This window comes from Ovis aries, chromosome 8, assembly GCF_016772045.2.
Source record: "Ovis aries strain OAR_USU_Benz2616 breed Rambouillet chromosome 8, ARS-UI_Ramb_v3.0, whole genome shotgun sequence".
Lineage (NCBI taxonomy): Eukaryota > Metazoa > Chordata > Mammalia > Artiodactyla > Bovidae > Ovis > Ovis aries.
In genome coordinates, this window is record NC_056061.1 from 48,262,545 (window position 1) to 48,406,723 (window position 144,179).

The 144,179-nt window shown below is 41.5% G+C and overlaps 4 protein-coding genes and 1 pseudogene across 6 annotated transcripts; 2 read left to right on the top strand and 3 right to left on the bottom strand.

Annotated features, from left to right (window-relative positions):
- Positions 1-354: 354 nt before the first annotated feature.
- LOC114116278 (U6 spliceosomal RNA) lies at positions 355-445 on the bottom strand (annotated as a pseudogene).
- A 3,555-nt stretch (positions 446-4,000) lies between these two features.
- On the top strand, positions 4,001-58,668 carry LOC101114365 (gamma-aminobutyric acid type A receptor subunit rho1). The gene is made up of 10 exons (XM_027972716.3): positions 4,001-4,081; positions 21,418-21,638; positions 36,968-37,074; positions 38,722-38,789; positions 40,673-40,896; positions 45,429-45,511; positions 48,476-48,616; positions 50,995-51,147; positions 53,006-53,202; positions 54,964-58,668. Exons 1-10 carry the CDS (start codon positions 4,001-4,003, stop codon positions 55,255-55,257), a joined length of 1,569 nt encoding a protein of 522 aa, XP_027828517.2. The 3' UTR covers positions 55,258-58,668.
- Positions 58,669-62,640: 3,972 nt separating this feature from the next.
- On the bottom strand, positions 62,641-79,805 carry PM20D2 (peptidase M20 domain containing 2). The gene is made up of 7 exons (XM_015097387.4): positions 79,276-79,805; positions 76,810-76,958; positions 72,512-72,654; positions 71,018-71,172; positions 68,274-68,409; positions 67,168-67,275; positions 62,641-66,943 (listed from the first exon to the last, which is right to left on the bottom strand). Exons 1-7 carry the CDS (start codon positions 79,729-79,731, stop codon positions 66,804-66,806), a joined length of 1,287 nt encoding a protein of 428 aa, XP_014952873.2. The 5' UTR covers positions 79,732-79,805; the 3' UTR covers positions 62,641-66,803.
- A 29,696-nt stretch (positions 79,806-109,501) lies between these two features.
- SRSF12 (serine and arginine rich splicing factor 12) lies at positions 109,502-128,134 on the top strand. 3 transcript variants are annotated; one of them, XM_027972439.3, is made up of 5 exons: positions 109,502-109,708; positions 117,313-117,417; positions 118,725-118,828; positions 119,006-119,147; positions 126,170-128,134. In XM_027972439.3, exons 1-5 carry the CDS (start codon positions 109,644-109,646, stop codon positions 126,537-126,539), a joined length of 786 nt encoding a protein of 261 aa, XP_027828240.1. In that variant the 5' UTR covers positions 109,502-109,643; the 3' UTR covers positions 126,540-128,134. The 3 variants fall into 3 exon arrangements, with proteins under 3 accessions (XP_027828240.1, XP_042109344.1, XP_042109345.1); XM_042253410.2 differs by lacking the exon at positions 117,313-117,417 and adding an exon at positions 117,554-117,900 and having other exon boundaries at positions 118,705-118,828; XM_042253411.2 differs by lacking the exon at positions 117,313-117,417 and adding an exon at positions 117,554-117,900 and having other exon boundaries at positions 118,717-118,828.
- An 8,259-nt stretch (positions 128,135-136,393) lies between these two features.
- PNRC1 (proline rich nuclear receptor coactivator 1) lies at positions 136,394-144,144 on the bottom strand. Its single transcript, XM_015097388.4, has 2 exons — positions 143,443-144,144; positions 136,394-141,183 (listed from the first exon to the last, which is right to left on the bottom strand). The coding sequence occupies exons 1-2, from the start codon at positions 143,986-143,988 to the stop codon at positions 140,743-140,745; spliced, it is 987 nt and encodes a 328-aa protein (XP_014952874.2). The 5' UTR covers positions 143,989-144,144; the 3' UTR covers positions 136,394-140,742.
- Positions 144,145-144,179: the final 35 nt, after the last annotated feature.

The following is a 144,179-nucleotide window of genomic DNA, read 5'->3' on the forward strand; positions in this document are numbered from 1 at the left end:
TATTTCTGATTACCCACCACGTCCAGGCTACCGTGGCCTTGAAGGGCTGCAGAGCGAGGCCATGAACCTCTCTCCTTCCTCCTGTGAGCAGAGAGAGTGCATGTGAGTGAAAGCTGCGGCAGAGGATGTAATTACAGGTGTAACAAGCCTAACAATGTCAGCTCCGAGGGGCAGGGCTTTTGTCTAGCTGCTCAGCTGCTGTATTCCAGGGTACATAACAGTGTCGGCACGTGCTATTTGCTCAGCAATTTTGATGGAAAGAAGGAGTGAAAGCTATTTTTTAAACTGAAGTATAATTGATTTACAATGTTTTGTTAGTTTCTAGTGTATAGCAAAGTGATTCAGCTATACATAAAAAATATGAATTTTCTTGTCATCTTTGAGCAGGGGTCATACTAATCTCTGTATTGTTCTGATTTTAGTATATATGTGCCAAAGTGAGCACTAAAGCTGCTGTTTATAACTGCTCACTATGCACTAGACACTGTGCTATGTATAGATTATAGAAATTTCTTCTCTCCAAAATCTCAGGCTTTGTATTTTTATTTTAATTTCAGTTACCCTTGACTATCATCTTTTTTATTGAAATGTTGAAGAAGGAGATAGTTGTACTTCATCTATTATTGCAAAGATGTCCCCAAACTAAGATATTTTCCTCATAGTTACACCTTTTACGTGTAAGGACACATGTACGATTTTTGCCAAAATGATTTTTTAACTCTGCTGTTTGTGCAGAAATTGCTTCAAAGGTACTGCATCATAGCTTTGTAATTAGAAAAAAGGATGCCTTATCTTTTTATCTAATTTCTTTTCATTTTATCTTTCACTTATTTATGTTCAGTATGGAGGCAGGAAGCTAGATATAAAGTGAACGCATTTTGCCAGCTATGTGACCTTGAGTAATTTAATTAATTTCTCTGAGTTTTAATCTCCCTATCTGAAAAAAAAAAAAAGAGGATAATTCTGGCCTCTTAGTGTGGATGGAAGGAATGAGTTAGAGGGTCTGAAGTATTCAGTTCAGAAAATTAAAAAATAGACAAAGGGGAGAAGGAAGGGGATGAGGAGGAAGAAGAAGGATAAGAAAGGGAAGAAGGAGAGGACGAGCAAACTTTTAATTTTGCCAAGTGAAATTATTTGAAACCACACCCACAAGCCAATCTATAATTGCATCTATAACTCCAATCATTTCTAACGCTCAGTTGTTCAGTCGTGTCCGACTCTTTTAGACTCTATGGACTATAGCCTGCCAGGCTCCTCTGTTCATGGGATTCTCTGGGCAAGAATACTGGAGTGAATTGCCATTTCCTCCTGCAAGGGATTTTCCCAACCCAGGGACTGAACCTGTGTCTCCTACATTGGCAAGTGGATTCTTTACCACCTAGAAAGCCCACAGTCATTCCTAAATCAGCAACAAAAATTTTCACACTGAAAATGTAGGAAGATGTGATCTCAGAATATAAAATCCTTCTAGTCTGCTCTTTACCTTGACATTTTCATCAAAAGAACAGATGAAAACTGTCATGGACCAGCTGGAGTGTTGGGGGGCCAACTTTCCAGGGAACTGTCTCACCCTTCATTTTGCAGATAAAAAGACAGACCCAGAGAGGCTGAGTAACAGGCTTTATGTCAGATGGCTAGTTATTAAAGAAAAAGTAATACCCTAATACGGACAAAAGTATCTTGTCCAGATACCCTAAATTAGTTAGTATCCATCAGACTACGCAAAGCTGGTGGCAACATGTGACCTGGGTTGAGGCTTGTCCTTTTGGCTCCAAATTTCATCCTCTCAGCCCTCTGACACCCTGGGACACCTATGAATACCCTGATCCTGGTACTACATGGGTTCTCTCTGAAGTTGGAATGAGATGGCCCAGCTCTCAGGATTTTTCACTGAATCTTGCTATTCATTGAGCCTCATGGAGTATATTTCCGGCCTCAGGAAAACTCCTTTGTAAAAATTTTCTTCATGTCATGGAATACCTTCCAGGTTGCATTTGTTCTCAGTGACTTGCTTTCAGTGACTTGCTGTTTCCATTAGACTCAGTTACCAGTGAAAGAACAAGGGCTTCAGCAGAAAGAAGTCTGGAAGAGGCAATCCAGACAGTACATCAGCTCTCTCCATGTAGACCTCAGGGACGGAAAACTTGGGCTTTCTAGCTCACCGCATGCAGCCTTAGAGTGTGGCCCTTGACCTCATGGTTCAAGACAGTGGCAGGAGCTTGAGCCATCATTGTTTTTTCGATTTTTATTTTATTTTTTTTTTCTAGTCCTGCCACATAATATGTGGGATCCTAGTTTCCTGACCAGGGATCAAACCCGTGCCCCTTGCAGTGGAAGCATGGCATCTTAACCGCTGGACCATCAGCCATCATTTCTGCCACTGGAGAAGCAGGATGCTTAAGGGGATGAAGGGGAAAGGGAACATGCCTGTAATCTTTCAAGGAAAGTTCCAGGAGGCTGTCACACACTTCCCACTGGACAGAACTTGGTCCCTTGGCCACATCTACCTGCAAAGAATGCTGGGAAATGTATTTATTCTGAATAGGCATATACCTAACCCCCAAAGAGGAAATGCTGAAAGAAAGGGAAAACACAGAGTATAGGATAGAGCAGTTCCTGCCATACCACTGAATAGGGCACTCCCCTGTTTCCATGTGCTGTGCTGTGCCAAGTTGCTTCGGCTGTGTCTGACTGTGTGACGCTATGGACTGTAGCCTGCCAGGCTCTTCTGTCCATAGGATTCTTCAGGCAAGAACACTGGAATGGGTTGCCATGCCCTCCTCCATGGGATCTTCTGAAGCATCAGTGAAGAACTATAGGGAAGCTCCTCTCTAAGCACATGTATGGCTGATGCATCCGCTCTCCCTGCCTCTCACGCATACACCTTCCTCACCTTTCTGTTATATCTCAAGTGTGAAGCAGACAGTCAGAGAGAAACGGGTCTTTCTAATGTACTGTGGTAATGTCTAGAGCTTCAGTTACAACTAAGCTCAGGGAGACTTGGAATGTTTCTGAGCCTGGAAATAGGAGTGAGTCCCCATCGTTGTTTATTTTGGGAGAGGGAGGAGCTCTCCGTTTCCCACCAACTCTGCCAATTGGGAGAGAAAGCAGTGGGGTCAGGAAACCTAGGACAATTCTCCTTGCGGTAGACTGTGGAGTCCCAAAGATTCCGCTCCCACCAGCTGCCCCACTTGTTTGCTGATTGCTCCCTGAGCTGTTCTCTCCAGAGGGCAAGCTGGCCTGTAATCCCCACCCTCTAGAGGAAGTTTAATTACTACACCCAAGAGGGCAGGACATGGTCTCCTTAGTGATTCATCACCTTAGTTGTTTTCCCAGGCGCATGAAGGATTTGCACCAGTCACCCCCATTCTCACAACAATAGTGCCTTGTTTTGAGATATCTTGCTGGCTGAGGGGATGTAAATGTGACCACAGGGGAGAGGAGAGGTTCTTCTGAGTTTGAATATTTTTAAAAAATCTAGTCATAGGCTAATATTAGAACATATATATATATATATATAACACACAAGAACAATATCACAGTGTCATCAGATAGGTGGAGTTTACTGTTCTGGAGCATCTTTCTTAACTAAAGAAAAAAGACTACATTTAAAAACAACATTGTAAATTAACAATGGGTCCCTAAATGAGTCAGTAATCTGGACTGCTTGATTCAAGATACTGCTCACCTTACTGTTGTAGTGTCCAAGAACAAAGGAATCTTTTATTTTCTACCACATTATGCTGCTCTTGTCTATTGAATGTTAGTCAATAGTCTGTATGAATTGTTGTTGTTCAGCTCCTCAGTTGTGTCTGACTCTTTGCACCCCATGGACTGCAGCACTCCAGGCTTCCCTGTCCTTCACCGTCTCCCAGAGTTTGCTCAGACTCATGTCCATCGAGTCAGTGATGCCACCCAATCATCTTGTCTGCATGAACATGGGCATCTAAATAGTTGGCGTGCTTGTTACTGAGTCCAGGCTCGCGCTGCTTGCCTCAAGATGGGCCAGAGAATCCAAGACAAAGTGTTGGGACGAGGAAGGGACTTTATTCAGGACTCAGCTGACCAAGAAGATGGCAGGGTAGCGCCTCAAAAGCACCATCTTATTGGGGCCTGGTTGCCAGGTTCTTTTATGGATCAGAGATGGTGGGAGGGGGGAGGTAAGGAATCACAGTGAAAGGACTATTTAGTCCTTGCAAAGGTACCCTAGAATGGCAAACCTCAGGCAGGGGAATGTGTTAGTTTCACTTCCTTGCCGTCCTTTGAAAGTGGGCAGCTCAGGCCATCTCCCCGAGGCAGGCCATTATGTTTACCTGCAATAACAAAGGGGCTTCCTTCCTGGCTTAGTCAGTAAAGAATCTGCCAGCAGTGCAGGAGACTTCCTGCAGTATAGGAGACCAGGGTTCGCTCCCTGGGTCGGGAAGTTCCCCTGGAGAAGGAAATGGCAACCCACTCCAGTACTCTTGCCTGGAAAATTCCATGGACAGAGGAGCCTGGTGGGCTACAGTCCGTGGAGTCAAAAAGAGTCGGACACGACTGAGCAACTGAACCACCACCACAATAACAAAAGCAGCAAAATGAGGTTAAAGGTACAGAAGCAGATCCAGCATAAATTCAAAATTAGCCCTTCCCAATTATATGCCTGGTCATATCTGTATTTCTGGGAAAGTTGCTTTTTTTTACTGTAAAGATTTTTATGATGTTGACCATTTTAAGTCTTTTATTGAATTTATTACAATATTGCTTTTGTTTTCTGTTTTGTTTTTTTTGGCCAGGAGGCATGTGGGATCTTAGCTCCCCAACCAGGGATCAAACCTGTGCCTCTTGCAGTGGTGTTATGCCCAAGTTGCGAAATCTCCCAATGACCACCAGGGAGCTGATATCCGATGCAAAAGCAAGAGAGTTTTTATTACCAAGCTCGAGCTGGGGCTCCCACTGATACTGACACAGCGGCTGTAGGGAAGAGCCCTAAGCTCTGGGTTACATTGCTTATATAGGGTATTCTCGCGCGAAAAATTCGAAAAACGGGAGTCTCTGGGTCTGATTGGTCACCTTCTGGTGAAGGGTTAGGTGGTGAGTTCTGATTGGTTCTCGTTTCCCAGGCTGGCCACGGGTGCTGATTGGTTCCCATTTCCCGGGCTTGATTAGAATTTCCCAGGCTGGCCAAGGGTTCTGATTGGTTCATAGGTGGTGGGGTGAGGTCAGGGGATTTCCAAAGGCTCTTTTCCTAGAACCTTACAAAATGGAGTAGCTTAGATTCTTCAGTGGAAGGTGAAGTCTTAACCACTGGACCTCCAGGGAAGTCACTTCCCTTTTAATCATAACTGTATAACCACCTACAGCTGACAGCTTTTATTGAGATATGATTTACTTGCAGTAAAATGCACAGACTTTAAGTATCCAGTTCAATGAGTTTTAAAGTATTTCTGCTTAACCTGTTTTCCTATTAAGAGACGGAACATTTCTGACACTTCATGAAGCCCCTACGTGCTGCATTTCTAATGATTCCTTGTGTTCACCTCCCCCTGACCTGACATCCAATATTCTTAGTTCTATCACATTAAATTTGTTCTGTCATTTCTAAAGCTTCGTATAAGTGGAGTTATAAGGTAGGTTCCCTTCTATGTCTGGCTTTTCTCACTCAATGTAGCATTCCTGAGATGAATTCATGTCATTACATGTATCTGTAGTTCATTCCTATTTGCTGCTGAGAAGTAGCCTCTTGTTTGAATAAACCATGATTTCTTCTTCCATTCTCATGTGGTAGACATTTGGATTATTTCTGGTTTGGAAAAATAAAGCTTCTTATAATAATGATGGTAAACAAATAGTGACTTTGTAACTCATAAACAAAGAAACTAGCAAGTGTGTGTGTGAGTGTGTGCCTGACATCGCACGGAAACATGTTCATTGAAAAGTTCCTGGATTAGGGAATTCCCTGGCAGTCCAGTGGTTATGACTTCTGTTGCAGTGAGAAGGAAAAAAGAAAAGAGTGAGTTTTTTTTTTTTTTCATTTCCCTTTACTGAGAACAAAGACAAACAGAACAGTGAGCAAGCCTGAACATTCCTAGTTTTTTCCACTTTAACTGCTTCTAACTCTGCATGTCAGTATCTAAGTTTGCTTTTCGGTCCCCTAACTCTGTAGGAGCTACACTTCACATCTATTTTCCTTTGACCGTATGCTAAATACATCCTGTGTCTGGTATTTATCCTTGCAGCACCCTTCCCCTTGTAATTACATATCAGAAAGAAGGCTGAAGAGCCACCAAATGGCCAGAATCAATCACTGGGTTACTGACTCCAGCCTGTGACTATCTTTGAAACAATGCAAGAGGAAGAACTCAAGTTCTTAACACCTTTGTTCCTCATCACAGACTCCTGACTGCGAGCCCTCTTCTAGTATAAGCCCCTAGACTCCTCATAGAGGGGGACACAGTTCTTGAGGCATGAACCTACTGTGTTCCCCTCTCCACCAGCTGGGAGTTAAAGCCACTTTTCTATTTCTTCCAGACTTGTATTTCCATATTTTTAAATTCCACTTCAGTGACAGAGAAAGCCAAGATTTTGGCCAGCAACACTTCACCTTTGAATGCAGGGTGTGAAGGTTCTATCCCTGTTTGGGGAGCTAAGATTCCACATGCCTCTCAGCCAAAAAAAAAAAAAACCCACATAAAACAAACATTGTAATGAATTCAGTAAAGACAAAAAAAGGGGGGTCCACATCAAAAAGTCTTAAAAAAAAAAAAAGAATATCCTGGCCTAAAGCTTAGAGGTGGTGAACATACACTTGAAGTTTGCTTTGGTTGGACACAGCGGGTGAGTGAGGAATTTGCAGAAGTTGGTAGGATGAAGCAGAATTCACACAGTTTAAAAAAATTGTTAGGCTTCCCTGGTGGCTCAGTGGTGAAGATCCCACATGCCTCGGAGCAGCTAAGCTCATTCGCCACAACTGTTGAGCCTGTTTTCGAGCTCGTGCTCCTCAACAAGAGAAGCCACCCAGATGAGAAGCTGGAACACCACCACCAGGGAGCAGCCCCTGCTTGCTCTAACTAGAGAAAGCCTGCACAGCAATGAAGGTCCAGCAGAGCCAAAAATAAAAATAAATAAATAAATGTAGTTTTAAAAGGTTTTTATCTATCAGTTGCAACCAAATGAAATAGGCTTGGTTGGAAAATACATGTCTACAATTTAGAGAAGAGCCACTCCCGATGGGCTATTAATCACTACATTTTACAGCAGAGAAATCTCTTGGCTGTTAATCGTCACATTTTACAGCAGAGAGGCATTAATTCCTACCTAGCCAACCTCCTAGGGCTGTTGTGAGAGGCAAATGGGAGACTGTCAGCTTAAAGCTCTAAGTGCAAGGTGGGTGGTGTCTGTAACGAATTCACAGTTTTCCCTTGAGAGACTAGAGTGGAACATTTTACACGTCATGTACTTTTTGTTTGTTAACTCATTTACCTCCCCAAGAAATAAGCACTGTTAGTATCATTTCCATTTTACAGATGAAGAACTTGAAGCCTGGGCAGGTTTACCACCCAGAAGCCACACAGCTGTAAATAGCATCTCTGGGATTTGAACCCAGGTAGAATTGGCTCTAATCTGAGCTGTTACTATTGTGCCATCTGTCTTTCTAAGAAGTTGTCATTATACCTCCTCCTAGCCACCCACGTTACAGGAACTGTCTTCAGCTTTTATTTCCTCGTGGGAGGGTTGCTATATTCAAATTCTTTGGCATGTTATCTAATAGATGTAACAGAAACTGAAAGCTTGCCTAAAAGCTAATGGTCGTCCCGGAGGCTTACTGTGACACCGCTGAGCCAGCCATATTCTTGGTGTAAACTTTGTATTTGCACAATAATCAAAACCACCAACCTGCTGGAACAGATCCCAGGAGCTCCCACCTATGGCTGCCTTCCCCAGGACACACAGCATGGTGTCCAACTGATGTGGGAAATGCCCATGGCATTGAATGCTAAGAAGTGAGCATCCCCACGCCCAGGGCCATTTGGTCATTTACTAAATGTCTCTGTCCTCAGCGCCTGTGGAGTTTGGACTTGCTTCTTAACAGACTCCTTCAGCACCTCAGGGGCCACCTCCTTCTGTGTGAGAGGCCATGAATAACTGAGCTGTAGAAAAAGCTTGCAAGACTGGGTGTGGACAGGTGGGGCTGGACAGACCAGCTTTTCACTTGCATTTAAAAATTACTAGTTGGAGGGAAGGGATAAATGAGGAATTTGGAATTAACAGACATACACTACTACATATAAGATAAATAAACAGCAAGAAGCTACTTGTTCAGCACAGGGAACTATATTCAATAGTTTGCAATTACCTATAATGGCAGAGAATCTGGAAAGTTATACATATATATGTATATAATTGAATGCTTTGGTGTACACTTGAGACATTGTAAATCAACTATACTTCAATTAAAAAGAAAAAATTACTAGGGATCAACAGACTGATGCCTGTAAATTGACCTGAAAGCAAAACATGGTTTTTAGGCTAAAAAAGTTATGTCTAAAAATTACACTTCCCTAACACTGAGGTTTCGGAGTGTGGGCTGTGGACATCCTAAAGTTAGATGAAACTTCACTCAGCAACTTCTGAAACAACTGAATACACAGCTCAAGAACCAGCTGAGAAAACCACCTGCAGCTGCTCTCTTTAGCATTTTCTATAGAACAATTGACTGGCTTCCCAGGCAGTGCTAGTAGTAAAGAACTCACCTGCCAATGCAGGAGACGTAAGGGATGCAAGTTCGATCCCTGGGTTGGGAGGATCCCCTGGAGGAGGAAATGCAACCACTCCAGTGTTAATGCCTGGAGAATCCCATGGACAGAGGAGTGACTTAGCACACAACCCACAGAGTAATTAAAAGCAGGGGTCATGGATCCAAAGACCACGTCACCAGGGATTGGCCAGCTCTCTCTCCAGCATTGACTAAAAACAGGAAATGACCAGTTGTACCTAAATGGAACTAATAAAACCAGAACCTCCTATGACTTTATAGCCACTTGGAAAAAGCAGCTAAAACCAAATAACCCATCTGGAGCTGTGTTGTGCTGCTAAATGAGGTAAGTTAACCTGGGGAGCCCCAACACGTCTTCCCAGCTGGAATAGTCATGATTTTGTACACTTGAGCCACCACCAGTGAAGGGCTACAACCCTCCACGTACCTGTAATGTTCACATCTGAGCTGTCCTGGGTGTTTTCTTGGTGGGGAGGCAGGACATGGAAGAGAGAAATTGTAGAGGCCCCCAAAGAAATCCTAACCCCAACTCTCAGAGTGCAGAAGGTGGACACAGGCTACAAACATCCCATGTCACTGACTCAATCTCCAGCACCTTCTCTCTTCCTAAAGCAAAGAACCACATCATCTGAAAACATGGAGACGAATACAGTCTGAGACTTGCTGTTTAAAAAGATTTTTTAACAGATTCAAAGAAAAAATGGAATTTGTTAACTTATTTTACTAAATTATATGCAAACAAAGTTAATCTATGAGCCAAGAAAGTGACATGCTGAAAAAAGTTAAACAGTGAAGGGAAGGCGAATAGGTTACCTGCAAATAGGCCACTTTGGCACGTGGATTGTTTTGAACTGAAGGCAGTCAAGACCCAGAAGACTCAGGGAAGACTTTTACTTTCCCTTAACTGCCTAAAAGAACTTAGATAGGGGGTCTGGTCCAGAAAAAGAGATCCTAGTAGAAACAACATTTTATTTGACGACCTATCTACATGGAAGGATGAGCATCTAACCATCAAATACCAGCTCTTCTTATCTTCTTGTGAATTACCCTCTTCCCTTTTGAAGATCCAGGCCCCTGGTCCAATTCTTTATTTTGGCTGCACTGCATGTGGGATCCTAGTTCCCCGACCAGGGATCAGACTCCTGCCCCCTGCCTTGAAAATGCAGGGTCTTATCTGCTGTACTGCTAGGGAAGTACCCCTACCCAATGCTTGACCAAGGATAGCATGTAAGTCTCAGTTGCCCAACTTAACTCTGGGTCTCAAATTTTTATGGGAATCCTATATATACAAAATTAAATTTGATTGTTCTCTTATTAATCTGTCTTATGTCAATTTAATTATTAGACCAGCCAAAGAATCTAGAATGGAAGAAGGGAAAAATTGTCTACCCCTAGAACATTAAATTGCACTGTCACATATTAAATTGCACAACTGTTCTTTTATGCTGGATGTTGAGTCATGAGTTCAGTTTAAGCCTGTTGTTTATTTAGTCATACAATTAAATTACATTCTTTCTTTTCTTCAAGAGTTGAATAGGTCCAAATGTGGCTTCTGACTCAAAGAATTCATTCTAAACCACTGCCAGAAAAACCCTTTATTTCATGCTAATGAATCAGTTTCTCAAATTAGCAGGGAAAAATCTGGAACTAATTAACTAAAAGATCTGAGTTGTCATCAAACTTCCTTGGGAAACATATTAAGTAAGATAACAAAATCATTTTACAGACCAGCCAGGAAGGGAAAGCAGGATATAGAGTCAACGGAAAAGCATGGGCCCTGGTACTGAAAGCACAAATTTTCCTATTTATTAGCTATATATTCTGGGGAAAATGATGTCTTAAGGCCTTGGGTTCCTCATTGATGAAGCAAAAGTAGTAACCTAAGTCTGCTTCCGAGTTCATTCTTGGGGCCCAATGAATCTTGTAAAAATGTTTTATAAATGCCAAAGGACCATTTGATTGCAAGCTACAGTTATTTAGTAGTCCAGTTGCTTTGGAGACAACCCGTGTGGTTTACATTCAGCTTTCAGACCACGTAGGGCTGCTGCTGCTGCTGCTGCTGTTGATCAGTCATGTCCGACTCTCTGTGACCCCATGGACTGGGTCACACCAGGTTTCCCTGTCCTTTACTGTCTCCCCGAGTTTGCTCAAGTTCATGTCCACTGAGTTGGTGATGCCATCCAACCATCTCATCCTCTGCGGCCCCTTGTCCTTTTGCCTTCAAATGCTGACTCCCTGAGGGGCTCCATATGATTAATTTGGCTTTAGACCTAGATTGATCTCACAGTATTTCCTTTCTTCTCCACAATGACTCCCCTGGAGCCAGAACAAGAATATCAAAGTCCATCAGCAGAAAACAAAGGGACTTTTTGTATACTTGAACTTAGAAACATGTTAAGTAAGATAATAAAATCTTTTTGCATACTCAAACCTAGAAGTATGTGGTTTTTAAAAACAGATTTGGGAAGGAATAAAGTTGCCTGCAACAGTTTTACTATGATTCCAGTAGAGGGCGACAGGGCTGCACTGACTCTCCTATTGGAGTGAAGTCAAGTGAAGTGAAAGTCCGTTGTCTCGCTCTTTGCGATCCCATGGACTATACAGTCCATGGAATTCTCCAGGCCAGAATACTGGCGCGGGTAGCTGTTACCTTCTCCAGGGGATCTTCCCCACCCAGGGATCGAACCTGGGTCTCTCGCATTGCAGGCAGATTCTTTATCATCTAAGCCACCTGGGAACTGCAATGTAATTTAAAGGTTAACACCACAAAAAGCCTGTCTTCTTGCAGGAGATGAGGTTCGATTATTGGATCAGGAAGATCCCCTGGAGGAGAAAATGGCAAACTACTCCAATATGCTTACCTGAGAAATCCATGGACAGAGGAGTCTGGTAGGCTACAGTCCTCGGGGTCACAAAGAATCAGACTTGACTTAGCAACTGAACAACAGTCATAGTTTTAATATTTTTGTGGAGAAAAGACATTACTGAAGGCCATCATTATGCTTTCAGTTGCACTTCCAAACACTTACAAATTGGGTTTCAACTTTTTTTTTCTTTTTTTAATTGCAGGAGCCACTTGGGCTTTTGCAAGCTGAATGCTTTCACCTTTGGTGAACAATGGGCACCACTGGTGGCTGAGCTAGCAGTCACCCTGTTTTCCTTCTTCCTGAATCAGAACTTCGGTTTTGCTCAAGTATCTCCCCATCCCTAGTCCAGAAGAGATCCCGACTAGTCTGAGCCAACCAGAGCATGTTTTAGCCTGGTAAAAGCAACTGGTCCAGAAGTGGACTTAGAACCTTTCTTGGTCCAGTCAGACTGAAGTATAGGGCTTATTATCTATTATGATCTGGAAGAAAGCTTTTCCTCCTTCTTTCCCACTGGATTCGAATATGGAATGAAAGAGGAAGCTTGTTGCTTTCGGCAGTCATATTGTAACCATGAGTAAGATGGCCAAAGGAGAAAGGAGGAAAGAACCAGGGCCAAATCCAACAACCCTGTCCCCTGAACTTCTTGTCTTGTGAGATGACACATTTCTGTTTAAACCTGCTTGTGTCAATCTTTTATTTTTTGCAGATATCATGCTTATATGGATTGATGAACTCCCTTCAGTTTCCCCAAGGCCACCCACTAGCTGGGCTGACATAGGGGCCAAGAGTGACTAATTTGGACTACTCTTCATTTTAAAGTATCTATTGGTTTTCCCTGGGTCACTTGTTGAGGATGTTGTTGCGTATTATTCTTTTCATTGACCCAGTACTTTAAAGATATTTGTTATTTATTCTTAGTCCTAGATGGATCTGTAACTTGGAAGGGTTATTGTTCCAAGTGAGAGATTGCAGTACAGCAAATCAAAACATGTCCAAAGTCACCCAAGATGTCCACGACTGCGCTGAAAATACCATGTACTTCATAAGTGTTCCACTCATTTCTAGTTCTACCTTGATGGAGGGAAAAATTCAAGTTAACTAACAGAAAATTATGGTCGTTTTTAAAATTTTAGTCATTTATTTTTGGTTGCACTGGGTCTTCGTTGCTGTGCTCAGGCTTTCTCTTGTGGTGGTGAACGGGGCTACTCTCTTGTTGGGGTGTGTGGGCTTCTCATTGCAATGGCTTCTCTTGTTGCAGAACATGGACTCTAGGGCGTGTGATCTACAGTAGTTCTGGCTCACGGGCTGAGTAGTTCTGGCTCATGGGCTGAGTAGTTCTGGCTCACGGGCTGAGTAGTTCTGGCTCACAGGCTGAGTTGCCCCACAGAACGTGAAATCTTCCTGGACCAAAGATTGAACCTGAGTCCCCTGCATCAGCAGGCAAATTCTTAACCACTGGACCATCACGGAAGTCTTATGGTGATTTTTAAAAATAGAAATCTTTAGTGCTGCCTTCCTTTGTTCTCTTTTTCAAAGGGTGAGAGATCATATATGTGTTTTTACTTATCGATTCTTCATTGCTAGTTAATCTTTATAGCTTCTAAAAACCATATTATAAAAGTCTTTCATGGCTTGTGGTAGAAAGAACTTACCAAAGCAGGAGGCAGTGGTTGCCTTACAGGAAGGAGACTAGTTACTCAGCATCCAAAGGACTTTGGCCAAGTGTTTGACGGCTTGTTCAGAGAATCACCAGATTAACTATCTAAGCATTCATGAAACAGTTATTATTTGGCTATAATTATGAGAAATAAGAGAAGGGCATGGCAACCCACTCCAGTATTCTTGCCTGGAGAATCCCATGGACAGAGGAGCCTGGCAGGCTGTAGTCCATAGCTTTGCACAGAGTTGGACATGACTGAAGCAACTTAGCATGCACGCAGGCGTGAGAAATAAACAACCAAAAAGGAGGGGAGTTCCCTCCTGGTCCAGTGTTTAGGACTTAGTGCTTTCACTGCCGTGGCCTGGGTTCAATCTCTGTTGGAGAACTAAGATCCTGTGGGCTGTGCAGGACAGCCAAAAGATAAAATAAAAAAGGGGTGTAATTTTTCAGCTAACAGTATACAAAATCTTGTGCTCAGTGCTGATGTGATTAAAAGATGACTAAATTATAGTAATGATGTTTATATAGTCTTCCTTAGAGAAAGAAGACTAATACCATATGTGGGAAAGCAAGTAGTCAACCGTTTCAGGCAGCAGATAATTAAATGCCTGCTGGGAGAGATAGAAGGCAGAAGGAGAAGAGGGCGGCAGAGGGCCAAATGGTTGGATGGCATCACTGATGCAATGGACATGAACTTGGGCAAACTTCAGGAGCTGGTGAGGGACAGGAAGGCCTGGCATGCTGCAGTCTGTGGGGTCACGAAGAGCAGGACATGACTTGGTGACTGAACAACAACAGCAGTTTAATGCCAAAGTTAAGAGGTATAGAAGTGCTATCAGTATATGGGAAAAAAGGGCTTAGGGTGAGCTACTATGATCAGGGGAGGTTTTTACAGAGAAGCACTAAATAGGGTGGTTTGGATTTGAATGAACTTGCAAAGTGAGAGAAATCGGGCAGTTACAGAATTGGATTTTAAAAATGGTATCAATACCAGTCAGGAATAATTTCTGTGTCAAACACTGTTGTTGAAAAATTTCTCCCAAATGTATTAATACATGAGCATCTGAAATAGTTAACAGTATTTTAGAATGTTTCAAAATTAAACTTAGAAAAATTGTAAATATACATTATCTTCCTTAAGAAATAAAAGCATTGGGCATTTAATAGATTCATTTATTCATTTACTAAATATTTATGGAGCACCCACAGTGAACTAGCTAAGGTTCCAAGTGATGAGCAAAACAAACATGCCTCACTGATGATTAAAATCTTAGGGATATCAATAAGATATGTTCAGATCACAAGACTTATACTGTAAAAAAAAAAGGTAACTCCAAGTAACTGAAGCTTCTTATTAATTTAGATTTCCCATCAGAGATGAAAATTTCTGTAGAGATGGTGGATAGTCTCCGAATGGGCTTCCCAGGTGTCATTACTGGTAAAGAACCTGTCTGCCAAGGTGGGAGACGCAGGTTTGATCCCTCACTCGGGAAGACCCCCTGGAGGAGGGAATGGTAACCCACTCCAGTATTCTTGCCTAGAGAATCCCAGGGACAGAGGAGCCTGGTGGGCTACAGTCCATAGGGCTGCAAAGAGTTGGACATGACTGAAGCAACTTAGCATGCACAGTCTCCAGAAAGCCTATTGTCATTGCCATATTAAATAATTTGAATTAAGTAATTTAAGTGTTTTTAGTGGGATTGGTGGTTCAACAGGGAAGGGGCAACAGGGAAATGAGAAAGAGAGCACACCTTACAGATGGGCTTTAAAGGACCTAGGGATCAAGGACTTTGACCTGAATTAGAATAGCAACGCAGAACTGGGGTGGTAACTGAGCTGCTCATCGTAAATACCAGCCTTTCGACAAGCCTCAGATGAATGGTCTGACTGACGTTTTGTCCCCTGTCTTTAGTCTGGATGCTCTGACTGACCTGAAAAGTTTAGCTCTATATTATAAAGCAGGCCAGGAGGAAAGGGACCCAGTAAGCCCTAACAAAAGGGGTTTATTGGAATAGAAGCTGCAATTCAAGTCACTGCTACCTGATTCCTAAGATGGAAAGTAAAGTTGGAGAGTTTGGCAGATGGCTGAGTGTTCCTCCAAATTTACTCTCCTTTTCTCCCATTAGTTCAGTTCAGTTCAGTTCAGTCACTCAGTCGTGTCCGATTCTTTGCGACCCCATGAATTGCAGGTTGCCAGGTCTCCCTGTCCATCACCAACTCCCGGAGTTCACTCAGACTCATGTCCATCGAGTCAGTGATGCCATCCAGCCATCTCATCCTCTGTCGTCCCCTTCTCCTCCTGCCCCCAATCCCTCCCAGCATCAGAGTCTTTTCCAGTGAGTCAACTCTTTGCATGAGGTGGCCAAAGTACTGGAGTTTCAGCTTTAGCATCATTCCTTCCAAGAACACCCAAGGCTGATCTCCTTCAGAATGGACTGGTTGGATCTCCTTGCAGTCCAAGGGACTCTCAACAGTCTTCTCCAACACCACAGTTCAAAAGCATCAATTCTTCGGCGCTCAGCCTTCTTCACAGTTCGACTCTCACATCCATACATGACCACTGGAAAAACCATAGCCTTGACTAGACGGACCTTAGTTGGCAAAGTAACGTCTCTGCTTTTGAATATGCTGTCTAGGTTGGTCATAACTTTTCTTCCAAGGAGTAAGTGTCTTTCCCATAGTGATGGAATTTTAGCTGGACATAAGGTGAAATCACTGCAGATGGTGACTGCAGCCATGAAATTAAAAGATACTTACTCCTTGGAAGAAAAGTTATGACCAACCTAGATAGCATATTCAAAAGCAGAGACATTACTTTGCCAACAAAGCTCCGTTTAGTCAAGGCTATGGTTTTCCTGTGGTCATGTATGGATGTGAGAGTTGGACTGTGAAGAAAGCTCAGCACTGAAGGATTGATGCTTTTGAACTGTGGTGTTGGAGAAGACTGATGAGAGTCCCTTGGACTGCAAGGAATGATGCTAAAGCTGAAACTCCAGTATTTTGGCCACCTCATGCAAAGAGTTGACTCATTGGAAAAGACTCTGATCCTGGGAGAGATTGGGGGCAGAAGGAGAAGGGGACGACAGAGGGTGAGATGGGTGGATGGCATCATGGACTCGATGGACGTGAGCTTGAGTAAACTCCAGGAGATGGTGATGGACAGGGAGGCCTGGCGTGCTGCGATTCATGGGGTCACAAAGAGTTGGACAAGACTGAACGACTGAACTGAACTGAACTGAACTGAAGGTGACTCAGCTAGAGACTACATTTCTCAGACTCCTCACAGCTAAGAGTGGCTGTGTGGCCAAGTTTTTGCCAGTGGAATGTGAATAAAAGCGATGACTACAGTTTTTGTGTCACTTGTGAAATTGCTTGCCTTTCATTTCTTCTCCTTGCCTCTCTCAGTGGCCTGGACCACAGTCTTAGCAGCCACCCAATTTTGTGCATCTAAGGACCACACACTAAGAAAGGGCAGCAAGACAAAAAAGACCATCATATGCAGCAGACACTCCCATCAGTCTAGGTTATTTGCCTCTGAATTTTCACTTTTCTATCTTATTTGTTTATCTTCAGATGTCTTGTCAACTCCTTCCCATGTCCATGCCCTGCAGAGGGGCACAGATACTCTGCAATGGAGTCATGTGGTGTTAATGGAAAAAAAAAAAAAAAAACAAAAAACAGAACAACAGTCATCAAGAGCACTTACAAGCAGGAAAGTAGCAAAGATCACACAGTTTTCTGAGCTCTCCTAATCCCCCTGAGTTGTGTTTGGCATGGTTGACTGGGGCTAAATGACTCCAGGATGGGCTCCTGCCATCCAGCTTTGCCATGGGACCTTCCTGGTGAAAGAAGTGGCTCTGTTGGGAAAGCTCAGCACCTGGTATCAGCCTGTGCTTCCACTGAGCTAACTCAGATCTGCTGAGCCAGCTCGCTACAAAGCTACTGAGAAAAGTATGAATTGCCCCTGTGAGGCCATCCAGGTTTGTTCTCTGTGGTTATGACCAGGCTTCTGGCTGCTGGAGCTAGTCCGGGGTTCTCCAAACAAGAAAGAGATTTTCTAATCTGGGCATCAAAAAGCCATTTAATGTCCCTCTCAGTGCCTTCTTGGCCTGGAGACATTTTTAATATACTCAACCCCAGAATGATCCCACTTTGATACTTTGGTTCTTCAGCAAGTCACTATTGGCTTCCTAGGTGGCTCAGTGGTAAAGAATTCACCTACCAATGCCAGAGACAGGAGACTCGGGTTCAATCCCTGGGTCGAGAAGATCCCCTGGATCAGGAAATGCAACCCACTTCAGTATTCTTGCCTGGGAAATCCCATGGACAGAGGAGCCTGGCAGGCTTACAGTCCATGGGGTCAGAAAGAGTCAGAAATAACTGAGCACAGATGCACGCACACACACACACACACACACACACACGCACACACACCAACTAAGTATCTAATGATGCTTGGCTTATATTGACTTCTGGAGACATCAAATATTTTGCCTTTCTTTCTGTGCGTTGAACTGTTTCCAACATGTATTTATTGAAAGTCCTCTATTCTGATTTACACAAGAGGATTTAATTATGACTCACATAACCATAAAATGAACACATGTGAAACAATTTGCTTAATTCATTAATTAGTGAGGGAACATGCTATAACTGGTTCAAATGAGGATTTGCTTTTCAGAGATTTATATTCTCTAGTGGACAAGAGGAATAATTTGCATAGCTATGGACGGGAAAGATATGTATTACTATTAGTTTTCTACAATCTTTCACAGGGTTGTAAAATAGCGTAAAGAAAATCAACACTCTTCCACTGTTGGTGGGAATGTAAATTGTTACAGCCATTACAGAGAACAGTTTGGAGGTTCCTTAAAAAACTGAAAATAGAGCTACCATATGATCCAGCAATCCCATTCCTAGGTGTATATATCTAGAGTAAACCATACTTCAAAAAGATACATGCATCCAAATGTTCATTGCAGCATTCACAATAGCCAAGACATGGAAGCAATCTAAATGTCCATTGACAGATGAATGGATAAGCATGTGGTACATAATAGACAATGGACTACCACTCAGCCATAAAAAAGAATGGATGATGCCATTTGCGGCAGCACAAATGGGCCTAGAGGTGATCATACTACATGAAGTTAGAGAAAGATAAATATCATGTGACATCACGTATAAGTGATATCTGTAAAAATGATCCAAATGAACTTATATACAAAGCAAAAATTGACTAAAAACTTAGCAAGCAAACTTAGTTACCAAAAGTGAAAGGCAAGGTTCAGTTCAGTTCAGTTCAGTCACTCAGTCATGTCCGATTCTTTGCAACACCATGGATTGCAGCATGCCAGGCCTCCCTGTCCATCACCAACTCCCGGAGTTTACTCAAACTCATGTCCATTGAGTCGGTGATGCTATCCAACTATCTCATTCTCTGTTGTCCCCTTCTCCTGCCTTTTATCTTTCCCAGCATCAGGGTCTTTTCAAATGAGTCAGCTCTTCGCATCAGGTGGCCAAAGTACTGGAGTTTCAGCTTCAGCGTCAGTCCTTTCAATGAACACCCAGGACTGATCTCCTTTAGGATGGACTGGTTGGATTTCTTTGTAGTCCAAGGGACTCTCAAGAGTCTTCTCCAACACCACAGTTCAAAAGCATCAATTCTTCAGGACTCAGCTTTCTTCACAGTCCAACTCTCACATCCACACATGACTACTGGAAAAACCAAAGCCTCGTCTAGACGGACCTTTGTTGAGAAAGTGATGTCTCTGCTTTTTAACATGCTGTCTATGTTGTTCATAACTTTCCTTCCAAGGAGCAACTGTCTTTTAATTTCATGGCTGCAATCACCATCTCCAGTGATTTTGGAGCCCAGAAAAATAAAGTCTGCCACTGTTTCCACTATTTCTCCATCTATTTGCCATGAAGTGATGGGACCAGGTGCCATGATCTTAGTTTTCTGAATGTTGAGCTTTAAGCCAACTTTTTCACTCTCCTCTTTCACTTTCATCAGGAGGCTCTTTAGTTCTTCTTCACTTTCTGCCATAACGGTGGTGTCATCTGCATATCTGAGGTTATTGATATTTCTCCCAGCAATCTTGATTCCAGCTTGTGCTTCCTCCAGCCCAGTGTTTTTCATGATGTCCTCTGCATGTAAGTTAAATAAGCCGGGTGACAATATACAGTCTTGACATACTCCTCTTCCTATTTGGAACCAGTCTGTTGTTCCATGTCCAGTTCTAACTGTTGCTTCCTCACCTGCATACAGGTTTCTCAAGAGGCAGGTCAGGTGATGTGGTGTTCTCTTCTCTTTCAGACTTTTCCACAGTTTATTGTGATCCACACAGTCAAAGGATTTGGCATAGTTAATAAAGCAGAAATAGATTTTTCTGGAACTCTCTTGCTTTTTCGATGATCCAGTGGATGGTGACAATTTGATCTCTGGTTCCTCTGTTTTTTCTAAAACCAGCTTTAACATCTGGAATTTCATGGTTCACATATTGCTGAAGCCTGGCTTGGAGAATTTTGAGCATTACTTTACTAGTGTGTGAGATGAGTGCAATTGTGCGGTAGTTTGAGCATTCTTTGGTGTTGCCTTTCTTTGGGATTGGGATGAAAACTGACCTTTTCCAGTCCTGTGGCCACTGCTGAGTTTTCCAAATTTGCTGGCATATTAACTGCAGCACTTTGACAGCAGCAGGATTTGAAATAGCTCTACTGGAATTCCATCACCTCCACTAGCTTTGTTCATAATGAGGTGGGGAGGGATAAATTAAGAGTTTGGGATTAACAGATACACACTACTACATATAAAATAGATAATCAATAAGGACTTAGTGTATAGGATAGGGACTGCTACTCAATATTCTGTAATAATCTATATGGGAAAAGAATATGAAAAATAATAGATATATGTATGTGTGTGTGTTCAGTTTTGTCTGACTATTTGCAACCCCATGGACTACAGCCTGCCAGGCTCCTCTGTCCATGGAATTTTCTAGCCAAGAATACTGGACGGGTTTGCCATTTCCTGATCCAGGGGATCTTCCTGACCCAGGGATGGAACTAGCATCTCTTGCACCTCCTGCATTGGCAGGCAGATTCTTTACCACTGTGCCACCTTGGAAGTCCAGATATTGTATGCTGCTGCTGCTGCTGCTAAGTTGCTTCAGTTGTGTCCGACTCTGTGCGACCCCATAGACGGCAACCCACCAGGCTCCTCCATCCACAGGATTTGCCAGGCAGGGGTACTGGAGTGGGTTGCCATTGCCTTCTCCAATGCATGAAAGTGAAAGTGAAGATGCTCAGTCATGTCCGACTGTTAGCGACCCCATGGACTGCATCCTACCAGGCTCCTCCATCCATGGGATTTGCAAGGCAAGAGTCCTGGAGTGGGGTGCCATTGCCTTCTCTCCAGATATTGTATATGTGTAACTAAATCACTTTGCTGTACACCTGAAACTAATACAACACTGTAGATCAGACAGACTCCAGTATAAAGAAAAAATACAGAAAAAGAAAGAATTTACTATCCTCCACATCAAAGCAAAACAGACAAAACAAAGACAATGAAAACCATATCCATAGAGGATGAGAAGATTCCTGGAGAGTCCATCAGACAAGGATTAGCCTTCTACTGAAGTGTTAGCCAAATAGACAACCCAGCCATTTACAAAGCCCTGAGTTTCCACAGATTCAACCACAGAGAGGAGTGGGGGTGGGGAGCTGTCCAAATCCAGCCCTCATCTGAAGCAAATAATAATGGCTAAAAGCTTAAAATAGATCCAGGGAGGAGCTCATTTTCAGGGCAAAAGAAGCAATTCAGCACCTCAGGCAGTTCTGGATTTGGAAATTGTTTTGGTTCCTCCTTACTTCCTTCTATTTGTTGGACCAGAAATTCATACAGACCTTTATGAACGAATTCACCAGGTCTGACGAAGAACTTATTTAGACCAGCCAAAATAATTGTCAGCCAGGGACACAGGACTTCAACCTCCCTGCAGAAAATCCCTGACATCTGACGTAGGAGGATTTATAGGTTTAGTGGAAATTGCTTTCTCCTGCTCTCCAGATTACAGACTGTGGGTTGATTTTTTTTTCCCGTGAATAAACATCTTTCTAATAATGAACAGACCAATAATGTCTTAAGAGAGAAAAAGAACATCCTTTTCCTTTTTTTTTTTTTTTTTTTTTTGCTGTTTCTTCAGAGAACCGTTTGGATTTGGAAACGCACATTGGCCATACAGAATATGAAAGTTGGCGTTTTCTTTTTGTGGTGGGCGTGGGTTTTGCCTACTGAAAGCAGAGTGCACTGGCGAAAAAGAGACATACAGGAGATGTCGAAGAAAGGCAGGTGAGTGGACATTTCAGCACAGAGGATTTAGGGGGAGATGGTGTGTACAGCGAGCTTCTGGTTTAATCGTGGAATCGTTTCCAGTATGTGGTGTTTCCTGTGGATGCCCTTTGCCTTCTTGCTCCTTTACCCTGTGTTCTCCTGCTTTCCTCCCCTCTTTTTTTGTGACGTTAGAATTACGTTTTCTTTTTAAATGGTGCTTAGATTTGATACAGTGCTATCATTGCATATTCTTCAGTCTCTTAGGAACTGTCCTGGGTGAAAGATTCTGGGGGAAAAAAAGCATATATGCACGTTAAAAATAATAAGGGCAATTATTTGATGTTTGCATCCTAGGTTGGAGCGAATCTGGGAATTCTCAAATGACTGATGGGACCTCTAATTAGGGAGAATGATTCTGTGAGTTCTAATTATTTCTGCTAGATGTGTAGGTCCCTTTTACAATCTTTTAAAGGAGAACAAAACAGCTTTCTTCAAGCTATATGGCCTGGAGGATTGTTAGATTGTCCCCATTTGTAAACTGGGAGGGTACAGGGGTGGACCAGCCTGAGGACCAGCTGCTGATGGTTGCCAGTAAGGTACGGGCTGCCCTGGCTGTGCCAGCCCAGACAGAAACAGACTGATCCTTCAGCATCAGCTTCACCAGGGTGGCTCTGTGACAGCGCTGGTAGTGGAAGTGCATGTCTGCACACCTGCTTGCCTGATACGCATCAATAAAATAGGATATTTGGAGATCCCGCTCCCTACCCCTCAAACCAGCTCTCTCTTTACTGATGAAGAGATGGAGGCAGGAAGGGCATTCTTGATTCTTGGTTCTTTATCACCCTGAGTTCAAATTGAGCTTTAGCTTTCTTCATCTCTGAATGTAAGATGAACAGAGGTCATAAGTATCAATTAATATGGGACTTTCTTGGTGGTCCAGTGGTTAAACCTTCTTCCTTCCTGTGCAGGGGTAGGTTCAATCCCCAGTCAGAGCACTAAGATCCAACATGCCACAAGGTGTGGCCAAGAACTTTTTTTTAAAAAAAGCAAAATGGATGAATATGAAAGGAAATCCAGCTTCTTGGAGTCTGGGGCTAGTGGGAGGGCTGGGTGTCTGACTCCTGAGTGACCCACTGTGGGTTTGAGAGAGCCCTTCACACCTGGGCTTCTGAACAGCCAGCTATGGCTCACAGCCCTTGTTTCAAGCAGTTTTAGCAACATATCAAAGTTAAGGAGCTGAAATATCCATTGGTCGTGGTGGGCCCAGGACACAGACAGGGACTGCTGTGCACAAGACACATGTCCCATCATTGTCAGAGTCAGAGGCTGCTGGACAAACAGTGGAATTTGTGGAGCGGTGCCGCCAAAGAGATGATCTGAACCAAGTGTGTTCTCGAGGATTACAGGTGACAGCAACAAATCCTATTGGTGGTCACCAAAAACTTCTCAGCCTCTCTCCCAAGCCAGAGTTAGAGAGGTGACTTAGTAGGAATACCAGTGTGTCACTAGTGGCAAAGAGTCTGCCAGCTGATGCAGGAGATGCAAAGACTCACTCAGGGTGGATCCCTGGGTCAGGAAGATCCCCTGGAGAAGGAAATGGCAATCCACTCCTGTATTCTTGCCTGGAAAATCCCATGAACAGAGGAGTCTGGTGGGCTACAGTCCATAGGGTCACAAAGAGTGAGACATGACTGAGCGCGCACACACATACACACACACACACACACACACACACACACAATGACAAAGCGAAATAAATTTTCTTTTAAAAATTACTTAAAGGAACTTTTATTTTTATTATGGAAGACATGTTATTTTAAAAACCATAGGAAAAAAATTTTTTTCAATGCATAAAATTCACCCATAATCCCTAAAACCTAGAAATAACCTTGTTAACATTTTTGTGTATTTTCTTCTGTTTTTTTATAAGCATGTATTGAATATTAACTAGTCTGGGATTTTTCTATGCATATAGTTTTGTAACCTTATTGTATCTAATGTGATTTAGTCTGCATATTTTCTTACTTGAAGTATATAGTGTTATCATTTGAATGAACACTATAAAGCACAATAACAATTATAACTGCTTAAGTATCTTCCTCTGCTTACAATATTTAATAGTTTTCTCTGTGTTATTATAAATATTCTGTCTGGATATCTTTGTATACAAGGTCATTGTTTATGTGCATGATTATTTAATTAGGATAGACTCCTGGAAGTATATTAGACCAAATGGCATAAGAACATTTAAAGTTCCAGTAGAGTTGGCAGAATTGCTTTCCAAAATGGTGAACCCAGCCAGGTTTTTTGTTTTTATGTAGCTTAAATTTTTAAAGGGCTCACTTAATTTTAGCCAGACTCTAAACTCATAAACTGCTGGTAATTTGTAGCGAGGCTGCTTTTCACAGTTCATGCTAATAACATAAGAAGCAAGGTGAACGCATGCACATGAGGGTGAGGCTAGTGAGGTGCCAATGATGCAAAATTTAAAGAGACCCTTGGGAATGCCCTGGCTGTTCAATGGTTACTACTCCTTCCACTGCCAAGGGTGCGGGTTTGATCCCTGGTCAGGGAACTAAGATCCCAGAAGCTTCAAAGCACGACTGAAAAATTAATAGCTGACTGAGTGAATGAATAGGGCCTTGCACGACCCAAGAATAGGGGCCTTCTTACATTTTATGCCTCACTTGGGGATTACTCTAGTCTCTGCCCTGGCAAATAATTTCTGAGTTTTTCTCAACATCTTCTTGGGAGATATATCCAGATGGGATCCACCTTCATGAAACGTGCTGGATAAAGATCAGAGTGCCAGGGCAGTGAGCAGTGTTTCTAGAATGTATCAATACTTATGGTTTCTCCCTGCTCCTTGGAAGAATGAAAATCTAGCCTGTCTACACTTCAGGCCCCTGGACAAATTTCTGCTCAAGCTCCGGAAGCACAAATGGATCCCATCAGAAGCAAAGTACCATTAGCATTCTTGTCTGTAATGCTATAGAACTCAAATTTAAACTGCAGGAAAGTGAGGATCTGAGAGTTTCAGCTGATCTCCACTTTGGGGAGAGGACACTGGTGGCAGGGTGGCAGGAGGACGCAGAAGGAGCTGCAAGGTGGACAGAAAAAGTCATCCTGCTTTAGACCGGATGAGAGACGGTGAGAGCCGGAGCTAGGACGGTATTAGTGGGATGGAATGAACAGGGATGGGGGAAGATGGATGAGAAGTTTAAGGAGTTGTCAGGATTAGACTGGGTGGGAGTCTAGCAGGTATCTGGAAGGTGTAACTGGGTAGAGGGGAGTGCCTGGAAAGGGAGAGCAGGAGGAGAACAGGTTTGGGGACAAAGTATGAGCATGTGGACCCAGGTGTTCTTACAAGCTACTAGGAGATGATTGTCCAGTTGACAGGAAGGCCTCCAGGTCTGTGGCTCAAAAGAGAATTAGGGTCTGGAGGTGAAGCTGTAAAGAGAGTTCCTCAGTGGTGATGGATGAAGTGACCCAAAGACAGCATGAGATAAGAGCAGGACAAAGAGAGAGCTGTGATGAGCAACATTTAAGGCAAGGATGAAGAGGACTCCGTGGGGACCTCCCTGGTGGTCCAGTGGTTAGGAATTCGCCTTGCAATGCAGGGGACACGGGTTCAATCTCTGGTCGAGGAACTAAGATGCTACCTGCTGCAGGGCAACTGAGCTCACTCACCACGAGGAAAGATCCCACGTGACGCAACTAGAGGGTTCAGGGAAGGAAGCTGGAAATGGGTGATGGGAGAAATTGGTGTAACACTGGAATGGAGAGGTGTCAAAGAGGCTGAGGGAGCACCTACGGGACAGTCATCAGACGCATGTCACAGAGCAGACACCGCCCCGGGCAGTGGGTGCCTCATCACTGACCAAGTCAGGCACACACTCTCCTCTCAAGAGCCTTACGGACCAGAGGGGCGTTCAGTTGAGGTGTCAAAGGTTTCCAGAAGGAGGGAGCAATCCATGGTGGATTGCAAAACCTGGTGGGTCAGATCCCACCGGGGTCAAAATCAGTCAGGTAGAGGGCCAAGATGCAAGCTCCACTTACAGGATGAAGAGCCGTTGACAATCTCAGCGGGAGGAGACGGGTGGCGGTGTGTTGAGGGCAGGAGAAAAGGGAGTGAATGTGGTTCACTTTTACAAGAAGCCTGGCTGTCAACCGGACCACTGAGACTAGAGGAAAGTGAGAGGGACAGACAGCGATGGCAGCTTGCAGCGGATTCAGGCGATGAAGGGCAGAGGCCAGGAGGGAGGAGGTTGTTGGCTGTTAGAACCTGTCCTGACAAAGCGCAAACCTCTGGGTTATGGGCGGGGTCTCTCTGATCGCCCTATACCTCTTTTATTAGATTTTTATTTAAAAATATTTTTTCTTAATTTGGCTGTGCTGGGTCTTAGTTGAGGCATTCAGGACCTAGTATCCTGATCAGGAATTAAACCTGGGTCCCCTGCATTGGGAGTGTGGAGTCTTAACTACTGGACCACCAGGGAAATCCTGTGGTTTCTTCTTTTAAGTTAGCAGTGTTCTCTCTTCATTATATCCCTTCATTCTCCAAAGAGCTTGCTAGAACTTTGAGTCTTCACTTTGTGCTTCTCACTCTTGTCTGGTTACAAAGCGCCACTCATCCTGACAGCTTCCTGAGCCTTCGCTGGGCTGCTCCAGGGCTCACCACACCCATCTCTTCCCTCTTCCTCTGGCTCATTTATTTTTCCTCCTCCAAGTGTTAGCACAGATGTCACCTTTTCTCGAGGATCTTCTTTGGCCCTCCCCCATCCCTGCATCTCGAGGCTCAGCTGGCTTTTTTCTGAGCTTCCGAGGCCCCCATCTATCCTATCTCGGACAACTGATCATTCAGCATTATCAGCCTATGAGCTCCCTGAGAGCTGTCTGCCCAGGCTGCCATAACAAAACGCCGCAGGTTGGGTGCCTTAAACAACAGACATTCATTGTCTCAGGTCCTGGAGGCTAGAAGGCCATGATCAAGATGGTGGCAACTTTGGTATCTGGGCAGGAATCTCTTCTGGGCTTGTAGCTGCCGCCTTTTTGCTGTGTCCTTACATGGTCTTTCGTCCGGGCTCACCAATGGGGAGACGGAATGTGATGGGGAGGCTCTTTGGTGTCTCTTCCTCTTCTTAAGTGGGCACCAGTCTCATTTAACCTTAAATACCTCCCTAAAGGCCCTGCCCCCAAATACAGTCACATGGAGCAGGGCACAGTTAGGAGACTATATGAATGGGCAAGGCACAGTTTAGTTATAATAAGGGCTCAGCTAACACCTTTATTCTTGTCTTCCCAGGTTCAAGTACAATATCTGATAAATAGCAGATATTCAAGAAATGTTGCGCATGAATAAATGAGAGACTCTTAACCCTTCCTTTTCTTGTACTTCACTCACTCATTTATTCATTCAACAAATTGGTATTGATGACACTCTGCTCCAGGCACTGGAAGAAGCGGTGAGCAAATTGGACCTCACCCCTTCCTCTGCAGAATTTCAAAGGCCTTGGAAATGCCCTCCTTTCAAAGATGAGAAGAGAAAGGCCCAGAAAAGTTCAGAAGTCGTGCCAGGTCACACAGTGTACCCTCAGAGTTCTGTGTCGCCCGTTTCTCTACTTCCTGTGCCCAACTCTGCCCACTGTAAAAGGAGAACAAGAAGTTATACTCATGGATGTAAAATTCAGGTTGAACCATATGAAAATGTTTCCATATGTCAAAACCAGAGCAATGTTCACGTTAACATTTTTTAATCCTTATAGTGATCCTATAAGGTTAGGGTTATTCCCTCATTTTATAGGAAACTGAAACAGAAGGATCAAGAAAAGGGGATGTTCAAGGTTGAGATTTTACCAGAGAAGCAGGTGGACAAATATGCCCTTGCTGCGCCATCTTGTCCCCCTGGGAGGGCCACAGTGGGCCAAATCTGAGTGTTGAGGATCCATCAGGTTGGTGGGAACCTGGGTCCACTGTGGTGGCAAGAAGGCTGGATCAGAAGACTCTGAGACAGCACAAACACCCCACCCACCCCAGACACAGCCTTCCGGTTCTAGGCAACTCAGGTCTCCCACGGGTGTGCAGACTTTAGGCATCATGGAATATTCACTGTCTCGATTAGTAAGGGTTCTCCCAAGAAATAGAACCAATAGGATGTGCGTAACATGTATATATGATGTCTGTATGTATGTGGGGCTTCCCTGGTGGCTCAGTGATAGAGAATCTGCCTGCCAATGCAACAGATGCAGATTCAATCCCTGGGTCAGGAAGATCCTCTGGAGAAGGAAACGGCAACCCACTCCAGTATTCTTGCCTGGGAAGTCCCATGGACAGAGGAGCCTGGTGGGCTATAGTCCATGTAGTCCCAGAAGAGTCAGACGCAACTTAGATACTGAACAACAACAATGTATGTGTGTATATCTATCTCTCTATCTATCTCTCTGTGGTATTACACACACACACACATATATATATAGTACAATATTTATTATAATATATATATATATACCTATATATGTGTATATACGGGTATTCCCTGGTGGCCCAGAAGGTAAAAAAATCCACCTGCAATACAGGAGACCTGGATTCAGTCCCTGGGTTGGGAAAATCCCCTAGAGGATGGCATGGCAACCCACTCCAGAATTCTTGCCTGGGAAGTCCCATGGGCAGAGGAGCCTGGTGGGCTATAGTCCATGTGGTCCCAGAGGAGTCAGACACAACTTAGATACTAAACAACAACAATGTATGTGTATATATCTACCTATCTATCTCTCTGTGGTATTACACACACACACACACACATATATAGTACAATATTTATTATAATATATCTATTCCTATATATGTGTATATACGGGGATTCCCTGGTGGCTTACAAGGTAAAAAATCCGCCTGCAATACAGGAGACCTGGATTCAATCCCTGGGTTGGGAAAATCCCCTGGAGGAGGGCATGGTAACCCACTCCAGTATTCTTGCCTAGAGAATCCCCATGAACAGAAGAGCCTGGCAGGCTATAGCCCACGGAGTCACAAAGAGTTGGACGCAACTGAGGGACTAAGCACATACGTATACACACACACACACACACACACACACACACATACATATGAGGGAAGCTGGGGTGGGAGGAGGATTTATTTAAAGAATTGGCTCATGTGATTGTGTGGGCAACCAAGTCTGAAATTTACATGGCAGTCAGGCAGGCAGGGGGAAATTCCAGCAGGAGCTGGTGTTACAGCTGAAGGCAGTCTGCAGACCAAATTCCCTCTTCCTCAGAGGACCTCAGTCTTTTTTTCTAAGGTCTTCAACTGATTGGATGGGACCTACCCACATTATGAAGGGTAATCTGCTTTATTTAAAGGCTACTGACTTAAATGTTAATCATATCTTAAGAACACCTTCATAGCAACATCTAGGCTGGTATTCAAACCAGAGTCTAGCCAAGTTGACACCTAACTTACCTATCACACAGTCTTAGAGGCAGTGGTTTGAAAAAGAGATCATCAGTTACCCAAAAATCCATTTAGTGAGGAATCCAAAGAAAGTTATACTTGAGGGAAAATACACAATCCTTACTCATTATGTGGAAAAATGCACAGTCTCTCTAGCAGTTCAAGAAATGCTGTTCAAGAAAGTGTAAATAACATGATGGCAGAAATAAATAAAATAAAGAAAAATTAAATGCACACACACATACTCACACAACCCCCAGGCCAGTGAGTCTATGGGGAACACAAAACCATCTCTGTGGGGCTCTGACAGTAGACTGACCATATTTCCACATTGCCGTCTGCCAGTAGGACTAGAGCTATAATGTTGTTCAGTCGCTCAGTTGTGTCCAACTCTTTCTGACCCTATGGACTTCAGCATGCCAGGCCTGAAGATGAAGTAATGAACAAAGTGAAGCATAACTTATCGAATGCTCTGCTGTTAGTTAAATGAGCCTTCCGGCAGAACGCTGCTCCTAACGGGCCCCCAGACCTGATCTAACCTCTGGGAAATGTTTTGAGAAAACATCATCCTTAGACAAACTGACTGGGAACTACAGCAAGGAAATATCAAGAAAAATGACCATGGGCCAGAATTTTTCATAATCTCCAAGAAGATAGAATAAAAATGTATGTTCAAAAAACATACACTTTCCATTCAGTCCAAGAAGCTGTCTCAAATGTCATCCTGTATTATTATAACTTCAGTTCAGTTCAGTCTCTCAGTTGTGTCTGACTCTTTGTGACCCCATGAACTGCAGCACGCCAGGCCTCCCTGCCCATCACCAACTCCCAGAGTTCACTCGGATTCACGTCCATCGAGTCCGTGATGCCAACCAGCCATCTCATTCTCTGTTGTCCCCTTCTCCTCCTGCCCCCAGTCCCTCCCAGCATCAGAGTCTTTTCTAGTCAGTCAACTCTTCACATCATGTGGCCAAAGTATTGGAGTTTCAGCTTCAACATCAGTCCTTTCAATGAACACCCAGGACTGATCTCCTTTAGGATGGACTGGTTGGATCTCCTTGCAGTCCAGGGGACTCTCAAGAGTCAACACCACAGTTCAAAAGCATCAATTCTTTGGTGCTCAGCTTTCTTTATAGTCCAACTCTCACATCCACACATGACCACTGGAAAAATCATAGCCTTAACTAGACGGACCTTTGTTGATGAAGTAATGTCTCTGCTTTTTAATATGCTGTCTAGGTTGGTCATAGCTTTCCTTCCAGGGAGTAAGTGTCTTTTAATTGCATGGCTGCAATCACCATCTGCAGTGATTTTGGAGCCCAGAAAAGTAAAGTCAGCCACTGTTTCCACATCTATTTGCCATGAAGTGATGGGACCAGGTGCCATGATCTTAGTTTTCTGAATGTTGAGCTTTAAGCCAACTTTTTCACTCTCCTCTTTCACTTTCATCAGGAGGCTCTTTAGTTCTTCTTCACTTTCTGCCGTAAGGGTGGTGTCATCTGTATATCTGAAGTTATTGATATTTCTCCCAGCAATCTTGATTCCAGCTTGTGCTTCTTCCAGCCCAGCATTCCTCATGATGTCCTCTGCATAGAAGTTAAATAAGCAGGGTGACAACATACAGCCTTGACATACTCCTTTTCCTATTTGGAACCAGCTTGTTGTTCCATGTCCAGTTCTAACTGTTGCTTCCTGACCTGCATACAAATTTCTCAAGAGGCAGATCAGGTGGTCTGGTATTCCCATTTCTTTCAGACTTTTCCACAGTTTATTGTGATCCACACACTCAAAGGCTTTGGCATAGTCAATAAAGCAGAAGTAGATATTTTTCTGAAACTCTTTTGCTTTGCCGATGATCCAGTGGATATTGGCAATTTGATCTCTTGTTCCTTTGCCTTTTCTAAACCCAGTTGAACATCTGGAAGTTCATGGTTCACATATTGCTGAAGCCTGGCTTGGAGAATTTTGAGCATTACTTTACTAGTGTGTGAGATGAGTGCAATTGTGCAGTAGTTTGAGCATTCTTTGGCATTGCCTTTCTTTGGGATTGGAATGAAAACTGAGCTTTTCCAGTCCTGTGGCCACTGCTGAGTTTTCCAAATTTGCTGGCATATTGAGTGCAGCACTTTCACAGCATCATCTTTCAGGATTTGAAATAGCTCAACTAGAATTCCATCATCTCCACTAGCTTTGTTTGTAGTGATGCCTTCTAAGGCCCACTTGACTTCACATTCCAGGATGTCTGGCTCTAGGTGAGTAATCACACCATCGTGATTATCTTGGTCATGAAGATCTTTTTTGTACAGTTCTTCTGTGTATTCTTGCCACCTCTTCTTAATATCTTCTGCTTTTGTTAGGTCCCTGCCATTTCTGTCCTTTATTGAGCCCATCTTTGCATGAAATGTTCTCTTGGTGTCTTTAATTTTCTTGAAGAGAGCTCTAGTCTTTCCCATTCTATTGTTTTTCTCTATTTCTTTGCATTGATTGCTGAGGAAGGCTTTCTTATCTCTCCTTGCTATTATTGGGAACTCTGCATTCAACTGGGTATATCTTTCCTTTTCTCCTTTGCTTTTTGCTTCCCTTCTTTTCACAGCTATTTGTAAGGCCTCCTCAGACAGCCAAGTATCCAACTTGGAACATTTCAATTCCTTGTTCATAAGTTCCTAGGGACTCAATCAGTAAATGCACTCATTTTTTTCCCGACCAGGATTGAACCCAATTCACTTGCATTGGAAGCATGGAAATTAAACCACTGTACTGCCAGGGAGATTCCAATAAATCCAATAAATGTCTTTGTTTAATCAGTGAGTGGGCACCAGTTTTGTGCAAGGTCCATGCTGGCTCTTCTGTGAGGGGAAAGGTAAGCTTGGACCTTCCACATTGAACCCAAATTGCAGGCAATGGGAGCCAGATCTCCCAGTGAGATACAGTGGCCAAACTTGCTTCCCATCCTTAGAGCCAGAGCCTCTGAGTGTGACTCCTGGCTCCTTCACTTTCACAAGTTATTTAAACTGTCTGTGTCTTAGCTTCCTCATGTATGAAATGGGCACAATGGCAAGGCCTACCTCACAGGGTTGTTATAAGGACTAACCCAGTTAATACATGCAATATAATTAGCCTGGTAACTGGCAGAGAGTAAGTACTTAGGCAGTGTTAGTTATCCTTTTATTTGCTATGTGTTACACTTCATTTCAAGGTTAATACTCGTACCTCAGCTGGTAAAATGATGCCGGTGACATTAAAAGTATTTTAAGATATACGTAACTTGAGTTAGAAGCAAGTTATAGTGTTTTTCCCTCTCTCAGGGTTGTAAGGATATACTCAGGATGGTACAGGTTATTTCTTAGTGGTTTTCATCCTTTCCTTTAGGCTTCAATCTATTTTCCAAAAAATGTTAACATAGGAATGTGAACAAAAAATAGTTATTGTAAAATATTAAATAGCAACAATTTAAAAAAGATTTTATGGGAGTTCCTTGGCGGTCCAGTGGTTAGGACTCAGTGCTTGCACTGCCATGGCTGGGATTCAATTCCTGGTCAGGAACTAAGATCCCACAAGTTGCGTGGTGTGGCAAAGAAATAATAAGATTTTGTGTCCTAATTATCAGTTTTTTGCTAAGCTAGAATCTCAGCTTCATGATGGCAGAGGTAGTGACATCTCAGAATTTGGCAGCCCTTCCTTGGGTAGGTGCCCAGTTCTGTTTTAGACTGGCCCAAAGCCACAGTAGGGCTTCCCTGGTGGTTCAGTGGTAAAGAATTCACCTGCCAATTCAGGAGACTCAGGTTCGATCCCTGGGTGGGGAAGAATCCCTTGGAGGAGAGCATGGCAACCTACTCCAGTATTCTTGCTTGGAGAATTCCATGGACAGATGAGACTGGTGGTCTACGACATAGCGACTAAACAACAACAAAAGCCACAGTAAGACTGGGGCCAAACTTGACTTTTATTCCTACCCCTCTTTCTTCCTGCATCTCTTGTATTGCTCTCTGGCACCCATCCAAAGAACTAATACCGTTCTTCACTCACTAACATGTGCTAAGAGTCCACGGGCACCCAGCACTGTGCAAAATGCCAAAGATGAAGAGGACTCTGCCCTCAGTGGCCTGTGGCCTCGTCCTGCCCCTGCTGACCATCCACTGTGATAACCTGTAGCTCTCCCTCCAGTCTTTGCCCTTCCCCAGTCCTGGGACCACCTCCTGCAGAGTGCACACCTGCCCCTGCTCCACTTGGTCGCAGATGACATAATCCCTGTGCATCAGCCCTAATATCCCTGGGTATCAGTCGGGTCTTGGCAGAAAACAGCACTGCACTCAGAAGGGCTTAACCAATAATTGAATAAAGAGACCGCTCGCAGAGCAGTGCACAGGGCTCAGGGCAGCAACCAGGCAAGTAAATGCCCCTCCCCCAAGCACAAGAAATACAGGAAGCCCTGACTACCTGCAGACCTGAAGGGGAAATTGTGTAACTGGAGCTTAGTGAAGTACTGTGATTATCTGTGGTCATAGGGCAACACAGACATGGCTAGTCCCTGGCATCGAAGCCGAGAGAGAAGGAGGAATTACCCTCTGCTCTCTCATCTCCTGCCGGTGCACTTTTGGCTGAATCCCTAAGCTGAAGTGCAAGGATGCCCAAGAGAAATGGTCCACCTGGCAATGTGTCGCTCTCCACACTGACAGCTTCATGGCAGTTCCAGGTTAAAAATGCCATCAGTTTCAGTTGGGGAGATAGTTTAGGTCAGACCTCTTCAAATCAGGCCTTCTGAATAATTAATCCTCCAGTTCCTGCTTCTGTGGGTCATGGGAATTGCTCGTTGAAAGCTAAAATAATGCACTGCAGTTTTGTAGTGTTTTTTTTTTTCTTTCACATTTTATTCCAGTTAGATTTGAAGCAAATCTACAGGGTGAAGGATACTTTGTTGATTTGAGTACCTGGACTCTAGAACACCTTCAGTTTTAATTTCATAGTAAGCCTCAAAGACGGAGTGCACGAAGATGCGCTCCAGTAAGGCAGACAGTGGCCAGAGGTGCACGCACACCCCTGTAAGGGGCCTCTTCCCCACACCTAAGCTGCAGTGATTTGCAGCAACGCCTCTACTCCTGGCCAAGGGGGAGGGAGCAGAAGGAGGGCTCCTGGCTCCATGAGGAGAGAGAGGAGGTGGGCAGCAATGGCTTCCTCCCTCCCTTCCAGCAGCAGCGTACCTCCACCCTGATCCATTAGTTAAGATTCTTCCCCAGGACACAGCCTTTGCTGCCAGCTCAGCGATTTCCTTCCTTTAGGAGGAAACTTCCTGTTGGCTGAGAAACAACAATGGCTCCTTCCATGTGCAGTCCACCTTCAAGTTTAAAAAGTACACACACACACATGATCCCATTGGCTCCACGCAGCCCTGGTCCTGTTACAGAGCTTCACCTTCAATAAGATGAGGAAACTGAATCCCAGGGAAAGGTACCCAAAGGCACGGAGCAGGAAGGTCACTGGAGAGTGGAACTCTGCTTTTCTGTCTCCCAGACACATTCTCCGCACCCCCCACCCCCCGCCCAGAATGATAGTTTCTTCAGGAAAGAAGATAGCCAAGCACTTAACGATGGACGGAGCCAGTTACAAGGGAGGAAATTGTGTGTTGAGATGAATGCACCAGAGCTCTGGTTCTCAAAGTGCCATCTTCAGGGACTTTTCTGGTGGCCCAGTGGTTAAGACTCCGTGCTTCCAATGCAGAGGGCACAGGTTCCATTCTTAGCCAGGAATCTAATATCTTACATGCTGGGTGGCATGGCCAAAACATTAAAATAAAATGCCATCTCCTGACCACCACCACCAGCAGCAGCAGCTGAAAACTTGTGACAGATACAGATTCTTAGATCTTAGCCCAGACCTGCCGAATCAGAAACTCTGGGGCAAGGCGAGGTTCAGGAGCCTAGGTTTGAAATAGGCCTCTAAGAGATGCTGATGTAGGCCAAAGTTTGGGACATGTGCATTGAAAGAAGTGTGAGTGTGTGTTTGAGTGTGCATGGTACACGGGAGGACACACACACGCTGCTGTTGGGACGAGGAGCTGGGAGGGCAGTTCATTGTTTCTGTGAGTTCCAGAGATGCTGCTGAGGGGTAAGTGAAGACTGTGCAAGGCCCTTGTGGCACTGATTGTAACAGCAAGACGAGAAGCAACTCATGTGTCCACCGATAGAGGACTGAGCGCGTGAGTGATGGTATATCTGTGCAATGCAACACTATGTAGTGTGAAAAAGAATATGAGGCTTGGGATACTTTGATATGGAAAAAAATCCAAGTTTTATATATATAAAGAAAGAAGTAAAAAGTGTAAGTTTATGTGTTACTTGATGTGTAAAAATAAGAGACCATTTGCAACAGCATATATGACAAATCACTTCTATGTGGAATTAAAAAAAAAAAACTAGTAGATACGGAGAACAGATAGGTGGTTGCCCTAGGTGTGGGGTGTGGGGTGGGCGAAATGGATGAAAGGGATCAAGAGGTACAAGCCTCCAGTTATATCATAAATAAGTCCCGAGGATGTTAATGTACAGCATGGTGACTATAGTTAACACTACCATATTGTGTATTTGAAAACTGTTAAGAGTAGCTCTTAAAGTTTCTCATCACAAGAAAAAAAAACTGTGACTATGTGAGGTGAGGGATGTTAACTAGATGCATTGTGGTAATAATTTTACCACAAAATATACATGTATCAAATCATCATGTTGTACAACTAAAACTAATACAATGTTAAGTATTGTTTATATCTCAAAGCAACTGGAAAAATACAGGATATAAAAATGTATGTTTGTATTTACTTGTACCTACAAGATACTCTGAACAGGTAGACCAGACATGAATAAGAGAGGTACCAGGGGGAAGGGGGACTTGCCTGGCGGTCCAGTGGTTAAGACTCATGCTTGCAAAGCAGGGTCTCTGGATTGATCCCTGGTCAGGGAACTAAGATCCTACAAGCCCCACGGCCAAATGAAGAACAGAGAGAGAGCAGTAACAGTGGTTGGAGGAATGGGATGAACGGAGGCACAGGTAGAAAGCCAACTTTTCACTGCATTTCCTTTCTCTTTTTAATTGTCAAGCCCTGCAAATATATTACCTACTTAGAAAAACTGAATACGAATTAAAATGGCCCTAGATTCGATTCAGAAGCAGAAGCACAGGAAGCTGCCTCCCAGGGAGCCAGAATGGTTGGCATTTGAACCAAGGGCAAGTCCATGCTTTCTCTGCAGAATGGGCCAGAGGGGTCCAAGGGAGCCAGGCTCGGCCAACACCCACTGCCTCTCCCCTCCAGCTGCAACCTGCCCCAAATGGCTGAGGAGCTTTGGGTGAGTTTAGACTTATTAGTAAGCCCAGGACCAGCAGTTTTCAGCCTTGGTTTCACATTAAAATCATCTGGGAGGCTTTTAAAAACATTAATGTCCAGGTTCCATTCTGCCCAGATTGGCACCTCTGAGATGGAGCCTAGATGTTGGATTTTAAAATATTTTATTTATTTTGAAGTCTTAGTTGAATTTGTTACAATATTGCTTCTGTTTTATGTTTTTTGGGTTTTGGCCAAGAGGCATGTGAGATCTTAGCTCCCTGGAGAGCGAACCTGCACCCCCTACGCTGGAAGGTGAAGTCTTAACCGTTGAACCACCAGGGAAGCCCCCTAGATGTTGATATTTTGTAAGCTCCTCATTCACACTCCTAAACTCCTGTCTTGGATCATCTGCGTTGGTTCATTGACCCAGAAAGCCGGAGAATGGAAGAGAGGATTTCCAGTAGCTTTAAAGAAGAAATACCACAGCCCATCAAACTTGTCAAGATCAGGTCTGAATGCAAATAGTTTTCATCTGACTTAATTAGGGTATGTGATCAACCTCTCGTTTTCTCTCGCTCTGCAGCCCAATTCTTAAACGAAGCCCTGATATTACGAAATCGCCACTAACAAAATCAGAGCAGCTTCTGAGGATAGATGATCACGATTTCAGCATGAGGCCTGGCTTTGGAGGTATGAGGCATGCACTCTTGAGGCTCGTCTTCTTTCCAGGTCCTTCTGTCTGTCTGTGGGCAGCATCTGACCAGGGAACCATTCAGCATTGCTCCCTACTCCAATCAGGTCTGCCTAGGTTGTGAACAAGGCCTGAGCCCTCAGCATCATCTGAGCACCTGCTCTGGCTAGCCTGCCTTGGACTCTGCTGAACACATTCTTGGGAGGCAGCTGCTGGTTTGTGGCCAGACCAGCCGAGCTGTCCTCAGGCCATGGCTCCCAACAAGGATGTCTCAGTATTAGAGAGGCTAATAGCTGGCTGTGGGGACAGTTGCAGTCTAAAGTTGCCTCCTGAAAATGCTTTGAAATAACAATTTTTTTAAATTGGGTCTTCTAAATTTATTTGTGGAAGCAGTTTTTGAAATTTTCTTAAATGATGCTCACTTTCATAGCTCCTAGAAATGCACAGTTTTTAAAATAAAATGTAAAAGTTCTGTCTGCAATATACATTTAAAAATGTACAATAATCATACCCCTAAAATCATGACTATTATCAATTTAATGTGAAATATGAATCTTGGACTAAATTTGTTCTTATCCTGGAGCTGGCAGACAGAACTCTGGGCCCATATCCTAGGGTAGAGTGTGGTCTGCTGAGTTTAATTAAATGAAAACTCTTTAGAAAATAATGAGTTAGTGCCAGAGCCCTTTGAAGCTTAGCCTGCAGCTGCCACATTTCAGATTTCTTAGTGTCAAATAGGGTTTTCATTCTTATGAGGTTTTTTTTCCTCCCACTGGGAAAAAAATATTTATTTCAGAAATCATTCTCATGCCTTTTACTTCTTCCAGTCACTTTTGCCTAAAGGATAAACAGGTTCTAGAAGGGAGTCTTTATTCAGTCCCTAATCTGCTGCTGTTGGACCCAAATTCACCTTTTCACTCCGTGATGATATTCCATGATGATATTCTGTGATGCTGTTCCATGCCTGTCCTACACACCTGAAAGCAGGGAGGGAAAGAGGCAGCAATCTACTTCCCTGATAATTCTTTCTTTTTATACATATTAAGTTTTTATGGCCTAGAAATGCCCCCCAAATATAATATTTTCATATCCACCCGGTGTATCACATCCCCCATGGAGGCGACTCCATCGTCTAGCAAAGATACAGATCAGTACCTTGGCAAATGTTTTGAATATGACCTTGGTTCTAATTCACCAAGCAGGGCCTTTCTCCTGGCCAGAGACACTGGCTTCCAAGATGAAAGAGGGTACAAAATCAGGAGGTAAATACAAAAATTAAAAAATGTGTGACTTCATGTTAAGGAGTAACTCTTTAGATGGGACCCAACTTTGACCCAGGTCTCATTGTTCCTTTAGATAAGCATATGTAACCAAAGACAAATGCTTTGCATTAACTTCCTCATTTCAGAATCATCTGACTGATTCAGACCAAATAAGAATTTTTTTTTTTTTTACCTTCGCTGGAATATTCTAGGGAGCGAGCCCATGATGCCACCCTTTTATCTCTGGTTTGACTTTAGCCTGGCATGTGGGACACCAAACCTTCAAATCTGAATGTGCTATGAGAAATACTGCTTATGCCTGTCTCATTCGTAGTCAAAGTTCAAATAAAAAGAGTAAATGCTCTTGCCATGCCCCGTCCCCAGGGCCAGCCATTCCTGTTGGCGTGGACGTGCAGGTGGAGAGCTTGGACAGCATCTCAGAGGTGGATATGGTAAGCGCTTCTCTGGCCAAGGCTGCGGGTGGGGGATCCCCTTGGGCCCTGTGCTGGGCCAGGAATGCCACACACCACAATTCCCCGGGCTCACAATCCCGGGGCTCACAACCCCGGGCAGTGGGAATTCCCACACTTGATTTACAGGTGGCTCAGCGAGGTCGAGACACTTGCTCAAAGCTGCCCCGTTGCCAGGGAACAGAGCCGCATGACAGACATGACCGTCCCCACCCCAGTGTCCAGGCTCTTGCCACCTGCATGTATTCTCTGCATGCTGTCCAGCGTAAGCAGCGGGATCCAAGGAGCCAGACACAAGCTACTCCTGTGGACTCTGTGTCTGGCGGTGAAAATGCAGAAAAAGCTCAAGTTTCCTCTGTTTTTCTTTTTTAAATCGGCTTTGATTAACAAACAGAACATTCTGCAACTCCTTGACCTACAGGACTTTTTAGAAGCTTGTCTTAGCTGCGGAGAAGCAGGCCTGAGACTAGCACTCGGGCACAAGCAGTTTAACGGCAGCCACCCCAGTATTCTCGCCTGGAGAACCCCGTGGACAGAGGCGCCTGGTGGGCTGCAGCTGACAGGGCTGCAAAGAGTCAAACGCGACAGGGCGCACACACAGACAGCAAGGAAATACAGGAAAAGAGTGGGGGGATTCTCTGATGACCCAGGGCTTAGGACTCCATACTTTAACCACTGAGGCCTGAGTTCAATTCCTGGTCCCAGAATGAAGATCCTGCAAGCTGCGTGGCACAGCCTGTGTGTGTGTGTGTGTGTGTGTGTGTGTGTGTGTGTGTGCGCGCGCTAGCTCATTTCAGTCATGTCCAGCTCTGTGTGACCCTATGGACTGCAACCTACCAGGCTCCTCTGTCCATGGGATTCTCCAGGCAAGAATACTGGAGTGGGTTGCCATGCCCTCCTTCAGGGGATCTTCCTGACCCCAGGAATTGAACCTGCATCTCCTGGGTTTACCTGTATTGGCAGGCAGGTTCTTTACCACTAGCACTACCTAGGAAACATATATATATATATATATATATATATATATATATATATATATATATATGAAGAGGGTGGAGAGGTGAGACAGGGAAAAGGAAGGAAGCAAAAACAGTCATGTCATCAGATCAGATCTATGTGAGAATCAGTCCCTCTGGGCTTCTCTGCTGCTGCTCCTAAGTCGCTTCAGTCGTGTCCGACTCTGTGCGACCCCATAGACGGCAGCCCACTAGGCTCCCCTGTCCCAGGGATTCTCCAGGCAAAAATACTGGAGTGGGTTGCCATTTCCTTCTCCAATGCATCAAAGTGAAAAGTGAAAGTGAAGTTTCTCAGTAGTGCCAAAATCTTAGCGACCCCATGGACTACAGCCTACCAGGCTCCTCCTTCCATGGGATTTTCCAGGCAAGAGTACTAGAGTGGGTTGCCATTGCCTTCTTCGCTGGGCTTCTCTGGGAGTCAGCAAAGAGCTCACCTCAGGGTTGTCCCCACTGAGGGGCCAGAGAGCTGGGTTATCCATCCCCCTTACCCATCCCCAGCCCCACTCCCTGGCTGAGGGCTGCTTCCAGACGCATGAACTCTTAGGCTGGCAGTTGGCCCTGTGTGTGGGCAGGCTGCCCTCAGGCTGGGGTCCCAGCACTGGCAGGAGCAGCCTTCTGCAAGTGGAGGCAAGTGCCCAGGGGTGGGGTGGGGTGGATTCAAGGCCCCCTCTGTACAACCTCCTGCTGAGTCCCCCATGCAGGGTTCCCTCCCTCATGAAGCAGCAGAGACTAGAAGCAAGGCCGCCCTGGGCTCAGTTCACTCCTCAGCCTGGTGGTGGGGGTGCAGGGTGCCCTGCTATCACCCGGCTGTTCAGTGTGTGGGCTCCTCCTCCCTACCCTTTGTCCCAGGACTTCACGATGACCCTCTACCTGAGGCACTACTGGAAGGACGAGAGGCTGTCCTTCCCGAGCACCAACAACCTCAGCATGACATTTGACGGCCGGCTGGTGAAGAAGATCTGGGTCCCTGACATGTTTTTCGTGCACTCCAAGCGCTCCTTCATCCACGACACCACCACAGACAACGTGATGCTTCGGGTCCAGCCCGACGGCAAAGTGCTCTACAGCCTCAGGTGAGCCCTTCCCGACCTCCTTCTGGGCCTCTTCCCCTCAGCGTCCTCTTAACCCCAAAGCTGGGAAGAAGTACAACTCATTTGTCAACCAAGAGTATCATTGCTCCCACCACAGCACTTTTGCTTTTGGCTTTGAACAGTGAACTTCTAACTTTCCAGGGGCTCTGACTTTTCAACATCAGGAAAACTTTACACATGAGTAAACATTTTAAAGAATTATTTCTCCTTAAAAATACATTTGGGGAAATTTCTCATACTGATGCTTATGATTTAGGCCCTGTGCAAGTTCAACTTCAAATGTTTAATGAAGGTTTTAGTTCTCTAGTAGGAGTCAGAAAAGTAGATAATGTAATTCTTCTCAAAGACCTGGCTCCTTTGACCTCTCTGATTCCCATGTTGGAATTTTGCTTTAAAAAAGGCATTTACCTCACCTGGTCAGTTTAGCCATGTTTCTTTTTTAAAAAGTTCCTTCTCACCAGAGTGTCTTCCTTGAGAGACTATGGGGAACCCCGGGCCACTTGAGGACTTTAAATGGTATTTTGAGCATCACTTCGAAAACATAAAGAATAAAATCATTGAGCACAGCTGACTTAGAAATTTTTTTTTCTTTTTTTTCTTTATTCCTTCCTTCCTTTCATTCATTCATTCATTCTTTCTGTGCAGTTGATTTACAATATTACCTTAGTTTCAGGTATATGACATACTGATTCAATATATGTATAGACTATACTCCATTAAGTTATTATAAAATATTGGCTATATTCCCTGCTCTGAACAGTAGCCTTAGAAATGTTTAACTACTCATTAAGCACTGACCTGGATAACCTTCCCTTAGCCACAGACATTGCAGTGGGGCTTTCCCTGTATGCCCCCTTGAGAAAATCTTGGTGCCCACCTCCCCCCGGAGGACGTGTAGAGATGAGCTGCAGGCCTTTAAAGAGCAGCACCTCAGCTACTGGCTGAGATTTACTCCTTCTGTGCTGTGCTGAGAGTGCATTTCAGTTTTACAGACTTTATTTTGGTAAAGCTGAATCCACACACCAGTGTCTAAGAAGGGAGTGCCTATACCGATGCAGTGTATTTTTAGAGTCAGAGATGGCAATATTGAAGCTGAATTTCTGCCCTAAAAGAATATTTATAGTAATCTTTTATTACTTCATCCTGACTTAGAATCTAAGCAGCTAGGTCCCAGACTCAGAGTTTTACTTCTGTTCTTAACATAACATTAATTTTTAATAATGGCTATGTTTGGGACCTTCTTGGTGGTCCAATGATTAAGACTCTGAGTTTCCAGTGCAAAGGGGACTCTATCCCTGATCCCACATGCTGAGCAGCATAGCCAAAAGAAAAAAAAAACAACTTATGTTTAACAAGAGGCTTTCAAACTTCTGATAGTCTAGCATCAGGTCTCATGAACTGCTGGAGGTCCAGTCTGGCACTATTGGACATGACACCAGAGGCAGAAGAGAGAAAAGAGGAAGTGGAAAACCTCAGTTCATTCAGCATCAAAGTTGTCAGTGAGCCTCCAGGTGCCTAAAAACATAGAATTTGATTTTTCATTGCAAATGAAATCATGGATTTGTTTAAGGGAGAAATAAAGAGGTCCAAGTTAGTGAGAGCTGTCACTTTGAGATTTATTTGGGGGAAAACATGGAGGAGCTGGGTACTGTCACCTCTGTTAACAGCAGGTTAACACCAAATCAGTACTAATCTGTTGCCCTCCACCACATCCATACTCATTGATCCATTCAGCAGAATGTGTTTTTATTAAGATTGGCCGCCAGAGTTGTACAGATAAAAACCCTGTCAGGTCTTGTCTTAAGCTCTGGGTACATAAAGATGAATAGTATAAAGTCACTGAGCTTAGCATGATTGCAGCCTGGTGGGGGAGCCCTGCAGGAACCAAAGGATTAGATGCAGAGAGAGGCACAGACACCAAGGAGGTATGGGCAGGGAGCGACAGGTAACAGGATGGTGAAGTTTCCTAGGCATCAGGAGACAATAACAAGTGAAATTCACAAATGAGATGCTCCATCACACTAGGTAGATTGAAAAATCAATTCCATGGTTCTTGAATTCCCAGTCAGTTTCAAGATTTGAGAGTCAATGATTGTTGGGAGGAAGAGATTTTTCTTGGGAGAGAGGTGTGGGCACGCCATTTGCCGGACTGCACAGGACACATATGCGCTTATGGTTGGGGGACACTGCAGTTAGAGGGTGAGAGAAGAGCTGTTTAACCGCCGAGGGGCAGAGCTAGGAGGAGTTTTGGCTCTCATGGGGCCAGTCTGCACTCCCAGGCTTGTTGGGAATAGTTCAGCATGTGTGGCATGGAGAGTGGTGAGCCAAGAGATGCGGTGGGAGATGCTGCTGGAGGATGGAGGTGCCCAGTGGGGGGAATGAAGGACCTGGGAAAAAAGTCTCAGCTTCAACCACATAGTGGTCCCAGAGAGCTTGAAACCACCTCACCAGAGAACCATCCCTCTCTTATCTCACTTCTACCCATGTGGGAGGTGATTAGAGATGGGCAGACACTGACCACTCAAATGCCAACTCTGTCCCTTAGCTGGGAAGGAGGAGCAGAAGTCTCAATGTGAATGAAGTCTGAAGTGTCGATACCTTGGACCAAAATTCTTTGTTTCTGAACTGAGATATGTTTGGTTACTTGTGAGGGTTTTGACTGCCTGTTACATGAGAGGGTTAAGCAGGAAAATCTCAGGACTGGCCAAGCTTCCAAGGGAAGATGCTCTAGATGAAATAATTCAAAAGAACTTGAGGGAAGCAACAGTGAGCATGGGTGAGATTATACCACACGCTGTGCTTGTTCAATGCTTGGGTTACAAGTGGAAAAGCATCAAGTCAGGGTGCCAAGAACAAGTCTGATAATGTCTGCGATTCTAAAAAACCTGCTCCTGTATCAACTGACAACAGAGAGAAGAGCTATTTAATACTTTCATTCATAGCAAAACCTACCTGCATTTGACATTGGATGTCCCCAAAGTTTGCCACAAGTGTCTCCAAGCTTAGCTCCTAGTTTCTTTCTTGCTGGTGACGCCATCAGGTGTGGTTGTGCTGGTGATGTGCCCATAGAAATGGGAGCCCACCCATTAGGTGTCCAAGTCAGAGGCTGGCCTGACCACCCCCAAAAAACATCCTGTGTATCAGTATTCCCAGGAGAGATAAGATGATCCAGCTGTTAACCATACAAGATCCCTCCCAGACCATAACACTCAAATAGAATGAGGAAAATAAGGCAAAAATCTGGATAACTGACTTTCAAAAAAGTTATTTTCCTTGAAATTTCCATTTAAAAGTGATTTTTTCTTTTTGGCCATGAATTATCCAGATAATTTTCATAACTTATACATAGCCAATTTTCTGTGGCTGAAGGAAAAATAGTATGTTCACTAGCTAGTGACTGTTAATCATACCCTGCCATGGAATTCCTCACTGGGTGGGAAATCTTTCTTCTGTGACTAACAATCTGTATTTGCTTATTCTTTGATGCAAAAGCCAATTTTCCTGTGTAAACTCTGAGGCAAAACCATTAGATGCCAGCAAGTGCTTGCATGTTGATGCATAAGATCTTCCAGTGGTTTTCCATTTTCATGATCTCCATGGAATTATCCACTAAGAACACCTGCGCCCACTAGTAGATGTTATTATCAATATAGAAATATCAACATTGTAAAAAAAAATAAAGTGCCTAATTTGGCAACTGGCATAAATACTTCATGAATATTATTGTAAAAACATTGTACACAAATAGTGAATGTCAGTAAAATCAAGAAAAGAAGAATTTGAATGAATCTGAAACAGGAGAGCAATATACTCTTTTTTTTTTTTTAGTTTTTATTTTTAAATTTTAAAATCTTTAATTCTTACATGCGTTCCCAAACATGAACTCCTCCCACCTCCCTCCCCATAGGGATGCAGCATGCTTGGGGCTGGTGCATGGGGATGACCCAGAGAGATGTTATGGGGAGGGAGCAATATACTCTTATGGTTTCTTTTAAGAAACCATAGGAGCTGGGGTTTCACGTTTTATTTTCTATTTATTTTTAATTTCAGAAGTGGCTCTTTTAAAAAATATTTATTGAATTTGTTACACTGCTGCTTCTGTTTTATGTTTTGGTTTTCTGGCCACAAGGCATGTGGGATCTTCGCTCCCTGACCAGAGACTGAACTTGCGCCCCCTCCACTGGAAGGCAAAATCTTAATCACTGGACCATAAAAGAAGTCCCCACATTGTTTTATCGATGGAGACCATTGCTTCTCTAAAATGCTTGCATGCGATGGGGCTTAGTGGAGTCATTGTTGGCCCCATGGTGAGCCTGGGGTTAAACATAAACACCCAAGAGTTCTCCAGTGTGGAAATCACACATAAGCTATTTGGTTCTCTAGGTCCTGCACACTGCTTATGAACTATAAGATTCTATATTGGGAGGAAGCAGAGGCCTTTTCTTTTTGTTTTATCATTCTGTGCTTGTATTTTGCAGCCTCTGCACATTTGGACTTTATCCGTTTGTTTCTAGGGTTACAGTGACCGCCATGTGCAACATGGACTTCAGCCGGTTTCCCCTGGACACACAAACGTGCTCGCTTGAAATTGAGAGCTGTGAGTAAGCCTATGCTCAGACAGCCCCTGCAGACCTTAAGTTACCCTAGAGCCTCTGACTCTCAGGAGTAGGAGCAGGATGTGTTCCTATTTGTGACTCTGCTTTTTTTTTTTTTTTACAAGAAATTTAATCTCTTAATAAATTTTAATTAATTTATTTTCAATTGGAGGATAATTGCTTTACAATATCATGTTGGTTTCTGCCATATACCAACATGAATTAGCCATAGGTATATGTATGTTCCCTCCATCTTGAACCTTCCTCCCACCTCCCATCCCATCCCACCACCCCTCTAGGTCACCACAGGTGACTATGCTTTTGAGATGACTTTTCAGGTAGAAGCAACGTCTTGGGTAAGTTTGAAAGTCAGGAACAAATTTGGCACTAAAAACCTTCTATTCCCATAATTGACCCTTTTAATACTCATGGCAGTGGTTATAAACTCGGTCCTGTGGAAACTGAAGGTTTGCCAGTTTCCCAGGGCAAGTGCCTGGGGAAGGGGAGCTGAGGGCTCAGCAAACGTGGGTCTCCTTCCAAGCCCCCACATGGCACTCATCACACAGTCCACCAGAGAGCTCCTTATGGGTCTCTGTTATCGCTCTTCTGAGTAAGATTTCCCCTGAAGAAAGAATTTCCTGACAAAAACAAGTTGGGCAGCAATTGCCCCAGGGTACAGCAGTGCAGGGTACAGTGAGTGCAGGTGGTGGCTGAGACACTCAGGCATAACCTAGGGGCCTTGGGAAACTTACACACATGCAGAAACCCTGGAAAATTAAATAGCCATGGGAGGACCAAGGCTGCGGCCGCGTCCAGGACTGGCCTCCCTAGCTCTCTATGCACCTGTCCATGCTCCAGTCTCTGCCAGAATGTTTCCTCTGACTGTCACAGTCTGATCCACCCCCGACCACGACTCCTTCTACACTCGTCTCAAACCAGCGCACACCCACTGACACGTCCCGGCCCGTGTCAGAGTCTCAGTGAGGACTTTCGTTGGCCCGGCGCATCCTGGTAAGCCTGCCGTGGCTGTGGTGGTGGATCAGGAGTTCTCTGGCTCCAATCACCCAGGGCCGAGGAGTTCAGGGACATGGACTCCACACATAGGAGGGACAGCTCTGTGGGCCGCTCAGCGTGGGGTCAGGGAGAATAAATCCCAGGACCAAGGGAGTGACTGCCTCGTGCACCATGGCTTTCTGCCTGCTCTGTCCTTTAATCCTCCCAAGCTCCCTGTGAGAAGGTTACTGTTATCTCCTTTATGGAGCTTAACAGAGAAGGACTAATTTTGCTTTCCCCACGACACCCAGGCAGTGGTACCCGTCAGGCTTCCACCAGAGAAGCAGAACCGTAGGACAGGGGTCCCCAGCCTTTAGGATCTAATGCCTAATGATCTGAGGTGGAGCTGATGGAATAATAATAGAAATAAAGTGCACAATAAATGTAATGTGCTTTAAACTATGCCCCTACCCTGGTTCATGGAGGAAACTGTCTTCCACAAATCTGGCCCCTGGTGCCAAAAATGTTGGGGACCACTGCCATAGCACATAAACAGGGAGAGGCTGGTGTGGAGGACTGGCTCATGTGAGCATCTGTAGGGCAGGTGGTGGCAAGGGCAGGCTGCGGCCTCTCGGGCAGGAGCCCACCCTGCTGTCCACATGTGGAATTTTATCTTCCTCCAGGGAACCTCAGGTCCGCTCTTAAGGCCTTTCAACTGATGGGATCAGACCCATCCAGGTTATCCTGGGTCATCTTTATTTCAAGTGAGCTGGGTGTAGATAACACAGCAACAAGCATCTCCCCAGCAGCACCCAGATTAGTGCCTGATTGAATCCCTGGATACTTCCAATAGCCTGGCCAAGTAGACACATGAAAGGGGTCATCGCATAGGTCAAAGGTTAAAGGTAGAATAAGAGAGGAATAAAACAGCCTCGGGGAGCCCCAGAAAGAACTGTCGACACAGGAGCAGCCCCTTCAGGTTTTACCCCTAGTTCTGCCCAAACAGCAGGTAGGTCTGCCGGGTTTGGGTAAGCAGTATGCTCACCTAAAATAAGTGGGGTGGGGAAGTATGGGGCCAGAGGGAGGGATCCTCAGGGAAATCCCCTTGATTCTACCCTGGGCAGAGCAACGAGAGGTCTACAGAGAAAGACCTTGTTAGGGTGCAAATCTCCTTGTGGGTCTTTCCTTGCTAGAATGCAGCCCCTATTACCTGAGCATGTTTAAAGGTATTTGCCATCAATGATGCATCATCACCCTTTGAAAGAAGAAAGGGCTAAATTACCTGTGGTTTAGAAAGTTGAACTATATGCAATGTTGCTGCCTTGGACTGCAAGGAGATCCAACCAATCCATTCTGAAGGAGATCAGCCCTGGGATTTCTTTGGAAGGAATGATGCTAAGGCTGAAACTCCAGTACTTTGGCCACCTCATGCGAAGGGTTGACTCATTGGAAAAGAGTCCCACATCTGATGATGGGAGGGATTGGGGGCAGGAGGAGAAGGGGATGACAGAGGATGAGATGGCTGGATGGCATCACTGACCTGATGGACGTGAGTCTGAGTGAACTCCGGGAGTTGGTGATGGACAGGGAGGCCTGGCGTGCTGCGATTCATGCAGTCGCAAAGAGTCAGACATGCCTGAGCGACTGAACTGAACTGAACTGAACCTGCAAAATAAAAAAAAAATTTTTTTTTTAAAGAGCAAATTGTAGTTTCTGGTCTACAAAAATAGCAATTTCATCTGCTTTTAGGCTGACTTGAAGGGTGAACACTTGCAGTTAGGATGAGTATTTAGGCCGGAGAGCTTTGCCCTGATGATTCTGGAAGACTGAGGAGAATTAGATTTGTCTTTTTGGATTTTGTTGTGCTTTGTTGGACTGCAGTTTGTTTATTCAGCTGATCTTGTTACAACCTCCACAGAGCCTCGCAGACAGGCTCATCTTTCCTGGCGTCTGATGCCATCTTGTCTTTTTAGATGCCTACACGGAAGATGACCTCATGCTCTACTGGAAGAAAGGCAATGACTCCTTAAAGACAGACGAGAGGATCTCCCTCTCCCAGTTCCTCATCCAGGAATTCCACACCACCACGAAGCTGGCCTTCTACAGCAGCACAGGTGGGGAGGAGGGGGATGGGGGGTGGGGAGGGGCGGGGAGCTAAGAGAGGGGGCTACTTGGATCTCAGGAGGCGTGTGGACTGTTTGAGCAGAGCCTGTGCCTCTAGGATTTGAAACCAAAGATGAGATTTCCAGATCGGGTCTAGAGGGCGGTGAGCACAGGGTGAGAAAGGTTTTTTGATACCACCACAGCATCAGAAGTGATAACCTAGAAAATCTTAATAAAAACTCCAACATAAGCCCTCTGTGCAGGTCTATTTGAGACAATTGCATTGACAGTTTAACAGCAGAAATTTCACCCTGATATGACTCCCAGAGACACCTCTCCTATGGGCAAAAAATAGTCCAATTTCAGGTTTATTGTTTTCTGTTTATGTTCTCTTGACTTCAGCCCCTTTGAGTTCTTCTCTCTTAACCAATCCCCTGCTGCCATATTGTTTGCACAGCTCCTCTTATGACCCTCTTGTGAGCCACAGTGCAGGAACTACAGCCCATGGGCAGTGTCGTTGTTTTTTGAACCGAGTCTGGGCAAGCTTGCCATTGTCACCCCCTGCCTCCACCACCATATTGCCTGAGGACAGGTGCTGTGGTCTTCTTCCTGGCAGCTGAGGTTACAGCTGAGCTTCACTCTCTCCAACCCTTGCCTCTTTGTTAACTAATCCCCTTTCAAGATGACTTTGCTCTTATCTTTCTGCAATTTCTGTTGCTAAAACACTGCATGGTTGAGTACACTCTTTGATCTGTAACAGAAGGCATTGCTCATTTCCAACATATGGTGATATCACATCTCTTATCTTTTGCACACCTCACCCACCAGTCTTGGTCCTTTGGGGAACCCTCATTCCTTTGACTCTTAGCATTTTGACATCCCCTCTTGTCTGAGTGTGCTTGGGCTGCTATAAAAAACTACCATAATTCTCTGTGTGTGTGTGTTTGTGTGTGTGTGTGCGCTTAGTTGTGTCTGAGTCTTTGCAACCCCATAGACTGTAGCCTACCAGGCTCCTCTGTCCATGGGGTCAAGAATACTAGGGTAGATCACCACTTCCTCCTCCAGGGGATCTTGCCAATGCAGGGAGCGAACCGGTGTCTTCTGCATGTCCTGCATTGGCAGGCAGATTCTTTACCACCAAGCCACCAGGAAGCCACAGACTGGGTGGCTTCTAAACAACAGGAACTGGTTTTGCACAGTTCTGGAGGCTGGGAAGTCAAGACCAAGGAAACTCACCCTACTTACAACCCCACAGAGCCTCACAGACAGGCTCATCTTTCCTGGAGTCTGAAATATTCAGTGTCTGATGAGAGCCCGCTTCCTAGGACTCACTGTGTCTTCACAGGAAAGAAGTCGCAAGGGAGCTCTCTGAGGCCTATTGTGTAAGGGCACCAATCCCACTCACAATGAAATAAAATTCACAAATGAAATTCACCTTCCAAAGGCCCCACCTCCAAATACCGTCACTTAGAGGATTAGGTTTCAACACATGAATTTGAGAAGGACATATTCAATCTCTAGCACCTCCACAATCACTTTCTGGAGCTGTTATAAATATAACCGTTGCACTAAAATTGTCCTGGGATGCCAGTTTTCCAGTTAATGTTGCCAAGTCCCCATTTTATTTTCAGTTCTTGTCATGTCAAGTTTATCCTGCCTTTTCCTCTCCTTCCACCATTTTTTGTTCCCTTCAATTCCTCCATACAAGTTTTCCTTGTAAAGAGCACCAGGGTGAAGCTAAAGCATAGCCTAAATGTACTGTTGTAGTGAGCGTGGTATTTTTACTTTAAACATATTTTTCCCCATAAAGAAATCCAGAGGGAGTTGTTAAATCCACACATCTCAAGCTTTAACATATGTAGGAATCATGTGGAAAGGAGTGTTGAAAGAAGTTTCTTTTTCTTTTTTTTGACCACAGTGCGGGGCTTGTGGGATCTTATGTCCCTGACCAGGGGTTGAACCTGGGCCACCACAGTGAAAGCACCAAGTTCTAACCACTGGAAAATCAGGAAATTCCCAAAAGGAAGTTATGATTCAGTAGATCCAGAGCAGGGTCCAAGAATCTACGTTTCTAACAAGCACCCAAGTGATGGTGATGCTGCTGGGCCGTGTGCCATATTTGAGTAACAAAAGTCTTACATGGCCTTCCTGAGGGGTTCCCTTTGTGTATAGGATGGGGGCCAAAGATTCCTTGAAATGTACTAACCCTTATGATGTGGGTTATCATATAATCATTCTGTTCCATGGTTTTTCTGTCTTCCATTTTATAAAGATAGGGTAAGTTTCCAGGCAAGCGTCTAAGGCATTTATGATTCTCTGAATAAAATCTGTCCTATGGGGAGGCTAAGCGGCTATGGTGTGTATTCTTTCTTCTTCCTGTGTCCCGCAGGCTGGTACAACCGTCTGTACATCAACTTCACGCTGCGTCGCCACATCTTCTTCTTCTTGCTCCAAACCTACTTTCCTGCCACCCTGATGGTCATGCTGTCCTGGGTGTCCTTCTGGATCGACCGCAGAGCCGTGCCCGCCAGAGTCCCTTTAGGTAAGCAACATCTCAAGTGCACGTTCAAGACATCTGAAAATACAAGGAATTCCTTCCAGATAAAACCCTTCTTTCCAAATGGGTCCTGAATCCCTGTAGGCATTATAACTCAGAAAAACATCAAGTTATTCATTCACAGGTATAATGCCACTATTAAGAATCTGTGTAGCAAAGCCGTTTCTAGGTCCCCCTGGGAGTCCACACAAACAGTTCATCTTTTAATCTTAGTAGAGCTGAGTTCTGGAGTGGGTTGTTCTGGTCTCCGGTGCTTTCTCTGCTCATCTGGATATGAAAGTCACATTCTGTAACAGGGCTTTTCAAAAGGTGGCTCAAGGGATCTTTGTGATAGATTCTCTGGGGGAAATTGTTTAAAATGAAGAATCCTGGGGTCTATCTACATGTATAGGATCAGAATCTCTGAGAAAGTTCCAGGAATTTGCATTTTGAACAAGCTCCCCCAGTAAACCTTTTTTTTCTTTTTCTTTGATGTGGATCATTTTTAAAGTCTTTATTTAACTTGTTATAACACCTTCTGTTTTATGTTTTGGTTTTTTGGCTGAGAGGCATGTGGGATCTTAGTTCCCTGACCAGAACTCGAACCTGCTTCCCTGCATTAGAAGGTGAAGTCTCAACCACTGGACTTCCAGAGAAGTCCCTCCCCTAGTAATTCCTATACATTCTTAACTCTGAGAATCCCTACTGTACTATCAATAGCTGTTTGCCATCCACTCTCCTCCCTGGTTTAAATATTGCACCCATTCCACACGCATCCCCATGGCTCAGAGGTCCAGGGGCTTCAAGGGAGAGAATGACTCACCAGGTTTTAGTGAAACTGGATTGGTGCTGGCTCTTAAGATGACCCCAATCCGCTGTGATTTGGTGTTTGCCAAGCAAATGTTCTGAGCTTAATTTGAAATCTCAGGGACATTCCCACTGACAGATGCCCTGGCCTTTAACGGTGGTTCTGTAGCTTGAACAGTTACTGTGCTGAATAAATAAATATTCTAGTTTCAGAAATCTGTCTCCCATAAATGAGGTTCACATCATTCTTGGTAAAATTGACAGGGTCCTTAAGTCAACATTGCAGTATGGGCAGCCAGGTCCAGGATCCAGACAGGCCCTGACAGCTGATAACACAGGCCAAGGACTACAGGATTCTATACCAGCAACAAGGACACAAAGATTAAAATATAACTTGTGTACTTTCCCCCCCTCTTTTGGAGAAGGAGTTCCAAGAAACATACATACCTGCTCATATATACAGTCTTCTTCTTATTTTGTTTATAAATATTTATTTTATAAATAAAGTTAATTAATGTATTTTTTGACTAGTTTGCAAAGTTTGTGAAATCTCAGTTTCCCAACCAGGGATTGAATCCTAACCACTAGACTACCAGGGAACTCCCCTGCAACCTTTGTTTTAAACAACTGAATGTAAAGAATTGTCTTACTGCTAACATGTCAGGGGCTCTCTGCAGAAAAACAAAGTGATAAAGGTGCCATGATGAAGACTCAAGGAGGGGGATTTCCCTGGCAGTCCTGCACTTAAGACGCCATATTTTGACTGCATTAAGGCTCCATGCTTTTACTGCAGGGCACACGGGTTCAATCCCTAGTCTGGGAACTAAGACATGCCACTGAGCAGAGCCAAAAAATAAAAAGATTCAGGGATACGGCTGGGAACAGAGTAATAGGAGAAACTTCATAAAAGCTAAAACTGGAAATGTGAGCAGCTGGAGGGGCAGGGAGGGAGACGTTCTAGGCCAGAGGAGCAGCTGGGAGAAAGAAGAGAGGCACGGAGCCATCCAGTGTATTTGGTGAAAGATAAACCCCTGCACCTTTCTCTCTGTGTCTGCAGGGATCACCACGGTGCTGACCATGTCCACCATCATCACGGGCGTGAACGCCTCCATGCCCCGCGTGTCCTACATCAAGGCCGTGGACATTTACCTCTGGGTCAGCTTCGTGTTCGTGTTCCTCTCGGTGCTGGAGTACGCGGCCGTCAACTACCTGACCACCGTGCAGGAGCGGAAGGAGCGGAAGCCGCAGGAGAAGGTGACTTTACCATGAGCAGGAGTGTCTGCAAGGGTAGGATTTGGTCTAGCAAAGGACCTTGGGCAGGTCCGACCGCCTCTGTAAAATATGGTAATGACACTCCCTTCTCCACTATTTCACCAGTTAGCTGTGAAGAACAAACAAGAGAATAAGTTTAAATGGTGTGAAATTTACTCTGAGCTGCCTCTTTTACTCATTCAAACATACATTTAGCATCTACCATAAACTAGCTTCGGAGAAGGCAATGGCAACCCACTCCAGTACTCTTGCCTGGAAACTCCCATGGACGGAGGAGCCTGGTAGGCTGCTGTCTATGGGGCCGCACAGAGTTGAACACAACTGAAGCGACTTAGCAGCAGCAGTAGCAGCATAAACTAGCTTCCTGGAAATGGCAACCGACTCTAGTATTATTGCCTGGAAAATTCTATTGACAGAGGAGCCTAGTGGGCTGCTGTACATGGGGTCCCATAGAGTCCGACATGACTGAGCGACTTCACTTTTACTTTTCACTTTTCACTTTCATGCGTTGGAGAAGGAAATGGCAACCCACTCCAGTATTCTTGCCTGGAAAATTCCATGGACAGAGGAGCCTGGTAGGCTGCTGTCCATGGGATCTCAAAAAGTCAGGCAGGACTGAATGACTGAGCACCCACACATAGACCAGGAGCTAAGTCAAGTTAACTAAGGCATCTCTTCAATCTTGGTGGTGTTCCTAGTTCAGGGATAAAAGTAAATGGCAATTCAACATGGTGGGACAAATGATTTATGAACATAGAGGAATCATAAAAGAAGCTTCCAGCAATGTCTCTTTCCAAGACAGTCTTTTAAATAGTTGCATAATAAAGAATGTTTTGGATGTATTATAACATGATTTATTCCCCTATTGATGGGTAGTGTTTTTCTTTTCCATTTTTTGCCACTATAATATATGCTGCAATAAACATTATATATATGTATTATACATAGATAGATGGATAGATATATTTGTCTCTTGAAAGCTTATATATATATAAGCTTCCAAGGAACCACATCCTCCATTCTAGGAAAATTTCCTTCATGTGTGAGCTCATACAACTCCCATCACTTCCCAGATCACCTTCCCTCCTACCTGGTTTCCCCTTCATTCTCCTGTCTGCAGTTCAGTGATTATCTCCTCCAGAAAACTCAGGCTCTGTAGAGGAAACTATCCCCACAATGCCACACCTTTCAAATTCCCACCCCATCTCTCTCTCTTTCTCTCTCTCCGCGCCGCCCCCCCCTCACCCCCTCACACACACACAGTAACTGCAAACATTTCTATCAGGAGTCATATCAGAGAACATGGCGATTATCTGATCATGACCCTTCTTGTGGGCCTCCAATATCACTTGGTGTTTCCTAACAGTTGATGGGTTACCTGCTCTTTCATTGATAAAATGTTTACAGTGCCACCATCATTATTCTCCCAACCCCTTAAAAGAAAGGACTTCCCTGTAGCTCAAATGATAAAGAATCTGCTTGCAATGCAGGAGACTAGGGTTTGATCCCTGGGTCAGAAAGATCCTCTGGAGAAGGGAATGGCAATCCACTCCGGTATTCTTACCTGGAGAATCCCATGGACAGAGGGGCCTGGTGGGCTACAGTCCAAGGGGTCACAAAGAGTCGGACACGACTGAGCAACTAATACACACACCTTGAAAGAAAGTAGGAAAAGGCGATCCCCTCCTCTGTGCAACTTTGTTGGTTGAGTTGCATTCCAGCGTGCGTTTGCTATATCCGCAGCTTCCCTGCACCTGCGGGTTGCCTCAGCCGCGCGCAGTCCTCCTGGACGGCAGCTACAGTGACGGGGAGGTGAATGACTTGGGCAACTATACCCCCGAGAACGGAGACAAGCCCGACAGGATGATGGTGCAGCTGACGCTGGCCTCGGAGAGGAGCTCCCCACGGAGGAAAAGCCAGAGGAGCAGCTACGTGAGCATGAGGATTGACACCCACGCCATCGATAAATACTCAAGAATCATTTTTCCAGCTGCATACATCTTATTCAATTTAATATACTGGTCGATTTTCTCATAAATGCCTGTAATTCTATACATTTCACATTCTTATGTATGTACTAGAGAAATAATTGAGTGATGAGACATAATTTAAGGCTATGATGAGAAGAAAGCTCCCAGTACCCACCCTTCTCCAGCTTTCCAAAACTACGCTGACAAGGCACTTACTGTTTAATTTACACTTGTTAACTGCTTATTGTATACACAGCATTATACTCGGTACTGAAGGTATAGAGACACCCGGAGCAACTGATGGTAGTTGTTACTGGGATCTCTTAGAAAAGCGCACTGCTTTTCTAAGAGAAAAGGCACCCTGGGGTGGGGTAGGCACACTGTAGTTCAACCTCTTTTAGACTCTAGATACTTATTCATACGAATCATATCCTTTATGTGAGTGTGACTCTATTCGCTGGACCAGGTGGATCTGGGAAGCACCTAAAGTTCTTTTGTTGTTGTCATTTAGTTGGTTAGTCATGTCCGACTCTTTGCGACTCTATTCTTGCCTGGGAAATCCCATGGACAGAGGAGCCTGCTGGGCTACACAGTCCATGGGATTTCCCAGGCAAGAATACTGGAGAGAGCTGCTGTTTCCTTCTCCAGGGGATCTTCCTGACCCAGGGATCAAACCCACATCTCTTGTATTGGCAGGCTAATTCTCTACCGCTGAGCCACTCATTTACATGCACCTAAATCTCCACTTTGACCAAAACTTATGCTTTAGTCTGTAGCCTCTTACCTATTTTATATGCATCTCTTCGTGTTGGTTTCATTACAAGGCAATAATAATATTCCTACTTTATTTACATCTTGTGGTTCCTAAGGTTTCACCTCTTCACAAGAAAAGCTCTTTAGATTGGTACAGTGGTTTCTGATTTTGGTAGGTATTTCCCTGGTAAGGAAACTTTGAAGAAGAGAGTATTTGCAGGCATTTTGTCAGTTTTGTCATAAGGGTAACTAGCCTAGAAAATTTGTGTATGAGTGTTCCCTGTTTGATAATCACTGCTTCATGAATCTCCACCTTGCAGCATGTCCAAGTTCAAAGTGAAGTTAGTAATGTGGTATCTTCACTGATGAACCTCGGATTAGACCAACTTTTTTCTGTATAACCGTGGCAAGGAAATGCATAATTTGGGACTACCTATAATTTGTTAGGATGAGAAATACATGGTTACTGAATGTAGAAGAGAATGCCAAAATGAAAAAGAAATGGTTACACATCACTGGACATCTCCATTTATACTCAGTGAATACCACCATCTTCTGTGAACCAGAAAGCAATGGCCACTGATATCAGGGCAGGGGATAAAGGAGAGGGTTCTAATTTGGTGTATTATTTAAACAACATATAGCTATTCATACTGTATAGCCACAGGATCAACTCCCATCAAATTTATACATAAAGCATTTGTTTGAAATTCAAGTAAACTCTATACCCTATTATGTCATTTTTACTCCAAAGCTAATTTGACTGATCCCTATATCACGTTATTTCTTCATGAAGGCTATACTTTGGTCTTCGAAAAAAAAAAAAAAAACCAACAACAACAACCAAAATTTCAGAAAGTCTAGTTACAGGGGAATCTCTCATTTTATTGAAATAAAAAAAAAGCTTTTTTTAAAATAGCAAACTCTAGTAGAAAAATGTAAAGGAATATAGATGAAATAGTTAAATGTCAACTTTTAATACTAAAAACATTTATAGAACATTACCTTTTTCATGCTTATTTTATGAAACAATTCCAATCAAATTTCAAAAACATCTCTGCCACTTGCTTCTTCGTCGGAGCAGGACCACTTTGAACCATCTGGGCGGGTTTCCAGGACACATAATCTGAACTTCCATCCACAGCGTTTGGGGAGCTCTGCCATTTGAACCAGCATATAGGATGCTGTATTGTATTAGTCCGCTCTGACGGCCAGAGTGGAGTACCATAAACTGGGCAGCTTAAACAATAGATATTTATTTTCTTTCAGTTCTGGAGGCTGGAAGTCCAAGGTCAGGGGGTTGGCAGGTATGTTTTCTCCTGAGGTCTGTCTCCTTGGCTGGCAGATGGCCGCCTACTTGCTGTCCTCATCTGGCCTCTTTCTCTGAGTACACGCATGTTTGGTGTCTCTTCTCTTAGGTGACACAAGTCATATTGGATTATAGCCCTGCCCTTGCGATCTCATTTAACCTTAATTACCTCTTTCAAGGCCCTATCTTCAAAGAAATCACAGGGGTGAGAACTTTAAAATACAAATTTTGGGAAGACACGATTTAGCCCATGTGCCTATGGGAATTATTCAGCTTCATAACAGTATATCTAGTGCATCTGAGGGCAGGAGGAGACGGGGGTGACAGGATGAGATGGTTGGATGGCATCACTGACTCAATGGACATGAGTTTGAGCAAGATCCAGGAGATAGTGAAGGACAGGGAAGCCTGGCGTGCTGCAGTCCATGGGGGCACAAAGAGTCGGACATGACTGAGCAGCTGAACAACAACAGTGCATATTACAAGTATTTACTCTTGATCTTTACAACATTATCACATACAGTATTGTTTTCTAGAGTGATCTTTAAAAGGCTTGTTTACATTGATATCTATACTAGTGGTATGAAGAATGTTATTGAATTCATGTTCAGTGTCTTTGCTACCTTTTCTAGCAATTCTCAGGTGGCCTCTACAAGCATCTAACAGCATTGATTGAGGTGACAGTACTGTGCTCTCAAAGCTGTCACTGAGACAGGACTCTGTAATTTGACTTCATAAAAACCCAAATACAAAGCAACTCTCCTTTCTGATAATTTTGGAGAAAACCACCCTTTATATGTGGACATCTATAGTACTTAATAACTTGTTGGCTTGACTGGAGAGTAGAGAGATTTAGTTAACAATATTGTCTAGTTAACAGGCAGGTATGAGGACTTCCCCGCCGATCCAATGATTAAGACTGTGTCTCACTGCAGGGGCATGGATTCAATCCCTGGTGGGGAGACTAAGATCCTGCATGCCATGCAGTACAGCTGAAAAAAGGAAAAAAAAAAAGGCAGGTATCACATGAATACTGAACAAATAAACAAATTGTCACTCACAATGCATAAACGTTAATATGAGGAAAAAAATTTTAATAGTTGCACTTTTCTATTTATTCATTTTTAATAGTGGCATGTTTTGTATTTATTCATTCATTCACCAAGTAATTCTAAGCACCTAGCATGTAGCATGCAATGTTCAAGAGCAGTGCTTCTCAAACCGTCTGTGGTGAAGGACCAGTTTGTTTAATTATTTTATATTTCCGATTCACTGGAGAACTTCACAAACTTAGATCTGAGCCTGAATTCCACCCTGTAGGAACGTGGACTTGTGGGTTTGACCATGGAGCCCGAAACTGTGTGTGAATGTAAGTCATAATGATCACAATAAAGCATACAGAGAAAGAACATTTCATTCTGATTGTTATTAAAAAAGCTTGTTACAACTGAGTGTCTTTGTATGGGAAATTCCAGTGTTTGCAGTAATAAAAAAGCACATTATCCAACAAACACATTAATAATGTTAGAATAAAATGATTTAGTTCACTGAAGTATTATCACCGGAGAAGGTGATGGCATCCCACTCCAGTACTCTTGCCTGGAAAATCCCATGGATGGAAAAGCCTGGTAGGCTACAGTCCATGGGGTCTCGAAGAGTCGGACACGACTCAGCGACCTCACTTTCACTTTTCATTTTCATGCATTGGAGAAGGAAATGGCAACCCACTCCAGTGTTCTTGCCTGGAGAATCCCAGGGACAGCGGAGCCTGGTGGGCTGCCGTCTATTGGGTTGCGTAGAGTTGGACACGACTGAAGCGACTTAGCAGCAAGTATTATCACCACTCTCAAAATAACTGGATGCTTTAACTTTTCAATTTTATATTGTTTAGTTTTTATCTATATATAATTGGGACAAATACTTGTAATTCCCAGAAGAGCGCTGACATTACCTAGGAACATGTTAGGAAAGCAGAACATCAAGCCTCGCCCCACACCCAACTAGAATCTGTATGTTAACAAGTTCCCCAGGTGACTCTTACATACATTCAAGTGAGCAAAGCACTGAACTAGGTTTGTGTAACCATATACCTTTAGTATCATTCACAAAAAGTTATGGAAGAGCTGCATTTATACATGAAGCAACTCAGTATTTCATGCTTACTCTATGTGGGAGGAATACTTCCTTTCTTTCTATCTTTTTTGTTTTGGAGGGGATGGTCATTTTTAAAGTTATAAAAAGCAGAAAAAAACCCATTCATAATCCTATTAGCCATGGGCAACTAGTGTTACTTCTCATCTTTTTTTCTACATAGTTTTGTATAGTTGCCACCATATTTTATATACAAATTGATACAGGTTTTTTTCCATGACATAGTATGACCATTTTCCTACTAAAAACTCCCTATATTTTGCAGCCATTAGAATCATTCCATACTATGAGTGTACATGGCAATCTTTTCCTTAACACTGGATAAAAAAATAATACTGTGATGAATCTTAGGGAAATATTGTCACACTCTAGACTTAATTTCCTCATATTAACAATGAACGTATAGAATGCTGATTTGAGATCAGTATTAATATTATATTGAGTAAATAGTGTGTAGTGTAATTCTAAGTTCTCAGCTTTTTAAAACTTTAAAAATCACAAATGGAATTAAACTGTACCTTGTTAATCACTCATTATGTCTGACTCTTTGTGACTCTATGTGACACCATAGCCTGCCAGGGTCCTCTGTCCATGAAATTCTCTAGGCAAGAATACTGGAGTGGGGGTAGCCATTCCCTTTTCCTGGGGATCTTCCCAATTCAGGGATCAAACCCAGGTCTCTTGTATTGCAAGCAGATTCTTTACCATCTGAGGCAACCAGGGAAGCTCAAAACTATACCTTAGTGGTTCAATGGAACAGTAACCCACTCAAACGAACTTAAGACCACAGGAATCACAAAGACGTGAAGTAAATAAATGGCTGTGCCTGATGAGCACTTTAACGATTGCAGACAGCTTCTCTTTCTCAGCAGTTACCTTTCTTTTTTTTTCAGTGTGATTTGCTTTATTCACTATGAAGATTGTCCTTCTCTGCTCATACATGACATTCACCTCGAGATTCATTGACTTTAAAATCCCAGAGGTCATCATTCTCTAAATGACCTCAACTCTTAATTCCCAGGAGAGCTGTCTCTCCATCCTTTTCAAAATTCCATTTTAGTTTGTATAGGCCTTCTACTGAGCTAAAAGAAGGTGAGCTGGCCCTTCAGGAGATGTGAAAAGAATTAGAAACAAGAGTAAGAATAAGCCTTTTCCTACTCAGCCTACCCTGCACTCAATAATAGCTGTCTGCTAATGAAGCCAGAACAAGGACACTTCACAGTGTCAAAAACAAACAACCCACCCTCGCAAATAACCAAAACATCAGAAACTGGTTCAACGTGAAGAACATGCTTCTGTACAGGCAGAAAAATGTATTTCTTTGGCAATGGGAATGGATAAATCAGGGTCATATATTAATAGGTAATAAATACAGTTATATGATATATTGGGGGTGAGGACAGAAAACAAATTTTATTAGTCAAATTGTTATCATCTTAGAATAAGAAATCTATGCTTTGTGAGTTAATTTCTAAAGTTTTGTTATTATGTCCCCTTGATTTTCTAAATTCTTTTGTTCCAACCTTGGATCAATGAAACAAGTAATATGTAGGCCAGAACTTAGAAAATGGCCAAGGGTAGGTAGGGTAATAGCAACATCAGAAGCTGGGAAACATGGGCTAAAATCTGATTGGAGAGACTCCTAGAGATAAGGGGCTTCCCCAGGTGGACCCAGTAGTAGAGAACCTGCCTGCCACTGCAGGAAACATAAGAGATGTGGGTTCATTCTCCAGGTTGGAAAGATCCCCTGGAGGAGGGCATGGGAACCCACTCCAGTATTCTTGCCTGGGAAATCCCATGGACAGAGGAGCATGGTGGGCTACGGTCCATAGGATCATAGAGTTGGACATGACTGAGCACCATCATAAACATCTGAAACAGCTGTGGCTGCGATCTCTTTCTGGCCGGGATTTTCTATTATAATCTCTTCTTACATACATATTTTTTACAAAAGAGCTTGTCTTAAAAACACACAACCCACTTGAGTGGGAGGTAAGACAATGGGAGGTATACCAAACAGTTGCTGTGGGTAACCGCTCCATCTTTGAGGAAACATTAGGCTGAACAATAACTGAGTAGCCCCTCACCACTTTCAGAGATTAATGGACAGACAACAAAGTTTTGCTAAGATTTCAGCTGCACCTAAGTCTACTTCTTCACAGGTGGCCTCTTACTCCTCTATCAAGCTAAAATCAAACTTCAATTTTTATAGTTCAGGGGTACTTAGATTTGGATCAAACTCTTTTAAGCTTCTCATACACAACACATGATCCTCCTGTGAGGAATGAGTCAGGTCTGATGACAAGGCTTGAAGTGATGGTTAATCCTGAATCCATATCATTCACAGGCAGTAACAATGCTTGGGATCTAGGTTTGGTTATTCCTTAAATAAATTAAGCTCAAGTGGGAAAACATGAAGTTTTTGAACTGCTTTCCATTCTCTCGGGTCAAATAAAAAGGAGTCAGGCATTAGCAACACAACTAATAGATAAAAGTTCAAACTCTCAAAGCCAACTCATTGTTTACTCAGTGGGGCAATGTCTACTTAGTCTTTTGAGCCAAATAAGAATTTTGTCTATTGAAGATCTTGATTTGATAGTCTTTTCTATTTTGTATTTCTAAGTTTTATTTTTTAAAGTGATTGGATGCTATGAGCCATTATACTAATTAATGCTGATTTTACATTTTAATCATTGGAAAAAAAAGAACAGATCTGGACTTTATTTTGAAAGCCAGTTCAAACCAAAAAAACCATGGACAGTTATAATTTTTTTCATATGAGGCACTTATTCTCTAGCCATTGATAAGAATCTAAAAATCTGCTCTGTTGCATTTCAGTTATTACATGGTATGACTTTGTACTGAAGTTGAAAAACATTTTTTAAGAAAATTCAATACTGTAATTATGTACCTATGTCTTATCATGCAAAACTTGTCCTGGCATTTCTCAGCATCTGAGACTAGTAAAACACTCCTTTTTAAACAAAAATAACTGTTCTTTTTAAATTTTCATATAAATAACATGACATTATAGTACAAAAGCAAGTCAACATCTGTAATACTGAATGGGAGACTATAATATATACAGCAGAAACTAACACAACATTGTAAAGAAATTATCCTCTCTAAAAAATAAATTTTTAGAGAAGATTATGTCACAGTGTATTTGGGTAATTGTGCTTTATAGTCATATATTTTCAAAACTCCCTATATAGGTTGAAAAAACCACAATTGCTGTTTGATAGATACATTTATTAACATTATACATTTTTTCATACATACTTTAATATATGTATGCATTAAAATATTTTTAAAATGACTATGATCTGATGGTAGTAGAGACTGATTTTACTTGAAAATATTAACTTCATAATATCAAATGCACCATCCTTAACTATATAATTTGTTTGCAAAAGGCTTGCTGAAGTATAAACAAAAATAAAGAAACAGTTTTTCATACCTTACACACTTTATAAAGAGTTGCTAGCTAGCAGGAAGACAACTGACTTATTTTACAATGAAAATTTACTTTGATCTTTTGAAGGCTAGTACTACGTAGGACATTTTCCAGAAGACCAGAGATACTTCAGATAAAAAGTAAGAAATGTATAAAACTATCTGAAAGGTTTTCTAAAAAGAACATATTATAAAGTTTTGTAGATAATCATTCTTTAAGAAGACTTTTCATATCAATTTCTTTTATTCAAACAGACTGACATGACTCAGGTATTTAAAATATTTTAGAAACACTTCCTCAAAAATTTCCGAGACAGCCTTCAGGTATTCCCTCAAACCCAGTGTTGCTTAAATGAAGCAAATTTTATGAGAAGTTACCACCAACCACAAGATTTTGGGAACATGAACTATATCTTACTATTTACCTTACCCCCAGTGCTTAGAAGTAGGCTCTCCTTGACAAATGCTCACCAAACTCAACTGCTGAAAAGATTACTACAACTTACTAATAAATAAACAGTCCTTTGGAGGATTGTGGGAAACCAAAACAGTTCCAGTTTATACAAGTATTCACAAACACATGAAAACGTTCTAGTTTAACCTAAATGTCCCAGCCCTTATGAGTGCTACAGGAAGAAGCAATTAAAAGGGAAAAATTCCTGAATAATTAATAAAATGAGTAGTTTTTAAAACTAATAGGACCTGAGAATTTTAAGAGGCAAGCTAAATATTAGCTACACTCAATCATTATATAGTATATAGCAACTTAGCAGTGAGTAGTACCACATAATTGTTTTATACAGGTCCCATATTCAGTCAGGCCTGCTTTTAAAATTAAGTCACAAAAGAAAGCACATGTTCAATCTGTTATTAAATTTAAACCATTAATCTGGATTATACATTTTAGGTCTATTAATTTAACAAAAATAGCCAAAAGTTGGTATTTGAAGAAAAGGCTTTCAGTTTAGCCTGTGAACAGTGAGAGTTAAAAAAAAAAAAAAAAGCATGTAATAAAACACTTTTCCATAAATCTCAAGCAGGTCTACCTATGTCTTAAAAGTCAAATTACTTTAAACTTTATACTAACTTAGCTTGGCTTGTTTTTTCTTTCAAATGAGTCAGGTTTTAGTGTACTTAAAGGAAATTAAGCATACTGAAAAGACAACAGCTTCAAAGAATACATAACCGATCGGAGGAACAACATACAATCACTGAATCTAAGAGATAGTCAAGTGTCATTATTCTAACTAATTCTGGGAGAAAAAGTTAGTTGCCCCCTTTCTCAAAAACAAGACACTAAATTATATTTTGAAAAGGTCTTATTCATGTGTCAACCACCTAAAAATACTCATCATTTACATATATAGAGTATATGTATATACATATATATATAATCCTTTTTATCTAGAAGTGACACTATTCTCCTGTAATTGAGTGGTTTTCCATTTATCTTCCAAATAATCTTTGGAGATTTAATCTAAAATGTGAGGCCCAATCAACAGAATGACAATTTAAGCTAAGTATAAACATTTATGAAAATTTAGCACATTACAAACATGCCACTGAAGTATTAGGATAAAGAAAGACCTTAGTTTCAAAAGGAAAAACTACCGTTACAAAGAAGTGAGTTTCCCTGGTGACTCCAACGGTAAAGAATCTGCCTGCAGTGCAGGAGACGTGGGTTTGATCCCTGGCTTGGGAAGATCCCCTGGAGAAGGGAATGCAACCCACGGCAGTATTCTTGCCTGGGAAATCCTATGGACAGAGGAGCCTGGTGGGCTACAGTCCATGTGTCACAAAGAGTCTGTCACGACAGAGCAACTAATACTTTCACAAAGGAAGCGGTCTCCCAAATTCTAATTGCATAGTGAAGATTAGCTACAGTTGTTCCTCTGGACGGGAGATTTTGACTCAGCATTTATTTAAGCATTTATTTACACACCTTAATGTAATATGGCTCAGTTAACTCACTAGTAAATAAAAATGAAGAGGGGATTTTAAAAGTCTGAATTATAAAGAATAAAGTCTGAATTATACTAAATAACTTAACATAAAATGTCAAAGCGAGATCTAGGGGGAAATGGAATTCTCCAGGCAAGAGTACTGGAGTGGGTAGCCATTCCCTTCTCCAGGGGATCTTCCGGATCCAGGGATCTACTCTTAATTTTTAAAAATCAGACAAAGAATGTCAAGGAGGATCAAGTTCTAAAAGCAGATACAAAGAGTTAAGAAGAGTGGCTTGCACAGGAGACAGCCTTAAAGCTGGATACAACAAGAAAGCAAACTTTCAAAGAGCCGGAACCCCCAGTGAGGACAAGCTGCTGACACATTACGGGCACTGCTGTCTAAATCCCTTTCTCAGTGTTTTCAATTCAGAGGCTTGAAGTCTTCTAGGAGAAGATCTGGTTATATGATGTAAGTCAAAGAGAACCAGTTTTTATATTAAACAGGATGGACTGGCAAACTATTTTACAAAGGGGCAGACAGTAAATATTTTAGGTGTTGTGGGTCACACAATTTGCTCTCTGATGCTGTTTCTTCCTGCGCCCTTTAAAAAAAGAACAGCTCATTTTCAGCATGCTAGCCGTAAACAATCAGGCTGCTTGCCAAATCAGGCCAGTCTGCAGACGGCAGATACAGAAGAAAGCAATTCTCAAATATTAACTCTCCTCTCAAATTTCCCTCTCTTTCAACTTTAAGTAACTTCAGACAGAAGAGGAAATAGAGGTTTAAAAGACTATAAGGATAAGGGATCAAATCTAACTTTCCAAATGAGAAGCCAAAGTCTCAAAGCATACAAGTTGACTTGCTTACAGCTGAGACCACATGCTCACTTTGCTCTCTTTCCCTCTTCCATTTTTGGAATGCTGATGGCTCAAATTTGAGGACTCCCTTTAAAACAAAGACTCCTGGACCTTTACTATACTCACGGCTTAATGTATTTGTTTTACTGGATACTTTTCACATTCTTCTATCATGATAAAGAAAGTCACACCAGGAAAAACTAATACTTTTTAGTTTATACTGGGCTTAAGGGGGCTTAGAATTCTGTCCCTTAAATTTAATAAACTACCGAGTTTACTCAGGCAGGACAGGCTAGCTTCTGAGGAGAAGCCTGAATAGGGCTGCTAGGTAGAGGGGACCAGTTCCATGACATTAACATTCAAGATAAGCAGACATCACTCCTCTCACCATATTCCTCTAGGACACGTGGGGCCACCAAGCAAAAACCTTGCAGGAAGAGTCTAATCCTATCCATCTACCATTTTCCCTGTTATAATAATATGGAATGAGAAACAGCACTTCATTGCCACTTCTCAGAGTAGGTTATATACAAAAAAATTTTCATTTTCTTTCAAATGGTAACTTAAGCTCATTCTTTGTAGCTGAGTTTCTAGTTGTTTCCCACAGCATTTCTGATTGAAAGCCTACTTTTATTATCAATGAAAAGAGTCTTTAGACCAAAACAGATACAGTCAGATATTCCAAATGAATCTTCCCTAAATTTAGAACAGGAATTTTTAAACAACTTTATAGAACAGTGTTACCAACCAATACCAAAAATATCTTTCATGTGCCTATTATGAATGTAAGGCCTGAAATCTCTTGGATCTTTTAAAATACACTCACACAACATATGGCTTTATAAAATATTATCACCGATAAACCATGTGTCATCCAGGTTGTTTATGAAATGCCAGCTCTGAAAGGTCACAATTTCATCAGACACAGATTTGCGAAATTTTCACTGTAGATATGAGGTAATATGTTTTTTCCACATCGTGTCCTCACTTTTCAGGTAAGAGGAATTTGACTCCTTTAAGACTGAAAAACAAGCCATGCCTTCCTCACTCATTAAAAAAGATTACAGGAAAAAAAAAAATCACCACTTCTTCTGAATGATCTGTAAGTAGCTCCTAAACCTTCCTTTTATTCTACTGTATTTAAAACTGTTCTTCTTGAAGTTTCAATTTGAAGTCCTCTCTGATTCTTTCCAGCAACTCTGGTTTAAAAATAACATCCAGTGCAGTCATTGCCAGAGCTTTGGCTGTTCTTAAAGTGTAGAACTGAGCTTCTTGTGATCCTAAAAGGAGAGAAGTTAAATAAAGGTAAGCAGCAGCATATGTGTTACAACTAATTTAGTCATTTTCAGGTTAGCTCTAAATATCTAAATTGCCTCTCCAACTGACCACCACAATATAGTATTTTCTGAGGTGTTCAGTAAAGAAGTGATAATGGGCTAAACTAAGCAGTCAGAAAGGCAGCTACTACTACAAAAAGAGCTCATGTCAAAACATCAACACTTACCTGCAGCTTCAGTATATTGTTCTGTATGATTCAAGGCATTAGACCCAATGTAAAAATATGGATGAATCCCAGGAACCACAAAAGAAACATTTCCAAAATCGGTAGATCCTTGGAAAGGTAAGACAAATCATGAATTTTTAATTGCTAGTCCAATGGAGTACCTGTACCTTAATCTCTATACACCTGGCATGATTTACAAAACCTTTCCTTCCAGAAATTCTCTACTCTTTTGTTTTCCATGAATCCACTATCTACTGACTGTCTGGCTTTCTCTATGACTCCCTCTCCAGTCACTTCTGTTGCCTGTTTCCTGAGCACTGGTGATCCCTAGGGCTTCATCTCTGGGTTACTCCTTCCTCTGTGTCGTCAGGCAACCTCCTCAACATTGAAAATGTCTTCAATCACCTCTCATGTGTTGACAACCCCTAAGTCTTGACCTAGACAACTTTTGGAATAGGCTACTAGACAGCTTTCCTGAGAAGTCCTGTGAACACCTCAAATTTAACAAATGCATAATTTATACCAACCTACCCTACTTCAGCCTGCTCTTTCCCTTGAACTCTTATCTTGTTGAATGACATCAACATCCTGTTTTTATCTCTAAGTCCCCCTGAGTCTATGTCATCAGCATCTACTGTATTTTAGGAGATACATTTTAACATGCAAACATGTTAACAATAATGCTCTTTAAAGGAAAAAAAAAAAAACTAAAATGACCTGATATACTTATGAGTGTTTAAATTCTAATAGTTGTTTGTTATTTCTCAGAAACTGAAAATGTCCCCATATAACCAAGTCCTTAAATTTTGATTTCCCCTTTAAGTAGCTTACTTAAAAATTATAACTACGAAAATTTAAACACTAGAAACACTTAGAATATAAAGCCAAGAGTAGGTTGGCTGTTTCTAAAAGCAAATCTGACATTCTACATTCACTGAAGAGTTCTTTAATGTCTTTCTCCTAACCATTAAGTTTGTAAAAAAGTGTCATTAAAAAGCGTAAGCAATACTTCCCCCAACCTCCAAAGTTGTTAAGCAAAACCATTTAACCTTGGATGGTACTTCCCTTCCTCAAACAGCATGGTACGTTTCAAAGAACTTAATTACCTGAAGGGCCATTGAACATAGCATCTTCTGAAATGAAGTCTATTCCCAGCTTTTTTCCATTTTCAACATAAGTTTTCCACAGACTCTTATTGGGAAGAACATTGTAATAATCATGTGCTCCACCGTTAATTTCCACCTAGTAAAAATTATAACACAAATTTAAAATTAAGAAATTTGAATTCACAATCTAATTTTCAAACCAGCACTGGTTCTCTAATAGAAAGAAGTTTTAAAAGGAGGCGCCTCCCCTTCATGATATAAACTCTCTCAAAAGTTTACTTTAAAAAAAAATACATTTTTCTCTAAAGAGAGCTCCTAGGACCCTATCTCCTTTATGCTTTACATGCACCAAAGCACACAAGGTCACCTAGTTCTACCAACCAGTAAGCCTCAGTTTCAGTCCCCTAAGCCAGGAATGGGGGCAGCCAGGAATCTCCACTTTAACCAGAACCCCCAAGTAATTCTGAGGCAGGGGTCCCAAAGCCACATAAGAAACACTGCTCTAGGCTACAGCCCTTAAAAGACAAAGCAAGATTTACTAATTTTCAGCCTGGAAAATCCCATGGACAGAGGAGCCTGGTAGGCTGCAGTCCATGGGGCTGCTAAGAGTCAGACACAACTGAGCGACTTCACTTTCACTTTTTACTTTCCTGCACTGGAGAAGGAAATGGCAACCCACTCCAGTGTTCTTGCCTGGAGAGTTCCAGGGATGGCGGAGCCTGGTGGGCTGCTGTCTATGGCATCACACAGAGTCGGGCACAACTGAAGCAACTTAGCAGCAGCAGTAGTATACAAACTGACACTGACACCACTACCTGGCCTGAAAGGTATAAAGTACTTTAAGAGAAAGACAGAGGATCTGCAGTGCAGAGGGGTTGACTACGGTCCTCTTTTATTAATTTCAGTGCATTCAGATACAGAAGCAGTTTACATGTGCCCAGTTAAGAGGATTTACAGATTTAGATTTTATTAAATAAAAAACGGGCAATATTCCCACAAACTAAAGATAATCCCAATAACATTAGCAAAAACCAATTATAAAATGGCAGACATAATAATTATTCTACTCTCAGCAACATCTAAGTTAGAAACAATGAAAATCTAAACATACTAAGTTGCACAGTTGTGTCTGACTCTTTGCGACTCCAAGGAATTCTCCAGGCCAGAATACTGGAGTTGGTAGCTGTTCCCTTCTCCAGGGGATCTTCCCAACCCAGGGATTGAACCCAGGTTTCCCGCATTGCAGGTGGATTCTTCATGAGCTGAGCTACCAGGGAAGCCCAACAGATACTATAAGTCTTCCAAAACATAAAAATTATTAAAAGACTATTTAAATATAAGAGGAGATAAGCAATCTATCTGATAAGATATTTAAAGTAATAATCATAAACTCAAAGAACTCAGGAGAAGAATGGATGAACAGAATGAGAAGTTTTAAACAAAGAGTTGGAAAATATAAAAAAGAACTACACAGAGCTAAAGAATATAGTAACTGAAATAAATACACTAGAAAAAATCAACAGTAGGTTAAATGATAACAGAGTAATCGATGAGCAAAGTGGAAGACAAAGTAGTGATAATCACTCAAGCTGAAAAGAAAAAAGAAAAATGAATTTTTAAAAATGAAGACAGTTTAAGAACCCTTTGGGACAACATCAAGAGTATTAACATTTGTATTATAGGGATCCCAAAAGGCGAAGAGAGAGAGAAAGGAGCAGAGAACACCCTTGAAGACATAATAGCTAAAAACTTCCCTAATCTGGGAAAGTAAACAGACATCTAGTCCAGGAAACACAGAGAATACCAAACAGGATCAACCCGAAAAGGACCATGCTGTCATTAAACAGCAAAAATTACAGATGAAGACAGAATGTTAAAAAGCAAAAGAGAAAAGCAACAAGTTACCTACAAGGGAATTCCCATAAGGCCATCAGCTGACTTTTCAGCAGAAACTCTGCAGGCCAGAGGGAGTAGCACAATATACTTCACGTGATGGAAGGGAAAACCTACAACCAAGAATACTCTCCTGACCAAGCTTTCCTTCAGATTTGAAGCAGAGATCAAAAGTTTCACAGACAAGCAAAAGCTAAGAGTTCAGTATCACAAAGCCCCAACTTTCTAAGACATGTCTGAAGGACTGTTTAAGCAAAAAAAAAAAAAAAAGGCCATGACTAAAAATATGAAAATTACAAAAGGAAAAATCTCATTGCCAAAGGTCAATACATGGTAAAAGTAGTAGATCACCACTTTAAAGCTAGTAGGAAGGTTAAAAGACAAAAGCAGCAAAATCATCTGTAACTATAATAAGGAGTTAAGGGACACACAAAAGAAAAGGGTGCAAAATATGGTATCAAAAGCAGTAACCGTGACAAGAGGAATAAAAACAAAAGATTGGTCTGGCTGATTTTGCTGTAAAGTTGCCTTCATAGCAACTATATAGAGCAATTCTAAAAGCCTAACTGCCAATAAGGAAAAATATAACTTGCAGAAAGGCAGGGATTCTAGCTCAGCAATACCAGTTATTCTAAGTCCTGTGTGATAAGACAACTGTGGTCTTCCCTATGCAAACACCGAGTAAAATAAATAAGAATGAAAGACTTTCAAATCAACTGATTTTAGCATATTCAAGACACTGCCAAATGAAAGAAAGGCAAAATTAGGTTCTAATGTAACTTAATATAATCAGTCCCAGCCCACATATATACTTCTGATTATAACTTAGATTAACTCTTAAAAGTTCTTACTGTGCACCCAGTAGCCAAAGCTGCAGCTCTGAAGCAATCTTCCGCCTTTTTGGTCAAAACTGGAAGTTCTTTCATTGAGGGTGCACGGAAGTAATAGATTAACTCAGAATAAGAGGGAATGATATTGGGTTTTACACCACCATTTTTTATTATACCTATAAAAAGAACCAAATTACTGGAATTGAACTTGGAGCTTGGAGACCATTCCTTTAGTTTAAATACAGCCATAAATTTTTTCAGCCAAAACATATATACAGAAAAATAGTTCAAACTTATTATCTTCACATATACACCAATCAAGATTTTGATGTTATACAAGTTTCTATGCATAGTGTGATACTTACTGGCTAAAAGGAAAAATAAAATAACTGTCTATATGTACTTTAGCCTGAGGAATTTACATGATGTTAAGAAATTATGATTCTTGACTAAAAAGAAACTGTCAGAAATTTTTTCAAGTATTGTTAGCCTTCTGAAAGAGACTTTGATTTCAATGGGCTTTCTTACAGTTGTATATTTTGCTAAACTTTTGACATAAGGAAAAACCCCAATGGTATGAGGTTCTATAATTACCCTCATATCTTAGGAATCCTGCTTTAAATGGCATTTGGCTCTGGGGAAATATTTGAGAATATTTTTACGTCAATAAGAAACCAATACAAATCAAAGATCACAAAGTATACTCTCAACTGTCAAAACAAATGAATTTATTTGGAACTACACTGAGAAGGAAGATGTATCCATTCAAAATAATAACTAAAATAAATAAGCAAAGCCTAATATTTTATGACCTGCTTTTTTTAAAAAGTATTTTTACATATTCATGTTTGGTCCTTTCAAAGAAACTAAAGTAGAAAATTGGTAAAAGTGCAATTACGAATTAATTTTATAGTACAGCAAAGTCGGGTAAAGAAGAGATTTGAAGTATAATAATTTCCCAAAGCATAAGGAAATAAACTAAAAAATAAATCTGCAACTTCAAGACAGTACTTTATTACTGTATTTACATTAAGGTGCTACACATAATTTTAAATTAAGCATAATACTTTTACTTAGGATTAACAGCACTTGAATATATAAAACCAGTAACCATCAATTTTTTTTAAATGAGAAAACAATGAAATTTTGTTATCAAGAAACAGGATAACTGGGAAATCAAGTTCTAACTTTCAAATACCAACAGAAATAACATATATCCCTACATAAAAACATCAGTTCTAACACTCAAAATGACCATTCTATTTACACACAAATAATCTTAATCACATGTAAACAAACATCTACTATCCTGCCCCAGGAATTTCTGAAAATGTTAAAAAAATTTTTGAATATTCACAGAGTACATAAAATGTTCCCAATTTTTTTTTACATTAAAAAAAATTTATGTATTTATTTTAAACCCCAATTTTTTTCATCAAATAGTCTATTAAAGAATTGCATTGCACTCAAATATATTAAGCACCATCTATTACCCAAAGTATCTGACATTTGTACCATGAACTCTCCAGGTTGGTTTCAGTTGCTGTCTTAACACAGACAGATTGTTGTAAGCGAGGACAGCAGCATCTAACGCATTCAGCCCTTCCCAGGGATAAGCAGCAGCATGAGACGCTTTACCATAGTACTTCACAGTCACACTAGGAAATGAAAACATCATTAGGAATTACTTTTTTCAATATCACTAAACAAAGAAAATCCAATTATTATTCAAAATTAATTCACACTGCTGGAATTTTTATTTGCAAATTATTTATAGCAATAATGTATCAATTTACATATCTTAGTTCTAATTTATATGTAATATAGGAATTAACACAAAGAAGGCAGTCCCAAAAAAGAATTTTGCTCAAACTCCTCTTCAAATTAAATCTGTACACCATTAAATTTAAATAAACAATCCAATACTGTATTAAGTGCTGGTATTGCAAAAAAAGATGGCTCCTGTCTTCTACACTGTATTGTGACAGTTCTGTATCAAAGGTCTGCAGAAACTCAGATAATTCTGTCTTAGGGGCGGGGAAAGGTCAAGGAAAGACAAAAAGGAGGTCACTTTGTGTGTGTGTTTTTATTTTTACTTTTTTTTTTCGCAGAGCCATCCACCTTATGGATTTTTAGCTCTCTGAGTAGGGATCAAATTCTGTGCCCTTAGCAGTGAGTGCACAGAGTTCTAACCAGTGGACTGCCAGAGAATTCCCAGGATGTAATACTTGAAATGCGTTAAGAAAACCTCTAAAAATCAGATTAAACTCAGTTATAAAATCTCTTGCTTTAAGTCAGCTGTTCCTGTTCAATACTTTATTAATGTTCCAGAATACCCATATCACTAATGCCTTAAAATTTTCTACACTGTTTTCTCACTTTCAAATAGTTCTCACGCTAGTCTAACTATTCAGATACAATAAAAAACAAATTTCAAGGGATTAGATCTGATAGACAGAGGGCCTGAAGAACTATGGATGGAGGTTTGTGACACTGTATAGGAAGCAGGGATCAAGACCATTCCCAAGGAAAAGAAACGCAAAAAGGCAAAACGGTCCTCTGAGGAGACCTTACAAATAGCTGTGAATAGAACAGAAGCAAAAGGCAAAGGAGAAAAGGAAAGGTAAACCCATTTGAATGCAGAGTTCCAAAGAATAGCAAGGAGAGATAAGAAAGCCTTCCTCAGTGATCAATGCAAAGAAACAGAGGAAAACAACAGAATGGGAAAGACTAGAGATTTCTTCAAGAAAATCAGAGCCAAGGGAGCATTTCATGCAAAGATGGGCACAATAAAGGACAGAAATGGTATGGACCTAACAGAAGCAGAAGATAATAAAAAGAGATGGCAAGAATACACAGAAGAACTATACAAAAAAGACCTTCACGACCCAGGTAATCACAATGGTGTGATCACCAACCTAGAGCCAGATATCCTGGAATGCGAAGTCAAGTGGGCCTTAGGAAGTATCACTACGAACAAAGCTAGTGGAGGTGATGGAATTCCAGTAGAGCTATTTCAAATCCTAAAAGATGATGCTGTGAAAGTACTGCATTCAATATGCCAGCAAATTTGGAAAACTCAACAGTGGCCACAGGACTGGAAAAGGTCAGTTTTCATTCCAATCCCAAAGAAAGGCAATGCCAAAGAATGCTCAAACTACTGCACAATTGTACTCATCTCACACGCTAGTAAAGTAATGCTCAAAATTCTCCAAGCCAGGCTTCAGTGAACCATGAACTTCCAGATGTTCAAGCTGGTTTTAGAAAAGGCAGAGGAACCAGAGATCAAATTGCCAACATCCGCTGGATCACTGACAAAGCAAGAGAGTTTCAGAAAAACATCTATTTCTGCTTTATTGACTATGCCAAAGCCTTTGACTATGTGGATCACAATAAACTGCGGAAAAGTCTGAAAGAGATGAGAATACCAGACCACCTGACCTGCCTCTTGAGAAATTTGTATGCGGGTCAGGAAGCAACAGTTAGAACTGGACATGGAACAACAGACTGGTTCCAAATCGGGAAAGGAGTACATCAAGGCTGTATATTGTCACCCTGCTTATTTAACTTACATGCAGAGTACATCATGAGAAACGCTGGGCTGGAGGAAGCACAAGCTGGAATCAAGATTGCTGGAAGAAATATCAATAACCTCAGATATGCAGATGATACCACCCTTCTGGCAGAAAGTGAAGAACTAAAGAGCCTCTTGATGAAAGTGAAAGAAGAGGGTGAAAAAGTTGGCTTAAAGCTCAACATTCAGAAAACGAAGATCATGGCATCTGGTCCCATCACTTCATGGCAAATGGACGGGGAAACGGTGGAAACAGTGACAGACTTTATTTTTTTGGACTCCAAAATCACTGCAGATGGTGACTGCAGCCATGAAATTAAAAGACGCTTACTCCTTGGAAGGAAAGTTATGACCAACCTAGACAGCATATTAAAAAGCAGAGACATTGCTTTGCCAACAAAGGTCCGTCTAGTCAAAGCTATGGTTTTTCCAGTAGTCATGTGTGGATGTGAGAGTTGAACTATAAAGAAAGCTGAGCGCCAAAGAATTGATGCATTTGAACTGTGGTGTTGGAGAGTCCCTTGGACTGCAAGGAGATCCAACCAGTCCATTCTAAAGGAGATCAGTCCTGAATATTCATTGGAAGGACTGATGCTGAAGCTGAAACTCCAATACTTTGGCCACCTGATGCGAAGCACTGACTCACTGGAAAAGACCCTGATGCTGGGAAAGATTGAAGGCAGGAGAAGGGGACGACAGAGGATGAGATGGCTGGATGGCATCATTGACTCAATGGACGAGTTTGAGTAAACTCCAGAAGTTGGTGATGGACAGGAAGGCCTAGCGTGCTGGAGTCCATGGGGTCGCAAAGAGTTGGACACGACTGACCGACTGAACTGAACTGAAGGTTTAGAGAAAGGATTGCATACTAAATAGTTATTTACAAAGATGACTTGCTTAGATAATACTTTTTAAGCCTGAATAATAGGACCCATGTGTAAATTAATAAAAAGTCACTTAGATTTTTTTTTTAATGAGTAGATTCAGGAGGCTCATGACAATTCTTTACTGATTCCAAACATTCAATTAGCAAAACAAAAACAAGTAAAAGCATTCAAGTAAAATACATTTTAAAAATTTTAGGATACTTGTTATTTCCTCAATATATATCTTATCACCATCACCCATAAACTGGAATTTTAACAAAACTGGTGATAAATATTATAAAATGGAAAAGGATGTCCTTTATGAAAAAGATTCTAGCACTATTTTTTCTAGGATTCAAATCTATGTACAATTAAAGCACTAAACTACAGGAAAAGAAATGCTAATGCTTGTTTTATATTAGCATTAGTATTTTAGGCTTAAAAACATATTTAAAAAGTGATATGGAATGATATTCAAGACATACTGTTTAATTTAAAACGCAAGAGCAAGATCAACAATATATTTAGAAGAATCTTTTTTGGGAAAATCCTCCTTTAAAATTTAATTTATACATGTACCTATTTTATGGCTATAAATATACCCTAAAAGTTCTAGAAGAAAAAAAAAAGTTCTAGAAGAATATATATCTCTAGAAAAGGACTGGATGTGGGGAAGGTGAGTAATAGGGACACAGTGCTCTATTTATTGTTATAGATTTTTAGCATAAATAGAGTAATTTTAAAAAATTTTTGTTCTTGTTCTCTTTCCACCTTAAAAGATGGCCAATGAAAATTTAAGAAGTCAGATACTAAGAAAAGGCCTGAGGCCAAAAGGGCTGACTTCAGGATCAACGCCAATAAACCTACCTAACCCTAAATCCTAGAAGGCTAATGGACTGGGAAGCCTGCCTGCAGTCACTGGCCCCTTCTAGCCAGAGGTATTGGCAGAGATCTCTAATCTCTAAGGTTTTCCAGAGGTGTACTACTACACATCATCCTTGAAACCAAAGATGAAAGATTCTTCCTCCTGTCACAACACCAGTTCCTGGTGATAAGGCCAAAGACACCAGGACAGTTAAAATACTCACCCTCTGAAAACAGGGGGTGCAGAGAGAGGTAGGATAACTGAACTATCCTTAGCACTGAACTATCACTAGTCCTGCTGGGTTGGTTCCTCTATTACTCTCTAGCTACTGCAGAAAATGTAGGGTTTTCCTGAAGCACCTGAGCAGTGGCTCCTTGGAACCAGACTACTAACTGGACCATTAACTACTATAGTTGAAACTTCTGATGTAAAAATTTAAACCAATTCAATGATGCACTCAGATATCAAAATAAATGAATAATAAGTTTCTTTCAACTTGATTACTCACTCATGTTCAGCAACATCAGGTAGATAAGCAGCATTCTCTTGAGATGGATGGGCCATAAAAACAACATCAAGATTTTTGAAAGCCCCGGCTTCAATTAAATCAATTTTGCCACCACCATCTTCCTCTGCAGGGGTTCCCAGGACAATTACCTAGAAAGAAATACCTGTGTCAGAGGGACAAAAATTCCTAGTAGGAAATGTCAGTCATATTTCCTTGCATATATATTCACAATCTACATCAAACTATGAAGAGAGATTTTGTTCTCTGACTCTTAAATTATGCAGTGGGCATAAATCTATGGTGGTAAATTGATCACAAACTTGCAGTTGACATCATTATAACAATTTATTGCAAAGTATGTCCTAAAACCTCTACAGGAAATTTTCCCAATCCTCTAACACAATTTTATATAACTAATGTCAAAGATGAAAAAAGATAAGTACTATATACTAAGTCCCTCAAAATTATTTAGGAGTTATTTCTTAAAGCTTTTATTTGATTATCTTTCAGTATATGTATATAATGATTCATAATCACTTTATTGTAAGGAACTTTCTAGTTACTTACTAGTTATCCTCACAACAACCCTGTGAGGTAGGTAAGAAATCCATGTCATCATTTTAAGGTGGTTTTGAGGCAGGGAGTGAAGTGTCTTGCCCCAGGTCACAGAGCAAGTCTTAAGGCAGAGCTGGGATAGATATCCTGACCTTCAGGCCTGAAGTTTGTTTCTTTACTAAACTACCTCTTTAAAAGGTCTTAACACATTAATCCTTTATGAAAAGTATTAAATAAATCTTAATACCACAGTTAGAAACGGCCAACTGTTACACAAACTTACTAATTCGATTCCACCAGCTCAACCAGGCAGATTTATTGGTCACCAAACACCTAATTAAACAAAAGAGAACTTTACAGAATAAACATTTTACTTTGATATTTAAACTTTAACTTCTTCAAACAATTTTTAAAAGTAAAGACAAATTATCTATAAACAACTAATACACTTTCAAGGTCACGTATAAGAACACAGTGAAACAAGCTGGAAAAAGTCTTGGCTTGCAAAGAGAATCAACATAAACTCCATTTTCAGGTAAGACAGATGACCTTCTAAATCTGAGTATTATGGTTCAAAATCAGAAGTGTGTATATTTCCAGGCATTCAAACTCTTATATTAAGCTGCTTTTTACTCTTAACATTTGGCTCAAGAAATCTGATGACTTTTCAGGTTAAATCTTGCTGACTTCTCTGAACCTTTCATAAACCTGGTTAAAGCTAAACCTCTCCAGTGCTTCATGCAACAGCAAAGGACACCTCCTCCCCCAAACAAAACAAAACTCTAGCTGGATGAAAAACAAAGGCCCAGTCAGAGGCAGAAAAGAGAAGGCACCTAGACAGAAAAAGACACAAAAGATGGAACTGTTAGAATAAAAGAGAGAGGTTACTGACGCTGGAAAAAAATGGGCTAAAGAAAATGAAATATAACACTAGTCTTCCCCTTAACCGAAATGGTGCTGACTGAATCTTAGCTCACAGAATGAAGAATATACAATCTGGAAAAACAGAGTAACACAAGATTAAACTTGCCCTATGACTAACATAAGCAACATTTCCCTGTTTAATTTCTAGTTTATTTCTTAAAATCGCTAAATAAACTTTAAGACTTAAGGATCAACTCATCTATATTCTTAATGGTCACTCTCCTCCCATTTTCTGTATACTTCTAGAGGTTTTGTAGTTCTAATGGCTGAACATTTCTTATCCAAACTCCAAGGATTCTAATCACAACAGCTTCTAGAACTGCCACAAACAAACAAACAAACAAACAAAATTTTTGGAGTCTAACAAGGAGGGTCTGCAGGTCTCCCTACAATAACTACTTCCTTCTAGAGATTGCACAAGCTTGTCAGCCAATTGCGATTGCCCGTTACCAAAAACAAGCCATCACGAAAACCAGGCTTGGTTCTAAGGTTCTTTCCTAAGGGAGAAAGTCGACTCAATTGTTTACAACTATACAGGAGAGACTTCCCTGGCTCAGACGGTAAAAGCATCTGCCTACAATGTGGGAGACCTGGTACGATCCCTGGGTAGGGAAGATTCCCTGGAGAAGGAAATGGCAATCCACTCCAGTACTCTCGTCTGGAAAATCCCATGGACGGAGAAGCCTGGTAGGCTACAGTCCGTGGGGTCACGAAGAGTCGGACACGACTGAGTGACTTCACTTCACATACAGGAGAGAAAAAGTAAAAATCTGTAAAATGTCGCTAGGTCGGCAACTCATGAACTACTGATTTTGATCCAGGGATTCTGCCCGCTATAGCAAAGGCCAGGACATCGAGCGCTGTCTCCTACACCTGCCCCGGGGTGGGAAGGGACTGATGCGCAAGGGAAGCGCCAGCTGCCGCCCTTTTCCGGTCGGTCCCGGACTGGGCAGGCAAAGAGAGCCCCACTCCCGGGTCCCACCTCACCTTCACCGGCAGAGGCAGTCCGGCGAGGCTCTCCAGGGCTCCCTTCACGCCCAGGGCGGCCGCCGCCCCGACCTCGGCGATCAGGTTGTGGCCGCAGGCGTGCCCGATGCCGGGCAACGCGTCGTACTCGCACAGAAAGCCCAGGTGCAGCGGGCGCGGCGCCGCCCAGCCCCTCGGCGACCCCCACTCGGCGCGGAAGGCCGTGGCCAGCTGGTAGTGCGGCTGCACGGTCCACGACCCGGCCGGGGTCTCGCTCTGGAAGAAGCGTGTCAGCACTCCGTGGGCGTGATGCTCCTCGTAGGCCAGCTCGGGCTCGCTCCAGATGGAGCGGCTCAGGGCCCCCAGGCGCTCGGCCGCCGCGTCGATGCACTCCGCTGCGCGCAGCTTCAGCAGCTCCAGATCGGAGACGCTGGCGCAGGCACCCCCTTCCACCGGCCGCTCCTCTCCGGGTCTCATCGTGCCCACAGCCTGTGACCCGTCAGCAGTTCTCTCCGTGGAACGCTGGCCGCTCCCGGCGGCCCACCGAGCCTGCGTACACGCCCGGCGTCCGTGGAGGTCGTCGCCACAGCTCCCGGGAGACCCGCCCCCGAGTCCCCCCGACCCCGCCTCCAGAGCCTTGCCCGAAACGTGCTCCGCCCCTTCTGCAGCCCGTAGGTGCTCCGCCCCCCAGTCCGGGCGGGGGTCGCTGGGGAAAACCCGGTTCCGGCGACTCCTGCGCTCTTCTCAGTTCTCGTGGCTGTCCTGACAACTGATCTATGCTTTAAGGGTATTATTCCTTGCCCGTCGTTGCTTCTGTCCCGCAGTAGCAGAATGGGGACGGTTTCATTGGCTAATACGTATCAGAGGCAGACCAAGGGAACGTTTGTTGTTGCTTATAGTCGATAAGTCGTGTCCGACTCTGCGACCCAGTCCACTGTAGCCCGCCAGGCTCCTCTGTCCATGAGATTTCCCGGGCAAGAATACTGGAGTGGGTTGCCATTTCCTTCTCCAGGGTATCTTCCCAACTCAGGGATTGAAACACAACCCCCCTCCCCCCACCTCAGCCCCACCATTGCTGCAGTGCAGGTGGATTCTTTATCGCTGAGCCAATCAGGGGAGTCAAGTGGAACATAGTCTCCCTGAAAAACAAGCTCTCTCTAAAATAGGAATAAGCCCCTCTGTTTCTAGAATAGTAATACAAATTTATACAAGGTTTTTAGTTCATAAAATTGGGTGCCGATATAAACGGTTTGCAAAGAACACCGGTCTATAGACTACGAACTTCCCTTTGCGGTTTGCCCTAATTTTCTTCTCCTTGAGATTACTGTGTAATAGAAAGGCTGAAACTACTGTATACAGCTTTCTCATTAGAATCAGAACTCACTAATGACTGGAACAGCGTCTGGAATGCAGTAAGCACTATGTATGTATTCCCTTTATAGTCTATTTGAGTAGAATAGAATTAGAATTAAGAATCTAAAATGAGGTTTTGTGGTTTTTTTTTTAAGTGCAAAACAAAGTTAATTAAAAGATATATGGTTATATATACTCATTCTACTTTGTTGATTTGACTATGTTTTTTTAATAATAACAGCTTTGAGAGAGAGAGAGCATATTTTCTGTTTTCGTTTACAATTTTGAGGCTGAACTCAAGTAACATGAGGTGTGCAGTTGGTGTCCACATTATAACTCAGTTTTAGATTACCCAATGAAGAAATTCAAGATGCTGCAGAGTGAAGCACAAAGTCTGAAAAACTGTTGTTGATGATATAGCTATTAATAGCATGGTAGAGATTTATAATCTAAGGTGTTCCACATAGTAAAAGCTTCCATCAGCATCTCATACCCTATCACCTCTATCCTTCATTTGTCACAATTAGGTTAAGTCAGACAGAATACATTCATATAATAAGACAAATATATTTAAAAAATATTTTTTGGTATGAATCATTTTTAAAGCCTTCATTGAATTGCTACAGTATTGCTTCTGTTTTATGTGGGATGTTAGCTTCCCAACCAGGGATTGAACCCACACCCCCTTCACTGCAAGGGGAAGTCTCAACCACTGGACCACCAGGGGAGTCCCAAAAATGTACTTTTTTTTGAAAATATATTTCTGGTCTAAAGAAAGCTAATATACATGAAGACTATCTACTGCTGCTTTTAACTACTACACATATTAACATACTAGAGTATGTTAAAATACTAGAGTAATGTCACATTCTAGATCAGAAAATACTGCCATTCTCAGTCTAACCAAAACTCAGCCCTATAGACAACAAATGTGGAATTAAATTCCTGGACCCTCTTGTCTATGCTTAATAAACTTACGAATATACACTCCTGCAATAATCTCCTTTGAGTCTATGTGATTCAGTATTACTGTGCTCAGCTGGCTAAAAAACCGGCCTTGTTTGTAAAAGCAATAGGTGACATTTGTAGAGCACTTCCTCTGTAACAGGAGCTAAGTGCTTTACAAGTATTAACTCATTTAATTCACCACCGATGAGGTTGTTAATGAGATTATTTATCTTTACAGGTGCATTGTATGAGATTTCACTGCTAGTAAGTAGTGGATCTTTTAGATATGCATAGATAAGTATAGAACAGAAGCCAGTCTGGCTCCAGGGGCCTGCTTTCAGCCACTGTGCTCTATTGCTTATCCAAATTCTTAAATTCATCTATAGCTTGTCAGTTGACACCAGAACCCATAACAGTTACTCATTTTGAATAAATTTACTGCAGCAACCCTGCCTGGTGACATCAGTAGCACTCATGTTTGCTTGCTTTTATAGGCAGCTATAAACAACAACAGAAAAGGGGCACATAGAAATTCTACATAGAAGCTGCTATTTATATGACTTGTGAATTAACAAAGCTGTCACTTGAGGTAGAGAAAAGTAGATTCATTTCAAGCTTTGTTTTGTGTGTATGCAACATGCGTGCATTCATGTATTGGTTTTCCATTGTTGGCAGCCTGTGTTTCTTACTTATTGTATTCTTAATTTATTTAATAAATTGTAACAATTTGTTGAATATATATCTTCCCCTCCAGTCTTTAAACTTCTTTTGCCTTCCCACTGTGTTTCTAACATGGTACGGTGGTGATACAACCTTTCCTTGTCAATAAATGTTTGTTGGTTGATTTTTCTTCTTGAGTCTAGTAGGCTAATGGAGTAATGGTAGCAATTAACCACTCAGCTATGATAAATACCTACAGATACTGTGTGTGTCAATGTGATTCTTCTCCCCAGACTTCTCAGTCTTTTGCCTGTGGGAGTTGAGAAGCAGGAAGAATGGCTTCTGGAAGCTGATGGAGTTGGACATATGCCTTCTTGAATCAGGTCAGCTCAGTAGTTCTCACTATCACAGTCACTTATATGCATAATATTCATACAGCTGTCTATGTGCTGCCACTAAGGAGCCTGTAATTCTCTTTCCCAGAAATATTTTTTTTAAATGTAGAGTACTTCCCTTCCTCTACCAGGTGCTATATCTGCAAAAATAATACAGTACCCAGAATTTAGTACTAAAGTGTTTCATTTTGACCTTTGTTTTGGGGATGGGTGAGTAGAAAGCATTCTCATTAAAGGATTGGTTTTAAAGTCCAAAGTACTTCTCTTCCTGCTCAGGAAATGAGCCTCCATGACACCTGATTCCATATCTTTTAGAAGAAGAAATTCATTACAAATGAGTGCTTTGGTGGGAAGAGTAGATCAGGTATTTCCTTTACCCTGGGAAAGCAACATTGTCCATGACTGAAACACTAGCCAAATTGTATAAGACTAGCCCACTCCAGTACTCTTGCCTGGAAAATCCCATGGATGGAGAAGCCTGGCAGCCTGCAGGGTCTCATGGGGTCTCTAGGAGTCGGACACAACTGAGTGACTTCACTCTCACTTTTCACTTTCATGCGTTGGAGAAGGAAATGGCAACCTACTCCAGTGTTCTTGCCCGGAGAATCCCAGGGATGGTGGAGCCTGGTGGGCTGCCGTCTACGGGGTCGCACAGAGTCGGGCACGACTGAAGCGACTTAGCAGCAGCAGCAGCAGCAGCAGCAGCAGACTGGATAGCATTCTGGACTTCAGATTTAGAACTCTTTCTGGCAAGACAGCAGACTTGGATAAGGTTGATATGATTATAATAAAATAAGATAGTAAAATAAAACCCTCAGCATAGACTTGCAAAGCATGACCTAAATGGGAAGAAAAAAAATATGTTGAGAACCCAGAAAAAGAAATAGAGTGAAAAATTAGATAGCACATTAAGAAACCACTTCTGGGCTAAGATGTTGGGAAAGCTGGCTATAAGGCTGAGTAACCAGAGAATTAATGCTTTCAAACTGTGGTGCTGGAGAAGACCCTTGAGAGTCCCTTGGACAGCAAGGAGATTAAATCAGTCAATACTAAAAGAAATCAACCCTGAATATTCATTGGAAGGACTGGTGCGGAAGCTGAAGCTCCAATCCTTTGGCTACCTGATGTGAAGAGTTGACTCATTGGAAAAGACCCTGATGCTGGAAAAGTTTGAGGGCAGGAGAAGAGGGCGACAGAGGATGAGATGGTTGGATGGCGTCACTGACTCAATGGACATGAGTTTGAGCAAGTTCCGGGAGTTGGTGATGGGCAGGGAAGCCTGGTGTGCTGCAGTCCATGGGGTCTCAAAGAGTCAGACACGACTGAACAACTGAACAACAACGACAACAATAAGTGAACCAAGAGAGCGGGTTAGCAGAAAGATGAGTTTTGATTAAGGGTGAAGGGACATAGCAGAGTTGTATACACTTTTTTTTGTAAACATTTATCTATTTTATATATTATTTGGCCACACTGGGTCTTAGTTACGGTATGTGGGATCTAGTTCCCTGACCAGGGATGAAACCCAGCCCTCCTATACTGAGAGCATGGAGTCTCAGTCACTGGACCACCAGAGAAATCCTACACTGTTAAGGAGACGGTGGGTAACTATCAAATGTTACTAAACAGGAGAGAAATAAAATCAGATTTTTGTTCTGGAAGAATAATTGATGATGATGTGGAGGAAAAATGGAAACAGAGACTTTGGGCTGAGACAAGCTAAAAACTTCCTGCAAAGTCCCTGGACTCTAAAAACATTTTACAGACAGAAGTGGCCAGACTTGATGCCTGTTTGAAAGGCATCCTTTTGCGGGGAAGAGAAATGAGCAAGGGAGGTGAGATGACTGAGGTTTCTAGTGGGAATGGCTAGGTGGATGGTAAAGTCATTCAACAGATAGGGACAGTGAGAACGTGAGGGGCCAGTGGATGGATGTGTGTCAGGGGACGTGGATGCCGCCATACTAGAGCCTAGCAGTGGCTGGAAGGAAAGAGGAGGAGCCAAGGAAACTGCATATCCATGTATCTACTATGCATATTGGGTTATACCCAGAGGAGAATTAAACCATCCAAGGAGTGAGTGAGTAAGCAGGAAAAATGTTAAACTGAGGAAGAAACTCTGGAAAACAAAAACAAAGGGAATGAGCAAAGATGTCTGGCAGGGTCTTGCTTCTGTTGGGTAAGGTTCTAGTACAACTTGTTTTCAAGTTCTGTATAGATTTCTTCAAATGACCCATGAGGTAAAGGCAGCTATTTTAAAGCCTGGAATGTCCTGGTACTAAGTTACTTGAGGCTCCCTTTGACTTCCCTCCCTCTTGGCAGTGAGATTAGCTGCTTTGCTGACCATAACCGTTCCTGGAAATGAGGACAGTGAGCTTCTCTCAGAGGAAAGGTGTCTTTACTGCCTGATTCCCTAGGGCTGGGGGGCTACAAAACTGTGAGGACACAGCCCAGCTTGTGCTATGAGAGCATTTCTCCCCTAAGGTTGTGGTTCAGGAAAATGGAGACAACTTTTATGGCTCCCCTACCCTTGTTGATACAACATTTAGAACTTGGACCCAATGCAGTACTAGAAAGTCCTTTAAGAGAGGACATCTCTTCAAGGTCTTCTCTCAAGCAATGTGTACAGCTTGACCATGTACGTATCATGTTAACAATTACCTATACCAAGGATTCACTTCTCAAACTTCTCAGTCATTTTGGTGTTACTTGTTTATTTATTTTTGGCCGCTGTGTGAAGCATGTGGGATCTTAGTTCCCTGGCTAGGGAAGTGCAGATTCATAGCCTCTGGACCACCAGGAAAGTCCTGGTGCTACTTATTTTGAGTTACTAGCAGGACTGGATTACATGAATGGTCATGGGATGCTTAAAATACTCAAGAAGATTTATAAAGGATGTGATCATGAAGAGCTATTCAGTTCAGTTCAGTTCAGTCGCTCAGTCGTGTCTCTTTGCGACCCCATGAATCGCAGCACGCCAGGCCTCCCTGTCCATCACCATCTCCCGGAGTTCACTCAGACTCTCGTCCATTGAGTCGATGATGCCATCCAGCCATCTCATCCTCTGTTGTCCCCTTCTCCTCCTGCCCCCAATCCCTCCCAGCATCAGAGTCTTTTCCAATGAGTCAGCTCTTCGCATGAGGTGGCCAAAGTACTGGAGTTTCAGCTTTAGCATCATTCCTTCCAAAGAACACCCAGGACTGGTCTCCTTTAGAATGGACTGGTTGGATCTCCTGAAGAGCCATTAGTGACTTTTAAAATGTGTGGGCTAAAACTTAATAAATAAACATCTAGGAATTAAAGGTATCATGGAACATGAAACAGGAAGCAAATGAGAAATATCCAATAAAACTGATTAGGAAAAATGCAGTTACAGTGTTCTCTAAGGTCTTCTGCATAAAGTGCTCCCTATTCTGTTTTGCTTTCGGAGAAGACAATAGCACCCCACTCCAGTACTTTTGCCTGGAAAACCCCATGGACGGAGGAGCCTGGTAGGCTGCAGTCCATGGGGTCGCTAAGAGCCAGACATGACTAAGAGACTTCACTTTCACTTTTCACTTTGATGCATTGGAGAAGGAAATGGCAACCCACTCCAATGTTCTTGCCTGGAGAATCCCAGAGATGGGGGAGCCTGGTGGGCTGCCATCTACAGGGTCGCACAGAGTTGTACATGACTGAAGCAACTTAGCAGCAGCAGCAGCATTCTGTTTTGCTACAAAGTGTAAGACCAAAGTAAAGAAAGAGACACTGGTGAAACTTCTGGCTGACCAAAAAAGACAGAAAAGCCAAGTTAAGTCTTTTTACTGGTTAACATCTGAAATATTTTGTTTGTTAATATGAAACAAATAAGCTTCTGGTACTTGGTTAAATTGAAACTGGAGCCAAGCTAGAAGTCTCAGTGCCTGAAGAGAAGTGGTCAAAGGGTACAGAGTTTCAGTTATGCAAGATGAAAAATTCCTAGAGATCTATTGGACAGTGTAGTGCCTGTGTTGACAATTAAGACTTGATTTCCCTGGTGTTCAGTGATTAAGAACCTGCCTTTCAATGCAGGTGATACGGGTTTGATCCCTGGTCAGGGAACTAACAGCCCACATGCCAGGGCAACTAAGCTGACGCATCACAACTGGAGAGCCTGTGCACCGCAACAAAGACCCCTCTTAGCCAAAAAAATTTTTTTAAGAATTGGTTAAGAGAGTAGATGTTATATTAAGTGTCCTTATCACAAAAAATAATAATAATGAAGGCAGGAGGAAGCTTTTGGAGGTGATGGATATGTTTATGGCATAGATTGTGGTGATGGTTTCACTGATATATTCTTATATCCAAGATCATCAAGGTGCATACATTAAATATGTATAGCTCTTGATATGTCATTCATGCCTCAATCAAGTGGTCCATTGAGAAGGAGGTGCCTGTAAGAACCACAAAGGCTTCCTGAGTATCATATTGACAGTCCCCCCCCCCCCCCCCGCCCCCGCCAACAATAGCATGATGATTTCCAAGTTAAAAGGTTTCAGAGGAGTCTGCTCAACTCTAGGGATAATTCCTAGTTTAGGTTAATTAATGGCTGAGAACGTTTAAATATTAGTGGCTATGGTAACGAATTATAATTGAGTTCACATTTTTAAAACATGTGTCTAAATTGTGTAGCCTATATTTATGTAACCAGAGACAGAGATCTCATCTCAGTCCTTGACACTTGATCAGTGTCTCCTTGGGTCATTCAGGTTCTTACCTGTAAAACGAGGAGATTAGACTCAGTTTTGGGTAAAACCCATTTTGGGGTAAAGATACTCCCCTATGATCTCTTTCTTTAATCATTCTGCCTACCTGCTTCAATAAAATATTTTCATTTTTAAAGCACAAATTTACTAGTAAGCATGCTTTTCACTGTGAGTTGATCATGGTGGTGAGAAAAAAAGACCTAGCACAATCTACCAATACATTCTGTAGTTTCCTCTCATCCGCACTCTCCCTTTTGCTCTCTTCTTTTTGAGTGTCATTTTCCTCATTTCTGATTTTCAAATGTAATATATCATGGGAATTCTCTAGTAGTCCAGTGGTTAGGACTCCAAGATTTTGGTGCTAAGGGCCAGGGTTTCATCCCTGATCAGGGAACTAAGATCCCATAAGCTGTGTGGCATAGCCAAAATAAACAAATAAGTAAATAAATAAAATAGAAAGAAAACAACTAAGCCCAAGTGCCGCAATGAAAGATCCTGCATGATGCAACAAGGATCCTGTGTGCTGCAACTAAGACCCAACACAGCCAGATAAGCAAATTAAAAAAAAAAACAAAACAGTATCAAGCCTTTGCTTTGAATTGCTCCATTTACTAAGTCCAGACATCTGAATTGCTTTGAGAGAAAATAATAAAATTTCTACAATAGAAATATCAACAATAATAGAAATTACAAATTCTCAATCTCTTATGCAATTCTTAAAATACTGTTAGAATCTGTAATTTAGTGACCAGCTGAGTAAAGTAGATGCGTCATCACCATCAAATTACTTATATTGTAATGCTTTAACTGGAAATATCTCCTCTGTTCAAAAGTGGTATTTTCGTGCTCCCCAAGGTGAATCTGATGCTATCTCTACGCTGTGCATCACATCAGACCTTGCCAATCTGCAGACTCAGAATTTTATTTAATGAACAGTCCTTTTAAGTCTGTATTGTGCCTTTATCTACTATCTTAGTCTGCCCAGGCTGCCATAACAAAATACCAGAGCCTAGGTAGCTTGAACAACAGAAGTTTATTTACTCACTGTCTGGAGGCTGGAAGTCCAAGATCAAGTTGCTGTCAGGATTGGTGTTTGGTGAGAACTTTCTTCCTAGGGTTGCAGACAACCATTTTCTCATTTTGTCCTCAAATGACCTTCCCTCTATGCTGGGGAGGATGAGTGGGGAGTGGAGACGAGAAAGAGAGAGAGATATCTGGTGTCTTTGCCTCTTCTAAGGACATGGATCCTGTTAGATTAGGAGTCCATCCTTATGACTCATTTAAACTTAATGCCCTAAAGGCCCTATCTTCAAAGACAGTCGCACTGGGAGTCAGAACTTCAACCTATGAATTTAGGGAAGTGCAATTCAGTCCACAACAGCTACCAAACACCAGCAGCTCTAGATAACTACGTATCAGCAAAGCAGATGATTTGTTTTGAGTAATCTCTCATTATAGGCTATGAGAATAAGTATTTCTAAAGAGACATGTATGGTAAACACATAACAAAACTAGATATATTTTTCATAAAGGCTTGGCCTTGAAAAATTAAAAATTGTTAATGTATATTTATGATAACGTTAGAATTGAAAATATTCATTTCCTTTCTAGAGATCATTCCTTGAAATTACATGTTTTTTTAAAGTAATAAGTATGAATCAGATTAAAATGTTCTTCAAAAGGTGCTTTTCACCTCAGCTAACACATATTTAATTTTTTTAAAATGATTGTTATTATAAGCTATTTAACTTCACTGAAACTAGCTTCCTTTGTTATAAATTAATATGGCTTAGGAGAAAAGTTCATTCAAGCTCACTTATGAGAAAAGAGAGATTTCATTCAATATTTTAATTTTTTTCAGGCAAATATGATAGCTGGCCAGTTTTTGAAAATCTAGAATGTCACTTATCATTTCAGAAAAACATATTTTATTCATTGTCTAATTCATATCGAATGGCAGCAATTAGCCTGTCCCTCGAGGTTGGCCCACTCCCACTATCTGCTGTTTAATAAAAGTTCTGTCTGCTTGGACTGTATAAAAAAAAAAGGCAGCAATTGATGCTCTTGTGTGTTTGTTTTTCTTTTTCTTGTCTAAAATTAGTTTATAATTTTACCTAAGTGTTGTTGGTGCCAAGAGGTCAGTTTCTTTCTCCAGGAACACTTGACTATGCAGTGCTCTGCCATCATAAGGACATGTAACAATGTACCTAGCACGTTGCTTTGAAAGCTTCAAAACCCAGATTTGACCATAACATTCAATACCAGAGTTCAACACAGAGCAAAGTTAACTGTAGAACAGTGTATACTACTGAATAGAAGTGAACCAAAATTAATATTTGAAATGGGAATAAAAGGTCTAAAGTCAAAGTTATTACACAGAATTGTTCAAGGTTTATACTTGTCATTAACAGACAGACCCTATACCATGTAATTTTAGAATACTAGAGAAACTATGAAAAGAAATTGAAAATGCAATGTATATGAAGGAGAGGGTGACAAAAAGAGGGGTAAGCCTGGTGGGCTGCCGTCTACGGGCTCGCACAGAGTCGGACACGACTGAAGCGACTTGGCAGCAGCAGCAGCAGCAGCAGCAAGGAAACATTTTGCAGCTGTGAAATGTTTACATGGCTGTAGTCTCGTCTAAATAGTGTTATTTTTAAAATTAAGTCTGCAATATATACAATTAAACACACATAAATATGCCATTTTTAGCCCAGGGAATACACAATGAAGGTGAAGATGAAGAAAACAAACTGGGCTAAATTAAATGAGTAAAAAGGCCAAAATTGCCAATCCATGACCAGCCTATCTGTTTTCTTTCAGTTGATGGCTACACGAATTTTACGCAAGATCAAATTTAACCCAAGTTTCTGCATTGCATAATAGGATGATCCACCATAGCTGCTAATCCAAGATAATTTGATATTCAGATACTAATGCTGTGAAATAAACTCTGCAAATCGTAACCAACAATCTGGTTTCAAATTCCCAAATTCTTTCTGAAAAGTGCCTATTATGTCCCTATATTTCCATTACCTTTATTGTATATTTTTACATCAATATAGAATCTCAGTGTTTGTTAGTTAACTTTGATTGATGTGGTATCTGAAACAGCAGTTATTAGTAAAGTTTCGGTAGAATTGAAACCCATGTGTGCAAGGAAATTACACTGCTCTCCAGAGTATCTGCTTAAGCAGCCTATGATTCTGATAAGACGGCAAGCCTGTGGAAGCTGAAAAAGCTTAAAAGTTGACAGAACAATCCTGGCGAAACATCTTATGAAAACTATCATGGTAAAAGTTCTGTAGCAATGGATTCTACTTTTAGCCTCTGCTACTCAGAAAAACTGCCCACCCCCATTGCTACACTGCCATTTTCTTTAACTTATAATGAAGTGTGGTTGTCGTTGTTGTTGGTTTTCAGTCGCCAAGTCGTGTCTGACTCTTTGCGACCCCATGGACCATAGCCCAGCAGGCTCCTCTGTCCATGGGATTCTCCAGGCAAGAATACTGAAGTGGGTTGCCATGCTTTTCTCCAGGGGATCTTCCTGACCCAAAGATCGAACCCACGTCACTTAGTCTTCTGCATTGGCAAGCAGGTTCTTTACTGCTAGCGTCACCTGGGGAGCCCCCATAATGAAGAGTTCAGTTCAGTTCAGTCACTCAGTTGTGTCCGATTCTTTGCGACCCCAAGAATCGCAGCACACCAGGCCTCCCTGTCCATCACCATCTCCCGGAATTCACTCAGACTCACGTCCGTTGAGTCCGTGATGCCATCCGGCCATCTCATCCTCTGTCATCCCCTTCTCCTCCTGCCCCCAATCTCTCCCAGCATCAGAGTCTTTCCCAATGAGTCAACTCTTCGCATGAGGTGGCCAAAGTACTGGAGTTTGAGCTTTAGCATCATTCCTTCCAAAGAACACCCAGGGCTGATCTCCTTTAGAATGGACTGGTTGGATCTCCTTGCAGTCAAAAGAAAAATATATTCTGAGGAAATGTGTAAAATTAATGTGTATAAAACATGAAACTTTCTGAGTACAGTATAACAGTATGCATGGTATATCTGGTTAGGATTATATGAAGGAATAAAGCATCATGTGGATATATGTGTTTGAAAACGACTTTGTGTACTAATAAGTTAGAAGTAAATTGTACTGAATTAGTAGATTTAAGTGAACATGACTCATTTGCCAAGAATGGGTCTCGGTCAGCAAGATATTTGGAAATAGATCCAACAAAGAGGATGAGACCTCACAGTGTGAAATTCCTGCACCACAAAAAGAGGGAGAAATAGAAGTGAAGTTTGGGAAGAATTTATGCAGAAGCCAGTGTTGAAGATCACGAGAAGTGATTGGTTTGTGAATAAAAGGATGTTCTTGCATCTCATTCAACTGAACATTTTGGGCATAGTGGCTGTTGTTTCTCCTGGTACTGTGATTGCAACAACATAAGTAAACTAATGTTCCTGTTTGATAAATATTATTCCACCTGTCCAATCGGGATGCAAATATACGATGAAGCTAATGGAGCATAAGCTTCAGAGCCCCTCACTCACACAGACTGCTTCTAAGTCCATTCGGGGCCTAGAAATGATCTCACATGGTCATATATTTGAGTAGAATTTGCCAAAGATATTTCAATCACAATCAGTTAGGACCACTATTTCTTTCCATTCTGACGTTCCCTCTGATAGACTTCCCCTTAGTCATGTCACGTTGGAATGGCCATAAGCATTTTGGGATGCAGTTAATGGAAAGCTGAACTGCACACACATTGGTCTGAGTTTCATGGAATGTGATTATGTGTGATGCAGTGCTTCTGTGTGGAGATAAGTATTACTAGCCATCCAGGTATAGAAATGGCTTTCAGGAATATCCCTACTGCCCTCTGTGCCAGTTCACCTGGGATCCTGTCATGTAAAGTTGCAGAACCAGAGGGTACATTGCAATGTGACTTTTTCCTACAATTGATGGCCTGGTTAGTATTAATATGTGGGTTAGTGGAGAAGAAACAAAGACTAAAAGGAAAGGAGGTAAAAGTCAGTCTATTGGAAATTCTTCCAGTCACTAGATAGGTAAATTGTTAAGGAGAGAGAAGTCTATTTTTATCCTCCTAGTCAAAAAGGAAGTTCTATCCTGTCAGCAACATGCTCAGTAATGCCATGTACACAATTATCAATGTTTCATAGTCTTTTCCCCTCTTTTGAAGGAAATTGTACATGTTAGAATTTATCAGAATTACTGTTAGTATGAACGAAGTCTGGTTGTAGTCTGGGGTAACTCTACAGCCACCAGGGACCAAGGCTCCTGTATTTCTGCTTTGTCATCCTTAGTATGTGGCTTCCTTCCTGAAGATTCTCTCATGAATTCAGAATAATTGCTGGTGTTTCAGCTATCATGTTTACCTTCCAGGAAGAAGAGAAAAATAAAAGGATGTGCCCTACAGCCAAATCAAATCCCGTTAAGGGGCTATTCCAGATATTTTTCACAGCATTTCCCTTTTGGTCAGAATTTAATAATGTGATCATAACTAGATACAAAGGAGGTTGAGATGTGTAGTCTTTTCAGATAGGCAGTTTGCGGCTAGAATACAACTTGGAAAATGGCAAGCAGGTGGACAAATGGAGACTTAACAAAGCAGAGAAAGCTGACATTTAAGCATCTGCAGTCAGGGACTTCCTTGGTGGTCCAGTGGTTAAGCCTCAATACTGCCAATGCAGGGGGCCCGGGTTCCATTCCTGGTTGGGGAACTAGATCCCACATGCTGCAACAACAGCAGCGAAAAGCATCTGCATCAGAAAAGACAAAAATGGCTGCAGAGTTGGAGTATCCGTCACTTTGAATGGGGTGTGGATTAAAAACAAGATTAGTTGAAAGTCTGTATAAATCCCTGTTAGGTCTCTACATGCCAGCCCTAACATTGCACAGCTAGGCGCCTAAAACTTTCCCACCCCGACAGAAGACAGATATTCTCACTGGAAAACTTGAACCAGAACTCTAGCCTCAGGAATATTTTAGGAAAGTAAGACAAAAAAGTAAAACAAGGAGGTAAAGTTAAATTTTATATCCTGCATTGTGAGAACTTAATTCCCTTGCCCTTACTCAACTCCTAGAATGATAGAAGCCATGTTTACACCCTCTTCTGAAACATACAACAACAATAATACAAACAAAAAAAACAACCCAAAAGGAAAAAACCCAAAGATGCTAATATTTGCACATCTACAAAGTAAGGCCTGAGTATAGGTCTACAGTAAACTGTACAGCGAAGCCATCAGTTACCAGCCCCTAGCCAAGCTTTTAACCCACTCCAGGGAGGGGGGAGCCTGGTGGGCTGCCGTCTATGGGGTCGCACAGAGTTGGACACGACTGAAGCGACTTAGCAGCAGCAGCAGCAGCAGCAGCCGCCAAGCTTTTAAGCCATTCTGATGTTTCTCTCTTAAATAAGAACAGAGAACAAAAAAATCACTAGATCTTTAAGGATGTCTCTGCAAGATCACCTTATTGGCACTCTAAAGGCCTGGAATCATAAATCCCAGTGCGTGTGTTAGTCGCTCAGTCATGTCCAACTCTTTGCGACCCCACAGACTGTAGCCCACCAGGCTCCTCTGTCCACGGAGTTCTCCAGGCAAGAATTCTGGAGTGGGTTGCCATTTCCTTCTCCAGTAAATCCCAGAGATGCCTGCAATGGACATTTATGCTATTTCAGAAGCTTTCAGTTCAAGGAAGCATATGTTAGCCTGAAAGACTGAAGGTGATTAAAAAAAAAAGACAGTGTTCATGTCTGGTGTTCTCTGCTATAGTGTGCTCTGTCTTATTTATTGTGCACAACAAGATTGATAGGGTGCTCCCAGCTCTAATGAGATGGCCTCTGACATAGATCAGGACTGGCTTAAGTGCAGAACTCCAGGCTCTCAGCTCCTAAAATTACCCGACATAGCTGCTTGCCACTTTTCTACTGAAAATGAATTACTAGACTGCTACCAGACAACCCGTTGACATGGCGGCACAACTGAGGGACACTCAAGACCAAAGGTTCCCATAATTTCCTGGGTGGTGTCAGAGAAGCAATGGAATAAGGAAGGAGCAGTTACATCAATCTCATTGATTTAATGTGACTGATACATTCAGGAACATTTGAAAAGGGGCAGGATAGGAGGAGTCTAGAGAATTCATAGAGCAGAGGCATCCAGTGCCTGGGGATGACATTGTCCCCATTACATGCTGTCTCTCTAACAATGGAGACTGCAGTTCAGCTGAAGCAAAGCGAAGCGAAGTCGCTCAATCGTGTCCAACTATTTGCGACCCCATGGACTGTAGCCTACCAGGCTTTTCCATCCATGGGATTTTCCAGGCAAGAATACTGGAGTGGGTTGCCATTTCCTTCTCCAGATCTTCCCAACCCAGGGATTGAACCCAGGTCTCCCGCATTATATGCAGATGCTTTACCACCTGAGCCACCAGAGAAGTCGAAGTTCAGAAGTGATTAAGCTTCATTTATTGATGGCAGCATCCACAACCCTGGTAGGAGAAGGCAAGGAAAAGTCAGCCTGAAGGGCCTAGTTACATACGGTGTGGCTGGCTGTACATTCCAATGTCTTAGCGTAGTTTCGTCTGAAAGCAGAGCCAGAGACATACTCTCAGGGGCATGTAACTTATTTGGAAGCTAATCCCAGAAAAAGCAGAGTGGTACAGGCAAGGAGAGAGAGCCAGTAAAATGTATGTTATTGAATTGTTACCATCCTATAGAGCTCGGGCTCAATCCTACTTGTGCTGTGCTTAGTTGCTCAGTCGTGTCTGACTGTTTGCAACCCCATGGACCCCAGGCTCCTCTGTCCATGGGGATTCTCCAGGGAAGAATACTGGAGTGGGTTGCTATGCCCTCCTCCAGGGGATCTTCCCAACCCAGGGATCGAACTCAGCATTCCTGGTCTCCAGCATTGCAGGAGGATTCTTTACCATGTGAGCTATGAGGGAAGCCCTCAATCCTGCTTGGGACTCTCTAAAGAACCATAGAATCCTCTTGGAATTGTATGCTATTGATAAACTGCACATATAATTAAAGAAAACATAATATTTATATTATATATTGTGAAAAGTAAAAATAATTTAATTATAAAATTTATATAAAAATAATTTCACAAAACCCTATTCAGAGAACTAAAGGTCTATTGATTTTTTAAAAAATATTTATTTTATTTATTTGTTTGTACTGGGTCTTAGCTGTGGCATGCGGGATCTAGTTCTCTGACCAGGGATCAAATCTGGGCTGCCTGCATTGGGAGCTTGAGTCTTAGTCACTGGACCACCAAGGAAATCCCCATTTATTGTTAATTAGAGCACAAGTATGGTTCTTGAAGTAGCATCAGTTTTTAAAATGCTGATGAATGAGATTAAAATTCGTTTTGAAGAGACATGATTTGTAAAAGTCTCTAGTTTCTTGATGTTGGTTCCAGTAGTTGGTTCATTTGAAATTTGGATTAACTTCATAGGAACTCACTTCTGTTTTTAGGGCTTGAGGGTTGAGGAGAAACTCCAGTCCAAGAAGGGAGGTGGTCCATGAGCACCTCCCAGAGGAAGAAGAGAAAGAATAGGAGGTCTCTGCAGGAACTGTTTGCTTTCATCACAGGCTATGATAAGGTCATACTGGAGGGGAGGTGGGTGTATGTGGCCTGGCAGCACAGGAAGCCTCTGCTTTCAGACCAAGGCCCACAGTTTGGAGGGACAGCAAGGAAGCTGTTGTTTGGAGAAGTTTATTGAGATGTGTTCACTCCTATTTCAGTAACTGGATCAGTCTTGTAATTTCAGTCATCATCTCCCTTTTTCCTGAGTATCTGGATCTCTCTTCATCTCTTTCTTTTACTAAGGAAGTATTATTTTATTATTTCTTCCTTTAGGATACAGTTGGTATTCGTCTGTACTCCCTCTGATTCTGCTAGGCTCTGAAATCTTTGATAACTCTTTCTCTAGGCTTGTATCCTCCAGAGATGACTCATTCGCTGCATCCCCCCTTTGCACAGTGCCATCCTTGCCAAGGAGTTGACACTTCTCTTAAATTAGTGCCACCAATGTTTGTGATTTTTCAGCCAGCATTTGTAAAAGCAGCATTTCCTTTTTCGCATAAAGTCAGCTTTTAGACAACAAGTCTGAACAAATATTCTAGGTTGCTTCAGTTGTGTCCAACTCTTTACAACCCTATGGACTAGAGCCTGCCGGGCTCCTCTGTCCATGGGATTTTCCAGGCAAGCCTACTGAAGTGGGTCGTCATTTCCTCCTCTAGGGGATTTTCCCAACCCATGGACTGAGCCAGCATCTCTTAGTTCTACTGCATTGACAGTCAGGCTCTTTACCACTAGCGCCACATATGAGACCCACCAAAAGGCTGATGACTGGTGCGCACACCTTGACTCCAGCTGGAGGCTGCAGAGGGCAGGGCCTGGGTACCTCTCACCCAGCCAGGGCTCCACCACCACTGCTTGTAGCTTCCCAAGGACGCCTGAAGCCAAACTCTAGAGTGACTTAAATCCCTCCCATGTGACTGAAGCCCACCACAGAGTCCTGTGGAATAACCACACCCCTACCCAGCTCACGAAAACTTCTGAGATCCCTCTAGTTATGCTGGCAACATCCCACACTAGCAACCTAAGCAAGCCATCAGTGGAGCTGGTTCAGAGAATGGGTGCGTGCTAAGTCACTTCAGTCTTATATGACTCTTTGCAGCCCTATGGACTGAAGCCTGCCTTGCTTGCTGTCCATGGGAATCTCCAGGCAAGAATCCTGGAGTGGGTTGCCATTTCCTTTTCCAGGGAATCTTCTTGACCCAGGGATCAAACCTACGTCTCCTGTGTCTCCTGCATTGCAGGCAGATTCTTTACCACCAAGTCACCAAGGAAGCCCCAAAGAATGGATAGATTAAGTTTTTAGTTTCTTTCAGTTACTGTCCACTGAACCCCTCCTCTCTTCTTAATTAAAAAGAGAAAAAACATGTACCTTTCTTTTTTCAAGCCATGCTGTGTGACATGTGGGATCTTAGTTCCCCTACTAGGGATTGAGCCTGTGCCCCCAGCAGTGGAACTCAGAGTCAGGAAAATCCTGAAACATTTTTTTTTTAATTAAGGTAAAATATATGTTCTGTGAATACATATCTTAAGTGTATATAATTTGATGACTTTTGACAAATATATACACCTGTATAACCAACATGCCACTCTGGATGTAGGACAGTTTCATCACCTTCAGAAAGTTCCCTCATTCCCCCTCCTAGGAATCCCTACTTCCTGAAGGCAGTCGTCTCTGATTTTTATCAACATATATTAATTTGAACTCTTGGCATAAATGGCATCATGAGAATGTATTCTTTTGTATCTGGCTTCTTTTGTTCAGTATCATGTGTTTGGGGTTCATCCATGTTGCTCCAAGTCTTTCATTCTGAGTTGAATGCCGTTGTACAAACACACATGATTGGACATCATCAGCCCACCCTTCTAGCTCCCCATTCACTCCACTGCCTCTGACCTCACATCAAGAAGGCAGCCCCCTAGCTCTGCAGCAAGAACCCCTCATTGAGTGCCAGGGGTCCTCAACCGCAAAATAAGAGGCCACCACATCCTCTAATTCACATTAGCTTCCCTCCTTTTAAAAAATGTTTGCAATTTATTTGTTAAGGAAACTGGGTAGTTACTCCTATAGATTCCCACATAGTGAAACTTGTTAACTGCTTTCCTCTGGCATTGGACAGTACAGATACAGAATACTTCCAATATCAAAGAAAGTTCTGTTAGGCAGTGCTGAGCTATAGGCTGGATCACTCAGTGTTTTTGCAAGAGTATACTGATATGAACTTCCTTCAAGAGGACATATAACTGGTTGTTTCTTTGTGTTAATTGAACAGCCATTCATGGTCATTGCCTAGAGCCATTATTTCTCTAGAAGTTGCTAAACTGTGATATTTTAATCCTATCCCTGGAGAAGGAAATGGCAACCCATTCTAGTATTCTTGCCTGGAAAATCCCGTGGATGGAGGAGCCTGGTGGGCTCCATGGGCTTTGTGTCCATGGTCACAAAGAGTCGGACACTGAGCAATTGCACTTTAATTCTATTGTTCCTTCTTTAATTCTATCATTCCTTTTTTACTGACTGAAATACTTTTAGAAAGAAAACTTCTCTCACCAACCATTTGGGTTTCCTTGAAGTATAAGTTTGTACAGAGAAGTTAGGTTCAAAAGGTGATCAATCAGACTTATTTTTTAGTATGAATGGGACCTTGCACATTTACAAATAAATGATGCTTTAATTCATCTTCCTTATTGATACTCAAATTGTCCCCTCTTTAGCTATTACTGCCTTTTGAATACTTTTGACAGGACTTCAGAGGACTTTGATAGCTTCTTTACTTCTGATTTGACAAAATATTCTAGATTTATTTTCTACATTTCTTTCCCCAGACCTGACATTAGCCACTCTTTCTTTCTTTTTTTTTTTTTAGCCACTGTTTCACAATCATGGTTCCTTTGAGAGAACAATTATGTTTAAAGACTATAGTCCATGCTTTCAGGGTGCTAAGTGCTACTGGTCATTGTTTCTAAGCCTGTTCAGTGGACAAAGCTAAGAAATAGTATTTAAATTGAGGTATAATTGACATTGGGGAAGGAAATGGCGACCCACTCGAGAATTTCCTGGAGAGGAGCCTGGTGGGTCACAGTCCATGGGGTCACAAAGAGTCAGACATGACTGAAGCAACTTAGCATATTTGCGTATAATTGACTTGTAACATTGTATTAGTTTCAGGTGTACAACATAATGATTTGATGTATGTAGATATTGTGAAATGATTACCATAAAAAGTGTCTTCAACATGCATTACCACACACAGATAAAAATTTTTGTTTACTTGTGATGAGAACTATTAAAATTTACTTTCAGCAACTTTGAAATGTATAACACAGTATTGTGAACTCTAGTCACCATGCTGCACATTTTACCCAGGACTTATGTTCTCACTGTTGGAGATTTGTACGTTTTGATCACCTTCATTCATTTTCTTCTGCCCTTTCACCCTGGCTTTGGCAGCCATCAATCTGTCCTCTGTATCTACAAGCTCCATTATTTTAGATTTCATAAGCAAGTGAGAAATAGAGGAAAACAACAGAATGGGAAAGACTAGAGATCTCTTCAAGAAAATTAGAGATACCAAGGGGACATTTCATGCAAAGATGGGCTCGATAAAGGACAGAAATGGTATGGACCTAACAGAAGCAGAAGATATTAAGAAGAGGTGGCAAGAATACACAGAAGAACTGTACAAAAAAGATCTTCATGACCAGGATAATCACGATGGTGTGATTACTCACCTAGAGCCAGACATCCTGGAATGTGAAGTCAAGTGGGCCTTAGGAAGCATCACTATGAACAAAGCTAGTGGAGGTGATGGAATTCCAGTTGAGCTATTTCAAATCCTGAAAGATGATGCTGTGAAAGTGCTGCACTCAGTATGCCAGCAAATTTGGAAAACTCAGCAGTGGCCACAGGACTGGAAAAGGTCAGTTTTCATTCCAATCCCAAAGAAGGCAATGCCAAAGAATGCTCAAACTACCGCACAATTGCATTCATCTCACACGCTGGTAAAGTAATGCTCAAAATTCTCCAAGCCAGGCTTCAGCAATGCATGAACCATTAACTTCCAGATGTTCAAGCTGGTTTTAGAAAAGGCAGAGGAACCAAAGATCAAATTGCCAACATCCACTGGATCATCTAAAAAGCAAGAGAATTCTAGAAAAACATCTATTTCTGCTTTATTGACTATGCCAAAGCCTTTGACTGTGTGGATCACAATAAACTGTGGAAAAGTCTGAAAGAGATGAGAATACCAGACCACCTGACCTGCCTCTTGAGAAACCTATATGCAGGTCAGGAAGCAACAGTTAGAATTGGACATGGAACAACAGACTGGTTCCAAATAGGAAAAGGAGTACATCAAGGCTGTATATTGTCACCCTGCTTATTTAACTTATATGCAGAGTACATCATGAGAAACGCTGGGCTGGAAGAAGCACAAGCTGGAATCAAGATTGTTGGAAGAATTATCAATAACCTCAGATATGCAGATGACACCACCCTTATGGCAGAAAGTGAAGAGGAACTAAAAAGCCTCTTGATGAGAGTGAAAGAGGAGAGTGAAAAAGTTGGCTTAAAGCTCAACATTCAGAAAACAAAGATTATGGCATCTGGTCCCATCACTTCATGGCAAATAGATGGGAAAACAGTGGAAACAGTATCAGACTTTATTTTGGGGGGCTCCAAAATCACTGCAGATGGTGACTGCAGCCATGAAATTAAAAGACGCTTACTCCTTGGAAGAATAGTTATGACCAACCTAGACAGCAAATTGAAAAGCAGAGACATTAGTTTGCTGACAAAGGTCCATCTAGTCAAGGCTATGGTTTTTCCAGTGGTCATGTACGGATGTGAGAGTTGGACTGTGAAGAAAGCTGAGCGCCGAAGAATTGATGCTTTTGAACTGTGGTGTTGGAGAAGACTCTTGAGAGTCCCTTGGACTGCAAGGAGATTCAACCAGTCCATTCTAAAGGAGATCAGTCCTGGATGTTCTTTGGAAGGAATGATGCTAAAGCTGAAACTCCAGTACTTTGGCCACCTCATGAGAAGAGCTGACTCATTGGAAAAGACTCTGATGCTGGGAGGGGTTGGGGGCAGGAGGAGAAGGGGATGACAGAGGATGAGATGGCTGGATGGCATTACCGAGTCGATGGACGTGAGTTTGAGTGAACTCTGGGAGATGGTGATGGACAGGGAGGCCTGCGATTCATGGGGTCACAGAGTCAGACACGACTGAGCGACTGAACTGAACTGAACTGAGATCATGTAGTATTTGTCTTTCTCTGTCTGACTTAAGAAATTTTTTTTTAAAGAGAAAACGTACCACATGCAAGAATCTTTTAACTGAGCTGTTTGTGCCAGTTTCTACTTCACTATTCCTTCCAATTCATCCTCCGCATTTCGGTCAGAATCAGCCTTGTGAAATACAGATCTAATCTTCTTAATCCCTTGCTTAAAAACTTGTGCTGGAGTTCCATTGCCCAAAGGATTAAGCCAAAGCTCCTTGGCATGGTATACATGCAGATCCTCTCAAAATTTGGCTCCTGATCTCCATTCCAACCTCTTTACCATTCATTCTTTCCTCCCCCATAGTTCAGCACACCATACTGTTCCCACCACACTGTTCCTTTGCTTATCTCCCTGAAATACCCTGATTTCTCTATTCCTCAGTAAAGTTGTGTTTATCCTTCAATAAATAGCTCAAACATCAGTTTTATCTAAAATAAATTGTGATCTCACATCCCCATAGAGAACTAATCTTTTTCTACCATGTTCTTCATAGTACTTTGAAATATCTGTATATGGTGCTAATGAAATTGTATAATAACGACTTGTTTACATCCATCACTCTCTCTCTCTCTTTCTCTAGCTAGAATGTTCCCCCAAAGGTAAAACACTTACCACTGGTGGTACTGTAAATGGTTTTATGTGTTCCACTGATATGACATTAAATATTGAATTCCATAGTGTGAGAGTTATTCCCCCTTTAATACTTTAGGGAGAAAGTTTTAGTTTTGTGCTAGTTAAGCTTCCCTGGTGGCTCAGATGGTAAAGAATCTGCCTGCAATGCAGGAGACTGGGTTTGATCCCGGGGTCGGGAAGATCCTCTAGGGAAGGGAATGGCAACCCACTCCAATATGCTTGTCAGGAGAATCCCATGGACAGAGGAACCTGGCGGGCTACAGTCCATGGGGTCTCAAAGAGTCGGACACAACTGAGTGACTAAGCAGGCACACACACATGCGTGCCTTTAACATCTATTATTGTGTGATTAATTTCCTTTTTAAAAGAAAGAGCAGGTTCAGGCTTGAAATTATGTAGATACCTACTTAAATTGGCTGAAGTTTATATATTTCTTCAAAATATTTTCTTTTCTTTATTTTTTTTTACTTTCTGACCTCACCTCACAGCATGTGGGCTCTTTGTTCCTCGTCCAGGGATTGAACCCCTGCCCCCTGCATTGGAAGCACAGATTCTTAACCACTGGACCACTAGATAAGTCCCACTTTATGATATCTTCTGATGATTGCTTTTTGTCTGTGAAATTTTAAAAATTAATATCAATAATAGATTTTTCTTTTAAAGTAAAAGATAATTTAAAGAAAGATAGTGAGCTTATAATAGTGACAAAGTGCATCATTATGGCAAAACTCTTATAGGATATGTGAAAACGACTTAATGCTGGGAAATTACACTAAGTCCTTCAGAATTAGGAAACATCTATTTTCATCCTAGTACTATGTTTAGTAGATCACTAAATATTTGTCAAATTAAGTTAGGAAGAAACACCCACCTCCAACATTTTTGAGATTTGGTGTAATTTGGGGGGATATATAGTTCAAGAGACAAGCTTTCTCTAATCTGACTTTTCTGAAAAAGTTAAATTATACTCATTGTTATCATATGCTGCTGCTGCTGCTGCTAAGTCGCTTCAGTTGTGTCCAACTCTGTGTGACCCCATAGACAGCAGCCCACCAGGCTCCCCCATCCCTAGGAGTCTTCAGGCAAGAACACTGGAGTGGGTTGCCATTTCCTTCTCCAATGCATGAAAGTGAAAAGTGAAAGGGAAGTCGCTCAGTCGTGTCCCACTCTTCGAGACCCCATGGATGGCAGCCCACCAGGGTCCTCCGTCCACAGGACTTTCCAGGCAAGAGTACTGGAGTGGGGTGCCAGTGCCTTCTCCGTTGTTATCATATAAACTACCTTTAAAATGGTTTCCTATAGCTATGCTGTGCTTAGTCACTCAGTCGTGTCAGACTCTTTGCGACCCCATGGACTATAGCCCGCCAGGCTCCTCTGTCCATGGAGTTTCTCCAGGGAAGAATACTGTGAGTGGGTTGCCATGCCCTCCTCCAGGGGATCTCCCAACCCAGGGATCAAATCCAGGTGTCCCACATCGCAGGCAGATTTTTTACCATCTGAGCCACCAGGGAAGCCCAAGAATACTGGAGTGGGTAACCTATCCCTTCTCCAGGCGATCTTCCCAGCCCAGCAATTGAACCAGGGTCTCCTGCACTGCAGGCAGACTCTTTACCAGCTGAACTATCATGGAAGAAATATTCATAATCCTCTTAGAGGATATGTTCTCCAATTGGATTGTGTGAAATGATGTCTTATTAACCAAAGTTCAGGGGCAATAGAAGAATGTTTACAAGGCATTCTATTCAAATCACCACATCACTTTCTACCATCAACACCATCAAGGTCATGGTACATTTTAAGGGAGGATAGACCAGAATAGCTGTCACTAGAGGCAAGCTAGCACCATCTGTTGGAGAATTAGTTCACAGCATAAGATGATACCAGCTGACTTCATTACTGTGGAATTTATTTCTCCAAAGTACTTTTCATCATCCAAATTTCAACACACTCATGCATATCCAAGTATAATTTAATTTTCATTTACATCTAGTTCTCCACTATGATAGTCAAAAACAAAACTAGTTAATTAAACTGATTAAAATACACTATGATTTTATGATTTGACTCTTTAATTACAGATTTGATAACGAGACTATTTTGACCCATTTAAGAACTGGAAAAAGAGTTAGTGATATTATACAGCCACAGGCATTGTAGGTTTGCTGTAAAATAACAAATACATGTTGCACAAAACAGACTCAGACACAGAGAGCAAGTCAGTGGGTGGTTGCCAGAGGAGAAAGTTGTGGAAAGGTGGACAAAACAAGTGAAGGACGTTAAGAGGTATAAATCTCCGGGTTATAAAATAAGCCACGGGGATGTAATATACAGCATAAGGGTAATTATATGGATGATTACTAGACTTATGATCATTTCCAAATATGTGGTATGTATACTATTGTACATCAGCATAAGAATGATACATGGATAGCTCTTAGAATGGGGAGTGGGATGATTACTCAGAACTCTCACATGTGGTGATCATTTCATAATATATGTAAATGTCAAATTGCTATGTGGTACTCCTGAAACTAATATACTATTGTACATCAGCTCTATTTCAATTTTATATATGTGTGTGTGTGTATGTGTGTTCAGAATGAAAAACAAAAATACATTGTTTGCTTTTATAAACCAGCTTTGGTATCTCTTGATTATCCATGGTAATTAGAAATAAAGCTAGTCTTAGAACTTCCCTGGTGGTCCAGTGGTTAAGAATCCAACTTCCAACGCAGGGGATATGGGTTCCATCCCTCGTCAGGGAACTAAGATCTCACATGTCACAGGGCAACAAAACTTTCACTTTAACTTTAGATGCTAAACGACAAGTGAGTTATCAGCAATTTTCCCGGAGACAGGAGTAAAGTTTCAAACATTAGAAATAAAATCGTAAGTGCTTTTATTTTAAACATAACTTACAGATGGCTGATTTGAAAGATTTGTCCACTATGACAAGTTTTAGCAAGTTAAAAAAAGATTCTGAATTTTTCATGCTATATTCTCTATGGAACTGTGATTTCAATGAAGTTTAAAATCTATTTACTTTTGAAAAGTGAGCTAAGTAAAGTAATGATATTATTTAAATGAGAAATAACCTATTTTTTCCTAAAATATTTTCCAATCAAAGTCTCTCTTATAGGGAAAAACAAGAAGCATTAGATTGTAGCATTTATTAATTACTTATTTATTTTATGGAGCTAGAACTGACATAACATTGCCTACATTTAAGGTGTATAACATTTGTTTGATACATTTATGCATGGCAACATGATTAGCATTTGCTAACTTCTATCACATCGCATAATTAATACCTCTTTTTTATGGTGAATATAAAGTGTAATATTGAAACTGCATTATTATTATTATTATTATTATGTACTGGCCACACTCCTCAGCTTGCAGGAGTTTAGTTCTCCGACCAGGGACTGAACCTGCACCCTCAGTAGTGAAAGCACAGAGTGGTAACCACTGGACAGCCAAGGAATTCCCATTAAAACTGTATTAAATGGAAAGGAAGTAGTAATTGCTGCAAAGTATGATACATATAACTCTGCTGTACAACAGGGGTTATAGTTATTAAACAGCCATCAGATTTTGCCAGTGGTATACCCCTTGGGAATTCTCTGGCAATTTAGAGAGAACATTAACTCTCCCAAGCCTTGGGGGTACCATTTAATGCCTTAAGGCAATGACTCATTACAGTGATACTTTCACTAAATGCATCTAGCTTAAGTCTAGTCTTAGGGTAAATATGAATATGTCCGTGAACCTGGTGACAGGCAGAGTATTTAGTCTTGACCTAAACCTTTTCTCGCTTCTTTAAGTAAGAATATCTGCCCCGGTGGCTCAGCTGGTAAAGAAATCTGCCTGCAGTGCGGGAGACCTGGGTTTAATCCCAGGGTTGGGAAGATCCCCTGGGGAAGGGAAAGACTACCCACTGCAGCATTCTGGCCTAGAGAATTCCATGGACTGTATAGTCCATGGGGTTAAAAAGAGTCGGACACGACTGAGTGACTCTCACTTTCACTTTGGTAAGTACCCCAAAATGCCAAGGGAAGGGTAAAGCACAGCAGTTACCATCTGAACTGGTTTAAAGACCTGGTTAGAGGCTGGGGGGCCTAACCCTCTGCGTAACACTCTTCAGTTGTCCCTTCCTGACAACAGCCCTCCTCCAGCCTTCCAACTAGAGAGCAGTTTCCCCACACTTCTGTACACTTCATTGCCTTGAATCAAATTTGGAAATAGGAGGAATATACATTTTTATGTCATATAAAAATTAGGGTTCCATAACTTATTTATTATTTTAAATTAAAATTTTACACATTTAAAGCATACATGATAATTGGGAATATACACACGCATAGTGAAATGATTACTACAGTCAAGTTACTTATCGTATCCATCTCTGACATGGTTACCATTTCCATAACTTATTTTAAATCAATTCCAGCTAGTTTTAAAGTTCAAGTTTGTAACTGAACCTTCATAGTTTAAGTCCCTTTCCTCAAATGCTTCTTTCTATAGGAAGAGGAAAAAAACCCACTACCTATCCATTAGGTCTTTTCAGATATGCCAGTAGAAGCTTTTTTCAAACTGTAAAGAGATTTGTAGGGTTTTGCCAATTATAAAAAGCATTTTAAAAATAACTCGACAGTACCAAATGTAAGGAAAAGAAAGTGAAAATCAGAGTGTAACGCCTCCACCTAGAAACAGCTCTGTTTATAAATGAGCATACCAATGCATATATTTTTAACTAATAGGTTCGTGGTTTACATAGAGTCCAGTGAATTTTTACCCCACTTAATGTGTCAGTGTGCATGCGTGTGTGCTAGGTCACTTCAGTTGTGTCCAACTCTTTGTGACCATATGGACTGTAGCCCAGCAGGCTCCCTTGTCTGTGGGATTCTCCAGGCACGAATACTGGAGTAGATTGCCATGCCCTCCTTCAGGGGATCCTCCCGACCCAGGGATAGAACCCACATCTCTTATATCTCCTGCCTTGGCAGGCAGGTTTTTTAACCACTAGCACCATCTGGGAAGCCCAAGGGAAGAGGCTTATTGATAACTCTCACTTCCTACCAAATCTCTTTCCTTGGCAAGGTCAGTGTAGTGGGTTGAATGGTGGCCCCAGAAAAGACAGGCTCAAGTCCTAATCTTATTTAGAAAAAGAGTCTTTGCAATTAAGTTAAGGATCTTGGGATGAGATCATCCTGGATTACCTGGGTGGGCCCTAAATCCAATGACAGTTGTCCTCATAAGACAAAGAGGAGAAAGCTGTATGAAGATGGAAGCAAGATTGGACGCACTAGGGACCAGAAGAAGCAAGGAAGGATGCTCCTCTAGTGCCTTAGGAGAGAGTGTGGCCCTGCCAACACCTTGATTTCAGATTTCTGGCCTCCTAAATCGTGAGAGAATACAATTCTGTTCTTTTAAACCACTGAATTTGTGGTAATTTGTTTCAAAAAGGTTATAGACAGCATATTAAAAAGCAGAGATGTTACTTTGCCAACAAAGCTCCATCTAATCAAAGTTATGGTTTTTCCAGTAGTCATGTATGGATGTGAGAGTTGGACTATAAAGAAAGCTGAGTGCTGAAGAATTAATGCTTTTGAACTGTGGTGTTGGCGAAGATCCTTCAGAGTCTCTTGGACTGCAAGGAGATCCAACCAGTCCATCCTAAAGGAAATCAGTCCTGAATATTCATTGGAAGGACTGACGCTGAAGCTGAAACTCCAATACTTTGGCCACCTGATGTGAAGAACTGATTCACTGGAAAAGATCCTGATGCTGGAAAAGATTGAAGGTGGGAGCAGAAGGGGACGACAGAGGATGAGATGGTTGGATGGCATCATCGACTCGATGGACATGCGTTTGAGCAACCTTCGGGGGTGGTGGTGGACAGGGAAGTCTGGCGTGCTACAGTCCATGAGTCACAAAGAGTTGGACACAACTGAGCAACTGAACTGAGAAAATCAAACTTTCCTACCATACACTCAGCCTGCTCTCCAGCCTCATTTTCTTGTGCTTCTCCAACTTGCTGCTCCTGTTTGCTGCCTTTCATTTCCCTGTATTGCCTCAAAGCCTTTGCACATGCTGTTCCAGTGCATGGATTGCTCCTCTTCATTCTCCAAATATTCCTGTAAGGCTTCTTCAGGGTAAAGGTCAGTGATCCTCTAGCCTTGCTTGCCAACCCCTATAAGGTACCCTTCCAGTAGCATGTAGCTCCTTTTCAAGAAAGAAAATTTTTTTTTATTCATTTGACAGCATCAGGTCTTGCAGCACACAGGATCTTCCTTGCATCATGTGAGATCTTTCCTGGTGGTGCCTGGACTGTCTGGTTGTGGTCCTCAGGCTCAGTTGCTCCAAGGCATGTGGGATCTTAGTTCCCCCACCAGGCACTGAACCTTTATCACCTACATTGCAAGATGGATTTTTAACCACTGGATCACAAGGGAAGTCCTGCATATAGCTATTTTCATACCCTTAGCATAGGCCTATCTTTATTAGTTTGATAATTAGATTCTGCCTCCTCTACCAAGTTGTAAGCTTCAAAGAATGTGATCCCACTCCCACCCCTTAGATTCCCAGGCTAGCCCTGAGCTTGCTGTGCCCTAACGAATCACATTTTGAACGAATGGCCACTATTCCAGAAGCATTTGCTGACCTTGGGAAACTCTCACAGCCTTTGAGGCAGCCATGGGCTAGGTAGGGTGACCATATTATTTACCCTCCCAAATTAGCCACTTCTGAGAATGAAAAGGGGTGCTACTATAATTACAAGCCACCTGGTTTCGGTCCTGGTAACAAGTTTTTCTGACCACAGTAGCAAATGTGAAGGTACGAGGATTTCTAAGATGGGGTGGCTATGACATTTTGGAGAGGCAAGGAGAGGATAATTTAAATTTGCTTAATTGCCTCTGCATTTTCATCGCTTTCTCCTACACTTGTTCATTTTTTATTGTCTGGTCTTCGCTCAAGAATGTAAACTCTATGAGGGCAGGGATGTGGCTTCTTGTTTGTTGCTGGGTCCCACACCAAGAATAGTTCTCGGTGCATAGCAGGTGCTCAATAAACATCTGAATGAATGTACTCACAGCTGAATGGTGTACTCTAAACGAATAATGGATGAAGACTCAAAACACGCAGAAAAAAAAAATCCTCACAGTTTGAAAGTCTAAACAGTCTCAGCATTCAAAGGGCAGGAGGCAGAAACATTGCCAAGGTCTGGGGCTGAGGATGCAATAAAGAAGGCCCCAGTGACCATCCGGCTGTGGCGCGTTTGAAGGCATCCTTCACCCCGCCCACCTCCGACTCGTGACATCTTTTCTCCGGATGCTCTCTAACCCCCGGTTCACCTGCTTCAGCCCCTAGGACCGCTCTAGTCCATGCCCTCCTATTACACTCTGACCCAGCCGCCTCCTCTGAGAGTCCCCTTCGACCCCCCGGGACCCCCGCGCTGCCCCTTCCCCGAAGCCCTCCACCCCGGGGCTCCTGCGCCGCCCCCTTCGAAGAGGCCCTCGAATCCTGGGACCCCCCCGCCGCCCCCTCCCCGCACGCCGCTCGGCCCCGCCCCGCCCCCGCGTGGTCCGCACGGACAGACTCGCGCTGCACATCGCTCCCCCCGCGCCCGCCTCTGCGGCTGCGCGCTGGCGGGGCCGAGGCCGAGGCGAGGGGGTCGCGCCGCGGGCCGGCGGAGCTGCTGTGGCGGCGGCGGCGGCTGCGGGAGACGGAGCGAGCCCGGCGGCCGGGCAGACCCCCGAGGGAACGGAGGAAGCGGTCATGTCTCGCTACACGAGGCCCCCCAACACCTCCCTGTTCGTCAGGAACGTCGCGGACGCCACCAGGTGAGCGGCGGCGGGTCCGCAGGTTGGGGCGCGGGGGAGGGGCGGGTAACGGCCGCGACGCAGAGCCCGGCGGGGCTAGCCTGCACCTCCCCGCCGGCCGGCCCGGGGCTCGCCGTGGAGGAGCCTCTCCCGAGGCCGGCGGGGAGTGCTCGGGGCCTGGGCGGGACTCGCGCCTCCGCCCTCCCGCCCGGCCTTTCGCCCCGGCGCGGCCCCGTCTCCGGGCCCCGCCGCCCTTGACCGCCTCCCGCACCTGGGCGGCTGGCCGGTGCCTATTCCTCGCCGAGAGAACAGGAGGAGCGCCGGCTGCCCCTGGCTGGGAGCCGCGGTCACTCCCCGCCTCCGCCCCTGAGAGTTCCTCGGGCGAGTGCCAGCGTCTCGCCCCTTTGTCGCTGTGCAGGGATAAAGCCGCGCATCTCACCACCTAGATGGGAAGGAATTGGGGATGGTGAGAACGCGTTACGGAATAGTGCGTGCCTTGGGCCTTACGACTCCCTTTCCCTGTAGTCAGTAGTCTGGTTTACTTACAGGTGGCGCTGGTTCAGTTTTATTTGTTGCCCAATTTTATACTGTATACAAAGGATAACTTCAGTGGATGAGATTTATGTGTTTTTCTTTTAAAGTTTTGAGTGCAGTGGGAACACCCATCATAATGGTTTGGTTAGACTTCCCTGGTCGATTCTGTTGCATTCAGCCCACCGCCCCCCTTTGGGGAGAATTCTGTCTGCATAGTTTCTGACGTTGACTTCTTATAGCTGTGTCTTTCTCCCTCAATAGGAGCCAGAGGGGATGGGGGGGATTAGTAGACGTTTTCATTTCACTGGGCTTGCTTAATTTACTCCACAGCCCTCCTCCCCATCCCAGTCTTTATAGTTATGCAAGATTATCTTGTAGTACATAAGGGAAAGCTGAAATTCAGAGTTTCAGTGACTTACCTGGAGCTTCACGGCTGGAAATATATTGGAGCCTTTGACTCCAGAGCCATCAGGAGTAATCATCATAATTTACTTTTGAGAAGTAAATTTTAAGTCTTTTTTAGAAATTTGATTTCTGCTAGTAATATATATATGTATGTCGCAACTATAGACTGTGAGTTAACATACTTTAACATCCTAAGTATGCCTGTGTTTACATGTCTTCGCTCAGCTTGTTTATCAGCATATTACATAGAAAGCAAGCGAAATTTATAATTTGGGTAAGGTTAAAAAAATTCCTACGGTTAAACAGACCACTTGAATACTGAATAAGAGTGCAGTGAGCCAACAAAAAAAAGTTTCCAATTCTAATGGCCACAGAGGCCAGCCAAGGTAATATGAATGAATGAGTGAAGGTGTCAGGTTAAAGCCCAGTAGAATGGTGTGGACTGTCGCAAATGGAAAAGAACATGTGCCATCTCAAGGGGACAACGGCTGCTACCAAGCTTTAGCTAGTAACGACTGTATAGACATTTGGACTTGTGGCCACATTGTTTTAATTTTCAAAAGAGTCAAAAGCCTGTATTTTGTGTGTGTGAACTGTCAGTTTCAAACTGTTGGTAGTTGCTAAATTGAATTATACGAAATTGCCATTTTTGAATATTTAAAAGCTATAAAGTATTGGCATTTCCGTTTCAGCACTTTTCGTTAAATGTTTATAAACGTTGTGCAGGCCGAATAACACACACACACACACATATGTGTGATGTATGATCTCTGATCTAGATAATCAAGAATGATAATTGAGATTTATTAATTTCCTTTTCCATCTTTTCCACAACTTTTTAACATTGCCACTGGGCAGTGGAGGGTGGGGAGGGCAATCAAAATCTAGAAGGTTTGAAGTAGTGAAATTATAGTAATCCTAACATTTGTTGAGTACTCATTGTGTACCAGGCACTGTACTAAAAACCTTACATATATTATTTTATTAAGTTTTCAATAACCTTATATAACAGATGAAAATGTGAGATTTTAAAGAGATTAAGGATCTTGACTAAAACTGCTCAGCTGTTGAATAGTGTTATGAAAGTAGAATCATCACATGTAACCTTAATAGCTTTTTTTGTACAAGGTAGCATATAGTTTAACTAGCAATATGATACCTAGACACATTTTAATTTTTTAACATTTGGTATGCTTATAAAGAAAATCATTGGGATAAATGTTAAATGGGGTATAAAATTATATACAATATGTTTTCAGTTATATGAAAAATGAAGGGAAAAACTATATAAACACATAATCCACACATATAGAAAATAAGCCTAGAAGGAAATCCCTTTGAGTGGTTTTCTTTATCCTGCTTTCAAATTCTAATTGTTAGTTTTATAACAAAGTCAAGTTTTATTTTAAAATGTTCTTTAAAGTAGCTGTTCTAATATATATAATAAAGTACAAGACATTATAACATGTAGGTTAGCGAAAAATTTGTTAGAAATGAAATTCAGCAAAAGAACTAAGGAAAGGTTTAAAATTACGTTTTGTAATTTTACAATTTGTGTTATGTTTCTCTTCACTGGTGAAATAAGATGTGGATTGGGAAGAATATTAATTTTAAATCTTTTTGTATAATTTTTTTAATGGCAGATATAGTTTTCTAGTGAAACAAAGCAATGCCCACATCTCAAATAAAACATTCCTGTTTTGCTACTTAACATCATGTTAGGTTGGGGAGCACCGATCAAGTACTTCTCTGGGACATACTTAGTAGCATTCTTTGGTTATAGTGTGTATACTGCTAAGTCGCTTCAGTCGTGTCCGACTCTGTGCAACCCCATAGACGGCAGCCCACCAGGCTCCCCCGTCCCTGAGATTCTCCAGGCAAGAACACTGGAGTGGGTTGCCATTTCCTTCTCCAATGGGTGAAAGTGAAGTCCCTCAGTCACATCCGACTCTTCGCGACCCCATGGACTGCAGCCCACCAGGCTCCTCCATCTATAGGATTTTCCAGGCAAGAGTACTGGAGTGGGGTGCCATTGCCTTCTCCGATAGTGTGTAGGAGGCTTACATTAATATTGGTGTAAGTGGTGATGTAGAAAAAAGCATTAAAATCCAGCTGAATTCATGATAGGAAGTCTCAGCAAACTAGTAATAGAAGGGAACTTCCTCAGCTTATGGGCATCTATGAAAAACCTTTAGCTAACAACATATTTAATGATGAAACTGAATGCTTTCTCCTTAAGATCAGAACAAGACAAGGATGTCAATTCCTACAACCACTATTCAACATTTTATTGCAGGTCCTAACCAATGCAACAAGGCAAGAAAAATAAAGACATAAAAATTATAAAGGTAAAAGTAAAACCTGGCCCTGTTCTGAGGTGACATGTTTGTTTACATAAAGCTACAGTAACTAATAGTTTCCTTAAGTTACCAGAATATGAAGTAAATTTAGTGACAATTCTATTTGTATATACTAACAGCAAACAACAAAAACTTTAAAAATTCCTTTTATCTTAGTATCAAAACACATACTTAGGAATAAGTTTTGCAAAACCACATAAAAACCTTTGCATTGAAGATAACAACACATGGCCAAGAGCAATCAAAGAGCAACATAAATTAGTAAATATACTGTGTTCTTAGATAGGAAGGTGAACTGTTATCAGTTCGATATCAATTGATTATATTATAGATTCAAGGTATTTGTGATCAAATTGCTTTTTAAAAATGGGAATAAATTAATTCTAAAATCTATTAATATGCAAAGAATCTGAATAGCCAAAATAATATTTAAAAAGGTCACTGAAGCTGGAAGGCTTATATTCCCTGGCTTAAGATTTACTAAAAAGTTACAATATCAAAATAGTTTGTTATTGGCCTAAGGATAGACAAATAGATCAATAGAACAGAAAGAAGGTCCATAAATAATCCACACATAATAGAGTCAATTGATTTTTTAAAAGGCACTAAACTAAAGCCTTTAGAAAAAAAACCTTTCCACCAGATGATGCTGTACCAACTGGATATATATGTAGGGAAAAAATGTACTTTGACCTCTTCCCACATAATTTGAACTGGATCATTAATTGATATGTAAAAGATAAAATGGTAAAGCTTTTAGAAGAAAGCAAAGGAAAATATCTGTATGACTTAGGGATAGGCAGATTTTTTATAAGACAAAGTCATTACCTTAAAAGGGAATATTGAAAAATCAGATTTCTCCAAAATTAAAATTTCTGTTCATTAAGAAATTAAATAGGTGAGCCAGGGACTGGGAGAAAGTATTCAGAAGGCATATATCTCACAAAGGACTTTTTCTAAGAATATAATGAACTTTTTTTATAAGTCAACAATGAAAAGACAAATATTATTAAAAATGGACAAAAAACTCCTACATGTGCAAAAAAATACATATGAATGTCCAATTAGCATGTGAAAAAGTGCTCAGCATCAGTTGTACAACACAAATGTACACATTGAAATGCAAAAATTGCAATGCAAATTGAAGCCGCATTAAGATTCCACTTAATACCCTCTTGAATGGCTAAAATTCAAACGACTGACAATACAAAGTGCTGACAGAGATGGGCAGAACTGAATCATACATGTTGTTGGTAAGAGTAGAAAATGTTAACAACCATTTTGCAGAACTGTTTGGTCGGTTCATAGAAATTAAATATATATGTATATATATCCTCTTTAGCCCAGAAATTCTGACTCTAGAATAAATGACCCATAAGCATGTAACGATGTTGAACCTAACTGGTGTTTACAGAAATTAAAATTCAAATAATGAGATACCCATTCACTTTATATCCTTCAGAATGGCAGGGAGTGAGGAGTTGGATTCTTAGGAATTCTGATGCATGTCTTGAGGAGTATAAGTTGATTTGGCCATTTTGAAGAAAATGTAGTAAAGCTGAAGATATGTATACTCTTCAGCCCATCAATTCAACGGCTAGTGGTGCATCCCAGAAAACTATGCTGCAGCACAATTTGCGGTTAAAAAAAGGAAGCATATTAAATGCTCACCCATAGAAGTGTGTGTAAAATTGTGGTTTATCCATAACAATACCAATACAGAGTTAAAATGAGTGAACTAGAGCACCATGAAGAAATCTCAAGGGTGGAAAAGGCAAGGTTCAAAATTTTACAGGTAATCTGATACCTTTTATATAGATTTGCAGTAGAAATACAAAGTTATGTAGAGGAATGATGAACACCAGTGATTATTTCTAAGGAGAAGGAGACAATATCTTACTTAAAAAATACTAAAAATTACAAGTATAGTAATTATTAAGGCATAATAAATCTTATTGATGGATACATGGGTGTTTAATATCAAAATAGATTACACCAGAAATACAAAAATCAATGAAAAAAACAGCTAATAGATGGAGTGGAGACTGAATGAGAGCCAGTTCTTTTGAGAAGGTTCATTCCCTCAGACTTCTGGGATTCTAAGTCTACGACGCATTGCTCTAGCCTCGTTTATATATCTAGTATCCTTTTCTGTCAGCCACTCACATTTGGTTGATGGAATTGGTTGCCTCTGAAGGTACTCATTTGAATTCTAGCTTTGCTACTGGCCGTGTGTATCTTTGGGCAAGGTAACTGCTCTCCTTTCAGTCTCCTTGACTGGTAAATGGTAACAGTAATGTGTCCTTCACTCATTAATACACAGGTATATTCTGAGGCCTCCTATATGCCTAGCAACTATGCTAGGTACTGAGATAAATTAGTGACATCTGCTTTAGAAGTGATTCTCAACCCTGAGCCTCAGAATTGCCTATGAAACCCTTAAAAAATTAAACATAACTGGGGCTCACCATGGGAAGCACAAATTAGGTCAGGGATTAAAAGATCAGGCTAGAATGCCTGCTTCTATGATATCTCCTTTATAGATGATTCCAATATTCAGGAATGGTTGAGAATTTTTGCTGTTGGTCTGTGTTTTATGGGAGCAGGAATTGTGTCTGTCTTGTTCTCCATCATATTTCCAGAGCCTGGCCCATAATACATACTCAATAAGTATTTGTTGAATGAATAAATGAAAGAAAAAGACATTGTCATTGTCCTCTAAATCTAAAGTTAACAGTCACTCATGAAAGGCAGGCAGTTAAGCATGGTATAGTGAATATTAAAAATAACATAAAAATAAAATGAAGTTGTCATATCAACGTAATATTGGCTACTTGGTCAGTGTTGAATCTTTATTTGATTCTTAAATTCATATCTCTAGCTTTAATCACTGACTTCTAGTCTTGAGAAAAAGTAAAATTGAATTTGTATAACCACAGTTTTCAGTTGCTCATAGAATAGAACTTTTATGGCTGTTCCACCATCACCTCAAATTTGGCATTTCCAAACGTGAAAGTTTCTTCTTTTGCCTCTCCTCAATCTTCAATCTAACTCTCTTTTCCAGCTATCTGATTTTTATCTTGGACACCATCTTTCTTCCATTTCCCTGAGTTAGAAGCTTTGTACTCATCTTTGGGCCCTTTTTTCTACGGAGCATGTTTTGAAATACTCTTTAATTCCTCTAAGCCGTGTTTTGTGCTCATAGCTGGTTTTGAAACTAAGAGCTCCATGAGGCAGTAGGATGTAGTCATTAGGAAGCCAGACTGGTTAGTGTCAGATCGTGGGAGTTTGCTTCCAGCTCTGTCTCTTGCTGACTCGGTGACGTTAGGTGACTTCATCTGTCTCTACCCTCATCTGTAAACAACATTTGTTAAGATCTGTTATGGGAATTAAGTGGTCTTAAGGTGAACAGTGGCTGGTATATAAATGCAGTATAAACGTCAGTTTTTAATGCTAAGTGTTTTGTCTCTTCAGTTAAATTGTAAATCCTGAAGAGAAATATTATGCTATGTGTTTCCTTGGTTTCCCCTCTTTAATACCTATGACAGTAGAAAGCATGTAAGTGACTCAAAAATACTTGCCAGATTTGAGGCTCTGGTAGTTATTTTTGCTTTATGTTTACTAATAAATCATCGATTTTTCTTTTAAAGCCTGAGAAAGAACTTTAGGACTTCTTTAGAATCTTATTGCTATCTGAAAACATTTAACATAAATATGAAATCATAGTGAGACAAATAAATGTATTCTTAATGAATAGTTAATAGTACTCTGTATTTTGACAGTTGAAAAGTCTTGTAATAGAAGTAACTTTCAAAAGTGCATATGCTCTATATAAAATAAATAACCAACAAAGACCTACTGTATAGCACAGGGAACTGTACTCAATATTTTGTAATCTATAAGGGAAAAGAATTTGAAAAGGAATGTGTAGAAAATATATAGAAACTAAATCACTGTGCTGTACACTTGAAACTAACACAGTATTGTAAATCAACTATACTTCAGTTTTGAAAAAGCAAAAAAATTAAGTGAATGTGCTGGATCAGTATCCTCAACCTGAATAAACATAAAAGCCACCTAGAGTGCTTATAAAAATACAAATTTCCAGACCTCTTGAATCAGAATCTCCAAGACTTAGAACTGAGAATTTGTTGTTTTATTTTTTCTTTCTTTTCTAAACCCTGGATGATTCCTATGAGAGACAATTTTAGCTAATTCTAGTCCGGAAACTATACTTTCTTCTGAAGTTTTTAACTGAATTTCTGTAGGCAAAATATTTGAATCTAGCTATTCATATTTCTTTACCTTATTTCTAAAATACTTCAGGCCTGAGGACTTGCGCCGTGAGTTTGGTCGATATGGCCCTATAGTAGACGTTTACATTCCACTTGACTTCTACACCCGCCGCCCAAGAGGATTTGCTTATGTCCAATATCCTTTATGTTACTGTGTGCATGTGCGTAGACTACATACATGTGCATATACATGTGTGTATACATACACGTACTCAGGAGCGTATTTATGAAATAATATTGCCTAATTAAATGTGTTTATTTCTTTATCTCAGAAAATCTAATGCAGTCCACAGTAGCTGGCAAGCGCCCCTCAGTTTGAACCAACCTGTTAGCTAGAATCCAAGCATAAACCGAGCAGGCAAGACAAAAGGCACCTAAAGTTCAAGCATCAAGGAGTAAAGAGGGAGGGTGGACACAGATATAAAGACCTGGAAGAGGGGAAGTCTTTACCAAGCAAAAGACAAAGCCAACACCAGGTTGAGACTTCGGCTTTCCTACATTTACTCAGAGTTCCAGGATCAAAGCCAAGTCTGATTTTGTTGGTTCTGCGTCTCTTATAAAGTCCATCTTGCAAGCCCTAAAGAATAAAGGTCAAGGTTCAAGATCAAGTGACACTGAGGTAATTGCCTAAGTCTCATTTTGTATTGCATTACTTGAGCTTTTTCTGTTTCTAAAAAGTTAAACCAGTGACAAACTCCTGAAATACAGCTAGTTGGTTTATATAGTTTGTTTCCATTTTAGTTAGGTTTATTATATAATTTACATAGATAAGGGAGTTCAGTGGGATATATAATTCCAGATGTTAACAGATTGTTTATAGATGTTAATAGATTGTTTATGTATCTCTTTTATAATTATATCCGAAGTAATAAAAACATAAACGTATTTTAAAGCAGTAGGTTCAAAGTCAAATATGATCGGTTTTGAAAATATGTTTTAGCTCACTTATATGTGTGCACTTTTGTTTATAAGTAATTTCTCCTAAATTAATTTAAAAAGCCTGTTAATGAAACAGTAATTTTAATTTCAGAATGAAGGCTTCTGTGTACTGATTTTACCTGAAATACTGAAAAACCTGGTAAATCTTTTACCTAAGAGAAGGGAGTGAGTCCTGCCTAAATGTTTTATTTGATAATACTAGCCAGTGTTGGACTTATTCTCATGTTTCAAATTACATGCATTCTACAGCTTTTAATGTATACATTAAAAATACAGTTAGAGATTTGTTTCTGTTCTTTTTATTTTCAGACTCACTCTTCAGAATCATAATGGGGCATTTGTTTTGATAGTGGTGTTTTTTCTGATTTTTTTCAATTATGTTAGAGATATGACCTTAAAAACTTGAGCTTGTTTTTCCTAATAATTTCATGCCACCTGTACATTATTTTTAAAAAATAATATTTTTGATATCTGATGTTCAAAGTGTCCTTAACAGCTAGTCATATTTGAAGATGTTCGTGATGCTGAAGACGCACTTTATAACCTCAACAGAAAGTGGGTATGTGGCCGTCAGATTGAAATACAGTTTGCACAAGGTGATCGCAAAAGTAAGTGTGATTTAATAGCAGATCTTGCTTTTTTAGCAGGATGAGTTTCAGCAATGACAAATTTGTTAATTTAAAATTATTTCAGAATATAATACTATTTGAGTGGCTTATTTATTGAATGATTATTTATTGAGGTTTTCAGGTAATGAATTATAAATCTTGAACTTCATATTCTAGCACCAGGCCAGATGAAATCAAAAGAACGTCACCCTTGTTCTCCAAGTGATCATAGGAGATCAAGAAGCCCTAGCCAAAGGAGAACCCGAAGTAGAAGTTCCTCATGGGGAAGAAATAGGCGGCGATCGGACAGCCTTAAAGAGTGAGTACAAACTAAAAGGGAATTGAAAACTTACTTTTCTGCTGTTTCCAGAAAACATTTTAAAGAGTTTTCAAAAACAGGACACCAGAATCATTTTATTTAATATACATCAAGTATCAACTTTTTTAGAAGGATATGCTCCTCTCAATTTATAATGTATTGTTATTTTAACTTGGGTTTGTTAGATACCTTTCAGTGTGTTCATTTTATCTTTCTAATAGAAAGATAATATATACTGAGGAAAAAAGCAAAAATTGAAAGTTGTATACTTGAAAATAAAATGAGGATTTTAAATAAAAATTTTTAAATGAACCCCCAAATTAAGAATCTGAGGCCTGATAATTAAAAACTCATATGAAATAAAATAGAATCATTTGTGAAAGGAAGTTGACCAAAATGTGAATCAGTGTATTTATAAAAAGCAAATTATTTCGAGAATAAATTCCAAGTATGGTAGCATTGTAGGAAGAAAATATAAAAGTAGTAGATTTTTCAGAAAAAGATGTTTACAAGTTATCTGTTTTTCCTGGTAGGGGTTAGTTTCTGTTAGAATAATAGGAAATTGCAGTGGAAATTACTTGATAATGCTGTTTTAGTCATAACTGAAATTGTATTAGCATACCTAAATTCTGCCACTTAACTGTTTTTCTCTTGAGTTTTAATGCTGTAATTTTATAGGCATATAGAATTTTAAGGTGAATTCTGTTTTAGAGATTGATCAGCGTTTATGCTACTATCCTCTTTCTATGAGTAATAAAGAGTTGACTCTCCTGGGGCTTCCTTCACAATCCAGTGGTTAAGTCTTCAGGCTTCCACTGCAGGGGACTTATCTTGGGTTTGATCCCTGGTTAGGGAACTAAGCTCCCACATGCCACATGGCGCAGTTAGTGATAAGAAAGAGTTGGCTCTCCTGGGCCATATATCTAAGCTGTCCAGTGACAACGTAACCTCAAATCAGAGCTGATCTGTAGAGCTGCTCACTTTCACTCCACTCCCTCGTTCCTCAACTCCCAGGAGCCTATACAAGGAAGAGTCCAACATAGGGTGTATGTACCTGAGCTAGACAGTCTTTACCCCAAGTACCTAGTTCTAAAAACAAGACTGTAAAGTGGCCTGGCTCCAGTCCCTCCAACCAAGTGGAAAGAAAAGACTAGGAAGAGAGAAATATCTGAGAATCCTGATTATTAGAAAATGTGGCCAACTCAGAGCCCTAGAATCTTAACATGTCAGATCAGTCCCTCTCCTTGGGTTTGAAACAAATGTTTTGATTTTGGCACATTCTTAGGGAGGCATGCAAGTAAGAGGAAGCCTTGAGTTCCTTTTATAAGCCAGGAGAACCCACGTCAGGATTGAGCCATCACCAAGGTGAATAAAGAAATATTTAGGAACAGTTATGTTTTGGTCTGGAATTTGATTCTTTTATCATACTGGGTCTAATAGTGTAAGAATATAAACCTCCCATGAATCTGTGGAGAATAATCCATTTTGTTCCATACTGATTGATTATTTGAGATTTTGACACCAATATACTCAAATACAAGTTACATTTATAGAACCTAAAATGTGGTGAGAACAAATTAAGAAATTTTATATGCCATGTGTGTCGCAAAGTCACACCAATACCACTGGTATTGCTTCTGACTTCACAAAGGAAATGAGTAGTATGAATGATATTCAGCATTTCATATTACTATAAGTTAATGGTTTATATACAAAAAATCAAACTAGATATAATATTGTACCTAAAGCAATACTTTCGTAACTTACTAAATGATAACCAGTGGTCTTAAAGAGTAAAAGAAAAGGAGAAAATTGTCCATCTGATTCATTAAAAATATAAGCTGTTCCAAATGCATTAGAGCCTTAATCAACCACCTTTTCTCCTGATTAATCTAGAGAAGTGAATATTCACAGCATTTTCTGCTTTCTAGTGGCAGTAAAGTAAACTACTTGTCTGGAGTACTACTGTCAGTTCCCAGTCACTGTGGAGTATCAGGAATAGAAAGAACCACATTTTCTTATAAGACAGTACAGTTCTACTTTGTTCTAGTTATAGTTCTAGAGGTTAAGACTGTTGCTTAAGCTCTCTGACCTCAGTGGTTTTTGTTTACAGTTACAGTATTTGTTGTTCAGCCACTCAGTCCTGTCAGACTCTTCAAGACCCCATGGACTGCAGCACACGGAGGGTTCCCTGTCCTTCACCGTCTCCTGGAGTTTGCTCAAATTCATGTCCATTGAGTTGATGCCATCCAACCATTTCATCCTCTGTCACACCCTTTTCCTGCCCTCACTCCTTCCCAGCATCAGGGTCTTTTCCAGTGAGTCAGCTCTTTGCATCAGGTGGCCAGAGTATCAGAGCTTCAGCGTCAGTCCTTCCAGTGAATATTCAGGAATGATTTCCTTTAGGATGGACTGGTTGGATCTCCTTGCTGTCAAAGGGACTTTCAGGAGTCTTTTCCAGCACCACAGTTGGAAAGCATCAATTCTTTGGGTCTCAGCCTTCTTTATGGTCCTGTTCTCACATCTGTACATGACTTCTGGAAAACCATACAGCTTTGACTATACAGACTTTTGTTAGCAAAGTGATGTCTCTGCTTTTTAATATGCTGTTTAGGTTCGTCATAGCTTTTCTTCCAAGGAGCAAGTATCTTTTAATTTCCATGGCTGTGGTCACCATCTGCAGTGATTTTGGAGCCCAAGAAGATTGTCTGTCACTGTTTCCATTGTTTCCCCACTATTTGCCATGAAGTGATGGGACTGGATGCCATGATCTTCATTTTTTGACTGTTGAGTTTTAAGCCAGCTTTTTTACTCCGCTCTTTCATCTTCATCAAGAGGCTATTTGCTGTTCACTTTCTGCCATCACGGTGGTGTCATCTGTGTATCTGAGGTTATTGATACTTCTCCTGGCAATCTTGATTCCAGCTTGTGTTTCAGCCAGCCTGGCATTTTGCATGAGGTACTCTGCATATGAATTAAATAAGTAGAGTAACAATATACAGCCTTGATGTACTCTTTTCCCAGTTTTGAAACAGTCCATTGTTCCATGTCCTGTTCTTACTGTTGCTTCTTGACCTGCATAGGGTTTTCTTAGGAGGCAAGTAAAGTGATCTGGTATTCCCATCTCTGGAATTTTCTACAGTTTGTTGTGATCTACAGTCAAATTTTCTACAGTCAAAGTCTTTAGCATAGTCAATGAAGCAGAAGTAGATGTTTTTTGAAATTCCCTTGCTTTTCCTATGATCCAATGGATGTTGGCAATTCGATCTCTGGTTCCTCTGCCTTTTCTAAATTCAGCCTGTACATCTGGAAGTTGCACTGTTGATTCCTGGCTTAAAGGATTTTGAGCATTACCTTGCTAGCATGTCCAATGAGCTCAACTGTTTGGTAGTTTGAACATTCTTTGGCATTGGACTTCTTTGGAATTGGGATGAAAACTGACCTTTTCCAGTCCTGTGGTCATTACTGAGTTTTCCAAATTTGCTGGGCTATTGAGTGCAGCACTTTAACAGCATAATCTTTTAGGATTTGAACCAGCTCAGCTGGAATTCCATCACCTCCATTAGCTTTATTCATAGTGATGCTTCCTAAGGCCACTTGACTTCACATTCCAGGATGTCTGTCTCCAGGTGAGTTATCACACCATAGTGGTTATCCGGGTCATTAAGACCTTTTTTGTATAGGTTTTCTGTGTATTCTTGCCACCTCTTCCGAATACCTTCTACTTCTGTTATGTCCATACCGTTTCTGTCCTTTATTGTACCCATCTTTGCATGAAATGTTCCCGTGGTATCTCTGATTTTCTTGAAGAGATAGATCTCTAGTCTTTTCCATTTTGTTGTTTTCCTCTGTTTCTTTGCATTGTTCACTCAGTTTTTCAATCTTTCAGCTGCTGTGTTTTGCTAACCTCTTAGAGTCTTACATGTGCCGCATAGATGGTGGCCAGTGACTTAAGGAAAATTTATAGGCAGAGTTTAGGGTGAGGTGAGGTGGTTTGTCTGCATTTTCCTCATCTCTGAGATTTTTGTCTGTTAAGTCTTGGCCATTTTGATGGCCCTGAATTATAATCTCTGTCTCTTCAGTTTAGTCCAGTAGCTATTTTCTAGTTGGGCTTAATTCTCCCATTCTGGCTTTTGGAAAACGGTCTCAGGAAAAGAGCCATGGCTTGTAACCCTTCAAGTTCTGCTTTTGTTGATTATTCTCCAGTGTCTTTTAACAGTTGTTTTATAAGTGTTGTCAGTTCAGTTCAGTTCAGTCACTCAGCCGTGTCCAACTCTTTGCGACCCCATGAATCGCAGCACACCAGGCCTCCCTGTCCATCACCAACTCCCACAGTTCACTCAAACCCACGTCCATCGAGTCGATGATGCCATCCAGCCATCTCATCCTCTGTCATCCCCTTCTCCTCCTGCCCCCAACCCCTCCCAGCATCAGAGTCTTTTCCAATGAGTCAGCTCTTCTCATGAGGTGGCCAAAGTACTGGAGTTTCAGCTTTAGCATCATTCCTTCCAAAGAACATCCAGGACTGATCTCCTTTAGGATGGACTGGTTTGACCTCCTTGCAGTCCAAGGGACTCTCAAGAGTCTTCTCCAGCACTACAGTTTAAAAGCATCAATTCTTCGGTGCTCAGCTTTCTTCACAGTCCAACTTTCACATCCATACATGACTACTGGAAAAACCATAGCATTGACTAGATGGACCTTTGTTGGCAAAGTACTGTCTCTGCTTTTGAATATGCTGTCTAGGTTGGTCATAACTTTCCTTCCAAGGAGTAAGTGTCTTTTAATTTCATGGCTGCAGTCACCATCTGCAGTGATTTTGGAGCCCAAAAAATAAAGTCTGACACTGTTTTCACTGTTTCTCCATCTATTTGCCATGAAGTGATGGGACCAGATGCCATGATCTTTGTTTTCTGAATGTTGAGCTTTAAGCCAACTTTTTCACTCTCCTCTTTCATGTTCATCAAGAGGCTCTTTAGTTTCTTCACTTTCTGCCGTAAGGGTGGTGTCATCTGCATATCTGAGGTTATTGATATTTCTCCTGGCAATCTTGATTCCAGCTTGTGCTTCCTCCAGCCCAGTGTTTCTCATGATGTACTCTGCATATAAGTTAAATAAGCAGGGTGACAATATACAGCCTTGATGTACTCCTTTTCCTATTTGGAACCATTCTGTTGTTCCATGTCCAGTTCTAACTGTTGCTTCCTGACCTGCATACAGATTTCTCAAGAGGCGGGTCAGGTGGTCTGGTGTTCTCATCTCTTTCAGAATTTTCCATAGTTTATTGTGATCCACACAGTCAAAGGCTTTGGCATAGTCAATAAAGCAGAAATAGATGTTTTTCTGGAACTCTCTTGCTTTTTTGATGATCCAGTGGATGTTGGCAATTTGATCTCTGGTTCCTCTGCCTTTTCTAAAACCAGCTTGAACATCTGGAATTTCACAGTTCACGTATCGCTGAAGCCTTGCTTGGAGAATTTTGAGCATTACTTTACTAGCGTTGTGAGATGAGTGCAATTGTGTGGTAGTTTGAGCATTCTTTGGCATTGCCTTTCTTTGGGATTAGAATGAAAACTGACCTTTTCCAGTCCTGTGGACACTGCTGAGTTTTCCAAATTTGCTGGCATACTGAGTGCAGCACTTTCACCGCATCATCTTTTAGGATTTGAAATAGCTCTACTGGAATTCCATCACCTCCACTAGCTTTGTTCACAGTGATGCTTTCTAAGGCCCACTTGACTTCACATTCCAGGATGTCTGGCTCTAGGTGAGTCATCACGCCATCGTGATTATCTTGGTCTTAAAGATCTTTTTTGTGCAGTTCTTCTGTGTATTCATGGAGAAGAAAATGGCAACCCACTCCAGTACTCTTGCCTGGAAAATCCCATGGAAGGAGGTAGGCTACAGTCCACGGGATCATAAAGAGTTGGACACGACTGAGCTACTTCACTTCTGTGTATTCTTGCCACCTCTTCTTAATATCTTCTGCTTCTGTTAGTTCCATACCATTTCTGTCCTTTATCGAGCCCATCTTTGCATGAAATGTTCCCTTGGTATCTCTAATTTTCTTGAAGAGATCTCTAGTCTTTCCCATTCTGTTGTTTTCCTCTATTTCTTTGCATTGATCACTGAGGAAGGCTTTCTTATCTCTCCTTGCTATTCTTTGGAACTCTGTATTCAGATGCTTATAACTTTCCTTTTCTCCTTTGCTTTTTGCTTCTCTTCATTTCACAGCTATTTGTAAGGCCTCCCCAGACAGCCGTTTTGCTTTTTTGCATTTCTTTTCCATGGGGATGATCTTGATCCCTGTCTCCTGTACAGTGTCACCAACCTCCGTCCATAATTCATCAGGCACTCTATCTATCAGATCTAATCCCTTAAATCTATTTCTCACTTCCACTGTATAATCATAAGGTACTTGATTTAGGTCATACCTGAATGGTCTAGTGGTTTTCCCTACTTTCTTCAATTTAAGTCTGAATTTGGCAATAAGGAGTTCATGATCTGAGCCACAGTCAGCTCCTGGTCTTGTTTTTGTTGACTGTATAGAGCTTCTCCATCTTTGGCTGCAAAGAATATAATCTAGCCTTTTAATATAGCTTTTTTTTTAACGGGAAGATTGGTCTAGAACAAGCTGCTCTGTCATGGCAAGATTCAGAAGTCCTCCATCTAGGTTTTTGCTTTTATTAACATTATTTAATATTCTTAGATATTGTATCTTTTTTCCCCTTTCAGATTTTCTTACCTCTTAGGAATTATGTAACCCAGACTAAATATGCAAAATATATTTTTCAGAACTGACTCATAAAAGATATCCAGCAAAGTCAAAATCTTTTGGTCAAATATTACAAACTTGTACATATTTTTGAACCAAAAGCAGGCATAATAAAATTAGAACTTTTTTCTCCAACAAAATCACAACTAATGTTATGTAAAGTATATAAGTTCTTGAGAGTGTTGTTTCCTAACCTATTAACTATTTTTATATGAAATATATACTCTGATGTTATGGATGTTTGCAGGTCTCGACACAGGCGATTTTCTTACAGCCAATCTAAATCTCGCTCCAAATCACTACCCAGGCGGTCTACCTCAGCAAGGCAGTCAAGAACTCCAGGAAGGAATTCTGGTTCTAGAGAACGGTCAAGGTCCAAGTCCTTGCAGAAAAGGTCCAAGTCAATAGGAAAATCACAGTCAAGCTCACCTCAGAAGCAGACTAGCTCAGGAACAAAATCAAGATCACATGGAAGACATTCTGACTCCATAGCAAGATCCCCATGTAAATCTCCCAAAGCGTATACCAATTCTGAAACGAAAGCACAAACAGCGAAACACTCTCATTTTCGATCACATTCCAGATCGCGGAGTTATCGTCATAAAAACAGTTGGTGAACAGCAACAGAAGAATGCTCCGTAGTGTTAATGTAGCTTACTTATTAAACTTCTCATTATGTTGAATAAAAATTCTTGAAGGCTTACAGAAAATGTGAGTTGATATTAGTTACTTTGGGCATGTATAAGAAATAAAGGCTCTCTCACTTGGGTTAATGAAGATTTGGTCTCAGTATAAGGGCCCACACCACAAATATGATGTGAGTGATGTCCCATCTTATGGACCGTTTTTTGCTTACATTGTGGCAGAAGAGTACTTTTTAGAGGAAATGTATAAAGTGAAACTAAATTAGAAAATTTGATTTGGATATTAAGTATTAACAGTAATTAAAAAAATATTTTTTACTTTAAAGCACTTTCATGTAAAAGTAATGATGACTGTATAATTGCATAAGGCAAACTTAAGACTGTTTGACACTGTACGTCTCCTTTGTGTTTTCTCTTTAAACTTGGGCCAATTCTTGATGGTATTAGTTCTGTATCACAAAATACTGACATTTCTAAAAGTAGAGTTTATGTAGCGATCAAGCATTCAAAAGATATTCTTTCCTAAGCTCAAAAAAGCTTCCTGAGTATAGGAACAGTATAGATAAATTGATATTAAGTTGTATCCTGTATCATGTTCATTCATGTCAGAAATAGCAAAACGTTTTAAAATACTGAATTTTGAATGGTTTGAGACTGCTATAAAAATGTGCAACACTTATAGTCCAAAAATATTCATATCAAGCCTTATACATATGAAGATTGGTACATTTTGTATAAAATCACATTTTATACCATTAATTCTACATACCTACTTTTCATCTGTTACTTAGTGGTTTCTTTTTAGAGCTTTTGTTCAAGACTTTAAATGGTATAGAATAAGTCTTGGTTTATCTTTGAAAATGTTTAGTACCTTGTATTAAACTCAAGACTGCATTCTCAGAAAACAGCTTCTCAGTACGGGATTTACATTACACTGCCCTTCGTTTTTTAAAGCCAAATAGCTTTATTGATATTCTTTTGTAGTTGTTAAAACAGAATTTCTTTAAAAATGTGTTTGTAGTTTATGTTTTTCAAAGAGTTTGGTAGTATTTGTGATAAAATGACTTTGCATATGGTTATTATAGGGGATATATTTATAGAGCTCTACTTGTGTACCTTGTTGAATTATATTGAAATTTAAAGTTCTCAGCCCATACAGTTAATATTTGTATCTAGAATGCTTAAGAAAAAAAATCTGTCATATATTTTTAGCATATAGGAGCCAGTGTTGCTTCTGTTTGTTTTGGATACAAATTCCTTTTTTTTGTTGTCCTTTTTTTGCATTTTACATCATGTGTGTAAGAAATAACTTTACAATATAATTTATATGCTGGTGGTAATTGGATAAGTACCGTAAATTCGTGTATTCTGTACTTTCTGAATAGATTTTCTCTATTTAATCATAGCAAAATTTATTTCAAAACTACAGCTCTTTGAAGTGTTCAGATGTAATAAAATTTAGTTATAAAATTATGTGGCACTATTGAAAATTGAAAGGATAGTCTGAAGAAAGAGCAAGACAAACAGTAATTTTTTGTATTTTCTAAATAAATGTTTTGGTTTATGTACATATGTAGTTATTGTGGATACTAACTACGAATTGATTATAGTGTCTACATTTAATCATATTTTCATAAAAAGTTAATAAGGCAGTGTTTCTGAACATGCTTAATCCTTTGATTTACTCTGATTTGGTTGTCCACTGTAATTGCTAGACTGCTTATGAGGATGCTGTTTGGTTTGATGGAAAAACTGGAATGATAATAGTTTAAACTTTATGATTATTTAATATGTGCTTGGCAATGCTCTGTAAAGTTTTACATTACTCACTCATCACAGAAACTTCAGGAGGGCAATGCCACTGCAGATAAGGTAAGTGAGATGAAGAGAGGTTACATGACCTGCACAAACAAGGTCACACAACATACTTTGTATAGCTGGGTGGTGGCTGGGCTCCATGCTGCCCTCCCTGATCACCATGCTTGTCTTTTTGGAAGACAAAAGTCTTTGACAGATATATGCTAAACTAAGATAATATTTAGAGGAAAAGGAGATAATAGAATTAGGAAAAGAAACAATTACAGGCTTCAGTGAAACTGGGTTCTGTGAGTAGAAATTGATTAACAATTGTGCTGATACCCTGGAAAATTGTATTCTGGGTACATCTGTTCTAGGATTCACTTGTGCTATAGAATTGTTTCTTGGGCCTTTTAAGAGAGGATACTTAGGGTAAGATTGTTAAATAAAGCAAATGTATCCCCTATCTGTGATCATTTCCTTTAAAGATTGTATATTTATTCAGGTACTTCCCCAGTTTAAATATAGGGGCACTTCCTACCTCCATTTGTTCAGGATTCATAGAGGATCAGCTATGTCAGAGAAGGTAAAGATGGCTACTTTGATTGCTTGTTTTCTTTCTCTTATAAATAATACATGTAATTGCTGTATAGCAGCTGGTATTTGCAGCTGCAGACAGATAATGGGGAAATATGCTAAACTTTTTTATCAGGATTTAACCTTGTGCCACTGGGCTATTTATCTCTAAATAAATAGAGATAACTTTATGTGGTATCTGAGATAAATATATATTAACTTGAGGTACTACTGTTCTAAGACATGCTCTTCTATTATAAATAAATATGAGTATCTGTCTTTATTCCAGTTCCATTGCATGAGGCAAAATCAGAGTTTAAAAGAAGAAACATTTAGAAATACTTTTACAATTCTTCTAAAGAAAAGTGAAAGTTGCTTAGTCATGTCAACTGTTTGCAACCCTAGAATTCTCCAGGCCAGAATGCTGGAGTGGGTGCCTTTCCCTTCTCCAGCAAATCTTCCCAACCCAGGAATCGAACCAGAGTCTCCTGCATTGCAGGTGCATTCTTTACCAACTGAGATTTTCAGGGAAGCTCATAATTCTCCTACAGAGAAGGCAATGGCACCCCACTCCAGTACTCTTGCCTGGAAAATCCCATGGATGGAGGAGCCGGGTAGGCTGCAGTCCATGGGGTTGCTAAGAGTTGGACATGACTGAGCAACTTCCCTTTCACTTTTCACTTTCATGCATTGGAGAAGGAAATGGCAACCCGCTCCAGTGTTCTTGCTTGGAGAATCCCAGGGACAGTGGAGCCTGATGGGCTGCTGTCTGTGGGGTTGCACAGAGTCGGACACGACTGAAGCAACTTGGCAGTAGCAACATAATTCTCCTAAACTACATTAAAATTGTAATTTCCTGCTTGGAGTTAAAAATTAAATTTGCTTTCCAAACAGGGTGGCAGAGTATCTGGAGTACTTGTATAACATTGCTACTTATGCAGAGGATCTTAATCCAGCATCATGAAGCCAAAGCTTCAGATCTGGCACCTGCAGATTTTAAAACAAGTCTGTGACTCCTAGTAGTTTAAAAACCAGTGGTTCAGTGATACATCCAGATACTAGTCTCAAAACTCATATATTCAATTAGAAGACATTTAAGCATTAAGTGAAGATTATGAATTTAGCATCTGAATCACTCCCTTGATGAAGATAGGATATTTAGGATCATAGCATTAGCTCCAGCATTGGTCTTCCAGGTCAGTTTAGGCCCTCTGCAAAATTTGTGTCTTGTACAAGGTGCTCTTGAATCAAGCAAACTAACCAAACTAGTGCATCCCAGACAGGCCCCATTCATTGCCTCACATAAACAGCCTCAGGGGAGTAAGCACTTCATTCTTGACTGGGCTTCCCTGAATCCCTCCCGGCCCCATCCCCCACTTAGAGAATGTTCGTGATGTACTGACCCCATCCCAGGCACACAGTAGAGCTGGGACAGCCCACAAAGAAGGTGGATGGACTATAAAGGAGTCATGAAGAAATTGGGAATTTAAAAATACACCTAGGCTACTATACCCCAGTAATAGCCCCCTCACAAAACATGGTATAATGTTTTAATTATATTTGGGGGAAAGGGCTATATGATTACTCTTCTTGAAGCTTATGTTCTAGGAATATACCACAATTTTGAATACATGAAAAAAAGTTTCAACTTGTGGAAGTAGATGCTCAAGGGGGTTGATGGTTACTATTTTTTAATGTATTATGCAATTTAAAACACCATATTAAACCTACCACTTAAAGCCTACGTAGTTTATAAACTAGTATTTAAAAAGGTTATAAATTAAAATCAAGAATATCTTAATGGTGTGTCAGGTTTCAGGTTCTTTCAGAATGTGGATAGAAGATTTAAAGGGTCAGTCTCCAAATGAGAGAATATCTTGACCACATGTCTTACTGTTTGATTTTAGGTACTGCAGCTTGTGTAGGATGAGTAGTTTCTTAGGAAAAGTGCAACTGAAACAAGAAGCAAAGTTATAGCTTCCTGAATTCAGGAGTATATTATATGAACTAAATACCTAAGAACTATATGCTTTTTAGAAATGGATGTAGATGTAGATTGAGGAAACCCAGGATTGTTTGCTATGAGCAGCTGTTTCCTAAAGAAATAACTACATTCTAGTTTTCTTAGCTTATTCCTGATAATCAGTAGTCTTAAAATGCTGTTAAATTGACTTATTTCAACAGAAATCTCAATATAAAATAGTCTTCCAGGCTCAAGTGATACCCTGTTTCAGTAGTAAGAAAAAAATGCTTTTTTTGTAAGGCGAAACTAAAAACCATTCCTATTAAGTGAGGCAGTATCCACTTTGTTGTAATACTTTACATCTTGAGGAAAAAGTACTCTGACATAAGCTGTGTAATTGGTTCAATGTATCAGGGCCTTTTTACATTTTAAAAAATGAGTGTTGCTTAAATTTATTTTAACACTGAAACATAATTTCATAAGAACCTTAAGGAAAAGCATTTACATTGATCATTGTCAGTAAACCTTAAAATGTTCAATATAGCTGAATTAGAAATAGGCTCTAGTTTTGTTAAGATACTCATAATTTTTAATGTGTATATTAAGTCTAACCATTTTTGGTATTGTTTTATACTTTATAATTCATTCCCTAGTCTTGTCATATAATCTATGTGGGTTTTTTTTTAATGCCACTTAAAAACATGGATAATAAAATTTTATTCTATGGTATCTCATACATGAAAAGCACTTGTGTAAGGTGCTCTTAGCTGGTTGTCAGTAGTCAAGTATAACTAATAATCAAAGAGGTTTCGGTGACCACACTTTTGTCCATCACCTGTTATCTACTTTTGACTAAAATGTTGTGGTTTTACATGAATATCTATCACGGAAAGTGGAACTACACTTGAAGAATAAATTTAAACGCTTTTAACTTTTCATTAGCTCCACGGATGTTAATTCTGCATTAAAGGTTTTAAAGAGTAGGAGCCAGAGAGTTGCATGCTGCTTTGTCCATCTACTTCCTGGTCACCTCAGTGCTAACCAGACCTTTGCTGCTGCTGCTGTTAAGCCGCTTCAGTCGTGTCCAACTCTGTGCAACCCCATAGACGGCAGCCCACCATGCTCCTCCATCCCTGGGATCCTCCAGGCAAGAACACTGGAGTGGGTGGCCATTTCCTTCTCCAATGCGTGAAAGTGAAAAGTGAAAGTGAAGTGTCTCAGTCGTATCTGACTCCTAGTGACCCCATGGACTACAGCCTACCAGGCTCCTCCATCCATGGGATTTGCCAGGCAAGAGTACTGGAGTGGGGTGCCATTGCCTTCTGCAACCAGCCCTCTAGCTATCCCCTTTCTTCTCCTTTGGGCATCTCATACAAACAGGTATTTCCTTACACTCCTAAGGATCATTCTTTAACTCCTCTCACACCATGGGCAGTTAGGATAAATGCCCTTCGGAATCTCTAGTCTCCACCTACCTCCTCCTCTAAATTTAGTTTCAAGCTTTAACATTTATTTCAACATTAAATAACAATTGTCACATTTCCCAAATAAGCCAGTGCTTAAGTACATGATCATTTCTCTAATTTTTCAGTTCTTATTTACAATGACTTTGGTATTTCAGTCATCATGACTAGAGTTCTGTTATTTTAGAAGTTATGACCAACTAAGCAGCCTAGTTTTAAGTGCAAAGAAAAAACATTCAGTTTACAGCCTCAAAAGATTGACTTATTTGTGCTTTATATTTAAATGAATTTTTGGAATTGTTGGCAAATACTCAATTTGTGTATAATGTAGGAGTAATGAGGTTTAATTGCTAAATGGACCCATGAACTGTGCCTGCCAGGCTCCTCTGTCCATGGGATTTCCCAGGCAAGAATACTGGAGTGCATTTCCGTTTTCTTCTCCAGGGGATATTCTTGAACCAGAGATCAAACCCAGGTCTCCTGCGTTGCAGGCAGATTCTTTACTGACTGAGCCACCAGGGAAGCTACTAGGATATTCATGATAATTTTTAACGTGTATAAGCAGCCTTCGTTTTCCCTAATTCTGTTAACGTTTTGTTGTAGAAATCTTTGGTAAGGTAATCTTACAATGAATACCCATATACTCATTAATTTACATAGAGTCTACAATTGAACAGTAAGTTATGCTTGATTTATCACATCCTTTCCTCAGTTATTTGAGTGAACTCTGGGAGTTGGTGATGGACAGGGAGGCCTGGCGTGCTGCGATTCATGGGGTTGCAAAGAGTCGGACACGACTGAGCGACTGAGCAAGTGAACAGAACTGAAATGTTTGAAAATTGGAATGTTCATAAGTGGGCTTTTCCAGTTAGCAAAAGAGTGACAAAAAAATCTTGATTATCTTTCATAAACATAATCCTGTTTTCTTAGTTTTAAAATTCAGGGTGTGGTTTCAAAGATCACGTGATTCACAGTAACCTAAGAAAGATTTAAAGAGACCGGACTGAGTGCACAGTGATGGACCCTTGGAAGGCTGACTGAAAAGGGAAATCTAACCTTTGATGATCCTTTTGTTCTATTAATGTGAGAGCCCTTAATATCTGGTCACTTTAAGGGTAATTTCAACGTTGAAAGGGACTGTTAACAGCCATTATTTTATAGCAAGAAGATCTCTCAAACTGTAGATCTCTCCAAGATTTTGATAGGAAGAGCCAAAGGCCTCTGGTTCCATGCGGCCAAGCAGAGTGAAATAAAGATCTTCCTGTTTAAAGAGCTTACTGTTAGAAGGCTATTTGAGTTCAATTAAATCAAACATTTCCATGTCAGAAATAATCAAAAAATCACCAGAATGTGTTCATCCTGCCATCTCAAGATTCTAGAGGGGTTTGTAATTTGGCTTTGACAACTAATCAGGTTAATTTCTAATCTTAGAACAAAGGAACTATCTAATTAGGAGTAGCTTGAAGGATCCTGTGGACAGAGAAGCCTGGCAGGCTCCAGTTCAAAGGGTCACAAAGACACAACTCGGCACAAAGCACATGTAAATATGGGGCATCCCTTGTGACTTAGCTGATAAAGAATCTGCCTGCAATGCGGCAGACCTGGGTGTGATCCCTGGGTTGGGAACATCCCCTGGAGAAGGGAAAGGCTACTCACTCCAGTATTCTGGCCTAGAGAATTCCATGGACTGACTGCTTTCACTTTCACTTTATCTGGTGGCTCAGTGGTAAAGAGTGCTTGCCAAGCAGGAGATGTGGGTTCAATTCCTGGATTGGGAAGATCCCCTGGGGAAGGAAATGGCAGTGCACTCTAGTATTCTTGCCTGAGGAATCCCATGGATAGAGAAATCTGGTGGGCTACAGTCCATGGGGTCCCAGAGTCCCAACATGACTTAATGACTAAACAACAAACTACTTTAGAAAATGAATTCTAAGACCTTGACAATGAACCCTCAGTAAATGTATCACCTATAAATCTTAAATTGTAATTCACAAGTTTAGTTTTGGCAAATACAATTCTTGGGTATTGAGAATATTACTCATACTTCTTAGCATATTCTATTTAGAACTCCCAAGAAAATTGCAAAGGATATGAAAAGTAATCTGAAAACTGTCGAACAATCTAATCCAAGAGATTTAAAGAAAGTTTAATCCAAGCATAAAATAGATTATCCCTAACTCTTAAAACTTAATCCATCCCATACCTTCAGAGAATCATAAAATTTTCAAGAAAGCTTCTTTCAAAGATTAATTTTTTATGAGTTTATAAAAAGTCTGTAAAATGTACTCTCAAATTCCCTTTCAGATACAAAAACAAGTGAGCTAAATTCCCTTTCAGATACAAAAACAAGTGAGCTGCTGAATTACACATGGTGTGTGCTTACAATTCATTTCATAACAGACATACTGTTAACCCATTTGGAAACTTTTGAAAGATTTATGGATTCAGGAGGAGTATTATAAAAGACCAGTTTTACCCAGTTTGAAATTCAGAAAAGGGAAAGAAACTTTGTTCCTCCTTTTCAGCAACCGGCTCCCTGCTGTCTGTTTTTAATGGAGAATTTAGTATTAGAACCATTACTAACAGACTTTTACAGGTCAGTAGTAACTAACCGTCATTAATACTATTTCAGAGGAGATACTTTTAAACCATATACTCTCATAGATGAAGTCTAGAGTCTATAGGAGGCAGAAAGGATGAGGTCGGGAATACTGGTAAAGGTGCTAACCTAAGGAGGGGAAAAGGAGAAAATACAAGAGGAAAATACTTGTTTCATACTCATGTTGTAATTAGGGTTTTTGCGCGGTTACCATGGCTGTACCTCTTGGCCTGACCTGACCTTACTTGCTGTATATTTCCACTGGGATATCCTACACAAATCTCAAAGTTCAACATGCAAATCAAAATTACCTTCCTCTACAATTCCAGCCCCTTCCAGAGTTCCTTAATTGCTGGCTTTATCTTCCTAATAGCTCAATTTTAAATTAAATCTTTTTCTTACACTTCATTCAGTTTCTCGATTCTGAATTCTACCTCCAGAACATCTCCCAAATAAGTCCATGCCTCAGTATAACCTCCAATAATGTCCTTTAGGCATTCTTTAAACTACTGAATCCTCAAGTGGCTTTCGTGTCTCAAGCTCCCCCTTTCCAAACTATACTCCATCTTTTCACGTTTTCTTTTAGAATCTTATTACCTTGTTCATAAACCTCTGATGACTGTCATGCTTATAAAGTTGAAAGTCTTAAACGTGGAATTTAAAGCCCTTCATGTTGTTACCCCAGTACACCATTCAAGACTGAATCTCGGGAAAAAAAAAAAAGACTGAATCTTCCAACTCTGCACTTCTCAAGCTACTGGATAGTCCACATCTTTTCATATAACACCGCCAAAACTTATACCTCTGACAGTTATTCAGCTTTTCTTTGCGTGTCATACTATTTTAAGGCCCCACGCAATATTCCTTCCGTTGTGTCTGATCACCAAGGAGACGATCCCTACTCTTTCTCTAGTTAGTAACCACCTGTTGGAAGACATAGTGACTTCACTTGTTTTTACATCCTCTAAAGACATTCGGTAGGGTGTAGGGTGAAGGGAATGCAGCTTGTATTTTAGTTATGGTGGCCATTTCTTCCTCACCCACCTATGCTGCTAACTTTTCATTTTGTCAGTTATCCTTGTACAGTTGAGCCCTGAGCAACTCATAGGTCGGGTGCACCTTGCAGCTGAAGGAAACATGATATAAATGATGGTCTGTTATCGGTGATTCCTCCATATCCAAGCTTCCACATCCTGGGATCCAGCCAACTGCAGATCATATAGTATTTAATATTTTAAAAAAATGTGTATAAAGTGGACCTGCTCAGTTTGAACCTGTGATGTCCAAGGGTTAGCTATCTCCTGAACATACTTCACACTTAATCCCACACACTCCGTAGACACGCTGCTCAAAAATGACACAAAAGAACAGGTATTTCAAACAGAGGGAAGTAGTGGTTGAAGTTTTTATCCAAGACAAGGACTCTATATTAGTTTCATTGTTAGGATTTTTATTATACGGAGAAATGTGCATATGCACATAAATGAGCCATTTGATGGAATCATAGACTTAAGATTTGGGGGGCTTCAGAACTCATGTAGGCCAATTAGTGGTAATATTTACAACATACTATTTTTAAAAGCTAAACTTGGTGACTTAACAATTGGGGGAATTTTTAACTATGGGCTTAACTCCTAAAATGAATTTCCCATCTGTAAGGAAGACATCTGCATTTATGTGAGCAGCAATGAAGACTCATACAAAAATGCCAGTATCAAATAGAAGTTCCTTTGCATCTTCCTTTCTAGAACTGATTTCTTAACGGAGAAAGTGTCTGTTGCTCAGTCACGTTTGACTCTCTGCAACCCCATGGACTGTAGCCCATCAGACTCCTCTGTCCATGGGATTTCCCAGGCAAGAATACTGGATAGGTTGCCATTATCTTCTCCAGGGGATCTTCCCAACTCAGGTTTTGAACCCTGGTCTCTTGCACTGCAGGCAGATTCTTTACCATCTGAGCTACCACAGGAGCTCAGTGAAAGGCTTAGTCGCTCAGTCGTATCCAGTTCCGACCCTGTGGACTCAAAATTAACCCACCGCCTCAATCACAAAACCAGCTTCCCCCACAGAGCACTTGCCTTGCATTTTTTGGGTAATCACAAACCACTGAATATTCATGTTTCTCCCCAGCACTTCTGGAGGAACCAGGAATAAATAGGGCAGAGGTTGGTGGCTTTGAGCTATGACAGCCCTTTTCCTCCCCAGACATTGAAATGCTTTTGAGAACATGCTGGAAGCTGAGGCATCAGAGGGGTCTAGTTTATCCACTACACTCATGCTGCTGCTGCTGCTAAGTCACTTCAGTCGTGTCTGACTCTGTGCGACCCCAGAGACAGCATCCCACCAGGCTCCCCCGTCCCTGGGATTCTCCAGGCAAGAACACTGGAGTGGGTTGCCATTTCCTTCTCCAGTGCATGAAAGTAAAAAGTGAAAGTGAAGTCGCTCAGTCATGTCTGACTCTTCACGACCCCATGAACTGCAGCCTACCAGGCTCCTCTGCCAATGGGATTTCCCAGGCACGAGTACTACACTCATAGTTCCTCATAATCCTCATTTCCCTGTCTTGGGTGGATGTCCACTGTGCCCGCCTTACCAGGTCCATGCTCGGCCCTGGTGCTGAGAGGCAGAAGCACTGGGATGGGCCTGGATTTTGTTCCTTCTCAACACCAATATTGAGTCAGGGCTTTTAATGAAGGCAGGTGAAGACAGAACAAATATTATGGGTTTTTAACTAGTTTAAAAACCACATACTAGGCAAAAGAAATACAAGTGGTTTTAAGTACAGCGTAACCCATTCATTTCCCACAATTATACTAGTTTTATAATTTGTGAAGGAAAGAGGTATAGTAATGCCTAGAAACCTGAAAGCTGGTTAAGAGTAAAATGTAAATTACTTGATAATACATTCAGATCTTCAAATTTATAAACTACACTAAAGTTTGTATTTTAACTTGAAAAACCACCTTTAAGTTTGAAAAGAATGGCTCCCATCAACCTTTTAATATTGTAATTTGGTCTTTTATTACTTTTTTTTCCCTTTCTCATTCTGCAAGGACACAGATTACTTAGCACCAAGATTAATGCAAATAAAAGCAGATTTCTGTATTGTCACTACATCAGTGGTATGAGCTGAATAAACTCAGCATCAAATTGTACAAATTTACCTAGACACTTCAGTATAAGATTCTAAACCACGTTTTATAGGGGAAGTGCCACTGAATAGAACATTTTCCGCTCACACCTTTTACCCCTTTGCAATTTTAAACTAGGCCATTAGTTAACATTTAGGTCTGTAGCAGAAAACTGCAGTGTACTTTATACCCCCACAAGACAAATTACATGAACACTGGGAGAAAATGTTTCAAGAAACTCCAATAGGAGAAAAATAATTGTTGAATAATTAGGCTTCACTATGGTCTGAATTTTTATGTTGAAACCCAGCCCCCAAGGTGATAGTACTAGGAGGTAGAGACTTGGCAAGTGATTAGGATAGGAGTGGGGGAACCCTCATGAATGGGATTCATGTCCTTATAAAAAGGAGCCCCCCCACCCCTGTGCCATGTGCATACACAGCTAAAGGTGGCCTCCCACAAACCTCATGAGGGCTCCCGGGCATGCTTAACGTGCCAACTCACTTCAGTCCTGTCCCTATTCTTTGCAGCCCTATGGACTGTAGCTCACCAGGCTCCTCTACCCATGTGATTATCCAGGGGAGAATTCTGGAGTGGGTTGCCATGCCCTCTAGGGGATCTTCCTGACCCTGGGATGGAACCTCCATCTCCTGCATTGGCAGGCACACTCTTTACCACTAGCATCACATGGGAAGCCCTAGACAACAAATCTGCTGATGCCTTGATCTTAAGACTTCCCAGCCTACAGAACTGAGAAATTGTTTATAAGCTACCCAATCTCTAGTATGTTGTTACAGTAGTCTGAAGGGACTAATACTGTTAAATAACTGTTTTACTGTAAAACCAAAACTATTCAAATTTGTTAACACCTTCTCACTAAATATATCTGTAGTCTATTTCAACCACTTTTCAAACTATAAAATTTATTAATTTCCTTATATCACCCCTTAAAAAATTTAGCCATCTTCTTTACCAGTGTATTAACACTCCTCTTGGCTAAAAGAAAAAGTCTTTACAAGGTTAAAAGTGCACTTGTATCTTAGTTTCTCTAAATGCTTTTTAAAAATCTAGCTATATATACCTGTATGTAAATTAAGTGTAACTTTCTCTGAATTCATAAGAACAAGGCATCAGTGCCAAAGAAAAATACCTGGATGGGTTTTTACAAGTTGTAAATTCTTAAGAGATTTTGTGGTGGCAGTAACAAGTCATCATTGCCATCACGGCACTGCTTATCTATCAAGTCAACAGGATTCTAAAGTTAGGTTCTCCCTTGTGTGAACCAAAGGATCCAAGAAATTGAGACTTATGACTCATTTTCTCCCCTTAGGATGGTAGCACCTTTCTCATCTATACTGTTTTATAAAATCATATTTAACCTTTTAACTTTACATTTTCACGTGTCTAAATATTGACCAATTACTCATTAAGACTTTTTCCTTTGTACTGTTTGGGATAACCTTGGCTTTGTATAATGAGAAGGGAAAGTTGTGTTCTAGAATTTCTTATTGGAATAGACCGTATACACTATTGAGTAGAAGTTTGAATTTTAAAGTAAAAAACATGCAACAGTAACTTCAAGCAAGCTTTAGATCCCAAAATCTCCATCTATTATTTTAACGTTATATTTGCTTTGATTCAAGTATCCCATTTAGTATCAATATACTGATTTTGAAAACCAGTACACTGAAAATTTGAAAACCAAACAAGTGCCATTTTCCTTCATTCTAAATATGGTAAGTGAAATGGTACTTTACGAAAACAGTTCGAAAATAAAAACATTCTAAGATATAAACTAAATCAGCTACACTTTTGCCCACAACCATTTCCATTCATAAAATGGGGAATTCCTCCCCTTAGAGGTAGTAGTGTTTTAGACTCTCCAAATTTCAAGAGGACATACAATTAGTATAAACATTTAGCCAGTGAAATGGAAAGTTAAAATCCATCTCCTAGTTACACATTCAAACATGAAAAACAATCACACACAAAGAGTCAAGACTTAAAGGGGGGGGGCCAAATTATTATTATTGTTTTAAAATTTGATTACAACCGATTTTGTTGGCATTAAAATCTTAAATTTGAATGGATATAAACCAAAAAACCAGAAATTAAGTTTGGTAAAAATGGGAATAAAGTTTTCCAGTAATTACAGATTAGAAGGCAGAAATCAGTTTAGAGAAACATAGACAAATCCTATGTTTACAATGATTGTGCCACAGATTTAACTTCAGTAGTGCATTAGTAAACTGTTCACATTGAGATCTTCACCTTGAGATTCAACAGCTGTTTCTTGAAAGAAAAAAAAAATCTCAGTACCTTGTGCAAATAAATCGGTCTTATATGTGCCTTAGCACACTTAAAATTTCTCCACTGTATACATACAAAACACCCACCATTTGGGCAGGGCAAAATACATACTTTCATAACAAAACTATAATGTACCTCTCAAGTATGAACAATATACACATAATACATGGTATACAGTATTTACAAAATATAAAATATAATACAGGCTGTTTGTAACTTTTTAAACTCATCTTCTGCCCTTGTATGTTACAACAAGGCAATTTTCCATTTCCGTATCACTTCTTTTCAAGGAGTCCAGGGATTTTGGAAAAACTATGTTTTACATACATACTGAGACCTAAGTCTGAACTTTTAGGAGAGTTTTTAAGTGTACTGCCATCAACTCCCTATTTTGGTTGGAATTCTCGATGGTGGTTCCCATCCAGTGACTAGGAGGCTTTGGAAGAACACTAGGAGATGGTGGATCACTAAACTTTGCCCCAGCATAATTCTCCTTTTGGCTCACTTCAGTTAGAAATGATGATTTCTTCAAATGCTTATTTTTAATATTCTCAGTATTTTTAAAAGGCTTTTTTTCCTGCTTCTGAATATCAGATGAAACAGAATCCTGCCAAAAGTTATTTTCATTTCGTTTTGCAGAGGTGATCTTGGTCAGTGGTAAGTTATATTTGTTTTTCTGTCTGTTTATCTTTGGTTGTTCACACAAGGGTATACCATGAACAAGCTGGCCGTGGGGAATGGCAATTTTCTCCGATTTTCCCATCTTTGATTTTAAAACCTACAAAGACAAGGAACATAATAAAAATGAATACAGTCTCATGATAAAAAAAGCAGTCATGAACCTCACCATATATTTAATACTTATTTTTTTTAAAAGTTCTCCTGGACTTTCACTATCTTGATTAAATGTGCTTGTTGCACTTAAGCACTGATGCCCAAATATGCACACATCTAATTTTACCACGAAAATAGTTAAATCACTGTTACCAGTGCAGTGTATGAGCTGATTCTAAAACATACAGTAAAAGGCCCAAGAAAACCAAGTTCACCTTTCTGAAAAGAAGATAATGAGCTCTCTTCCAAACAAGTATGCTAACCTCTTCCTAACAAAGCTCAGTGTTCTTACAGTAGGAGTTTTCCAAGAGAAATTTTCAAATGCTTTGGCAGATTAGAAACAAAAACTATGTTAACAGATACACTATCTACCTTGTAAGACAGGTACTTTATAAAATATTTCAAAATAAAAATCTGATTAGCAGGAGCCAGGAAATGTGAGGAGCCAGGAAATGTTTTGACAATGGTTACCAAGTATATACATTAAAAATGATCTCCCGGCTTCTGAAAATAAAATTTCAAGAATTTAAATACTAAAAAAACTATCATCCTTTCCACTTTTATACTTAATGGTAAAGGTGATTTCTGCCTGCCCCCTACTTTGTTTTAACAATTGCTTCAAGAACTTACCACTTTCCTAACTCAAGTGATCCTTATAAGAAGCGATGAGAGGATGGAAAGACAAGGTATCTATTAGATCACTGTCCTTTCAACACTCGTAATGTTGTAGGGAAGCAGGACACAAATAGGAAGCCAGAGCACAAGGTTAACAACCAAGACAAAAGTGGCAACTTCAACAGAGCGCGCCCAGGCTTGAATACGGTTCTAGAAAATGTAATCTTACTAAGAAACAAGTATAAAAGCTCGTTTTTACATTATCACTTCTATGTTTCAGAAGAGCCATGGAAGTGTAAGACGCTCAGTCGTGTCCCACTCTTTAAGACCCACGGCCTGTAGCCGGACAGGCTCCTCTGTCCATGAGATTTCCCAGGCAAGCATACTGGAGTGGGTTGCCATTCCCTTCTCCAGGGGATCTTCCGAACCCAAGGACTGAACCCGGGTCTCCTGCACCGCAGGGAGATTCTTAGTCTGAGCCACCAGGGAAGCCCATGGAATTGAAACAAGAACCTATACTAAATTTTTTAGGACTCACGGCGGACAAATTTAATTTTTGCAAGGGCACAGTTAAATAAGCTGCAAGTCTCTTAAACATTCTTTCAACAAATGGCAGTAACGTATTTTCATTATTACGAAAATCTTTGAAATTAAAGGAAAAATGTCTTATTTCGATGTAAATGTTACCGTAGCGACTTAATACCATCTAAGTTTTAATCAGTTTTATCCTAGTCCTTTAACAGTAACTGAGCGTCATAACATCAACTGCTAACTTTTCTTTCGAAAACTTCATCCTTCTGGGCACAACACTACGTTCCATTAAGGAAGCCTGGCACAGCATACATAGTGGGGATGGTTAAAAGTAAATTCCGTTCACCTGATAAACAGAATTATCGCTTCAAAGAGACAACCCAACTCTACCGTCGCTCCTGCCAACTTTCAAAGTTGAAAAGTACAGCTAAGTAGGTCGACCCGGCAAGGAGCTGCGCCCCAGTTGGACCGGCGCCCACCAGGCACCTCACAACTCAACAAAAAGCCAACGTAAGCGAGCGGCTGGCGGCCCACTGAGAACCCCACCTAGGGAGGCGAGAGGCCGTAAGCGCGTCCCGACCGGTTTTGGCGCTACCAGCGGTCGGGAAGCCGCCGGCTGGCCCGCACCCCGGCTCTCCATCGCCACCCGCTCGCCTCCTTCATGGGCGCCGGAGCGCTACGCACGTACCGCGCGCTGACGTCAGCTTCCCGCCGGCTGCTTCCCTCCCCCGCCCCCCGCGCGCCCGGAACGCCGAAACCCCCTGGAACGCCGCCAGCCTTCTAAATCCGGGCTGTTGCTGGGGCGCAGCGGCTTCTCTCATTGGACGGCTCCCCGGAGCCAATCAGCTGTGCCAGCGCAGGCCTCCCCCCCCTCCCCCCAGCAAGAAGGGAGCCGGCGTCACGGAAACTTCCCTCCCGAGTAAACAGCCGCCCCTCGCACCGGCCCCCGCCCCCCTCCCCGACCCCTCGGCGCAGGGCCCCAAACCTCGGGGCCCGGCTGTGGCCGTATAGGCCGGAACGCCAACGGTTCCCCCTCCGTCTCCCTCGTGGCCCTTACCTCTCTTCTAAACGAGGGTTGGCCGGGCGCCGCAGGCGGCAGCGGGCCAAGTAAAGGGCTCGCTTCCTCAGTTCGGGTTGCGGTCGTAGGAGCTGGGACCCAGGCAGCGGCCTGGGCCTGGTCCGGGACTTGCTGCGCTCCGCCATGGCCCGTCGCGGGACTCCGCCCGCCGTCCAGGCTCGGCCGGTGCTGCTGGTACTGGTGGAAGCGGCTGGGGAGCTGCCCCGACGGGCTGGTCCGCACCTTCTTCTTTCGTCGCTTCTTTGGTGCCGCCCGAGGAGTGCCCCCCGCCGCGGCGAGGCTGCAGTTGGGAAGAGGTGCTGGAGCGCGAGGCTGGGGGGTCAGACAGGGACCGTCTCCCCCTAAGAAGTGAGGAAGGAAGAGAGTGGGAGGTAGCGCCCGGGGGTCCGGGATCCGGGGTAAAGGCGGCGGAGCAGTGGTAACCATCGGGAGGGCGCCGAAGTAACCGCGGGTGGAAAAGCCCATGGACGCAAGGCGGCCGCCTAGAACAAGCGGCTCCCGCTGTGGGACAGAAACGACGGTCATAGCGCTGAGCGGAAAAGTGGCTCCGCAGGAGTAGGAGCTAGTGAGGCCACAGATCACAGGGCGGCGGCGGCGGTGGCGGCTGCGGCTGCTGCTGCTGCTGCTAAGAGAGCCGGAGTGAATCGCGGACCATTGCTCGGGCGGTGGCGGCGCAGCAACAAATATCCTCAGCCTCAGCTCTGAGTGTTGTTATC

What these genes read in the sequence shown, in the direction of transcription:
- SRSF12 (XM_027972439.3), top strand. Translation starts at nt 109,644, where the DNA reads ATGTCTCGCTACACGAGGCCCCCCAACACCTCCCTGTTCGTCAGGAAC. An exon ending in TGCACAAGGTGATCGCAAAA is followed by an intron (nt 118,829 to 119,005) that starts GTAAGTGTGATT and finishes TTCATATTCTAG; the next exon opens with CACCAGGCCAGATGAAATCA. An exon ending in CGATCGGACAGCCTTAAAGA is followed by an intron (nt 119,148 to 126,169) that starts GTGAGTACAAAC and finishes GGATGTTTGCAG; the next exon opens with GTCTCGACACAGGCGATTTT.
- PM20D2 (XM_015097387.4), bottom strand. Translation starts at nt 79,731, where the DNA reads ATGAGACCCGGAGAGGAGCGGCCGGTGGAAGGGGGTGCCTGCGCCAGC. An exon ending in ACCAACCTGGAGAGTTCATG is followed by an intron (nt 71,173 to 72,511) that starts GTACAAATGTCA and finishes TTCTTTTTATAG; the next exon opens with GTATAATAAAAAATGGTGGT. An exon ending in ACAATATACTGAAGCTGCAG is followed by an intron (nt 66,944 to 67,167) that starts GTAAGTGTTGAT and finishes CTCTCCTTTTAG; the next exon opens with GATCACAAGAAGCTCAGTTC.
- LOC101114365 (XM_027972716.3), top strand. Translation starts at nt 4,001, where the DNA reads ATGGGCCAGAGAATCCAAGACAAAGTGTTGGGACGAGGAAGGGACTTT. An exon ending in GAGATGTCGAAGAAAGGCAG is followed by an intron (nt 21,639 to 36,967) that starts GTGAGTGGACAT and finishes CTCGCTCTGCAG; the next exon opens with CCCAATTCTTAAACGAAGCC. An exon ending in GCCCGCCAGAGTCCCTTTAG is followed by an intron (nt 51,148 to 53,005) that starts GTAAGCAACATC and finishes CTGTGTCTGCAG; the next exon opens with GGATCACCACGGTGCTGACC.
- PNRC1 (XM_015097388.4), bottom strand. Translation starts at nt 143,988, where the DNA reads ATGACCGTCGTTTCTGTCCCACAGCGGGAGCCGCTTGTTCTAGGCGGC. An exon ending in AACCCTCGTTTAGAAGAGAG is followed by an intron (nt 141,184 to 143,442) that starts GTAAGGGCCACG and finishes TTGTCTTTGTAG; the next exon opens with GTTTTAAAATCAAAGATGGG.